This window comes from Gymnoscopelus microlampas, assembly GCF_963454915.1.
Source record: "Gymnoscopelus microlampas genome assembly, chromosome: 3".
Classification (NCBI taxonomy): Eukaryota; Metazoa; Chordata; class Actinopteri; order Myctophiformes; family Myctophidae; genus Gymnoscopelus; species Gymnoscopelus microlampas.
Genome location: NC_139940.1, coordinates 16,574,307 through 16,703,353, shown reverse-complemented (window position 1 = coordinate 16,703,353; position 129,047 = coordinate 16,574,307). Strand labels below are relative to the sequence as shown.

Sequence of the window (129,047 nt, the reverse complement as noted above, 5' to 3'; positions counted from 1 at the left end):
ATACATTGTCAGACAGAGACATGCAGAGGGATCTGGAGAGGCAGGGGCTGGAAGTTCAAAAGGGCACCTAAAGCCGGCACCCGACGGATTAAAAAAAAAAAAACTTTTCTACACAGATTTAGAGCAATATCTCATTTTAAATTGCTGCCTCTGAGTAGGGCATTGAGATCGAGAGATTGAGATTGAGATTCCACCATAATAAATGCTGCATCCATGGTCTGGAGAGGGCACTTTTTACCAGACGGGTAAAAGGGCAGGGGCTCGAGCCCCCTTTCATGTCTATGTGTGCACGTGCCAGATACTTGATGGTTATATTATCACTATTTTACCTAAATACAGCTCAAGTGGAGTTAGGAGGGGGTTGACCATTAATGTGTGGGCAGGTACACATTGCAAGACATTAGGTCCGATATTGCTGTCGCCGACATTTTTTGGCGCTCGCCGACAAAACCTCCCGACCTGACGCAGATCGGCCTTTGATCGGCGAGAAAATGCTCTGTGTGTGTGAAAGGCTCTGCGACCCGATGTGGCCGCGATTCTCCGCTCTGCGACGGCTTTTCAGATATCTAAATTGTTAGATATTCATCTCTGTCTGGGACAGGACAACAGACAATATCATACACTATGAACGGGGCTGCGAGGAGATGCACGCTACAGCCAATGAGAGCACATAACAGCCACAGTGGCTATAGGGGAGCGTCGACCTGACCACAACAAACAGTCCCTACCGCAATATTACCGTCCAGTCCTGTAATAAGTTAACATTATAAAACAAAATGAGAAAGTGAGCGAGCCTGGTGGACTGTTTATTTTAGAGGAATTGTACAGAGAGACAGAGAGAGAGACAGACAGACAGAGAGCGAGAGCGAGAGCTCTCTCTCTGTGTGTGTGTGTGTGTGTGTGTGTGTGTGTGTGTCGTTGTCTGTGTTGCCAGATTTTGCGAGAGAAATAAGCAACCAGGTTTGTGAAAACAAGCCCAACAAAAGCGACTATGAGCACTTTAAGCCTATATACAAATACAGTGGATACTTGAAAATAGACGATCTACAAGCTCACGTTGTAGATAGGCTATTTTTAAAGAAGACATTTGGGGGGGGGGGATATTTACAAAATCCACACAGATCGTGAATGGGGGTCTATGGCACAACATGTTTTCAGAAGGGGGAGGTCTGCGCCTCTGTGGACAATTAATTATTAATATTAATTCGGGGGTCCTTGCCATGAAAATGTTTGAGCAACTGGTTCAAACAACATTAGGAAACAAGGCCAAAAAAACAACTACACTTTCAAGCAACTTTACAGAAAAACAATCCCAAAGTCGCTTATAATAAGCGGACATGGCGACCCTGTCACTGGCCGCTTGACGTGCGAGCGAGAGAGAGAGAGAGAGAGAGCGAGAGAGAGAGGGGGGAGAGGGGGAGAGGGAGAGAGGCATATCACGGGATACGTCGATTAAAATGAATTGGAATAAACACAAATGTATGTATTGGGTCTGACTCTGGAGATAGCATCCTAGTGATCTATCCTACAGTGTGTCAGCCCTTGTCGGGGATCAATCGTGTTGGGAAGACCACAACGACATTATGACAGCCGATTTCAAGAAATAAACTCCTGCAGTGTGTTATGCTTAACGATCAGATGACCCCCCGACCACTTTAAGGTCTTGCAATGTGTACCTGCCCTAATGTGGGTGTTTTTCTGTCTGACTTCGTCATTCCAATCAATGGGGGACAAACCACCTATCTCCACAAGTTGGAGTTATGTAGGTGGTTTGTCTGACAGTTTGAGGATCCAATGGAGGTTTAGTCAGAAGCGCTTTTTTAATACTTTTCATTGGTTCAATATTTGTAAAACCCACACACAGACGTAAAGGGTGCTCAATAGCAACTGAAAGTTGAAAAATGGAGATGGCTGGTTTCTGCCCGACAGCGACGATATATTCTTGTCCATGAAATCCGGGAGATAAAAACAGCCACGACAGTGCCTGGGACAAGTGGGCCAGTATTTCAATGCCCACAAGATACCTCAGGTCATTCTCAGGCAGGTGGCTTAGGTGTTGCTACAGCCCCATGACTGACTTGACTGGGTTCTTAGTTATGCATACGTGATTAGTTTTAAAAACATAACCGAAACCTCATACAGAGTGGGCAGCACTTTCAGTGTCATGATTATGAGGTTCTTTTTCTAGCTGAGCAAAAATGACGGTTATTCAGGATTATCATTCACATTGTGGATGTACTGTACCATGTGTATCATGGCATTCTTAAAAAAAAAACACACTCACATCAAGGTGAGCAGGACACCATCAAACTGTTGTTTGATCATCAACATTGATGACTTTTTTTTTTTATAATAGGGAGGCTTATATTTGTAGCACATTTTAATGTGTAGTACGGTCTGTTCTGAGGTGAAATCAGCTTTTAAATCTGGCATGCTGCTAAGGTGCAAATGGAAATGGTTAATGGTGAAGTGAAAATGCGACAGGAAAAACAGACAGGAAACCCACAAAGGTACAAGGGGTTTTTTTGTACATTGATCCCTTTTGCAAGCATTGGTAAGCCAATGCAAGTAACTTTACTTACCAAAGCCTACTTTCAAATAATTGCTAACAAATCTTTTAAATAATATTTAAAAACAAATATTATTTGTTTTTCTAATTTGAGATGTGTATTAAACAACTGATCTTACATATAGTTTAAAGAGAATTGTACAGTGCATTTATCAGACATATGACACTGGTGGAATGTGTCCAAAAAAACATTTAGTGTTGCACTCCAAAATGACATAGCCATGATTGCACCTTATGGATTGATTTTTGATTGATTGATTGAAATTTTTATTAGGCAAAAAGAATGTAAAACATCACAGTTACATTTATAATACTTTTGTCTAAAAGGTCCGGCCAAAAAAGTCCTTGCGGGCTTGTTTCCATTGGGGTCCTTGAATTAATTTCATAGACATATATAGTAGCAACCAAACAGTTCAATAATCAACATAAGAATACAGAGGGGGAAAAAAATACCATTATGTACAAAAAAATATATATACAAAAAAAAAAAAAAAAAAAACATTATAAAATAAAATAAAAAGTATGTACAAAAAAAGGGGGAGGGGGGGGGGTCGTCTGTCTACAGGGAAACTGGTACTAGCTCCTCTTTAGGCCTCCAGAAAGATGAGTTTTTAGGGCTGTTTTGAATGAGCCCAGCGAACTGCATTTTTTGAGGGATGGGGTTAGACTATTCCATTCCTTGGTGGCAGTGCTATAGAAGGAGAATTTGCCCATGTTTGTTTTATGGGTGGGTGTTACCAGATTATTGTTTACGCTCCCTCTAGTTTTGTGACTGTGGGTGTCACTAATTTTTTCGAGGTACTTATACAGATATGCGGGTATAGGGGGCATTTCGGGCAGATCTGCATTTACAATTTTGAAGACCAGTCCCATTTTTAGTTGTATAACCCTGTCTTCCACCCTGAGCCAGCCTAGGCTGGCAAAGTGAGTGGGAGAGAGGTGGGTCATGGGCCCCAGTCCGAGAAGTAGTCGAATCAGTTTGTTTTGGGAGGTTTGAAGCTTAGTCTTCAGTGACACTGAGGTGTTGGAGTACCAAGAGGAGCTAGCATAGTCAAAAAGGGGCTGAATCAGGGCCCCCGAGAGGGTCCTGAGTGCCTGAGGGTTGACAAAGGAGGAAACACTGCCCATAAATCTGGTTCTCTGGTTTACTCCTTTGAACACCTTTGTTGCCATGCTTTCACCTGACAGGTGTTTGTCAAGAATACATCCCAAATAGGTAATCTCTTCTTTGCTAGTGATGATTGTGTCATCGACTTTGACCTTGAAGTCATTTACCTTCATTTTACTGAGGGAATGTTTGGTCCCAAATAGGATGGATTCGGTTTTCCCAAGGTGTAGTGACAGTTTGTTATCGGTAAGCCAGGTACGGATTTTTGAGAGTTCAGAGCTGAGAGCTTCCTCGACTTGCAACTTGTCCTCTCCCGAAATCAGGAGTGCCGAGTCATCAGCGAACAGGAACAGTTTGCAGTTACAGGCAGCATTCATGTCGTTAATGTATAGAAGAAACAGTAACGGCCCTAGAATGCTGCCTTGAGGAACCCCGCAGCTCACCGGGAGGGATGAGGACATGGTTCCGTTGATGTCAACCACTTGTTCTCTACCCTCCAAGTAAGATCTCATCCAATTTAGTGATGTGCAATCAAAACCAATCGCCCTCAGCTTATCAAGTAGAATTTCGTGGTTTACAGTGTCAAATGCCTTTTGGAGGTCCAGCATGACCATGCCGCAGTATTTGCCCGAGTCTACCTCACGTTTGATGTGATCGGTCAAGTACAGTAGGCATGTGTCAGTGGAGTGGGATGTTCTGAAGCCCGATTGGAATTCAAACAACAGCTTACGCTCGCTGAGGTAGCTGTTGATTTGTTCTTGGATTGATCGCTCTATAACCTTTGAGATGGAACAAAGGATGGAAACAGGCCTATAGTTGCCAGGATCTAGTTTGCTTCCTTTTTTAAATAGAGGGATTACTCTTGCCAACTTGAATTCTTGTGGGACATGACACTGACTTATGGATAAGTTTGTAATATGGGCTACTAAGGGAGCAATGGAGACCGCTGCGTCTCTGAGGAATCTGGTGGGGATGTTGTCAAGGCCGGTGGCCTTGTTTGGCTGTAGGGCGAGGAGTTTTTTTTGCACATCAACAGTCAAAACAGGTTTGAAAGAGAAAGAATCTTTCTTAGCCCCTAGTTTCTCATAGTGAGCTTGAATGTGGTCGGGGCCATACAGACCTGAATGCTGAGGGAGTTTGCTTACCAACTGGGTTGCAACTGTGGTGAAGAAACTGTTAAAACAGTCCGCTACCAATTGCTTGTCGGTAGTGAGCGAGCCACTTGAAATAATGCAAATGTTTGTAGATTTTGTCTGAATTTTTCCGTTGCAGCCTAATTGTTTTAGTGCCTCCCACAGTTTTTGTGGGTGGCTTTTGTTAGCCTCTATGTTCTCATTTAAGAAATTCTTTTTGGCATTTCTGATCAAATTAGTAACTACGTTTCGTAGTTTTCTGCACTTTTCAAGTAGCTCCTCACTTTTGTTTTTTCTGAACTCGGAGAAGCATTTGTTCCTGAGTTTGATGGTATTCAAAATATCACCCTTCATCCAAGGTTCTGTGCTTGCTTTGACCCTCACCACCTTTGTGGGTGCGATGTTATCAAGTACACACAAAAAAGCTTTTTTGAAACAGGACCAGGACTCCTCCACAGAGGTGCAATTTAGGACATGGGACCAGTCCATTTTTTCAAGAGCTGCTGTTAGAAGATCACTAGAGTAGTGTTTCATAGACCTGCAGCTGATTGTCCTGTGACAATGAGCTCTAGGTCCGTGAATCTTCCGAGTGCAGAAAATGATATTGTGATCACTTAAACTGCACTCAATAACACCGCTCTTGGAAATTCTGGACTGGTCCGTCGTCAACACTAGGTCTATGATTGATTGAGAAGCAATGCCCACCCTTGTAAAATGCTTTATCAGCTGGGTAAAGCTGTGCAGGTCACAGAACTTTCTGAGGGACTTAAAGGTAGCTGAGTCTTCCTTCAGAACACAGGTGTTAAAGTCACCAATTAGTACCGTCTCAGTGTTTCCTAAACCCACAACATGTTCCTCAATCAAGTCATAAAATGCATTTTGATCTGGACAAAATATTGCCATTAAAATAAAGCTCTCTTCTGAATATGATTATTATTTATTTTGAGCCTTTTAACCACTTAAACCCCTTATTCTTATTAAAACAGACCTGAGTTGCAACTGTACTTGGACCACTTTTTTTCTGTCCATGCAACCAAATTGTTTGTCTAAAAATAGCCAATCTACAAGCTCACAATACATCACATTGTGACACGTTATGAGCTTGCAGATCTGCTATTTTTGGCTAATATTCCCCCCAGAATATGGATGATGGGGTTCAAGTGGTTAATTCTAATAACAATAGCTTGTAAGGCATGTTATTGTCTGTATTTAAAAAAAGTATTGGGGAAGAATATGCCATTCTTACTTGAAGTTTGCTGTGATTAGAAATATGATATGTGCTCTTCACAGATGAATTATTTATGCTCCACACCAACACAAGAGAATCAAGAATCAAGAGGGTTTTATTTGTCTCTCACTCATACAGGTACACATTCCATTGAGATAATGATGACATAACCTAGATCTCTTCATCACTACATTGGGTTGTGCACAGTATGTGTTTGATTTCAGCTGTGAACAATTGTGTCAGTGTGTCATATTGAACTCAGTGCTTGGGTTTAGGTGTGTGGGGTTGATACTATCACCCATTCTGTAGTCAGAACAAAGCATACCAAGAATGCAATGGTTTGAAGGTTGGATATGTTAGGGCTATTATGCCAAGTTATATCTGCCCATGTTCACACATGATCTTGAAAAGATTAAATGATAATTCCAGTCTGAATAGCCTAATCACAAATCATTACATTTTCATCTCTTACATAGTGTCTGTAATTATGTCCATCAAATAATTAAATCCCCATTCCTTTGGGGTATTTATTTTGTCACTATATGCGTGTACACGCGTGAAGTTTGTCCTCTGCATTATTTACCCATTCTATCTATTAGAGCATTCTATCTATTGTGATGTTTCCACCGTACCCAGGGCCGAGAACTGTTTTCATTCTAGAAGATGTGCTATCACACATCACAAGTGACAGGGGTGACTACAGGGAGCACACTTCTCCCTTTGAGTGCTTTGTGCTGAATGAGTTGTTTAGTAATACTGTAAACTGTGTGTGTTGTAAAATAGCCTAAAAGAGTATTCCAAAGAAAGTTGTTGCCATGACTTCCTCTGAGAATCACAATCATTACTGATTATAAATAGGATGCTTTGGTTGTTTCACTTCACCAAGACCAAGAAATGGAGAACATAGAGTTCCCAAAATAATTGAATTGAATTGTGTGAAACTCCGTCGTTCCTATGGTGACATAAAACACGTAGTGACCTACAGTATGACTGTAGGTCACTACGTGTTTAATGCTGCTGCTGTTCAAAAAGAAAAATGGGGGAAAGAATGTAATGGCTCAAACAATATACACTAACCTGACCATGGAAGAACATAACATTTTCATTTCCATTGTTCTGTTGTGGAAATCAAATACAAATCAAATATGAATACACAGAGCATCCCAGAGCACCATGGCTGCTTTCATCTCTTTTCTAAACCTCTGAAAGCTGCAGCAGATAACGAATGCCAACTTAGGTTTTTTTGCACAGTGCCAAAGTTCACTACTTGTGTACATTTTGTACTTCTACTACACTGAAGCAGTAGCACTGTAGGAAAAAAAGCCCAATATGCCGAACAGAAGGACATACAATATTTAATTGTTTACCTATTTCTCTTAATGATCTACTGATCTCTCTAGCTTGTAGATCTGCTAGTGTACCTGCTATTGCTGGTGTACAACATAGGAGCACAAGAAAGTAAGTCTTATCCTGCCAGCCAGGTTTGTGTTTCTCCAGAACAAATAAGTACTTCTGAAGAAAACAGTGAAAGACTCAAATTAAAATGTATTGATTTCATTTAAAAAAAGAAGATTATACCCATAAAAAATGGCACATCTAGGTGTCTCGGCCATGTGTGCATTAATAAAAAAGACAAAGAGATAGTTAAGGAATAACATGTGAATAACTATTGCCCAGACAGGGGAAAATGTGTAGAGAATATATTATACAATGTACACAGATGTCCACTGTGAGGTCATCAACTACCAGTAAAAGTACAGGTATGTGAGGGGAATCACCTAGAAGTGGCTCGCATGCAGCTGGGCACACACATGCACAGAAACTCTTATTTTTCAAGTGTCTGAACCTTTAGATGCCTCTGTGTTCTAAGACATATTTTTGATCTTCCTGCCATTTTCCAATAACAATGTGTGCTTGGGCGTATATATGCACAAAGGTGTGTGTGTGTGTGTGTGTGTGTGTGTGTGTGTGTGTGTGTGTGTGTGTGTGTGTGTGTGTGTGTGTGTGTGTGTGTGTGTGTGTGTGTGGGCCGATGGCTGACAACGTGGAGGCATGAAGGCTGCTTGTGGTTTTAACACTTAAACATGCACATGCTATTGCAAAAAATATTCAGGAAATGCATGTACTCACATAGGTGTGCATGCGTGCGTGTGTGCGTGCGTGCGTGCACGTGTGTGTCCTTTCTACCAAAGCATGGGTACACTTTATGTGTAAATTCTGGGTTGAAGTTATATTGTGTTGGAACTTGTATTTCTTTTACCAAATTCTAATCAAATCATAAAATCAAATCAGCTTAACATTAATTTAAAAAACATTGTTTTGCTTGCGTGCTGATGTTGATTTGTTCATCAGGGTTCTCGCCTTCACCACAGACTGCATCTGCACCGGACGCTGCAGAGACAAAAAAAAAAGGTGTGAAGACAATAGTTACAGACTAAACTTCTCGGAGGGGAAACAGACACAGGTTTTTGAAAAACAGTCTTAAAAACAATTAAGCAGGTGTGAAGTTTTGGTGTGTGTGTGTGTGTGTGTGTGTGTGTGTGTGTGTGTGTGTGTGTGTGTGTGTGTGTGTGTGTGTGTGTGTGTATGTGTGTGTGGTTGAGTCAGAGAACGTAATCTGAGGTTTTACAAAGGTTTTACAAATTATGAACGCAAAGTCCGATCTATCACAAATTTGGGTCCCACTTTGCGGGGCCTCTAAAAACAAGAAGCCAAGAGCAATTTCACTTACACAGCACACATGCTACAAATGTCACGGTTTGTTGCAGAAACCATGATTTCTAGTGACCTGTTTACCCTGTTTGTCAGTCAACATGACTCACGAGTCAATTTATGCTTAATGTGGTTGACAAAATCATGTTCCTACATCAAACAGAGACATTTGTTGCATTTGTTTCACCCCCTATGGATGGAAGTGAAATTCAGATTCAGATTCAGCTTATTTGTCACTCAGATGCACTTCGGTAACATGTGAAAATCTTAAGCTGGGAAACTCACTATCTCGCTGGGAAACACTATATAATAACAACAACAAATCACATTTGGCCGTATGTTGTTTAGGCAGATTGGACGCTGCATGAATGATTTGTGTTATTTTGTTTTGCTAAACGGGCCTCCCGTAAACTTTAGAAGGAACAGAATATGAAACATTTTGATCCCATGACTCAACAGATATGTACTGATTTGTGTACATTTTGGATAAAATCTGCAGGAGTAGTAGCAAAAAGTGTGTTGTGAAGAAAATCTAGTCATTATGGAGTTGCATCATGATCCAAGGAATCCAGGGGATTTTTATTTATTAATTGTACAACCTACGGGTCAACAGTTATAGGCCATAACATGAAGCAGCCTTTTATAGCGCCGCCGCCACCACAAGGCCGATTTGATACATTTGGGGTGGAGGTTCTTCCTTGGCGGACAGGGGCAAAACCATAATTTCTGCCTCCCGTCCATTATATTATTATTATTAATAATAATACTATTAATAATAAATTGCAGGCGTTTCAAGCGGTTGGGAAGGGCATCTAAGTTGAGAGTTGAAGTGCATGTGTGCAACTCATGCACGTTTCCTTTTGGGGAAATGTGCGTCTGTCATGAACTTCAGTTTATGACAGACGTGCTGTACAGCTGCAGCACCATGGACAAGGGACTTAATGATTGGGTAAATCAACACTTTTAAAACTTTGATCGGCTGCCATATATCATCCATTAGTTTGAGTAGTAGCATTTGGTCAGACATTTTTTATTTTAATTTATATTTGAGCCTTTTCTCTTTTGTTTATGATATTTCCCTTATAAATGTTGATTCAAAGAGTGGTGTTTTGTTGTTATTGATAAGGATTGTATTTGTTAGTTTGCAGTATGCCATTTGTTTTGCCAGGACAAAAAGGGGCAATAAGGAACGTTGGCCTATTATATAGTATAAAAGTATGAATTAAAATGGAATATGCCAACAATGCTTATAAAATGTTTTTAACACTGTATAATCACCATTATAAGCGTTAGCAAATATTCATAAAGCTTTATAACAATAATCATAACACAGAAATCATTTTATAATGACTTATACAGTCATGTATCATAATACTTTCCTGACTTTCCTTTTGAACAGGATTATATAGTGTATTATAAGTCTCATAGTTGTTATACATTATAATAATGTTATAATGCATTATAATCACTGTTATAATGTAATGTATAGTGTGATTATGTGAAGTCACTATAAATTGTCTTTTTTGGGGGGGCATTCAGAACAACACAAAACTTTGCTCCCTACACCTCCATGAATGTAATTATTTTACCCAAAGTAGACTGCACCATGTGGCTGCTGAACGAAAACATGGAAATTTCATTTGCAGCTTTGTTTTCTTTTTGGATTTGTTTCTGTAGAGTGATGGAAAGCATGCAGTGGACGAAGACTTCTTTGCCGAGTGGGACGAATATATTGAGAACAGTACTTTTAATTATAGTGACATGGTGACATCTTATGGTGACCTTGGGACGGTATGTGACAGTAATGAGACCATGGATTTTGAGGCGGTGTTCATCCCAGTTCTGTACTCCCTGGCTCTGGTAGTCGGTCTACTGGGGAATTTACTGCTCCTCGGTGTTCTGGTTCAGAGGAGGCTGAACTGGAGTGTGACGGACACCTTCATCCTCCACCTGGGCGTGGCTGATACCCTGCTGCTGGTGACCCTTCCCTTCTGGGCTGCACAGTCTGCTCAGGAACAGGGGTGGATCTTTGGGACCCCCCTGTGCAAGATCATTGGAGCAATGTTCACGGTAATGACTACTGTATATGACAGGAACGAGGCACTATGACAGACTGCTTGAGAGCATTGTTCAATGGTTTAGATTATCATCCACTGCGCCCCAACCCCCTCACTCCACTCTTCTACACTTGACTCAATTTGTTTACAATACCAGGAAACGGGCCATAATAACCTTGAAAGTAGATGGTGTGTCATCTGTTTAGCTGTGGGGAGAGTTCATGTTTTAAGGAAATGTGCTGGGGTGTATGCTTTTATTTCCTGTCAAATCACAAGACAAACAGTCAACCAGGGTCGATGCACTTTATACGATGCTCTGTGAAGTGTTCACCACTGTAAAGATTAATATCTTTCCTAACATTTCAACATTTTGGCGAAAAGGAGAAGGAGTTCAGAGGTCAACGTTAACTTGCGCTTACATAGATAACTATCCAGGATGAGCGATGCACTCTGTTTTGGCAGCACACCATAATATATTTCTTTCTATTCCTCACTTTTCCCCCAGATCAACTTCTACTGTGGGATCTTCCTGCTGGCCTGTATCAGTCTGGACCGCTACCTGTCCATCGTCCACGCTGCCCAGATGTTCTCCCGCAAGAAGGCCTGGTTGGTTCATTCCATCTGCCTGTCAGTCTGGCTCCTCTCCCTGATCCTCAGCATTCCCGACTGGATCTTCCTGCAGGCTGTGAAAGATGAGAGACGAGGAGACAAGACAGAGTGCATCCGCAACTACCTACTCTTCTCCCAGTCAACGACTGAATGGCGTCTGGGCTCCCGTCTGCTCTACCACATCGTGGGCTTCCTGCTGCCATCAGCTGTTCTGATCTTCTGCTACGCCAGCATCCTGCTGCAACTGCAGCGAGGCTCCCAGGGCGTCCAGAAGCAGAGGGCTGTCAGGGTCATCCTTGCCCTGGTGGCGGTCTTCTTCCTCTGCTGGACACCTTACAACATCACCCTCATGGTGGACACACTTCAGTCCGACATCTCCTTGTCCAGTGACAACACATTGACCTGCAGCAGCAGGACCTCTCTGGAAAAAGCACTGACTGTCACCTCCACCCTGGGTTACATCCACTGCAGCCTCAACCCCGTGCTGTACGCCTTTGTGGGCGTGAAGTTCCGCCGTCAGCTACTGGGCATCCTGAGGTCTCTGGGCTGCAGGCTGAAGAGTAGTGTCACATTCCAGTCTACTGCCGGAAGGAGGAGAAGCTCTGTCTGGTCTGAGTCTGGGGACACCTCCAACTCCATCGCTATCTGAGACTGTGGAGGGGAGGATACTTATAGATAGGCATGCAGACAGATGTGGACACATGGACAGACAGCCAAGTCAGACAATCCGATGGGCAGGCAGATCAACAGAAAGACAGGGAGACCAACTGACTAGCGGACAGATGGACAGACGGCAGGCAGGCGGGCGGGCAGGCGGGCAGGCAGGCAGGCAGATCATCAGACAGAAATATCAGGATTAAAAAGCTACAACTTAGAACGGACCCTATTTTTGTGTGGCGAGGGGAGCCGTGTGTCTTTAGTGTGTTTCTCTGAGGGGTGCAGGGATATCATCTGGCACTGCGCTTTGCGTCATCATCACCCACATGTGCAGTGGTGTGGGGTGATGTGGTGTGGGGCTCTTGCCGCGCTGGATGAGCAGTCTCCTCACATCGGAGCAGTGGGATTTGGGTTCAGGGTCAGCAAGTTGTAATCTTCTTTATAATGCAGAGATCATTGATGTACTGTAAACGCACTGAGCTGGTTATGAAACTTAGACTATATTTTAATAAATGGATCAATTTTAAGCAAATCATGTATGCTATGGCACCCTGAATACAATTTGAGAGGGTTTGGTGTGCCCTCTTGCTATGTAAGAGATATCTACAAAGGTGTAGCTGGTTGCTGTTTTATTTAGTTATTTGTTTTTTATTTTCATTTATTTACCTATGTGTATGGGGTGGAGGGAAGGGATGGGGAATATAAGAACATTTTGTGTACTGTAAGGCATGTAGTTTGAATCTTTGTCATTTACCTTGTTTCATATGTTTTTGACTTTTGCTTTGTCCTGTGACTATGTTGTTGCACAGGCCTGTTTCTGTTGTTGCCCTCCATGTACAGCATGTTGGTCAATTTCGATTGTTGTAAATGTGCTATATGATAAAGTTTGATTTGATTTGATTTGATTTGATTTGATTTGATGTGCACCTACCTACTGACTATTGTAATTTGTTTTCTGAAATAAAAAGATATGGAAGAGGAAGGTTGTTTGAAGAGTTTGTCAGAGTATGATTTCTGCAAGCTCAACGCTCACACTCCACGGATCCAGACTGCTGCTAGGTTTCTATTTTACTATAGTTAATTGCATTTCCAGGTAAAATGTTATCCTCGAGTGGAGCAGAGTTAGGCTATTATAGTCTTTGTAATTTTGTTCAGTTCAGTCTAGTTTCAGTTAGTTTCCAGAGTGGGCGTGCTCATTTCTGTTAAGTTTTGACTGGTTTCAGTATTAGTTTTAGTTATTTTTATAATAATATGTGAGGTAGGTGTGGTATATTGAACAGTATGCAAGTAAAATAAGATAGAAATGCTGAGGACAGCACCCAGGCTCCCTGACATACAGTTGCTAATCAGATCGGCCAATTGGTCAAAGGACATGAAAGGGGGTGATCTTGTCACCTTTCAGGGTGACCCCCACCCCACCCGCCTGTATTCTAATGTGAAGCCACAGTGTATAAAAGGTGTATGAAAATGTGAAGTTAGAGAGAGTACTGTCACATGCCGTGAGGCTGGGGGGAGCTTCGGCTCCTTCTGCTGTTGCTATGATGCTGTTTGTTTATTATGGAATAAATGAATGAACATGGAAACCTGGTCCTGATGTCTTCTTCTCTTCTTCTCCTCTGCCCTGTTACAACCAGCCTGGTAACACACAGTTTACTGCCTCAAAATTACACGACATAGGCCTTTGAGCCTATGTCGTGTAATTTTGAGGGGCAAGATTTAAGAAGTTCAGAAAATGTAATAGAATAAAAAGACACTTTGAAGGCAGATGACTCACAGTCATGTAGACATCCCAGTCTCAATAAAAAAAATCTTGCTTTTGGGCAGCAACCAGCTATCTCCATTTTTCAACTTTTTATATTTTTCAAATATTGAACCAATGAAAAGTATTAAAAAAGTGCTTCTGACTAAACCTCCTAACTCCATTGGATCCTCAAACTGTCGGACAAAACCATGCACCTAACTCCAACTTGTGGAGTTAGGTTTGTCCCCCATTGATTAGAATGACTAGGTTCACATCTAGTTTGAGTTCCTCTCCCCTCCTCTCCCGTCCTCTCCTCTCCCCTGACCGTGGGTAGCTACTGGGACGTAAGTCGGTAGCCTGGTAAACCCCCCTCCCTCCGGAAATCTCATTTGCATTTGATTTCAGGAATGGAAATGAGATTTCCGGAGGGAGGGGGGGTTTACCAGGCTAGTAAGTCGGGGCTTGATCAACCCCGGCTGGGTCACCTGGACGAGGGTGTATGTTGTTGCGAGACCCAAAACACCCGTCGACCCCAGGCTAGAACACTGATGATACGTCCCATGTACATCCATGTGATGTTTTTCTTTATTGTTCTAAAAACATGATTTTTTCATTTCCTGAAATATAATAAAAATATAATATTTTGGACATGGTTTCTGCCCGACAGCAGAGATGTGCTACAATACCTCCTCATGCTTGTTGTGTTTTTGACCACATTGATGACAAAAATGTATGACAAAAACACTTTTTTCACCTTACACATTTGTTTTATTTGTGTTTTGTAAGTACACATCGATTAAGTTATTTTTTCAGCCCTACAGCAATTTCAGTTTTTTGTTTAGTTTTGGTTAATTCTAATAACCTTGCGAATAGAAAGCAAACCAATAGTATCCTGTGATTCCAGGACTATGGAGTTGAGAACCGCTGGTCTATAATCTATCCTCACTTCTATAGCATCTATCTACTGATACTCACAGGCATATAAAAAAAACAGTGCTATTGAGAGGGGTTCATTAGGAGCAGGCTCACTGTCCTGTCATATCCTACCTTCTGGGGACCATTACGTTAATTCAGGAAACATGTTATCTTATTATAAAGATGTTTAATTGCTGTGCAATACATAATATATTTACTTGCACACAATTTTCCATTGCTGTTCGTTGAAAGGATATAAACACAAATTACAACACAAATCCACTAATTTTAAAATATGCACGCCTACAGTGGTTTTAGTGGAACCATATCTTCCACCATACTGTTCTAGCAGGAAATTAATCTGTCAATGCCTCAACACATGTTTTTATAGGGCCTAGACAACATAGTGTTAGTGATACTGTAATACCAGAATCAAGGTTGAGTGCTAACAACAGTAACATATTTGTACATGATCACAATAAACCTCCAACTAGCTCTTTCTTCCGATTTGGGATTATATTATTGAATTAAAAACCTGAGATGCATTCAGTTTACACGTACACTTAAGGACCAAAGGAATGTTTTATCCTTTTTTTACAGATACATACAAATATATGTTTGTATTTTGTCAATAAGATTGTCAACTCTGTAGGTTATATTCCAACTCTGACAGATACAAAGTAACCATTGAGACGAATCTTATAGAGAGGTTTCCTGTTAGTAAACATGAGAGGAATATGACCGCGCAGCTGCGGGGGGAAGCCTATGGGTGCGTTTGGAAATTACGCACCGGAGCACACTCGCCTATTAGTTTGTATTGGCCAGTGCGCTCACTGCCGCTCAGGGCTGTATTTTCGAACGCGCCTTCACCCGGGCATGCGCAGATTGCGCATTCTGCTCTGTGATGACGTCGCGCGGAAATCCGTCTATATACTACTTATGCAGTGAGCGGAAGCGGTAGAGGCGGACGGTGTTAATACAAACACAAGCTGATGGTATCATTAAAGGAAGGAAACAAAATGTTCTGAGATGTGTTCAATAGTCTTGGTGAAAAATTGCTGGCTGAAAATAGACAATAAAACATAAGGACAACATATGCATCAGAACAGGGCAACATTACACACACAAATAAATAATGGTGCTTTAGCAGTTTTTGAGCGCTTCTTTGGGATGGTTGGGGTGCTACAGTATGTGCTACAGTATGTGCCAGCGGTGCTACAGTATGTAGCACCGCTGGCAGACAAATAACTGTTAATCCCGTTAAGATAGGTGCTAGACAGTGTCTTTGGGATGGTTGGGGTGCTACAGTATGTAGCACCGCTGGCAGACCGCTGGCAGACAAACTGTTAATCCCGTTAAGATAGGTGCTAGACAGTGTGTGTGTGTGTGTGTGTGTGTGTGTGTGTGTGTGTAACCGGGCCGTGGCCCGGGTTTGTTTTAGAAGTTTTAACTCATACACTTTAAATACTCCAAAACTTAACAGATTCTTAATACCATGTGACAATACATGGACTGCGACAAGGATTTTCCCCCAAGATTACAATAGTTTTTATTAAACAGTTAACAGTTAGATACACAAAAGATAAAAGCTGCAATGCGAGAAGGGAAAGGGAGTACAACAGGATGGTAGGCTGTAACCAAGGGAGGGAGGGGAACTATGGCCTTAACAACTAACACACACACACACACACACACACACACACACACACACACACACACACACACACACACACACACACACACACACACACACACACACACACACACACACACACACACACACACACACACACACACACACACACACACACACACACACACACACACACACACACACACACGAGAAGAGAAGCTAAGGCATTCAATACATTAAGCAAAAAGCATGCAAAGAAAGTTGAGTGCAAAATACCAATGAATAGGGGAGGGGGGAAGAAGCACCGCTGTGAGCCTAGCCACCTAAACCGTCCCAAAGGCCACGTGCTCCACCAGTCCTGCAGCACTCGGAAACACAGAAGAGACAGTTTATTATTCACAGTAATAGAGCATAAAATGATATGAGCTTAAAATGATTCTTGGGGGAAATAGTTAAATAACTAAAATAAATATAAAACAAAACCCAAACATAACAAAACAGCAGTGGCAGTCATAGTCTACCAAAGAAACAAATGATAGACATTAATACACTGTAAAACAAATGTATTATATACAAACAAATTAATGACAATTACCTCCGTCTGACTATTGAACACAACCCATGTGGAAGGCACAACACAGGAGAGCAGAATCACTATGGAGCAGGGCCTAAAGTGTGACAAACAAAGGGTCAGCCTCAAGCAGGTAAAACATACATGTACTTTCACCTACTACACTATACACCTACCCGGGGCATTGCACCGAGCAGAGGCAACCTGCTACAACAGGGATCTTAAAGGGAGCCCCTGCTCAGTGTGGCTTTTATAGTGAACCAAACAATTTGGAAAACAGGAAGTGGGAGGGGCTGTGGCATGTCTATCTCCACAGTAGCCTAGGAGGGACATTTCCTGACAGGCTACACGTGCGTGCGTGCGTGCGTGCGTGTGTGTGTGTGTGTGTGTGTGTAGAACATGCTAATAACACATTTACCATGGCATTTACCATCTGATGTTAACTAAATAGATTAATTTGTGCAGAGAGAAGAGTGCAACAAAAAGGCATGAAATAAATATCAAACAAATATCACTATGTGTGGTGAACATGCCACCACATACTGTATACTTCAGACAACAACTCAATCAAAGGGATGGAGGGAATTGACAAGAACCAAATTCGATATTTCATCACAGCCCAAATTAAAAGTAGACAAATTAAGAGTCAACAACCATGCTGGAGAAAGTGTGGCCACAGTGATCCCAATCATACACACTTTTTCTGGAGTTGTATGAAAATACAGCCTTTCTGGGAGATCATACACTCAGTAATTTGTGAGGTTTTAGGATACGAAATTCCCCACTCCTGTCTTGTATAATACCTGGGACATATGGAAGGAACTGTACATCCAGGAGACCTTTATTTGGTGAAGATCCTCCTGGCTGCTGGAAAAGAGGCTATCACTATAGGAACTGGCTCAAGACTGACATACCAGACTATAAACAGTGGCGAACCATCTTGGACAATATTCAGGACATGGAAAAATTAACATTCAAACTGAAAATAAGTTTAAATCTCTTCCAAAAAAAGATGAGAGAAATGGTTATTATTTAAATTAAAAAAAGGAGAGATATGAAGGAATATTAGAGAAAAGTTTAAATGTGCACCCCCATAAAGGTTATAAATATGTATTTTATTTAAAGTTTTGTTTATTTTGTTTTGTTGTTGTTGTTTAGTTTTTTTTGTCTTTTTCGTGAAAAGCATTTCACCACATGTGAAAAACTACAACAAAAAGGTTGCATATTCATCTCTTAAATGGTAAAGAAACATGCTTTTTCCTGTAAGTAGAAACCATGACAATGTAGGTCTTGTTCCCTTTTTGTCTCCTCTCTGCACACTGAAGCCAGTAAGTCCAGCCACCCTTCCTCTTGCACAATGAAGAGACAGCAGGTGTCATGTCACGCCCCTGGCTCTCTGCCTTTGACATTAGGGTATTAACCACTTTCAACCTATTAGTGGTTAACCTAGTATTAACCACTTTATCTATATATAAACATGTAACTTTTTACACCTTGGACCACCTTTGCTGCTACTGAAGCTTTTACCTATACTGTATATTGTATTGAGTGTATTGTATGTCTTACTGATGAATCGAGTACAAAGGACCACAATGGAAAAAAGCCCCCTGCGGCTTTTTGTGTTATCCTTTTAGCATAACTTTTGACTTTTGACATGTACTGTTAAAAAGCGTGTTAATAAAGTATTCAATCAATCAATTAATCAAACTTTAAAATGTTTTGACCAAAGCAAATGTTTTAGTCCAGGACTTTTGAGGGTCCCACAGGGCCCCCAGAGGGCGCTGATGGTTAGTCCGTTCCACTTTTCCACAACAACAAATATTCTCAACTGGGGAGCCTGTGGGACCCTGGAAACATAGGACCTTGGAAACTTAGGACCCTTGCAACATAGACATGCTCCGACCACAATCTCAAGGTTCATGTTTCAAGGTTATTTTATTTGTCCTTTAGCGAAATTAGTCTTGGACATACCGGCTGCCACAAAAAATAATACAATTATAGTGCAATGATCAAAATAAAGTGAATGGAAAAAAAGTACAGACATACTGTAGGTAAGTGCCTGCATGCCAACATGGAAATTAAAGCAAAGTGATTAGTCCCCAGGCTATGTCCGCACCCGGCAAACACTGCCAAACCTGTCTCTCACCCCCCTGTGCATGCCTGCTTCCACACCTGTCCTGTTTTCTCCGTTGCCTGTGTTATCATCCCTTTGCACGATGCCCAAGTCATCCCCAAACCATGCACCATCATCCCTTCGTCCTCACTCCTCAGCTGTACGAGAAATGGTGTAGGTAGTCAAAGCTCACCGTATAATCAAGGACATGCACCATCCCAGCCACAAACTGTTCACACCCCTACTACAAGGATATCACAAGGGCAAGACCACCAGATTTCTGAACTGCTTCCACCCGGCTACCATCAGACTGTTGAACAAGGCCTGATCACTGCCTTTCACCAGGCTGGCCTGTCAACTGCAACACTTTCCTTGAATCAGGCTGTTTTCCTCCCTTCATGTGGATTCGTTCCTCTATATGCAGACTTTACTTTCCCTGTGGACCTGCCATGTGCATTATTACCAGTGAGGTTTCTGCCCTATGTGTTTTTTTTTTTTGCACCTTATGCCTAATCTCATGTACGTAACTGCCGCTATGTGGACCTACCGATGTGTTACCACTTTTGCATCTTATATTAACCTCATGTACATACTGTATCTGCTGGTCTTATGGTATGTGTATATATAGATATCTAGATTTTTAAAATTCTCTTTGACATGCTCTCCCTGTCCCGCCTCCTTTTTATTCTTCTCTCTTTCTGAAAAACGATACAAATGATGACAACAAATTTCACCCACTTCTTTACACCTGTAAACTCTTGATTCTTTTTTATTCTTTTTTTCTTTTTATTCAGCATAGTTAGGGCAGTTATAGAAATATACAGTATTATGGCTTTTTCCCTTTTTCATTCATACAAATGCAGACAATACAGAACAATTCACACCCAACATAAGTATATTTCACACCCAACATAGAGACTGAGACTGTAATGGTTCAATTAACTTTGAATTAAGTTAACAAAAACAAACAAACACACAAAACAATCCCTGTACCCCATTTCCTCCCTCGTGGATCTCCCCTGTTCACTTCACCACAAAGGCACACGCGGAAAAAAAATATCATATGTGTCATATATGTGTGAAAGCAGCTTAAAGCTCATTTCCTCTTGGGGCTTTGCTCTGCTATTGACGTCTGTCATAAACTTCATTCATCTCTGTGCTGTACAGCTACAACACCATGGCTACTTATAAGGTAAATCAGCACTTTTGAAACGTTGGTCCTTTGTCATATATCATCCATCAGCAATATTACCAATAGAATTTGGTCAAACATTTTGGATAATCTCTGCAATGATATTATAATTTGTTGTCTATGCAATTTCCCTTATTGCACTGTGGTAGGGGTTTCACAACTACAGATTTTTACTAGTTGGCAACTTTTTAAGAATAGTTGTAGATTAATCGACTAGTCATCTTTATTAGGTAATCTCTCAAAACAGATTCAGCCTGTTTCTTTTTTTCTTTCACCGACAGAGGGGCCATAAGAAACTTTGAAAGTTGAGCTTAATTTATACCTTGTTTGAAAAAAATATAAATTATACAGTACTTAAAATGCTAAAAATAACATAAAGAAAAATGTGTTTTCAGTTGAAAATCAGTGTAAAGGTATGAATTAGGGGAACCTTGTTTTTATAAAGCTCTGATGAAGATCGAAGCAATGTCTTTCTAATACATTTATTCAAGTGATCAGTTGTGAAATGAGCCGCATTTGTTACCACTGACAGTACTCAGTATGTAACAACATATAACACAGTTTATAACATGATCAAATATGATATGTTATCAACCAAATTAATTTGTTTATTTATTGATGCCTAAAATAGTGAATTAATATGCAAAATGTTATTTTATATTAAATTAGTGTGTAATTATGTGTAAAACCTTTACCAGTTGTAGCAGTGTCTGGAGACGTGGATATTCTAGTTCTTACCCCAACAACCCCATGCTATCGATTCATACACTGTTTAAAAAGGCTTTTTTATGTTAAGGAAAACAAACCACCTAATAATTATAAAATAGCCATGACCAATAGCTATATTTTAGTGGATGTTCAGATGAATTTCAACTTTAATTTTTTTGTTGGTCCTTTACCCTCACAAATTTATCTCATCAACTGTGAGCATACAGTGCCAGTGGCACTGTACCACATGGTGGCACTGTGGCACTGTGGCACCATTAAGGACAATTAAATAAATATTTCACCCTTTTATCCATTACTCACCCGTGATAGCTTCAATAAGGAGAATTGTCTTTTGTTTCATATTCCTTTACAGTTGGGTTAGAGGTCACAGGGCCAGGATATCTTGTCAATAGTGAGCAAACAGTGCCAACATGTGGCTGAACGAAAACATACATATTGCACACTGGGAAAATTAACATGCAGCTTTGTTTCCTTTTGGAATTGTTTTTGTAGAGTGAAGGAAAGCAAATAGTGGCCGACGACTTCTTTGAGGGATACGATTATGTGGACAACAGTACTGGTGAAATGCCGACATCATGTTGTGGTAACACTGGAGAGGTATGTGACAGTAATGAGACCATGTATTTTGAGGCGACGTTCATCCCAGTTCTGTACACAATAGCTCTGGTAATTGGTCTGCTGGGGAACGGACTGCTCCTGTGGGTTCTGGTTCAGAAGAGGCGGGACTGGAGTGTGACGGACACCTTTATCCTCCACCTGGGCGTGGCTGATACCCTGCTGCTGGTGACCCTTCCCTTCTGGGCTGCACAGTCCGCTCAGGAACAGGGGTGGAGCTTTGGGACCCCCCTGTGCAAGATCATCGGAGCAATATTCACGGTAAGATTGCTGAGTATATGACAGGAAATAAGTACTATAGGACAGACCTGAGAGCATTGTTAAACCAGTTGGATTATCATCCACCGTGCCCCAACTCCCTCTCTAAGCACTATTCCACACTTGACTTAATTTGTTTAAAATACCAGGAAACAAGCACAGCAACACCCTGAAAGAAGATGGGGCGCATTTTTGTTTAGCTATTGGGGAGAGAGTTTTTTATGGGGTGTAGGCTATTATTTCTTGTCAAATCACAAGACCATATGTGCTCTGGTTTGGTAACACTCCATCATTTCTTTGTTCCTCTGGTTTTTCTTTCTTGACTTTGTCTCTCCCCAGATCAACTTCTACTGTGGGATCTTCCTGCTGGCCTGTATCAGTCTGGACCGCTACCTGTCCATCGTCCACGCTGCCCAGATGTTCTCCCGCAAGAAGGCCTGGTTGGTTCATTCCAGCTGCCTGTCAGTCTGGCTCCTCTCCCTGATCCTCAGCATCCCCGACTGGATCTTCCTGCAGGCCGTGAAAGATGATAGACGAGGAGACAAGACAGAGTGCATCCGCAACTACCAGCTCTTCTCCCAGTCAACGACTGAATGGCGTCTGGGCTCTCGTCTGCTCTACCACATCGTGGGCTTCCTGCTGCCATCAGCTGTCCTGATCTTCTGCTACGCCAGCATCCTGCTGCAACTGCAGCGAGGCTCCCAGGGCCTCCAGAAGCAGAGGGCTGTCAGGGTCATCCTTGCCCTGGTGGCGGTCTTCTTCCTCTGCTGGACACCTTACAACATCACCCTCATGGTGGACACACTTCAGTCCAACATGTCCTTGTCCAGTGGCAACAACTTGACCTGCAGCAGCAGGACCTCTCTGGAAAAAGCCATGACTGTCACCTCCACCCTGGGTTACATCCACTGCAGCCTCAACCCCGTGCTCTACGCCTTTGTGGGCGTAAAGTTCCGCCGTCAGCTACTGGACATTCTGAGGTCTCTGGGCTGCAGGCTGAAGAGTAGTGTCACATTCCAGTCTACTGCCGGAAGGAGGAAAAGCTCTGTCTGGTCTGAGTCTGGGGACACCTCCAACTCCATTGCTGTCTGAGACTACGGAGGGAAGGATGTTGATAGAGTGGCAGGCAGACAGATAGACGGAGACAAACAGATGGGCAGGCAGACTGACAGAAAGACAGGGAGACTAAAGGGATGTTCACACCAAGCGCTATAACTGCAACTACTATAAGTATAAAGATATAAAATCACAAAGATATACAATCACAGCACCAGAGGGAGCTCCACAAATCACGTTCAAGACAGATTTCTCTAACAAGGGATTCAATTTGTTCTACTGCTATGCCACAAAAAGGTGGAATACCCTACAAACAGTTATAAAAACACGTGAATCCTTACTCTCTTTCAAAACCGCTCTAAAAGAGCACTTACAGGTGGCTACAATTCGGAACAGGCCCCTGTAAAAAGTCAAAGCCTACCCCCCGAACTGTTTACTGTACATATTTTTATTTTCGATTTCTACCCGTTTATATGATGTTTACTGTACATATTTTTATTTTCAATAGTTTTTGCATAGTAGCGTATATTTGTCTGTCATTAAATGTTTCGATGAATTGAGTACAAATGACCCCAATGGAAACAAGCCATAGTGCTTTCTTGGGGTTAAAATCCTCTTAACAGACCTAGTATTGAACTGTACTTCCCTGTGCTTGTCTTTGCAAACTGTTAATAAAGTATTCAATTCAATCAATCAATCAATCAATCAATCAATCAATCGTTTAAAAAGAAATCTCAAGCTCAAGTGAAGTTCACACCACAACTATACAGCCCTTAAATGACCAGCAGATAGATAGGTAACGATGTGACGTTGTGCAATGTAGATCGGTGCTTGTAAATCGACGAGCAACACCATCATACAACAAAGTATAAATCAGGATTTATTCACAGCTACTTGAATTTAAAACGTATGCCATTTTTCACGTGATCCAACCTTATCAATGAGGGACTCTCTAACAAAACCCAGCTTCCCACAGGATTAGGTCAAAGCTATAATAAGCTAGATTACTGTGTCAATAATAGATCTCTTTATTGTCTTCACCAGGCCGAAAGGCATGGCGAGAGAGTATGTTTTGCACCCTGTCCGTCAGTCCGTCCGTGTGCCCGTGTGCCCGTGTGTCCATCTGTCTGCGACCGGCGTCGGCGCAACCACACTTTGCAATTTCCCAGAATTGCGAAAATTCGAGTTATTCTCTGTATTAGTTCTTGGTGTTTTTTATGATTGCTTAGTATCAGGTTGGGTCACACACCACATGCGCTATTAATAGGTTATGGTGTATGGTGTTTTGAAATATTGTTCCCGTGTGTGCCCTTTGTGAACTTTGAGCCTGCGTGCCTAGTGTTCTCTGCACGTCCTTGGCACTGAAAACCTTTAAATGAAGCAGGCAATGTTTTTGTTCTCATGGCGTTCTAAACGTGAGCCTTATCAATGGTAGATCATCTAATATGACCCCAGATTGTCACAGGGTTAGGACGTTTGTGAGTATATAACTAGAGAATGTTTGGGACTCGAGGTTCTACAAACAGTGGTTCTCAACTCTTGACTGCAGGGATCCAGACTGCTGCTATATTTCTGTTTTACCAGGGAGTTGCATTCCCAGGTCAAACGTTTTCCCCAACTGTAGGTGACTTACATGTAAACCAGTAGTAGCCTAGCAGCCTACTCTGATCCCAGGACAGAGTTGAGAACCATTTGTTTATGCTCGATTCTGTTTGTCTATTTGTCTATTCTCAATTTCTAGTCATTTCTAGATAGCCAACTGCTGTGCTCAATAACAGACTGTTGTTTTTCATTTTACTCACTCGCTCGATATTAATATTCAAGGAGCACTCACCTCATTACCACACTGTAGCTCATTGCTACAGTGACAACTGTAGAATCTAATGGACAATTTTCCTCAGCGGAAGCAATGAAATCCTTTTTAAATCCATGAAATCCTTTTTGTTGTTACACGTTTGTCAAACTATTGATTTCTTTATTAAAAGCTGTACATATCTGCACCTGCTGCTGTTTATTTACATAGTTTATGTACTACTGCCGATACTTTAGTATTATTATCATTATGCATACATTTGTATTTTATACCTGTAAACCTGTGGTGTGACAGCAAATCTGATTCTCGTTATTAATATGCAGGATAATTGTCATAATTCCTTGCCTATCAACTGATACACACAGACACACAATAAACAGTGTGTCATTAAGTGGCTCATTGTCCTGATGGAATGCAAAAGGTACCATTAATACATTCATGAAACATGTTATTATATTTTGCTGGCTTATACAAAATATGTACTTGCACGCAAATAATTTGCCAGTGCAGTTCAGTGAAAGGATACAACTCCAAGCAGGAGAAAACATAATTCCAAGTGTTGCGATCCACACTTTATTCTTATTGTCCTATTTAAAGGAATGCATTTCCGGGCCTCTGAATTGAAAACATCTGATTATAGAATGGCTCACAGTAAATTAAAACACAACTCAACCCCACTTTAAAATAAACTACAGTGGTTTCAGTGCATGAACTAGGCTATATCTTCCATCAAATCAAGATAAAATCTGTCAATGCCACTGCCACAAACATATGATGTTGTGGCCTAGGCAACATACATTGTTTGTGATACTGTAATACCAGAAAGAACACACCAACTACCTCTTTTATTTTCAATATAGATATTAAGCTTCTGGTCTTCAGGCAGAGGTTCTGAGCCACTCTGCTACCCACTAACCCACAAACTGAATGATGTATATTTACACTCAACGGACGACACATTTGTCAAATGTCAAATCTGTAGGCTATATTGCAACTCTGACAGATACAACTAACCTTTAATCTGATACTGACGCATCTAGTGAGAGGAAGCTGTAGAGGCGGCAGTAGTACAAACACTGATGGTTATCATTAAAGAGGAAGGAAACAAAGTGCTCTAGGATGTGGTAAGTATTGGGGTGTTTAAATTCTAACAAGAGCATAATATACTGTATGCAAAATTTGCACAGAGAGAAACATGTGCTTGCAAAACGCAATTAAGGAAGTATGTAGAATTTACACAGAGAGAAACACGTGCATGCAAAACACAATTAAGCAAGTATTTAGAATTTGCACAGAGAGAAACATGTGCATGCAAAACGCAAATAAGCAAATATCAAACAAAGTGAACATGCCACCGCAACCAACTACAGAAATGTTACATCTTTGTAAAACAAAGATGAGATAGCAGGTGTGATGTCTGGGCCTCGGCTCTCTGCTATATACAAGATAGGGTATTAACCACTTTCAACCTATTGTGGGCATGTCATTATTGGCAAACATTTTCAAACATAGTCCATTTGTAGATCGGCTATCTTCGAAGCGTGATAAAATAGTATAAAATATGTATAAAATAGGGCTTAAGCGGTTAATTGGACTAAATTCCTGCATTACCGGGAACAACCGACCCCCAAGAACCTCAAAATAAACCACCTTTATTTCTGAAATACTTGGATATGAACCTGCCTGAAAGCCATGTCCATTCATGTTTCTAGAACATATGTACGCAGGGTGTCAGCAAACACACTTTTTCTGCCCTCTGTTGGTATATAAAACAGTTTGAATGTCTGCCTTGCCCTTGGTCCCTCTCTCCCTTGGTCCCTCTCTCTCTTTCTCTTGCAAACGCTCATGTTTGCAAGGAATAAAAGAGAATGTTCCCTTTTGAATGAGCTCTGGCAAACAGTGAGGACACCTAGGATAATGTGGAGGGTTTTGTGGTGCTATTTGTACCCCCTTGATTGGTTTTGTCTCATATACTGTACAGTAAGCCTACCTTTGTTTCTAAACTTCAAAACAATTGTGTATTAATTACCTTGCCAAAGGTAGCTGTGGTATAGGCAGGATAATAATAATTATTGCCTCAGCATTGTCTGAAGGAAGCCAAACAAAAATAATCTTAACTCTTATGTACCTGTACATGAGATGTAACTAACAACAAAACACAACCTTGAACCTTGAACTCCAGTGGGTTATGTAAATGCCCTTTCCAGTAATAACATCGATTTGGAGGTAGGCCGTTGTATGCTGGTATATCCATGCATTCAGACCATGTGCATTTTGTCAATATATCAACAACAAGCTAAGGCAGGGGTCTTCAACGTTTTTTAAATGTTCTATATACAAATATTGTATAATTATGTAGGCCTATAAAATTGTGATTCATATGTATAAACATACCATGTTATTGTGCATTCAATACTAAGCAATTAAAATAATAGATAGATTAATATATTCATGCTTTTAATTCAAACATACATGTACAAGGTGCAAGGGTGGCCATTTATAAACATACCTTATGAACTGAGAAGAATACTATCAACAATCTGTCAATTGCACAATAATCATGTATACAAGCTATTCAAAATAGATAGAATCATGATTTATTTTAAACATAAATATGGAAAATATTAAAAAAATATTTAAAGAAAAATTGACATTTTTGAAAAAAATAAAATCAAAATCAAAAAACTCTAATTGTGTAATCAAGCAACAATTTCGCGGACCCCTGCAGTACCTCCGTGGACCCCCTAGGGGTCGCGGACCCCTGCAGTACCTCCGTGGACCCCTGCAGTACCTCCGCGGACCCCCTGTTAAAGACCTCTGTCTAAGTTTTCATTTTATTTGTGCTCTTTCTCACACAGTGTGTGTGTGTGTGTGTGTGTGTGTGTGTGTGTGTGTGTGTGTGTGTGTGTGTGTGTGTGTGTGTGTGTGTGAGAGAGTGCTGATGTCAAATAAAGTTAGCATAGCAGCTGCTAGCAGCTAACTTTTAGCCACAACATTAGCTAAACATTAGCCTATACTATTCTACTGAAATGATATCTGAATTTGCTAAATGTACTCAAATACAACCCCAACACAACATCACACTTAAACTATAACAAATATTTGCTGTTAAACATAATTATTAATAATTAAAAACTCACCTTAGAAGACTAGGATGAGTGGCTGCATGTTGATTCAGACAGACAGGTGGAGTGATATGAGGCTCCAGGCTCTAGTCTACACAGTGCAATGTTGTAGAAAGTGGAGTGATATGCTGTGTTCTAGAAATAAATAGTTCCAAGCTCAAGAAAAGAGCGGCAAATGATGTGGGAATGTAATATGGGCTGCCCACACTAAAAACACATGGGGCCCAAAGGTACAAATCTGCTCTTGGCCCTGAACGGACAGACCCACACTGGCCCACTATGGGCAAGCCCCAGCTCAGCCCCAAGTGGGGGCTGCCCACAGCAAGCCCACGGTGAGACCACAGCTGTGGGCATCACCTGGGCAAACCCGCGATGGGCCTGTGCAGGTTTGGTGCGGGCTTGGCATAGCCCTCACTGCCCACACATAGCCTGCATGGGCCCCACAGGGGCTTGCTTGCAGGGAAGCATCATATCACCACCCTAACATCTCCTGTTAACGTCTCTATTCCCTTTCCAATTCCAGTGTTTTACACACATTTGTTTGTATACTTTTCTCAGATCTCAGGCAACACACAGACATTTCGAGCTGAGGATGTGGCAGGTTGTGGCTCTGGGATGATGGCTTTCATGTCATCAAAGTAGTAGGCCAACCAGAATTTTTATCCCTCCAATCTGATGGATGGAATGAGAAATCTGTTTATACCATCAGAACTGATAGCGTCAACCTAATATTGACTAATTTCACACTTGTATTGATGTCCTCCTCTGCTATTTTGAAGAGCCTCACAAATGAAGCTGCTCGGAGAGAGTTTCAGCATGATGCTATAGGACACAATTCTATCAGCTATAGCCTTTTCTGGGCACTACCCACTCCCACTCCGTCAGGAGCACCCTTTCCCTGGGACATCCATTCTACGTAAAAATTCTTGTACTAACAGTTGGTGTTAGGTAAAAGCTGATTTTATTACTATATTGAGATTTGCGCCTATCTGAGATTAAGTGGATGTTTTTGGCATTTGGATATACGTCTGCTCTTCAGCACTAGGTCAAGGTGAGCCCAGACAGTGATGCTGATGACTCCACCCTCTATTGCGGAAATAGATGACTCCAGTTTGTCACACTGCGGATGGTTGCCATCTCTAGATGTGTTTATTTTATTCCATGGTATATTTACAAGCAATCAATGTAGTCTTTTGTGAAGTGAACCACAATCATTCTGGTTCAGGGTCTTCCTCAATCTCCTCAGTCTTTCAAACTTTGTGCTTAATGCTATTTGCCTGGAGAATATTGAGGTGTGAGGTCCAATGGAGGTATGCCTCTTTTCAAGAAAAGAGAAACAGGCCAGCACTCATGTCCTTTCTCGGTTGTGTCTACCTCACCGAGCTCGGTGAGGCAAACAGAACCGAAAGAATAGTACTGCTGGCTTGTTGTTCCTCTTTTTGTTTACAGTATTTTTGGGCCGTGCACCAAAAGCCTGTACATTTTGGGGTGTTGCATGCACTGTGGTTTCTCTTCTCAAGAAACACATTCTTCACTTCCTTAATTTAATTGTGGCCGTCTTTGCATTTATTTGGTTATTGGAACAGATTTAGTGGTCCACTATACAATCAATGGCTAAAACTAGTTTGTGTAAAATTATAGTTATTTTGCCTGACAAAGAATTATTAGTTAATCAGTGCAGCTGATTGTACCCCAGGCCTAGATCTAGGCCTTCTTCTTTTGGCCCTGGGGCCAAAAGAAGAAGATGTCTGATGTCTGATGTCTGGTTTCAATTGTATTGTGTGTGTGTGTGTGTGTGTGTGTGTGTGTGTGTGTGTGTGTGTGTGTGTGCGTGTGTGTGCGTGCGTGCGTGCGTGCGTGCGTGCGTGCGTGCGTGCGTGCGTGCGTGCGTGCGTGCGTGCGTGCGTGCGTGTGTATGTGTGTGTGTGGGGGGGGGTTATGACATGATCTGACTGTCACAAACTTATCATCTCTGTGCTACAACATCATGGATATTGATCAGGTAAATCAGCACTTTAAAAACGTTGGTTCTCTGCCATATATCATCCATTAAGTATTTCCTGTAGAAATTGCTCATATATTTTGGATTTTTTTTGTCCCCTCCCAAGCTGCTCCTTCTACGCGTTCTTCCAGTTGAAATTTAGTATTCAAGAATAAATAAATAAAATAATAATAATAAATGAATTAAGCTATACTAGGGGAACATTGTTCTATTGTAATTATAAAGCTCTGATGAAGATAGAAGCAATGTCTTTCTAATTAACACATTTATTCAAGTGAGCAGTTGTGATATGAGCCACAGTGTGTGTGTGTGTGTGTGTGTGTGTGTGTGTGTGTGTGTGTGTGTGTGTGTGTGTGTGTGTGTGTGTGTGTGTGTGTGTGTGTGTGTGTGTGTGTGTGTGTGGAAATCTTGTCAACAGTGAGCATGCAGTGCCTCCATGTGGCTGAAGGACAATTCACCCTCCAAATATTTTTTTCTATCAATTACTCACCCTCTGGTGGCTATACAAGGAGAATCTTCTTTTGTATCATATTCCTTTACGGTAGGGTTAGAGGTCAAACAGGGCCAGGCTATCTTTGTTAATAGTGAGCAAACAATGCCAGACATTGCATATGCAGCTTTGTTTTCGTTTCCATTCGTAATTTACTTGCCAGTGCTGAAAAGATTGAAGTGGATGAAAACTAATTTGCCGAATGAAGATAATGGGGAGAACAATGCCTTTCCTAATTACCCCAGTGACATGTTAACACGCTGTGGTGACCTTGGGATGGTGTGTGAAAGTAATGAGACCATGCATTTTGAGGTTGCATCCCAGTTCTGTACTACCAGACGACCTACCAGACGACTCAGAAACACTGTCTTATCATATAGGTTTATCAGTTTACGTATCCTGACACAAAATGGTTGAGAACGACTGCTCTGAAGTAACCTCAGTTTCTTTGACAAATAAGAATCAGTGACAATGTGTATTTTTTCATTGAACAATTCTTGGCTGACAGTAGCCTTGGATCAAAACTATCATAGATGTATTTTATCGAGTCTGACTTTTGCTTTCGTATCTATGACGAAAGCAAACGTCAGACTCAATAAAATACATGATAGTCTTGATCCAAGGCTAAGCTGACAGAAGAAATGTAATAAACCCTGTACCATGATGTAGACTAAGAGGAGATTTTAGTGACCATTCACCACTCACACTCAACCAGGGACTGAGCAAAACAATATTAATATTAACACGCACGCACGCACGCACGCACGCACGCACGCACGCACGCACGCACGCACGCACGCACGCACGCACACACACACACACACACACACACACACACACACACACACACAGGGCTGATTTTATTACCTGATGTTCCACATTATCGCAGTTCTTTCATTTCATCAGCTTTCATTTTCTTTGAAATGATGTACTATTGGAAATTATGCAAGAGCCATATATCTTATAGGCTATATTTAATCAGTCCCCTGGCTTTGATGTCAAAGCGTTTTACCTGACTTTATGGCTTGAGGAGAGTTTATTTTATCAGTCATTTATCAGAACTATCAGAACATAAAAGATCAAATGGTTCTATAAAATGCTTTGTTTTTTTCTTTTGTTTCCTTTGATCTAACATGATCAGAAGTTTATTTGAGCATCAACTTAAAAGCTATTCTTGCTTTACACAAAACATTGAAAGCATCCTTAAAATTAAGGGAGGACTGGCTGAACGGTGGGCAGGCGGGCCTCTGTGTGTGTAGCCTCTAGTCTAATATAACCCCAGATTGTCACAGGGTTAGGGTTTACTCAAGTACAATTTTGAGGTATTTTTACTTTACTGGAGTATTTCCAATTTTCAGTACTTTTACTTCTACTCCGCTACATCTCAAAGGCAAATATTGTACTTTTACTCCACTACAATTATTTGAAAACTTTAGTTAGTAGTTACTTTGTAGATTTTGATTATTATCACAAAACATACAGTAACCACTTCAGTCCTATACATTCCAGCAATTTGAAAATAGCCGATCAACAAGCTCACAATACGTCTCGATGCATTGTGAGCTTGTAGATCTGCTATTTTCAACAGATTTTTATACATTTTATTACTTTAAAACTTGTGAAATTGGACATTCTGCATAATAAGAATTACATTTGGTACTTTAAGTATATTTATTGACAATACTTTTGTAATTTTACTCAAGTAAAATTTGAATTCTGGACTTTTACTTGTAACAGAGTATTTCTACATTGCAGTATTACTATGTGTACTTAAGTAAAACATTTGAGTAGCCTACTTTTTCCATCACTTCTAGGTAGTTAATTGTGTTTCCAGTTCAAAGGTTTTCCCCAACCGGATGTGACTAGTATGCTCATCAGTAGTAGCGTGCTCTATCATCAAAACGGATCAGAGTTGATCCGGTCTATTTATTACACGGCTTGGTTAATTGCTTGATTCTGTTCGTCAGTCATGACATTCTATGGTCTTTTATTTCTTGAGTTGATAGCAGACCACTGTGCTCAATAACAGATTGAGATTCTAAAACAGCTCATTTCCACTTAAGGAGTAGTTCACCCCAAAACAATGTGGGTGAACTACTATTTTCTATCAATTACACACCCCATGAAGCCTTGAATTAATGGACATTTTTTTGTCGGATTCCTAAACCAATAATTTGATGACCGGTTCATCGGTCAATAGAAGACTCTGTCGGTCATCAAATTATTGGCTTCGGAATGCAACAAAAACTAAAACATATCCATGAATTCAAGGCTTCATGGGGTGTGTAATTGATAGAAAATAATTATTTTTTTGGTGAACCACTCTTTAAACCCTATACATATTTCCCTGATCGGGGTCCCCCTGTCTCCTTATTTTTCCCTCTGCATCAAATCTCTTCTCTGAAAAAATCTGAAGCTCAACATGTAGTGACGCATAGTGACCTTGTAGATAAGCTATTTTCGGCCATTGTTAGCCTCTTGTGAGATGTCCAGAATATGAATGCTAGGGTTCAGGTGGTTAAGAGCAGGTGTGGCTCATTGTCCTGATGGATATCAAAGGGACCATTCAATGTATTTATGAAACATGTTTTTATTCTCAGGGTTGTTTCTGCTATTCAATAAAAAATATATTTACTTGCACACAAATAATTTGCCATTGCAGTTCAGTGTAAGAATACAAACACCAGGAGTGGAAAATAACCACAATTCCGGGTGCTAAGATCCACACTTTCCTCTCATTGTTGTATTTAAAGGAATGCATTACCTGGAGTCTGAACTGAAACCATCTATCAACTATAGAATAGCTCAGATAGTGAGCACAAATCAGCCCCACTTAAAAATATGCACACGCCTACAGTGGTTTCAGTGGAACTCTATCTTCTTGGCAGGAAATAAAAGGAAAAAAATCCGGCAATGCCTCAAACACATGGTTTTTACTAGGGCCTAGACAACATAGTGATAGTCATACAATACCAGAATCGAGGTATAGTGCTAATAATGGTAATTTATCTGTACATGATCATAATAAACCACTATCTACAGTACCTCTATCTATCTTTCATCACATAATGGAACTATATTATTTAATTATTGACCTGAGATTTTCAAACACAAACATCTCTTCCTGCATGAACTGAATTATGTACTCATAACACTTTGTGACTCTACTGATGTTTGAATTATTGATGTTGTTTTTAATTATACCACAGTGATGACACTATACCACACATGTACAGTAAAAATGTTCAGTCTTTTTTTGCACATTGCATTTTCTTTCCCAAGATGCAAGTAAACATAAGTTAGCTGCATTTCTCAATCACAATCATGCTACATGAACACTGAGCCTGAGTGGTTCTCAAAGTGGGGTCCGGGGCAACATTTGTTAATACATACAGCATCACACTGCACAACCACTGATACCTTATCAACACCTCTCAACACAAGTCCACTATACAAGAGGGGTCTACCTTGTCCTTTGACAATTTGTTTAACAAATGAGATTTGTGGCAATGTTATTCACATACAACATTTGCCTCTCCACTGGCAACACTGATGTGATGCATTTAAATACCAAGCCTGCGTAACAGCCTGTATCTGTAGGCTATATTTCAACTCTTACAGCTAAAAGTAACCATTGACTTGATACTAATCATACTAAGTAACGTAGCAACAGGAAACTGAAAGTGGTTATCATCAAAGAGGAAGGAAACAACACACTCTTAGATCTGTTAAGTAGTTAAGTGTTAACTACTTGGGTGTTGAAAAATAGCTACATTTTGACAGTGCAAAAAATATATACTAAAACTACATGTTTATATGACATTTACTCCCATTCACATGATCGCTTTTGAACCAAAAGAAAAAAAGAAAAAAGAAAACAAGGTTTTTCCTGTCATGTCATGTCACAACCTGCATGGCGACATGTGAATGAAAACAAAGCGATTAGTGGCAAGTGCACCATGTGATCTTCAAATTTTGTTTCGCCATTATCTACGTCTTTCCCTTTGTCATTACTTCACCTCCGCCCCCTTCTCCTTTTCTTCTGCACTCTACTGTCTGCATCTCCCACCGCAGGGCCTGGTGCACAAAGCACACCACAGTTTTCTTTCTCTGTCTACACAACAGAGGAGTGTTCACTGTTCAGACATCAGACACCACACACACACACACACACACACACACACACACACACACAAAGCTTTTAAAAGGGCACTGCACAAATACGAAGAAAGTCACCTGACTGGTGGCATCACACCCTGTTTTTGCTGTTTGTGTCATCCCGCTTGCCATGGGACAAGCACGATGTTGAGACAACAAAGTCAGACCAAAAAAAACTAAAACCTCCCTCTGTTTTGCTATCATTCCCTGCCAACTACAGTAATGGGTAATGGGATTTCCCCAGTGTTTCCTAAAGCTCCAACAGCCAGGAAAGTGAAGCTATAACAACATGATTAATGAAAAGTGAAAGATATCCAGCCATTATCACTAACACATTTGTGAACACCAAGACTGCTTAATGACTCTCACAGTAACACTCACTGACAACAGTAACAGCTTATATTCCTGACCGTTCCAAATGTAAAGACGTGTTATGATGATGAAACAATGAACATGATATAACAACTGACACTCATCCAACAGTCCTTCTTTGCCTTACAGTGGATGAGTTCACTCAATAATTCATTAAATGATTTCTTAACACATGGGCAGTATATAAAATATAATAATAATATGTAATTTGCAAACACAATGATGCATGTCATCCACAAATATATTTACAATGGGATAAATAATACATGGTAGAGATTTAACTGTTACAGCTGTGTCAAGGTGACAATTGCAATTGACCTTTTGAGCCATATTGATATAATATAGTTGTGTAATGTTACTTCCTTCACAGGTGATACTAATTAAGGCTCAGAGTCTGTACCATTTAGTGTAGCAGAATCATTCCAGTAAGCCAACATGCCCAATAGCACCACCCTCACGCCATTTGGCCTAAATAGATAGCAACCTAAATTAGTATAAATTGTAACACCTGTGAAGAAGTAAAAGTAACATTACACAAATACTTACAATAATAATAATTATAAATATAATTTTGTCCCCACTCTTTTAGTGTATTTTTCTCACCATGTAAATATGGCTGCTGTGATGCAATTAGCATAGCTCATCATGACTTGGCAATAAAACGTTCCCCTTTAAAGACCATATACCCTAAACACATCCTCGCAGTCATATTCTATATGAATTGGGGGCGACTGGACCCCAAATGTATGCCCTGAATTTACTTCGTCAAATTAATTGACATTTCTCCCAGAGGTTTTCTCCCAGAACATTTTGGTGGTAGATACTGCATATGGCCTATGTCAAGTAAAGTGCAATAAATAAGTGATAAAAAAAAAACAGAAACGTTGATTTTAATGATCTAGGGTCTTTAAGGTACAATGCGGGGGAAACCCCTTAAAAAATAAGGCTGTGATTTTTCTTCCCATTTCCCATGTTTCATCATGACACAATGAGTGGACCCTTCAACATCATGACACACACATTAACTTCTCTCTTTGGGACAGACAGAGTGGCAGACAGGCCACTTGCGAGAAACCGTCCCCCCCCCCCTTGAGTCATCAACTCTGGGTTGACTGTGCCTGTTGTTGAGTGTTTATCTGATTTAATACAACCTTCTCTGGAGCCTGGCCAGGCAGCAGTTTCTCACCCAGACCTAGCTCCCACAGAGATGGGGTCAGGCTGGGGTCAATCTCCTGCCCTGTTGCACACCTCAGCATCTCAATTGCGCGTTCCCTGAAGTTGCTGCACAAGCCGAAATAGAGCAAAGGGTTAACGCAGCTGTGGATGCAGGCCAGAGTATATGTGACCAACAGACCCGTCTCCAAGCAGCTCCTTGTCTTCTGACAACCGGCAGTAGCAGGCACAGGTTCTTGTGGCATGTTTGGTATGTTAAAGATTGTATCCACCATGAGGGTGATGTTGTACGGCGTCCAGCAAAGAAAGAAGACCACCACCAGGGCAAGGATGACCCTGACAGCCCTCTGCTTCTGGAGGCCCTGGGAGTCTCGCTTCAGGTGCAGAAGAATGCTGGCGTAGCAGAAGATCAGTACAGCTGATGGCAGCAGGAAGCCCACGATGTGGTAGAGCAGACGGGAGCCCAGACGCCATTTAGTCGTTGGCTGAGAGAAGAGTAGGTAGTTGTGAATGCAGTCAATGCACTCTGTCTTGTCTTGGTCCTCATTGCTCACGGCCTGCGTGAAGACCCAGTCAGGGATGCTGAGGAGTAGGGAGATGAGCCAGACTGACAGGCAGATGGAATGAACCAACCAGGCCTTCCTGCGGGGGAACATCTGGGCAGCGTGGACGATGGACAGGTAGCGGTCCACACTGATACAGACCAGCAGGAAGATCCCACAGTAGAAGTTGATCTGGAAGATCCAAGAGGTTTTATTTGTCATTCACTCATACAAACTATGTGCAGTGAAAGGTTGGTGAGACATGCTCCAAAGACTGCGCTAACAATATTAAACAAACTAAAATTGTACATAATACAAGCAAAGAAAAAGTATACTAAAAACAAAAAGTGGGGAAGTTTGGGGGGTTACAGTTAAGTAATAGATGAGAGAGAGAAAGTGAAATCAAAATGAAAAGAGAAAGTGAGAGTTAGACAAGTTATTATGCAGTGTTACCAAAGACAGTGCTTCTCATCATCTATTTAGGCTTGAGGTAATTGTGGTATCTGTGCATGCCCATCCTCTGTTCTCTCATGTTCTCCACGTTTTTGCAAAGGCATCTTTTAATAGTAAACAAATAAATGTAAGTATATGAATGTGTCTTGATTTGACAGGAAGTGATAGCTTACCGCCCCCAGCACATTCCTTTCTAGAAAACCTTTCCGCCCTTAACGCTAAACTGAAAGTAACACACAGCTATTTCCAACTCCCTGCATGCTCCAGCATGCTCAATTCACCATCCAGTATTTAAAATAAATGTGGCTCCTGTGTACTTTGCATAAGTGGAGGAGAGGCAACACCTCTCTCCCTGCATGACAATTTCATATTCCCTCCCCCCCTGATAAGCACTTGAAATTGTAGGAGTTGAGGCATTACATTTAGTTTGACTTGGTTCCATAGATAAATATTGTGAAAATAGCAGATCTACAAGCTTGGCTATTTTCACAATCTTTGCCTCTTTCTTATATTATTTGTCAATTTGGCCAATGTTTGACCAGTTTTTATAGTAGTTTGTTGATTACTTTTGATGCAGTAATGGTGTTTTCTTTTCTTTATTTCTCATAGGTATTAAAAAGGTCTGAAAAGCCCTTAAATTGTCACTTCACTGTCATCTGAGGACCGCCCCAGATCCACAGGTTGAGAACCACTGCATTATACCACCTGTATGAGTTGTAAACAGAAAGATTTAGCAAGACAGTCTATCGTTTCAGTATGTGGTATTAATTAGGCTGAGTCGTTACCGTGAACATGGCTCCGCTGATCTTACACAGGGGGGTCCCAAAGCTCCATCCCTGACTCTTTGCGGCCTGATCTGCCCAGAAGGGCAGTGTCACCAGCAGCAGGCTATCAGCTATACCCAGGTGGAGGATAAAGGTGTCTGTCACACTCCAGGCCCGTCTCTTCTGAAACAATACCACCGACAGCAGCCCGTTCCCCAGCAGACCAATTATCATAGCCAGAGAGTACAGAAACGGAATGAAAATGGCGACAGACCACAGACCTCCGAAGCGATACTTTCCCTCTGGCTTGCTCTCATCCACATAACCGTTAACGTAGTCATCGTCATAACCATAAGTGTCGTTGTCGTTAAATATCCCATGAAGGTCCAGCTCCATCTGGGTCTGTAGAAAAGTTATAAGTCTAAGATTAAAAATGATATATGGGGCTTCAGAGGATTTCTCTCTATGGCTATAAATACTAATGTCAATACTAGCAGCTCATAAAGCCAAGATCCTGTCTGCTCTGCTGGGTGGTGCTTTCAGTTCTAAAACTGAGCTGTTGAGCTCTGTTGAACTAGTATGCTGCCTTGAGAATCTCTCTCAATGACCAGCTCACAGAGAGAAATCCCCACATATCTCACATGGTGCTGATGTCAACAGATGAAGCAATTCTGGAGTAGAGGTCCCTGGCCTACAGTTCAACAGATGTTGGAAGATCCATGACATGACACTTACACTGGCTGTCACGATTATGACATTTTAATTGACGCTTAATTGTCACTCAAATAATTGCCATTAATGATTGAATTGTGTTTCTGTTGTTGAACATTAGAACATTATGAATTACAACTACATTTCTATTTGGCCTTTTAGGCTTCGTAAACAAAGGTTGCACAGGGCAGATATGACAAATAACGTGTGTGTTTTAATAACTTTATACATTAATAATTCCACTATTTTTTAAAAATGTTTGGAAAATACATGAAGTTTTTTAACATGGGAACGATTATGCAAAAAAAGTATTACAATTATCTCAAATAATTGCGATTAGGCGATTATGTAATAATTGTGACAGGCCTAGCTGTCACCTGACTGCAGCATGTAAGTGTCATTTCATCATGGGTCTTCTCTACCACAACAACTTTGCATAACTTGCTCCATTGGTGCCGATTCATTCAATAACTAATAATAATAATAATAATAATAATAATAGGATAATAATAACAACAACAATTTTATACTATTACTAACAGAAACGGTAGGAGACACGATGGAGACTCGTATGGCAATGACAAGCATCATAGGCAACGATAGCGCGCGAACGCGTGTGCACACACACACACACACACACACACACACACACACACACACACACACACACACACACAGTAACAACAACAACAGAGTTGATTAAAAGTCTCATGGAAGGACTGTTATGTTATCCTTATCCTTATCTAATATATACAGACAGTACTGGAATGAAGAAGACTTACAGCGTTCATGATGGTAGTCATGTCGTCCTTACTTCTACCATTGACAGAACCAGAGCGTGTGATCGCTGCCTGCTGCTGCTGACACTATTTATAGAGATGGAAAACTAAACCAACTTTCCTCCAATGGGCTTCGTGGGAAGAAGAAAGTCCACTGTCCACTTGTGGTCTTTCAGTTTCCACTACTTCTTCATTTGTAGCAGACAGTCAGTCAGGTCGGTTGTGTCGACTGTCTTTCACACACACAAAAGAAATCACACCTCGAAGAAGCTTCCTCTCTTTGTTGCGCAGACCCATGAAACCTTTGAATCAACTAAAACCACACGCAGAGGAAGCCCGGGTCACAGAGTTGAAGATGATCACCACAACAAGCAGAGGATTGTCCAGTCAGGAGGACCAACTGGGATGAGTAGAGTTTTCTCTGCCACGCAACTCAAACGGTCCAAGGCGGCTCGCTGAAAGCGGTGACCTATCGAATTGTGTGACTCCACGTGTCGCTGTTTGGCGGTCACTCTCGGTCTCGGGCTCTGCTCACAGCCACGTGGTAAAATATTAAATGACAGGTTACAAAATCTTATGTTTTAATTGTATGATTTCCCCCTACACATTTACCCCAGACACACCAACATTATTCTGATGCTCTGATTTAAAAAAAAGAATACCGGTTCACACCAAAAACGAAATTGCACACATATGGAATGGGACCCTTTTAGCTCTATGGCCATAACTCGGTACCATTGCTCTGATCAGCGCAACTGGATTTGAAGGCTAAACATGAGATGAGTCTATCATTTAGGTCTTCATCGAAATTGCAAAACAACGACCCCTACTGTTGCACAAATCTCTAGTTAACACATTTCAGTGTAACACTCGATACGCCACTCGGTCCACTACATGGCGATGGCATGCTACAATAACACATGTGGACACATTTTCTGTCGGCCGGTCCAACCAGCTGGATTATTTCACTACGAGATCACATGTCAATGTGACTCATCACATCACTTCATTAGAATAACAAATGAACGGCCGCCGATGGCCGCTGTCTCCTCCACACGCTCAGCTGGACAGTGAGTAACCTCGGTCCCAGCCTCAGGACAGTGAGTGGATACAGAAGCAGCGTGAGTAGGAACAATAGCGAGCACAGGCGGCCATTGTCCACTAGATGGCAATATAACGGTGTTGTGCCAAAGTAAAACGGTTGAGAAATCATGATTGACATTGCTTTATATTTATAGGCCGTGACTTGAGCTAACTCTATGGACTTGAGTCCATATATACATGTATATGTATGTGTGTGTGTGTGTGTGTGTGTGTGTGTGTGTGTGTGTGTGTGTATATATATATATATATATATATATATATATATATATATATATATATATATATATAATATTATATAAAAGATTCAAAAGAATTTCAGATTTTTTAAACCTTAATAAATCACAGTGAGCTTGTAGATTGGCTATTGTCGACTATTTTTTTAGATAGCATCCAGTATATGTAACTTAATAATGTATTACTAAATTGATTATGACGTAAAAACATAATTAATGAAAAAACACAAGGGGGTATAGTTTGGGCTAGAGCGGTATATTTTGGGCTAGCCTATTTTATACCTATGTAATTTTACGCAGATTTTCATATTGGATTAGATGATGATCTCTCTATCCCACTAGTGCACGAGCACCTGCTTGATTTTATATATCATTTCTCTCATTTATATCTTGCTGTTGCTGTCCACCCTCCCGTCATTCAATTTGGTTTCCCCTCCTGATAAGTCTGGTTTGACTTTGAGCAAGAAACAAGGAACTGGCATGGTCAACTCATAAGTCTTCAGAGTGAGTACGTAACACTTACCATAATGCACAGCAAGCAGGTCAGCAGCAGATTCTCCAACATATTTTGAGTCATGTGGGTGTGTGAGAGAGGTGTGAAGTGTTTTTTTGTTGTTGTTCTATCAGCAATATCTCAAGCACATCACACCCTTTAAGAGTGAACATGCCAGATACGTGTGTTATTGCTTCCTACCTTAGAGTTACTATTTAAATATGTAACCACCCTATGCCAATGTCATATTGGTAATATAGAATGTCTTTGAAATTATTATGGTTTTAGAAACACTATTATAGACACATGTTGTCTAGTCTGCAACCATGAATGAATCAGCTACATCGGTGATTCCCAACTTTTAATTTACCCCACGCCCCCCAGTTTGATATGCAATAGGCCACAGACCTCCATTTGATACTCCAGGCCTTTTAGCATTATTGTATAACTCACTGTACTTTTTGCAAACTGTTAATACAGTATTCAATCAACCAATCAATAATACTGACACAAGAGGATATATTTTCAAGCTTTTATACACACGGTAGCCAGGAAGTCAAGTCATCAATTTAGCTTAGTTAATCTACCATGTAATGTTACCCTATAACTTATAGGACACTAGAGCGTAGGGTCTATAGTACTTCAGACTTCACTCTAACTTTTTCTTGTACAAAATAAATATCCAAATTCAGTGAGTTGCAAATTGTATACACATAAAGAGAAAACGTTCAAGGCAAACAAAAACATTTTTTTTGATTAAGAGTGAAACAAACCACTAAACCACTGCCAAACCCCTGCAATGGTGTATTTATGTTGAAATTATGGCACTTCACAAAATATGTTTTAGAGAAATGAAAGTTGCTTACTTTGCAGGTTAAGATGACCATCTATTTGTTAACCTCAAAACCTAATGCCACTCATTTACTGTACATGCTTTTTTGTTAGTAGTATATTTAGGATATACAACATACATCAATAGGTTGACATTTTGTATACATCACAAAAGCATAGGCTACACAAAATGGACAACATAAAATGAGCTGCACTATCAGGCATATTTCATGTCAAAGGACTGGATCTTTTTGTCTTTTTCCTTCTCCCACACACCATCTGTCATATGCTGTACATATGAATGGATTTGTGCACTCACACCAGTGCACACTCTTTAATGCGTTTGTCTTCATATGAGGGCTCAGTCACACCATGACAGAGTAGGAAGTGTTCTCGCTCTCCGCTGAGCTGCATGACGCCGTGGTTCTCCTTGGCCTCGTCGGTCCCCATCCCTCCATCCCCACCAAACCCCTCTGCCCCAGCAGCCCTTTACACATCCTGACCAGCTCCCTCCTGAACTTCACCCCTACCAAGCCATACAGCAGGGGGTTGAGTGCACAGTGAGACAGCCCCATGCTCTCTGAGATCAAGGTCCCAATGTCCACCGTGCTGCCAAACTGGCACCCCCCACTGATCACACCCAGTTTGTGCAGACTGTCAGCCAGCTGGAAGCAGTTGTAGGGTGCCCAGCAGAGAATGAAGACAGACACCAGGGAGATGATGAGGCGGAGGGACTTGCGTTTCTGCCGGCGTGTGGCGTTGCACAGTGCCCTGAAGATCCGGATGTAGCAATAGAGCATGATTAGCAGGGGGATCCCGAAGCCCAGAACAAAGTTGACTAACTGCATTCCCACTATCCCACCCACCGCCTGGCACACCAGCCGGCCCTGATCCTGCTCCAGCATCCTCACCTCCTTGAAGGCGATGTCAACAATGCTAAGCCCCAAGCACGCCGCCCAGATGATGCCGCTGGCAATTTGGGCATGGCAGGAGTTCCGCTTCCACCCGGAGCTGACGGCATGGACCACTGCCAGATAGCGGTCGAAACTAATGCAGGCCAAGAAGAGAATGCCACTGTAGCGGTTCATGGAGAAGAGTGCACCAGAGATCTTGCAGATGGCCAGGCCAAACACCCACTGGTGCGCCCACTGGACGGCGAACAGGGGCAGAGTGAGGGCCAGCAACAGGTCAGAGATGGCGAGGTGGAGGAGGAAAGTGTCAGTCAAGGAGAAGGTACAGCCTCCACCGCTCTGGGAGCTTCGGTAGCGCCGAATTACGCAGAGCACCATCACATTCCCCACCATGGCCAGGACAAACACCAGGCTGTACACCACGGGAGAGTATCTACGTGTAAAGCCATAGATGTCATCCTGGGTGCATGGGGACACAGGGTTAAATGTGCCATTGTAGTCGTATTCCTGTCAAGATATAGAGAAAATAAATACACTAACATTACTTAATTATATTTTTCAGCGACGATATGTTAAAATAATTTGGAGGTACTTTGGCCTACTGGCAATGTGTACAAGAAAATTGGCCGCCGGATTGTGAGATTAGCTCTGGACACTCACACACACAGACAGCCCTCGTATAGATACGTAGCTAAGCCCTTGCAGAGCCATGCTGTAAAATAGTCCACACACTTGCTCAAATGCTTCTAAATCCCAAATCACAATTTACATAATAAAGTTTCAATCACATGGGCCTTTGCCAAGATAAATAACTTTATCCTGTCTTTTCAACAATGATGCAGACCAATCAACTTTTACTGTTTTTTGTCCAGTCCGGCACATTAAGACATCTTTTCTGTGGATGTGAGCAATGAAATAATGTAGACTATTATTTAACTATTGTCCTTGTTCCAAGTAATCAGCAGGTAACCAGGTTGTTTGTATTGTTTTAGTTACAGGACCTCAATTACATTTTGTTTGTGCTTGTGTGCAGAGATTAACATGTAATACGGTGAAAAAGAAAAGCTCACTCACGTAGTCCGGCCAGTAGTCTTCTGTGATCGACATGCCCGGGTCCATAGTAGTCAAGGACATGATGAAACACCTGCAACCGTCAAAAATTAAGATGCACACCCAGTTTATACACACACTCAGCACTTCTTTTAATTAATGAATCCCTACCACGTTTGACCAGGCAAGGAAAGATGAGAAAGGAGAAGTTGTCATGTCAGGAACTGAAACTTCTCATATTTTTTTTGGAACATGCAGCTAACAAACATATGGATGACTGATGGAAATTGTGAAATACTATAAAAAATGTCTGTGGCCAGATGCGTAACTTCTCAGACAGACACACAGACAGACAGACATCACATGACTGATGAATACAACCTAAATGTATCTCACGTTTGTCTTGGATTGTGTGAAAACAGAGTCTGCAGGCTGCAAAGCTCCCTTGTTATTACACTACAAAATCACAAGGGTTAATCTAAGGGTACATTTTTATATAGTTAAATTAACCCTCAGGATTTTATTGTGTAAGTGATGTTTTGAATATGGAGGCTCGTCTTCAGACATGAACACAGGACCGTCACACAAGTTGAGATCTTTGAACAGTGCTTCAAATTCAAAAATAAGATGCTGAATAAAATGCTGCATATACAAGTATAAAGTGTTGACTTTCAGGGTACTTTATACTTGTATGCAGCATTATGAATACTACACTGGTATGTGAATACAATTCAACAACCAGATGTAAAACAAAAACAGCCGACAATATCTTCATAATGTGGATATCGGACTTCATATATCTGTGATGTATGACTTTAAATGTGGGCAAAGTTTCAGCCCGATACAAAACGTAGGTACTTTTGTGGCCTATACTGGCAGGAGGACGTATCAGGAGTAGAAAACAAAACTATAATAGTGTGCTCCTCGGAGCACAGATTTCCACCAGGTCTGGTAGCCTACTCAATGCTATTCAGTTATGGGGATCAGCCGTCAGGACATGAGGAAGCTGCAGGGGAAAATGGAGTTTAGTACGACAGATAGTGCAACTGTTGGTGGCGCCCCCTATGGGCAGAAGTGAAAGCGGTTTTGGAGGTGCATTCTATAGAGGTTGATGATATTTGTTGATTAAAAAAATTATAATAATAATAAATAATACAGATCTGACATGTATGGGGGAGCACTAAGTTTGCAGAATAAGAACAAATTAGACAGGGTGGTTAAATTAGGAGGTAAGATAACTGGTGAAGTAATGTGCAGTATCTCATACATGTCAGATCTGTATACCAAGAGACTAGCACAAAAGATCATAGCTGATCAGTTGCACCCACTATTGTCTGAGTATAAACTCTTACCCTCAGGGCGGAGGTACGACATGCTTCTGGCAAAAACTAAGCGAAGCATTACGTCCTTTGTTCCACGCAGCATTCAGCTGCTAAACAAAGACAAGTCTTTATTTTAAGATTGTTTTGCAGTATGGTGCCTGACGATCATGCAGTGTTTTGCTTTTTATGATGTATGTATTACCATGCTCATGTCATGTTTTTAGTCTGTGTAGTATTTATGTGTGCTCTCTGTGTGCAAAGCAAATTCCCGTAAGGGCAATAAAGGTTTCATTCATTCATTCATTCATTCATTCATGTTCCTATAAAATGCTGTAGTTTACCAGCAGAAGTGGTTACAATGGTGTGAAAATTGTCTCGCACCCTTGTTTCCTTCTGCAGGCCCTAGAATAGATGCTTGTACACAGCAAAATCCTCAGTGTTCATTTATGCATTTGTGGATGGATCATGAACAATCAAACATGTGAACATTTTTGAATATGCTTAAATGTTTTTTTTCTTCCTTTATTCTTTTCTCTGGTATTTTAGGTAAAAACTAAGCCTTTTTTACTGTTTATTTTTTCTCTTCTGTTTGTGCCCTTTTAATAATGTTTATATGTGCTCTTTTTGTAATGTTGCTTGTTTTCTGTATAGGGACTACGGATGGAAATTTGCATTCTTGCTAAATCCGACGTATTTACATTGCATTGTATGTGTGGTGTTCATTAATACGTGCTGGCCCTCCCAAATAAATGTATAAATAAATGTGTAACTGAGATTGTACATTCATTACACTGAGGAAGGCTCCGGCCAACACGTACCTTTGCTGTAGTGCCAAAGAGCCGATAAAGGACTTTCAGTGAGTGCTGGTGATCGTTTCAAGTACATTTGTATACTCTCAGAGTTAAATTAACTGAAAATGTTACTGCTTGAAGTAAACATCCTGGAAGATGTGATGCTGTTGTTGTTGTTGCTGCAGTAGGAGGCCAAGTTAAATCAACCTTTTGAGGTGCTGTCAGCCAAGAAGCCCAACAGGCTGGTCCAAAGGTGACTGGGCATTCTCTGTTGCTGTCCCTATGGATTAATCTCCCATCCCACATTAGGTACTGTCCCACCACTGAGCATTTTAAATCAAACTTTTTTCTTTTTCTTTTAGCTCTCTGAGGTCTTCAATGTATTAAAACAAATGTATTCAATGTAATTCCCTTTACAGCCTTTTTAATATGTCATTTGTTTTATTCAGTTTGCGTAACTTTTGAATTTTACTAAATGATTAAGCTGTTTTGTGTTTTAAGTGTTTTATATATTTTCAAGTTATTTTGATTAGATTTCTTTCCTTTTCAAAAACAAAGGTAAAGAAAGTAGGTCAGTAATAGAAGAAAATAAATTGCATATTGATTCATGGTTCATGTGTTTTGCTTTTATGGATTATGACGTATTATGCTTGTCATGTTATTATTGGTCATCCTCCATTGGAAAGCACTTTGGGTCAACTCCTGTTGTTTTAAATGTGCTAGATAAATAAAGATGACTTGACATGAACAAATGTATAGCAGAATATACTGTACACAACAATGTTGCGCAAATGGATTATATTCCTTACATTCCTATTTCTTACTTTTATAATTATATTTACTTTTTATATCTTACTTCTCATATATTGCTGTGAGAGCAATGTAAAAAAAGTAAAAGTAAAATTCCTTGTATGCAAACCCACTTAATTCTAATTCCTGTGCAGATATTCTAATGGCAAATAAAATATACCTGCTCTGATTTTCTTTAAAAAAACTATACATTTTCTCAAAACATTATTTATTTTCCGATAATGGATTGAGGCTTAAAACAGCTAAATGGGTTGAACTCTTAAAGCATTTATAGCTTTTAATGAGTCTGCCAAACTATGTTTATTGGGATCAGACACAAAACAAGTCTACAATTTCCTTTAAAAAAGATGTGAGAATTGAATTGCCAGCATTATGATTTCACAATGTTGTACTGTTGGATTTGCGCAGAGGAACTTCTTGTTCTTGTGGTTTGGTCTGTTTAGGCCGAGGGTCTCGAAAATGATGTTGTTGTGAAACTGGAAAGCTGCTGCACTTCCTCCTGCTAATCCACATTGGTTTGATGGTCTCGAAGTCACGACAATAGAAAATCGTGGTGTATCCTATATCTGGACTCACAAATGCCCAAGGATTTGCATCTTCCCAGAACCTTCTCTCCTGTGTCTCCATTTAACCTGTCTCCTTATCCGTAATACTGCCATGTTAAAAAAAGTAAAAAGAATAAATAAGTACCGGTAGACTGATGTAGATGACTTCCCTTTAACAAAATGCTTTGCTTTCTGAACATATTTGTGCTCTAAAAGTGTAGTGGCTTTTTGTGCCATGAATCAAATTTCTACTTAGTTAAAACCCAATGATGCATGTTTCACGCAGGCATAAGAAAGTTCAGAGTCCCAAATGTTAGATCTAATCCATCATTTAAACTACCATAGTTCAATATGTGCCTCTCTACCTGTGGCTCTCTCCTTCTTCATGGGTATTGTAATGCAACAGTGCAAGACAGAGGCATGTATTTAACTTGGATTAAATCTACCAAAAGCTGAATATCTTAAAGACAATTATTTTTGCTTGCATACAACATTGATGGTGCATCAGTGGGTTTTAATGTAGTTTAAATTTGATAAAGTTAACAAAACAGCACTACAAGTAACCATGTGTCCTCCCTGCCAGGTGCATTACCTTACCCCAAATACCCGTCTCACATAGGCTGCTACTGTATAATACCACCTGGGTGAGGTGTGCCCCTAGTGCCCAAAAACTATAAAATGAAACATATAATATACAAATTAACTACTGCTACTTACTTCTACTACTACTACTACTACTACTACTACTACTACTAATCATCATCATCATCATCATCATCATCATCATCATCATCATCATCATCACATAATGAAATAGTCTGTATGCTGTCTTGTTGGACGTTGCACATATTCAACGTTTCTGGGAGGAGAGAGAGGGAGGGAGGAAGAGACGTTCAGCTGTGGCTTTGAGTGATACGGGACCCACACGTGAATGACTGTCAGGCACATGAATTTCATGCAAACAATACCAATCATTAATCATCCCATTCATGTTGGCTCTGTGTTTTCTTAGCTTGTGTTAGAATAGGGAATGTGTGTACACAGCTGATTGTTACTTGTGTATAAAGATGGACCCAAATTGGTCCATTTTGGAGTTAAATTAACATGCAGGATTTTACTGTGTAGAAGGGAAGGGTATAGGGAATTGGAGAGAGTATGAATAGAAACCATGAAGAGGACACACCTGGGGGAACATGGAAATTAAGCACCATGTCCAGTACTGTAGCTAAAGCACTGTGGGTTTCTTACATTGCAACTGCAAGAACATAGTTTATTTGGGAGAATCATCTATGTTCTCAGTTGCCCAGTTGACTAAGATTTTTGAAGCGTGCACACACTTTAAGTTGTAGTTTTGTTTAAGTCTACAGTGGTAATGTATGGTCAAATGTGACTATACGGCCCACTGAGGAGAGGAGAGGAGAGGAGGAGAGGTGGTTTCATGGCAATATGTCCATACATTGTTCTAGATGTAGGCGTGGTAAACAAAATCTGTAAGGGCCATCATCTGGGGAGCAGGTGCACAGCAAATTTCTTGGCAATATTATTTGGCGGTGGATAAAATGTAATTAAATTCATGGAAAGGTAAATGGAAAGCTATCCATTGAAGAGAGAAAGTAGATCGTACTCAACGGAACTAATTCAACTGACAAAGTTTTCTTTCTTTAACATTCATAGCACTTAACATTTCTGAAATATTCAAAGGCAGACTTGAGAATGCTCCAGGTTAAACTAAATTACCTCGACCCTAGTGTCTTCATGGGTCAGAACCAAATAAGTAATGTCTGTAGATGTTAGGTTCCCACACGGCAACTGTATAGTGACATTTTAAAGAATCTGGGTCTCAGTATGTGAACACAGATGAACACAGAGAATCCTCTCTTGTCATAGTACAATGTTTGAGGTTCAAAAAGACCAGCCTACTTCCACTCGGAAGCTTTTGTTTATTCTGTAAAACTACACACAGTAAATACAAGGGACAATTAATTTTGTGTTGTGGTAAATGTGGTAACCAAACATTCTTTAAGCAAATAAAGTCATACACAAGTTCGTAAAACCAGTTAGGGACCCACCTAGGTTGAGTTCAATGACATAATACATAGAACAAAACATAGTTATAAGAGGGTTCAGATCCCTATAGTCAGTTCATGTGCTTTATGCTCCTTGCACATATTCTTATTTGCCTACTTCCATAAATTAGGTCTGCATACACACACACCCTACACCTAAGGTGAAGCCTAATTCAAAGTTTCACAAATAATGCACAACATGCCCACTTTGTACTCCACTCTAGCGATAACAGAACCACGTCATGGTAGGTGTGCACTCTTTAGAAAGATCTGAAGGCCTCTACGCCCCAAACTCAAACATTTGACTTTTGCCAGTGCAAGGTATTCATATGGCCCCAAATGGACAGGCGGATATTGCAAATGCTCAGCGCACCATAACAACAGAGAAACTATGGGCCAGTATCACTGTGATGTCACACTGGGTATAAGAGTGGAACACTGGGGCCGTGCACTCCCATTTGCGGATTTTCAGAAAACATCTGACTAGCTTTTGGAACCAAAAGACTAACTTCCACAGGTAAGAAATCAGGGGAAAACAATAAAGTTAATCTCTAACATTAACTTTACTGAACTGTGTATGTAGTGGATTGTGTATTTTTAACTAAAAGCCTAATCCTTGTACCTCATCAAATCTCCTCTTTCTCTCACTCATGCTTCATAAACACACTTTTATGTTTGTTCCTCCTCATCTGTTCATAGCCATGGCATTCCAGTCAAACGCGATCAACTCACAGCCTCAGGTCTCTGTCACAAGCTACAGTGTATCATCTGGCTCATCAGACTGGAGTTCAAATGTGTGCGACTGCTGTGAAGACTGCGGCATCTGTATGTGTTCAATAATCTGTGGATGAATTAAGTATGATGTGTGAGCCTATTTACATATGACACAAGTGTGTGTGGGTATAACCCAGTGTCTTGCATCCAATGAAATAACATAAGGATTTGCCTCTCCTGCCCAGGTCTTTGTGCGACATTTGTTCCCTGTATCCTGGCCTGCAAAGTGGCTCAGGACAATGGGGACAGCTGCTGTGTTCCCTTCCTTCCTGGAGCCATGATTGCTCTGAGGACAAGCATCCGCCACAGATACCGAATCAACGTGAGTGAGCTCCTCCATTAATGAAATTAGCTAAAGGTGGCTTGGGTGATTATAACAACGCTGATGCAGATTTCTATGCCATGAAAGGAATATTCAGTTTGTGGCAGGGACTAAAATAATTCATGTTCTCAATAATCATGAATCAATATTAAATGAAACAGGGTGTGTCAAACTGAGTCAAGTTGTGGGGGCATGAGAGGTGTCTGGGTGGTGTAGAGCAGCAAACAATGGGTTGGAACCTATACTTGGGTTGTGGGAGATATGTACGCTGTCTGGGAATTGTACACAATAACATTAGAATGAGTAAATATTCACTTTTAAATATAGCGCATTAGTAATTTCTATGTTGTTGAACTGAATTTTCTGTTAATTATGTTGTTTACTTTAAATATATTGGCCTGAAGAATAACTTATTTCTGCCCAAAGCATGTAGTTTGTTTGACCAGAGTGCACTGGGGATAAACAATTACAACAACAACAACAACAACAACAACAACAAAACAACCAAACACAAAAACACTTTGGCTTTTTTAAGTGCACAAATGCTTCATAACTTGATTTAGCTTTTATTTATTAAGCAGCCAAACAATGAATTTGCCAATTAATTATCATGAATGCTACATTTGGTTAGATCTATATTTCTGAGTCATTGCTGAAATAGTGCATAATAATTGTGCATCTCTGGCAGGTCTATCAATCACTCACCAACGCAGAGGCCTCTAGTTTGGGTGGGCGCTCCATCAAACACAGACCACATTCATATAGCAGCCATTTTGCTTTTTTACTTACATACTCCTGAATAGGAAACCCCACCCTGAGTACGAGCATGCTTTAGGATTTGCCTTACAGGCATACAGGCATCACTGAAGGATGGCTGCTTACTGCTAATTATCCAATTTGCATAAATGGATAACAAGTTTTAGCAGTGATACTTATTTTCTTAATAACGATTTTGATGCCATTACATAATCTTGTACCATTGTGATTCTTTTTTTCCCCTTGGGGAAATGCTTTGGATGTCTATTTCACTGTTTTCTATACATTGCTTATTAGTAAATAGTATTACAATTGATTTGAATAATATTAAAATATTGCTATATATTAAATTAAATCTTTCTGTGCTTTCATCATTTTGTTTGCATTACCCAATCTTGTGGCGTTAAACTAAATTGACATAAAAATATTTCTGCTTCTCCTCAGGGTTCTGTGTGTGACGACTGGGTAGTCATGGCCTGTCTGCCCTTCTGTGGACTGTGTCAGTTGGCACGAGAGCAGAAGATGAGGGGATGATCAATCAAAGGGAGGAGTTATCATGAACTCTGTATTTCCCACTTCCTACAGGGAAGTGTGTCAGTTATTGATTTAGATCAAATCCTTTGAGGGGAATTCAACCTTACTCAGTCCTACCCACAACTTCCATTTTTCTAGTTGGCTAGAACATATGAAACAAATCGGTATATCAACAACTGTTGCCATGGAGAAGGAAATGCTAACAGACATACAGTAGATATCAGTAACATTGTTGTCAGTGCATTTTAGGACATTCTTATTTATTTTGGTTAATAATGTGTATTATTTGGAATCATGTTATTTTCTACATGACTATTTTCTACATTTTAATCAGATTAATCATATGAACAACATTATTTCAATAAAACCTTTTTGGTATACCCATGTTCTGGTCTCATGTATTACTGGTGTGCATATAGGAACACCTTGTGATTACTTTCTGTAGTCTATAGCAAAGATAGCTCTGGACCAACTTTCTGCCTGAACTGACATTTATTTATTTATTAAAAGGTAAGCCAATGTAATGACCTTTGAACAAATGTATATTTAAACATAAATGTATTCTTAAATCCCAGAGATGTCAAAAATATAAAATACTCTTAATTTTCTATATTGAGCTTTGTAGATTAAGTCCTTTTGCACACATACTAGGTGCGAAAGATTTATCTTTTCTTTTTGAATGTTCAATGATGAGCCCTATTCTGCGCTATCAGAATATATGACTATTTAGTTCTTATTTTAAAAAATGTAAAAATCATAAAAAATGATAACAGCGGAAAACATTTTCCAAAATAAAATTTGAGGGATTGTCAGATGTAATTTAATAATTTCATGGACCCTTTTCATGGATGTGACAATGCAGCGTAAACACAGCTGCAGCTAATACAATGAAAAGAGAGTACCGTTTCTGTCAGGCAGAAACCTTGATTTTTTCTATATTTCAACTTTTTATGTGTTTTCTTAAATGAATGCCCTACCTACATCATACAAGAGTGTCGCACAAAAGTTGTAAAAATAGCATATCTACAAACACAATATGTCGCGATGCGAGTTGTTGTGAGCTTGTAGATCAGTTATTTAAAAAATGCTAGAAATCATAATAAAAAGGAATGGTTTTGGACATAGCTATGCGACAATGCGTTCCACCCAACAGCGACAGTATGTGTATATAGATGTGCCAGTGTTGTCAATGCTTGCTTACTGGTACACATAAATCACACTTAACCAGTATTTATTTCAGTAGCTATAGCTGTTTATCATTAAGTGTGTGAAAAGGTTCCATTAGGGAAACTGTTGCAGTGATTTTAGCACAAATGGCTGCTATTTAATTGGTAACACTTCATATTAGATATCTATATTCACCATTAGCCAAATAGCATGCAAATTAGTAGCATACTACTGCCATTTTATTAGTCATTATAAAGCACTTAGCTTTATTCTGTATGCCCACATTTTACAACCACAAGGCCATTATAACAAAGTTCTCCTCAATGTCCTAATTGCTGTGTGCTTATTGATAGTAATGAAATTGTTGTACATGAATTATGATCTTAATTTGCTTTGCTCAGTGGGCCTTATAAGGTAGTACCACAGTAGTCTTTCTGCTTAAATAACACGTATATGGTATATTGTATATTGTCTATGACAAAATACAAAACTACACACATTAATAGTGTCCAAATAACTCTTTAAGATCTGTTTATTGGTATTTATTTACTGTAATAGTGTAACAAACAGTAAACACAGTATAGAGTTTTTATAAAAAATAATATAAGACAACATGGAATGTGTATCACACAAAACAGGACAAAATAATGAAAATGAAGAATAAATATCAAAGTACAAAACCGCTTTAGATAGTAAATATACTAACGTCAACAGAAAACTGTTAGAGGGTATACAGTATATTGCCTTGACTTAGCAGCTGCCAAGTCTTCCAAAATAATGCAATAATATATAATGTCCTCGTAATGTGGATCTAATCTGCATCTGTTCCCAACTCAACTAAACAAATCTGGATGGCAAGAAGGTTATGACCCTCAATACAGTTTGTGTCCTAAGACTAAGACAGTAGTTTGGTGTATCAATTGTGTGTTTGTTAGTGTGTAAGGCAGTGGTTCTCAACCCTTTTCATGTCAAGGACCCCCAAAATTATATGTATTTGGCTGCGGACCCCAATCTAAAAAACATTTGTGCCAGGGATCTCAGAAGCAAAGATTTGAGTAAAAATGTTTTGTTGCGCTATATAATCAAATAATATTGATTATAAAGTGGGGTCCCCCCCCCCGGATGCCACTTTGAGAACCAATGGTGTAAGGGCCAGATGGAGGGAATTGGGAATGGGAGAAGTACTATGTACTTTGGGGCATCTTAAATATTTCCATGTCAAGGATCCCCAAATTGACATGTACTTGGTCGTGGACCCCCACGTGAAAATATTTTGTGCCAGGGACACCATACAAGATTTGTGTTAAAATGTTTCAAAAATATTCCAAATGTTTCATTTTCTTCAAGATCTTCTGAAAATAGCAGATCTACAAGCTCACAATGCATTGTGAGCTTGTAGAACAGCTATTTTCCAAATAGCAGATGTGTTTAGGGTTAAAGTGGTTAAACAGATTTTTACTCTATATTAACTATTTTAGGGAATGGGAAGTTAAAAAGTGTTACTATTAGTGAGTTAATTATGAGCAAGACCTCACTTTAGAATGAGAACATATGCCGAATTAGATAGACTAAATCTAGAGTTATTTGGACACTATTAATAATTGTTTTGCCATATAATAAGAGTAAAGCCATATTATACTTGTTATGTGTTATTTAGGGAGAATTGCTTTTCTTCTGGCATTTTTTTCTTAAGTACATAAGAGTACAAATCTTTGGTTTTGGTTCCTCAATCCAACTTTGTAGCAGCAGTAGTAAGACAAAAACGAAAACAATAAGAAAGAGACAATGTTCCTGTACTTAGTTTTATTCAGTGTTGAGCATTTGCTAGGCATGACATTTCACTGCATATGCTCACAAAACAAAACTGCAAAAAACAATGTGCAACAGCATTTCCCGATGGCATCAATATTAAAACATGCTCATGCAAAACAATACATAATTGTGTATTCTTTGTCCTGGTTCGAATGTGACAAAATAAAAACACGAGGGCAGAAATAACAGAAAAAACATTTGCCACTTTTGATAGATTGAACTACTGAGATGATTAGTTCTAACAAAGGATAAACCAAACTATGCAGGGCCTCAGTGTGCATTAGTAAAGTCTCATTGGTGGAAAGAAACCGTGCTCAGGGCTTGGGAGGGAAGGAAGGATCGGTGAAGGGCCTTTATCAAGCATGTGAGATGGAGGGTAATGCATCACGTTACTGTAATGGGAGCGGAGGAACGAGCTGGTTTGGGGGTGATTGAAATGATAGAAAGAATGTAGCTGGTTGCTCTCCTGAGGATAGCAAACTTGAGGGCACAACGAAGTAGCAAGAGAGTGCCTGTCAAATTCAAACGGATCTTGTGGCTGCGGTGGGTGCCTGAATGTGGATGGAGGTCCATCTGACCGTCCTTCTGAATACTGCAGGGAGGAGTGCCTGCTGCTAACACTTTGTTGAGCCCCACTACTTATTTCTCTCATTTCTCTGACGTGGTTCAGAAAGGAGTTGTTAAAACAACCCTCCTTAGCTGACTCTCTCATTCTTACATTATTTAATCTATTCTCCCAAGGCTGAGGAGGTGACTCTTGAACTTCCCAGGCGGACACGGTTGGAATAGCAAACATGGGACGGGGTGATGACGTCTCAGAGGGAAGGAAATCAATGCAGAACGGAGAGGAGGAACGAGGTTTCAGCAACTCATCAAAAAGATCCCCAACCTTCTCCACACTGGGTCTGGCCACGCACTCTGCTGCCTTCAAAGATAGAGACCACATATTTTGTTACGTTTAAAAAGGTATTCATACTCAAAATAAACTAATTTGTTCAACACAGTCTAGTTCTGGCATATACAATAATATATGATCTAAGGATATACAGTACATTTGTGGTCAAATCTCCCACTGAAAGTGCTGCAAGTGATGTTTTTAAACGTTTATTGTTAGAAGGTTAAAAGCTCTATTTTCTGATAGTCAGGAGAGAGAACCCCACAAATATTATATATCAGCTTGTGTTCCAGTTCCAACTTTGTCTGATGATTTATTTGCTTCATCACTGTCTGCCTATTTCCCTTGTTTATCTTGTACCCTGTATGTACCCTCTCTCCTGATTTGATGAAAAATGTTAACACTAAAATAACTTAAATGAATGTAAGTTAATGGATGAACATAAGTGTCAAGTGGCTCTTAAGAGTGTAGTGCATTTGAGAATTAGTCATTTTTTTGTATTTTTCTTAACCTTTATAATCAAGCAACCAATTCTGACCGCTATAATAATTACTATTGGTTGCTTATGTTGTGTACTAGATACTAAAGTGAACACCAATGGCTAACTTCATTTCTAAATGTTATTTAGACCTGTTCCAGTCTCTTCTGTGGCTGTGGTGGGGACCTCCAGTTGGAACCTCGCTGCTTCCTCCTCCCTTTGAGTGATGTTCTCTGGGTGTCTAAATTTGACTCTTTCACACTGCTTACTCGAAACGCTGTATCTGTTAGGTGACAGTTGAAAGAACAAACCTCAGATATGTACATTAGATCAAACTGTAATGCTCACACTGCAAAAAAACAAACAAACAATTAAAGCGACAAAAACATAAAGCATGTATAAATGAATATTAATCAGTGTTGTTGACCTATTTCTCTGCAAATGGTAGAAGAATGAGATAATTACTATAATAATGCTGTAATATCACACACTAATACATTTCTTTAAAAGAGCCACTTTAAGTTGGACATTATCTATTATATCTTGATATTGCTCTACATCATCATATCCTTCCATTAATCTGTTGTTTAATAACTATAACCTTTAACCACTTAAACCCTATACTTTGATGACCGGGGTCCCCCAGGGGTCAGTACTTGGTCCCCTCCCCTCCCTTTTCCCTCTAATCCATATGTCTTTGCTGAAAATAACAGATCAACGCACCAATGTGGAGGTGCGTTGTGAAATTGTAGATTTGTTACTTTCGCCAAATGTTTGCCTGTTTTCGCTGATTGTTCACCTAATATGACATAACCAGAATAGGGACGTTAGGTGTGGTTAATCAAGCCACCGGGATGTATGCATATGAGTATCTTACAGGCCTTGCTTACCTGTAGGCCAGGCCGCATCTGTGTCAGTAGTGGATGGTACCTTATCCTCTTCCTTGTCTACACTGCTGGGACCGGTGGTGAAGCTGAGGCATTGCTGCACCCTAAAGAGGTTCTCCTGAAACTGGGGTCCATGTCTTTCATGCAGGGCCTGCAACAGCATCTCCCTGCTTTCGGCCAACAAGTTTCTTCTCCTCAGAATTGGCAGCTGTAGAGAATGGCACAAACGTGCTGCCATCGTGCTGATAGAGGTCGACATGCTATCGAGACCACTTCCCTGCTGCTGGGTGTCAAAGGTATCACTGGTTCCAGCTGCAGGTGAGCTGGAGATCTCAACTAGGATTGGGCTAGATACACAACGCTGTACTTGGTAATGCTGGGGTTCTTGATTATTGGGGCCATGTTCAAGTGCACTGGAGTTTGATGGTCTCTTTGACTTTTTTTTCGACCCAGTATTCTCTTTGTCTCCACTAGGAGTCAGCAGTGGCTTTCTTGACGATTCAGGCACAATTGGCTTGAACTTCTTGTTGTTAGTTGGCAAAGCATTTGTTGCACTATTTGCAAATGAGAAGATGGGATTTTCGCTTTCAAAAGAAGGGTCAAATTGATGTGACACTCTCTGTCCTGGTGTGATGTCAGATCCCTGGCTGTTGGAGTGACAGGCCATTTTTTCATTCTCAAGGCAAACTCCCTGGGTTTCTGTACATACAGCAGAGACTGCCTCATTCTCAACTTCCTCAACAGAGAGAACAGCAGCAACATCATTACTGGAGCCAGGAGAAGGAAGGCAAGATGATGGAAAATGTAAAGATGTCATGTTCGTTTTCCGTTTAAGTGTGACCTTTTCTTTTTTCCTCTGTTCACTTAGCAGGCGCTCAATATCAATGGATTTCACCTCATGGTTGAAAAGGCCTCGATGCCCTATCAGACGACAATCTGTGATGATGCTGGGCTCCTGGGCTGCGGGAAAGACTTGCGCAAACACTGCATCTCGTTTTGGAGCGCAGTGGGGTCTATGTTGGCAGCAGTTATTGAAATGTGTCACATCTTTAATTCTGTGGTGATATGATTTGCTCCTTGGTGCACCTACCCCATGACCTTCTTGCACATTTCTCCTGTCTTTGCTCCTCTGCTTGCGTGTCTTCAGTCGTTTCATTTTATGTTCATGGCTGTGGCATCCATCAATGTTATCACAATGGCTAAAAGACTTGCAGTTTGTAGAAGTTCGGTTGACTGGGCTACAGCTTTCTTCTGTTGTCTTAAGGTGTTGGACATGCTTTCCCCTTGGCAAGGCTCTGCCTGTTGAATGGCTCATGCTGAAGTGGGTGGCTATGAAGAGATAACAATAACTTATTTACAGTGGAAAATCCAACACAATAAATACTTCTCTGAGGCGACTGTCTCGTTGTTTAACCACATAAGTCCTATGTTTATACTTGGGCTATCTAAAATAGCGGATCTACAAGCTCACATTGGGTTGCATCGCTGAGACTCCAGAGTTTGTAGATCTGCAATACTCTTGGCCTATAAATATGACAGATTTTGGCATTTAAATTGAGTGGTGTAAAGTAACGAAGTACATTTACTCAAGTACTGTACTTAAGTACAATGTTGAGGTATTTTTACTTTACTGGTGTACTTCCAATTTTTGATTATTATTACAAAACATGCATACCCACTTCAGCCCTATATACATTTCAGCCATTTGAAAATAGCCGATCTACAAGCTCACAATGCTTCGCATGTAGATCTGCCATTTTCAAATGATTTGTATACGTTTTAAACTTACGTTGTAAATTTGAAAACTTGTGAAATGGGACATCCTGCATAATGAGTACTTTCTACTTTTGGTACTTTAGGTACATTTTGATACCAATACTTTTGTACGTTTTAATACTTGTGCTATCTAACATAGGCTAATCTACAAGTGGGTTGCATCACAGAGACTGCTGAGCTTGTAGATCTGCAATACTTTTGGCCCATATGACCGATGTTGGCCTTTAAATTAATGATGCAAATAATGTGGAAGCGGGGGTTAAAGTGGCTAAGAAGTCATACTTATGATCGTTATGCTAGTTAATGACGAGCTCAGTAGCGAGCTAATTAAGCCCTAAAGATGAACGTTACAGGCAACGTTGACCACCAGGTGCACCTCGACCCGAAGCAGCATTTCATTCAGGGCTGATTTAATGCCGTTAAAAGTCCATCCATCGGGACGCAAGTATCTTTAAAAGTAGCATTAAGCATCGACGGTAAATGCGACACTTGCGAAGCACTTATTTGTATCGTCCGTTATCGGTAAACAAACGGGTTACTCACCCAAATATCAGGCCGTTGGTCAGGTTTAAAAGGACGTTGCTCGGCAACGTGCCGCTGTCTCAGTGTCTCTGCTCTCTGACTGCACGCACCACCATGCGCAGCACCGACCCTCACGAACGCACACCGTTGGACGAGTCCACTTCTATCCATGAAGAGGGGAGGTTCTAGTGCTCTTGGCCCTGGTCCAGAGCGTTAGTGAGTTCTCTTACGCCCTGCCAGCCGCGCTGCTCTGCTCATAGACCGCAAATACCACTGCCGTTTGAGGTCTCCGTCTTTAGTAAAAAATAAACAACACTATTTCGCTACACACCGAAACAAAGGCTGTTTTGTGTTGTTGACAGTCTATTCTCCAGGGTGGGAGGCCTCTCAGCACCCCACCTTCTCTGTATAATACACTTTTTGGGCAGAAAATAAAATATGTCCGCCAGACGGAAATTGTTTTATTACTCCACTGCGCCCTCTACAGATCTGGTCAATGGTAATTTATATTAACCAGATCTGTAGAGGGCGCAGTGGAGTAATTACAATAATTACCATCTGGCGGACATATTTTACTTTCTGCCCAGAAAGTGTATTATACAGAGAAGGTGGGGTCTTGAGAGGCTTCCCACCCTGGAGAATACAATTTCAACAACACAAAACTGCTTTTTTTCGGTGAGTAGCAAAATAGTTTTGTTTTTCAACTAAAGACGGAGACCTCGCACGGCAGTGGAATTTTCGGTCTATGAGCAGAGCAGGGCGTTAGAGAGAACTCACTAACGCTCTGGACCAGGGCGTGCTCTGTACGTGTCTGCGTTTAAACAACACACTTTGCTACTCATTCCACGTGATTTTTATGTACAGTCCTAACTGTAAAGTTATCAAGTGACGTTAATGTCAACGCCAGTGACTACACTACATCCGAAACGGACGAATGCACGACCCTACGTTTATGTCCACCCCGTGGTGCTCAATGGTAGATTCGGATGGAGTGCATTTTTTTACTTCCAGGAACTGAATTAGGAGACCTGATACAATACGGTATTTAGTCTGTTTTTTTGGTTTTGTTATGATTTGTTCGTGAGTGATTTAAAACTGCGATGTTTTAACGTCCACAACAAACAAACCGTGTCATAGAATTGCATGCTGGTTGCCTTTGCCGTGCGTGACACAACTATCTTAACGTTTATTGTTCTGCAAGCATTTTACTGACTGGCCGCTCCTCATGATTCAGCACAGAGGAATCAATGGTTATAACGTGTTTATCTATTGATCTGATTTGCATTGGTGGCCAAATCGATAACGTGACTGTGTGACTGTTTTCCAATCGCAGATAGAGAACAGTAATGAGTGCAGGAGACTCGAACCCCGCCGCCACACCCATTCCTTGTGAGGACAGCCAAGGAGACGGACGATGGATGTCTCTGGTGTGTGTGTGTGTGTGTGTGTGTGTAGTGTGCGCGTGTCTATGTGTGTGCGTGTGTGATATCCACATTTTGGACATCAAACTACCTGTCCTGGATGTCATGTCAAATTTCATTGTACTGCATTTTCATATAGCCTGTAGCTATTCTAGGTATCTGTTGGGGTAGGGTAATGGTTAGGTTTATGTTGGGTATGGCTATAAGGTTTGGCTGCAATGTCCCCAAAAGTGTGCAAAACCAAGATGGATGTGTGTGAGAGACATATTCATTATTCTCTGTAAGTCCAGCTGTTTTGATGCCTACATGTCACAGTGCTTAAATAATGTCACTCTACCTTGGCCTGAATTCCAGTTCACACTCTCAGTTGCTTGTTTAGGCCTTGGGTGCTGTTGCTTACTCATACTCATACACTGTATGCTTGATGATGTCAGCCGAGTAATATGAATATTGCATATTGCATATTTTGCCATATGCTTCTTGTATAATGAAGTAATACCTGTATATATGTTTTTACTTTCCTTATCTTTCTATAGCACAACCGCTTTGTGTCTGACAGCAAGGACAAGGAACCAGATGTCCTGTTTGTTGGAGACTCTCTTGTTCAGCTCATGCACCAATTTGCGGTAAGCCTTGTTCACAGATTTTTGTTTTTTGTGCTTAGCACTACATGATATGCATTTTTGCATTTTGTCTTAATATCATGACTATCACTTTAGACGGAATGACTTGTTTTAGGGTTGTCCGATATTGGCTTTTTTACCGATAACCGATATACCGATATTGTCCAACTCTTAATTACCGATACCGATATCAACCGATACCGATATATGCGGGGATTATTGTGATTAGGGTAAGCTCAAATTTCATATCACACACACCATATACAGTAAGAACTCCTGTAACTTATTTATAAAGCAAAAAAAAAAAAAAAAAAAAAATATATATATTTTCCCGATATCAATTTTTATGCTAATATCGGCCGATAATATCGGGAGGCCGATAAAATCGGACATCCCTAACTTGTTTGTAACTCTGTGAGCATTCATCACAACAAGTGATTGCACATAGGCTATAGTTTGTTATGTTATGGTTTTGTGTGCAGGTTTGGCGAGAGCTCTTTTCTCCCCTCCATGCCCTCAACTTTGGGGTAGGTGGCGATGCAACACAGCATGTACTATGGAGACTGAGCAATGGAGAATTGGATCACATCAGCCCAAAGGTAATGTGTTAAAAGCAGTGAACTTCTTGTCCTCACAAAGATGTTACACAGTAACAGTATCCCATATACTGTATGGGGTTAAATACTGATTTTTATATATATATATAATATATATATTTTACAAATGTTTTCATAGCCATCAGATGAGCAACAATTTTGAAAGCTTCTATCTTACCGCTACGTAACATAAAAACACACCAAAGTTGACTCTCAGATCTGCGAGACAAGATCTATTTAACTAAACATGTTAATCAAGTTGTCTTAATTATTTATATTATATTCTTGTCTGTTGTGTCCAGGTTGTTGTACTGTGGGTGGGCACCAATAACCACGGTCAAACAGCAGAACAGATCTGTGGCGGCATCATGGCCATTGTCCAAGTCATCAAGAACAAGCTCCGCCATGCCCATACCCTTGTACTTGTAGGTGTTTCTATTTCTGAACCTTGTCTGTTCATTATGATTTTATAGATTTTATGTTGCTATTGAAAATAAAGCACATGGTTTCAAACAATTTATTGAAACATACAAGGTTTCAGCCATGTCTCATGACCATCCTGAGGTATGATATATTTGCAGCAGATCTTCACATTGCTATTAGTAGACCACTTGATCTTGTCCTATGCTCATGTATTCAGTAATACGTCAACAATGTGCAAAGGATTTGTTTATAAATGGTTGTAACTGTATATGCACTCATGCACACTATGAACCGAACAAATGCAGTCTTGTGTGCAATCTTAGAATTCACAGCTCTTGAGTTTCACCAGAAAAAAAATCCCTTGGCAAAGTGGAAAGTGCCGTATGCTGGTATCTCAGCCCATTTACCCAACCCCTGTCATAGCAAGATATAACTTAGCCCAGCTTTGTAAATAAGGCAAATACACACAAGAACACTGAGATAGAAGATGCAGTAAATCCCTTGTTTGGGGTCAATAAGGTTGACCTACAATAAAGAGAAAGAGTGGTTTAACAAAATTAAGGCAGTGTCTGCATTGTTCCACAGAGGTCGGCTACATTACTGCAAATTATCTATATACTAATTTTCTACACATAGTGACACCTCTAGTATAAAATAAAAAAAAGAGAACAAAAGAAGACCATTAGGTGTTGGAGCTCTCAGTTACAAATACACTTTGCTGTTTTCCTTCATGTGTTTTCCAGGGGGTACTGCCCAGGGGTAAGATGCCCAACCCGCTACGGGAACGGAACGCTCAGGTCAACCGGCTGGTCAAGGAGGCTGTGTCCTCTGTCCCCCACGCCTCCTTCCTAGACGTGGACCCTGGCTTTGTTCACTCCGATGGAGGCATCAATCACCAGGACATGTATGACTACCTCCATCTGACTCCGCAGGCCTACCAGACCGTGTGCCAACCCTTACACGCCCACCTTAAGTCCATGCTAGAGAAGCCAGCCGAGCAATGAGGAGCCAACCAACTACCCACGACACTGACTGCTGGGTCACAGACCGACACTACCGCAGTGTTCCCTGTCTCTGTTTATGGAGAGCATCAAGCCTAATTTATGCTTTGCCGTCAAAGTGTCATGTGGCGCGTCACTCGACAAAAATAACGCTGACACGTATTCAGTTGAGAATGTTATTTCTGCCGTGCGACACTTTGTCGCAGAAGCATAAATCAGGCTTCACACTGTTGTTACCTTATTAATACCTTAATCAATGTACGGAATCAAATAGTGGCACGTTTAAGATAGAAGAGTAGTTTGTGAAAGTTCTCTCCATGGCCAGGGTTGGTGATCACTGTCACTATTAATGGGACCATAAACTCCTTTGTGTTTATGCTGCATTTGCGAGTTAATTGTGCTGCAATATGCCAGGATATCTGGTGAAAACGGAGTAAAACAAATATTAGAACTGCCCTCACTTCTTTAGTAATTAAAGAAAATTGCTTTGAATAATGGCTTTAGTTTGTCAGGCTCAATACATTTTTTCACATCTTTTATATTTGATGTGGCTTCATTTGTATGTGTGCGTTCAGGTGACCACGTTTCTTTTTGTTTGTTGTAACATAGTGATCAATCATTGGCAAAATACATCAATCCACTCTACTATTTGATCGTTATGCTATATGTTGTAATATTATCATTGCCATTCCACCATTGGCCCCGTTTACAATTTGTCTCACATGTTTAAAGCAATGTTTATGACAGGTTTTGCTTGGCTGCAGAGATATTGTATGTATTTGAGTAGATTGTTAAGCTGTTGTATGGGTATATATGCGTACGTGCTTGTGCTTCAAGTTCAATCTCCTCTTAAGACATAAAGGCCTATTTGACTCCCTTTGCAAGGTTTCACTTTACAGCTTCACTACGGCTCATGAGGATATTTGGACAAGGACTGTTACTGAACTTGAATGATGTTTCAGGGATGGCTGATTCTGTGATGTCGGAATGCATTAAATGCAAAACCAAGGCACATTTTGGGCGTTCTTCATTGTTTGCTGATTGTGGTGCTATTGAGAATCATTCATTCATTGGATGCATTGCTGCTTGGTCAGGTTTTAGCATTGCTCTGAACCGCTAGGGGCATCAAGAGTGCATTATGAGTCGTACATGTACAGCACAAGTATGTTATTGCGTTTGGGTGACTGGTTTTACACTTATTATTCAAGATTTTTTTTTTGAACATTTGGCTGATATTGTAATTGTTTATTCAAGGTAGAGTTCTTCTAAAACCTTGCCTCCAAATGAACATTCTCAAACCTTCCATAGTATCAGTCCATATACTGAAACTCCCAACTTCTTGTCACGCATTAAAAGGGCTAGATGAAAAGATAATGTATCCCTGTTTTATAAGTCTTTTCTTCTCTGCCCAGATCATATTTCCTTTTAGGTGGGTATTTACATGCGGGAGTATTCAGTGTATCAGTGATGACAGCACTGTAAGATCAAGTACCTGTAGCTGTGACTGATTACAGGAATATCTGTCTAGCATGAGATATTTATGCTGCTGAAACATTAATCTTTGATACTCAATGTCCAATTTCTCATAATACATACACAACCACACCAACATAACGTTTTTTTTCTTCCATTGTGCTCGGTGCTTGGTAAGTAAAGAGGACAGCTACAGTATGTCCTATCTCTAGAATTTGATATCTCATCACTTGGTGGTTGAGAGACTTATGTTGTTGTTAAACAATGACGTTTCTAAACAAAACACTGAATTGGCAAAACCATACCTGAAGCATTATTCACATATTGTTCATTTTACTGTTTGATGTTGCTGTTGAGCCAGACAATAAGAGCACTGCTGCTGTCTGCTCCTATAGGTCAGTATCATGTGGGTCCCGCACTACCATGCCTTTGAGCCAGATTATTCAACAGCCATGACTCAACAATATTTTCTTTTGGCAAAGATATACTCTTTCCATCGAGTCCTAACAAACCCCATGCCAGGTATGGGTGAGAAGAAATAGACACGCTTCATGAAAATATGACAGTCATTGAATGAGACATCATTCTGAGCCATTCAAAACAAAGCTTTATAAAGGCCCCCAACAACAAGCAACGGTTTCATTTCTTCAGTAGGACCCCATATTATTGGAGGCCACTTTGTGACAAGTCACATCATGGAATCAAAGGTTTTGCTGTTCATTTTGATACTGGTACCACTCATTGATCAAGGCCAAGGTATTTATTTATTTATTTATTTATGCATTCATTTAGGTGGCATGAGATTTGAAATGGAAATGTGTATACATGGAGTTATTTCTGAATTCAGTTAATTGCTTTTCTCCATAGGAATTCCTAAAAACGATGAAAAGGCCATGAGTGTCACCACTGTGACAGATGGTATGTACCATGTAATCTTTTGTTCCTCTTGCATTGCCCTGCCGTTAGTACTAGTACTGGCCAGTATATAGAGGACAAGCCAGATGAATTACAAGTATGGTGTGGGTTGTTCTGTAGTTCTGTGCTTATGTTTTGGGCTGAGCCATCAACTATACGCCACAAATCAGTATATGCAGTATTATTTTCACAAACCCCTGGAGTCTATCAAGCAAATAGTTGGTGGGACCGCACTTTGTAACATTTAATGGCTTCAAAGAGGGCAACCTCAGAAAGTCATGGGAGGCTTACATTGTGATTGTATCTGTATTGTAAGCCAACGTTTTAGTATGGAGACAATACAAGTTCAAACAATTCTTTGTGAGATTTGGGAATGTGCAACAATAGTTTGGCTGACAAACTGTCTGACTGGGTTGTGGCATTGTTGTGAGATGTGTGTTTGTTACGTCTGCTAAATAGACAAAATACAGCTATTAAAATAAGGTATAATATACTTAGTCTGATCACGTACAATCCCATGAAGTCAAAACAAAATCAACTAAACTAATTGTGACCCAAAAAAATGGGACTTTTTTGGGTCCCAAAAATGGGTTTCAAAAATGGGACTTTTTTGGGTCCCAAAAATGGGTTTCAAAAATGGGACTTTTTTGGGTCCCAAAAATGGGTTTCAAAAATGGGACTTTTTTGGGTCCCATTTTTGAAACATGAGTATTCATAACTGTGACAGTGCTGTGCTTAAAGTTTTTAAATGTGTTTAGTGAGCCATGTTCCAGGTTTGGACACTGAAGTGGCTCTTGGAACTGAGGATCAGCCCGGTGCCCTCAGAGAGCAAAGCAGACTGTGTGACTGTAAAGGTTAGTGACACAGGACAAAATACTGTCCAGGTTTGACTTAGTGACGTATAATTCAATTAAATATACCAGCTTCTAATATTATATCAGTATTTGCATGTAGTACAGGTGTAACAATAACTCTCAACACTCATGCCATCACTGACTATGCTTATCTTTGTCCAATTCAGGGCAGAGAACAGAGGGGGTGAATGCCAACTGCCTGTGCCAGCAATATGGCAAACGCTCCCGCAAATGTGAGTTATTGTATTGTGTTATTGTAAATGTGAGTTATTATATAGGCATTGAAGCAAAGATAATAATGAGAAAAAAACCTACTGCTTTACGTAATAAATGTCAATACATCTCCATAATAGTGATTGTGTATGGAGCATCTTGATAATGTGAACATCTTGATAACACAAAATGTAATTGTTAATCTAAGTGTACTCAATAATCAGTGTACCTTTTCCCTTATCCCATGGTACCATTCACTACCGGTACGCCCGTGAAGGGGCAACAAAGTGTCTGACAAGAAAATATGAGAACAAGAGGATATGCCGCAAGTTTTCAGGAATGAAGAAGGGCGTTAACCACAGAAACACTCCCAGCGTCCCCATCTGAACTGCAAGCATAGTGCCTTGCCTTTCATACAAAGGATATGTCTCCTCAGATATGTGATACCTAACATTTCTACAGTCTAATATTAATGTTCTAAATTGCTTAACATTAGTCATGGTGATTGGAATTGTGTGACACAAATATCTCCTTATCCCTTAAGTCCACCAAACTCTTTTTCTATAACCACCTTTTCAATGATGATTATCGCATGTTTTCACATTCTTGTTGTAACAGTGACTCAGTATCCAACATTCTAGACTATAACCATGATTTGCATATAGACTGCATGATTTGATTAGTAGAAAGTGATGTATTACCACAATAAAGTCTCAATGAAAAATTGCTTTTTTAAACATTTGATTTATGAAAATAATTACTGGAAATCACATGACACATCCTATTAAAAAGACAATTTACATGTATTTGAGATTATGAGGCATACATCTGGTTTAAATAGGTATCAAATCTGAAAACTATACTTTACAAACACTTCACTACAAAAGAATGACAAGACGTGGGCAGTGCAATAGTAGAAGGGACATTGCCCTTTCACTCTCAATATATTAATATTTTGTGTTGTATATTAAGAACAGTACACAAATACAGTTGAAAACAATTACCATGACAATTACCAAATATCTGAAAAAAACATAATGTTTGGCCAGCCCTCTGATTCCTAAAATTACATGATTTGAAAATATGGCATCACTTGAGAATATAATCTCAATAGAATTCGGTCATGTTCAAGTTCATGTTTGTTGTAATAGTAATAAAGGCAGTAGAGCGATCACATTGACTTGCAAACCTATAGGAATTCTCTGTACACAGTAATATCAGTGTCAATTTAACTCTGACAGTGTTAAATGAACACTGAGGATTTTACTGTGTAGAGTACTCAGTGGGTCAATCGCTCACTGATGACAGTCAGAGTCAGCAGGGCCACCAACATCACAACACCTGGGGACAGGAGCGGTCGGGCAGATGCACGATCTAAGAGAGTCAGAGAGAGAGAGAGAGAGAGAGAGAGAGCAAAAGGTGAGGGAAAACTTAGCAGGTAACAGGGGGAGAGGACATGAACTGAGAGAATTAAGTGTGTCACTTGCTGTGTTCTTTGTTTGATGTGTACATATTCATGAATGTGAGAGGTTATTAGGAATGCAATGGCATTCGTAATGTTTTACCTCCTATTTGATTCCAAAAATAATCTTTTTTTCTATTGATTAGTCACCCCATGGAGACTTGAATTCATGGATATTTGTTTTGTTTTCGTCGTATTCCTAAGCCAATAATTTGATGACCAGCGGACCGGTAGGCAGTGGTTCTGGTAGGAGACACAGAGGAGACTCTTTGTGTCTCCTACCAGAACCGTGGCCGTTCATCAAATTATTGGCTTAGGAAAGCAACAAAAACTAATATCCATGAATTCATGTCTCCATGGGGTGACTAATCTATAGAAACAAAGTCATTTTGGGGGCGAACTATCCCTTTAACGTGCAACATGGGGAAAAAGGCCCAGAGGCTGGTCACTTACTGATAAGCAATTGTTTTGTCTGGGACATTGTGATGTTGGTCACAGGGTTCTTTGCCTTGCATGTGTAGTTCCCTTCATTCGGTTTTGTGGCAATTATGTCTATAGTCGCAGTATGAGCATGCGCTGATGGTTGGCTGTTGAAGAACCACTGGTACTTGCAATCTGGATAGGATTCAGCATAACAAACCAGTGACACAGAGGCCACTGTGCCCTGGTCCACTGATCCTGGTCCTGTGATTGTCACATCTAGAGGGCCATCTGTAGAGACACACTTCAGTCAAATATTGCATTGTGAAGTGGCAATCATTTTGCTCTTTGTGTAAAGTGCACACACGTTAACTGGGAAATTCTCCTATATCTTAATAGAGTATTAAATCACCGAGAGGTAATAGACGGTACCGTATAGGTTGCAATTATGCTGCTGCCTTACATAATTAGTACATCTCTAATTAGTACATATCTCACTGTGAAAACTTCATTTGGATACTTAAATACACCCATTCATAAGTAGGCTGTATAGGCCTACAGATCAATGTAATTAATTCTCATATAGCATCAACACAGAACATGTTCACTCACAGGTCACTCGCAGTCTGTACTCAGGGCTCGGATGTGGGCGGATAGTATTGGTAGCAACACACGCATAGTTCCCATCTTCAGATACTGTGACCGGATTGAAGTGCAGTGAGTTGTTCATGATGCAGAAAGACATGTTTGAGTTGATGGAGGAGCAGTTGTTGTCAAGACGTGTGCTATTCCTCATCCAGTAGATAGAGTCATAGAGCCCAGTAACCTCACAGGTCAGAGTTAAGTTGTGGGAATCTATTGGTGTTGTGTCGGCTTTAACCATCACCGACGTTATACCCTCTAGAGAGAGAAAGAAATGCTATTAATAAGGTTAAGTGCATCATCATTCATTTGAATATGACCTTGTGCAGCGACCTGTTGAAGCTACTATCCAGAGGTAAATGAAACAATGTCCAAACTACATTAAAGATGGCGCCGCATCTGGTGTTCAATCCAGTGTGCCCTCTGCTTCAAATCAATTTACATTGTCAACCAGCAGGACCGCCGCTATACACACACGTGCATCACTGTGCATAGTAGGCCGTAGGGCACCGCGTTCCAGAAGGGGCACCAAAATGCGCCGATCATCATTCATAATAATCATAAATGATGAAGATGAACTATTTAAATTTAAGGTGAAACACACCTACAATAGGCACCATTAGACCAGTATAAGCAATATAACATTTACATATTTGATTGTAATAATGTTGACTTATGGTGCATCACGTGTATCACATACGACACATGCGTCTGTGCGTTTGTGTCATGGATGTATCGGGTGCATGCATGCCCTTGGCTCTCCTCCCCGGTTTGGTGATTTGTATGTATTGCGTCAGTTTAATTATAGATAGATAGATCACGACAATGTCACTATTTAGAAAAATGCCAACATGGATTATACACAAAAAAGCCAAAGCTTGTTTCCATTGTGATTTCCACATTGAGACATACTGTAGAACAACACGCAACAAACTATACAAACAACCATGTAACAAATAAAAACTAGAAAAGTGTGCTCCTCAGAGCACAGGTCTCCGCCAGGCCGGGTTGCCTACCCAGGGCCCTTTGGATGCCAGTCATAGCCAATTGGAATGGGATCTGACTTATACATCTTAATCACATGACCCTAGTGTGTTTTGAAGAAACACATGGCAGATAATGTAATCTGGCACAGATACATTGCGAATCCAGGGGGGTCAGGGTGTCCCCAGTGTCATGGCTGGCTCAAATCCATGACAAATAAGGGAAGGAACATCAGGTGTAAAATCAATAACAAATGTGTATTAAAGAATTAACCTAACACAATCAACTACGATATAAATGGATGGCATAACTGAACAGATGAGATAAGGATCATGTGAGGTGTGGAGTCAGTAAATCAGTGGTGTATGAATGTGTATACTATGGATGTGTGGAACATGGTGTAGTGCAGGTGTGTGGATGGAAAGCCGAGCCTATAGACGGATTTCCGCGCGACGTCATCACAGAGCAGAATGCGCAATCTGCGCATGCCCGGGTGAAAGGCGCGTTCGAAAATACAGCCCTGAGCGGCAGTGAGCGCACTGGCCAATACAAACTAATAGGCGAGTGTGCTCCGGTGCGTAATTTCCAAACGCACCCATACGCTTCCCCCTCCTCTGCGCGGTCATATTCCTCTCATGACAGGAAACCCGTCTATTCACCTGTTTCCTAGGCCGTGTGTTTTCCACTTCCTGTCGATTTCATTGGATATCATTGGTCATCTGACCAGTTTCATTGGATTTCATTGGATCAAATCGACAGGAAGTGGAAGTGGTAATGATAATAATAAAAAAAAAGATGAGTGTAAAAAAAAAATCATGTATTGCTTTCTATCGTTATAGTGATTTTAGGGATTTTTAACTGGGGGGCGGGGGCCTCCGATTTCCGTGAAACTTTGTACGCACATCCCCACTAGGCCAAGGAAGAAATGCCACCCTACATTTTTCAAATCAGCCTCAAGGTGGCGCATTCCCTGCCTAGAACGACTAAAACGACTTTAAAAAAAGAAAAAAAAAGAAAGATTTTTCGAAGATCTAGACTCCCATCCACTTCCTTGTTAACTTAAAACTTAAAAATGCTGTATCTCGGCTCCTGAGTACTTTTTTTTTTCAATGAAAAATCTTGGCAGTGGGCAAACGCGGCCAGAAATAATTCAGGCAGTGAATATTAAGAGAGAATGACATGAGCTGAACTTGTAGGCTCTGGAGGCACCGGGCCCAGGTGCCCTCCATGAGCCTTCAAGCCTGATTACAGGCCTGCTCACCTGGGAATAAGGAGAGTAACCCAACTGACACAGAGTGGGACATCACACCAACTAAATTAGTGCAGGTGCACCGTTAACATAGTGTCACTATAATTTTAACCACTTATATATGTCTCAGGTCATCCCTGTAAATAACCTTTTCATCCACAGAACCCCTGAATAACATTGTTACTTTATAGCTCCTTTTTGTGTCAAATTACGCTACGCAAATATGTAAATCTTTCCCTCTAAGATACAACATGTCACAGAGAAAACTTATAGAGAATATCAGTTTCCTTTAGGAGTTAGGACAGATTGACGTTATACTATACGTTTAACCACTTGAACCCCAGCATCCCTATTCTGGGAGGAACATTAGCCAAACATAGCCGATCTAGAAGCTCACAAGCAGGGCGCAAGGGCGACACGTTGATGAATTCCAAATATTATCAAAGTATCCTGCTGTGGCACCCCTGGCCATTACAAGTAAAAGTCCGGAATTCAAAATTGACTTGAGTAAAAGTCAACTTAAAGTACCAAAAGTAAAAGTACTAAAATGTTTGAAAATAGCAGATCTACAAGCTCACAACGCGTCGCGATATATATCTGCAAAAGTGCAAAGTAACTAGTAACTAAGGTTTTCAATTAATTGTAGTGGAGTAAAAGTACAATATTTTCCTCTGAGATGTAGTGGAGTAGAAGCAAAAGTATTGACATTTTTAAATACTCCAGTAAGTGAAAATACCTCAAAATTGTACTTAAGTACAGTACTTGAGTAAATGTACTTAGTTACTTCACACGGGGTCATCCCTATGTTCCCCGGGTTCTATGTTCTCCCACTAAGGTTAGGGTTAGGTTTAGGTTTAGGCCGAAACCCTGCACCTGGGAGGTAGTTAGTTATTGCTCCACACTTCCTAGGAAGCAGGGAGGGAGGGAGGGAGGGGCGGTCTTTATAAGTCCTCCAATTGTCAGCCCCCCCCCCCCCCCCCCCCCCCACACACACACTCAGACACACACTTGTTACAAGCTCTGCACTGTGTGGAAGTAAAATATCAAAATAAACAACTTCTAATGTAACGTTACTCCAGTGTTTACCAGAGTGGTGAAAGCTGCTAAAACAAATGTGTGACAAGAAACAAGAAACAAGAAACAGAAGAGCATTATCTCCATCTGGCCAAACTGTGGTGAGTTTCTGCAGGTGACTAACTTAGCTAATTAGCAGCTTAGCATTAAAGGATTTGATGGAATTTGTGTGTTTAATTTCACTTTTATTTTACATGGTAAAGCAACAACTAGTCAGGATTAAGCATTGTTGTGTTGTGTGATGTGATGTGATGTGATGTGAAGGGAATATGTTGTATTGTTGAGCTGTGTTTGATTGTGATGCTAAGACAGGCTATGCAGGCCTACTCAGTGGTGTAAAGTAACTAAGTACATGTACTCAAACTACTGTACAATTTTGAGGAGCTTTTACTTTACTGGAGTATTTTACATTTTCAATACTTTTACTTCTACTCCACTACATCCCAGAGATAAATATTTTACTCCACTACAATTATTTGAAAACTTTGGTTACTGGTTACTTGATTTGGATTATTATTACAAAACATACCACTTAAGCCCTATAGCCTATTAGGCTATTTGAAAATAGCCAATCTACAAACTCACAACGCGTCACATTGTAACGCTTTGTGCATAATGAGTACTTTTACTTTTGGTACTTTAAGAATATTTTGATGCCAATACTTTTGTACTTTTACTGAAGTAAAGTTTGAATACCAGACTTGCACTTGTAATAGAGCATTTCAAAATTGCTGTATTGGTACTATTACTAAAGATTTTGCGTGCTTTTTGCACCACTGGGCCTAGTAAATCACTTTACACATTCATCAGGATCTTGGATGGCTTGGTTCCAGGCTTAATAATTTATAAAAAATATTTTCTTAAATCTCCATGGGAAATATTGATGGGTTTTCCATCTGTGACACCACAAAATGGCCACCACTGCTGTGCCCTATAAGTGTATACAGGGTATTTGCAAATTATAAAGTTACAATTTAATGAATTTTATTACTAAATTGGCCAAATGGTCAATTATTACATAAGAAAGATGCAAACATTGTGAAAATAGCCGATCTACAAGATCTACGTATACTAGGCTGTGTATGCTGTGACAGGATACAGTATACATATACTGTACTAGGCTGTGTGTTATGCAGTTATGACAGGATACAGTATACGTATACTAGGCTGTGTATGTTGTGACTTGACACAGTATAAGTATACTAGGCTGTATGTTGTGACTGGAAACAATATGTATACTAGGCTGAATGTTGTGACAGGATACATGTGGCTCTCGGTTACTTGAATCAATCTTTCTTTCTTTCTTTCTTTCTTTCTTTCTTTCAGATACTCAAGGCTGGCAGAGGTGTTGCAGGGGATACACCCCCAAGCGTGGACTATGAAGACAGGCCATCAGTGGAGGGGGGGAGCAAGAACTGGGCTTCACTACTACAACTAGGAGGTCTAGATGACTCTCTAATGTAGTCATTTTTAAACATTTTATAAACACACACACACAAACACACTCCACACACACACCCACCCACCCATACACCCCTACACACATACAGATGACATCTGCATCATAAATGCCCTGAAGACTGAGGTTCTCACCTACAGTGTAACACCCTCCCAGACCATCCACCTCTAATAAAGTACTGGTGAAGCTAACCAGAGAGATTTAAAGTACTGGTGAAGCTAACCAGAGAGATGTAAAGTACTGGTGAAGCTAACCAGAGAGATTTAAAGTAGCCTACTGGTGAAGCCAACCAGATGTATGGAGGATGGAGATGACGGGAGACGCCCGCTGGAAGACTCATCCGAGGATGTCCTGCCCTAGAGATCGAGATCTGGAGGTCTCTCTCTATCCGTGGTTTTGTCTGCATGGGGGATTCCTCCGAAGACTTCCGCACGGCCGAACGGCCGAAGACCTCGTCCTTCTCGGGGGTTTCCCCTGAAGACGGCTGATGAAGACGACTCAAAGTAGGAACCTCTTTAGGGCTGTCACGATTATGACATTTTACTTGACGATTAATTGTCGCTCAAATAATTGCGATTAACTAGGCCGAATTAATTGATTATTGCGTCGTACACTGAACATTGTAATATTATTAATAAAAATGTGTCTGTCTTCGTAAACAAAAGGTGCACGGCTCAGATATGACAAATAACTTGCATAACTCAATAACTATACTTGAAAAAAAAAACATGAAGTGGAGAACATGGAAAAAAACATGAATAGTGGAAATAGCAGTCTGCTATTTCCACTATTTTTGAAAATCTTTGAAAACATTTTTCAACATGGGAATGATTTTGTCGATTATCCAAAAAAAGTATTGCGATTATCTCAAATACTTGCGATCAGGTGATCATGTAATAATTGTGACATACCAAATTGTTCCTTTTCCTTTGCTGGATGCTGCAGTTTGTGTTGTATGATGTTTTTGTTGTATGCTGTTTGTGTCGTGTGCTGATGTGGTTCAAGATGTACAGTAGCTCTGTTGCTGTCATGTTAGGTAGGAATCGAACTATGAAGTGTTAAGATGGAGCCATGATTTGAGGTCATTCTTAAATCTTGCTAGGGAATTTAGGGATTTAAGGGCTGAAGGGAGGGCAATCCACTGAGTAGTGGTTGTGTAATAAAACACATTTTTCCCCTTAAGCGTCCCTAAATTGGAGGGAACAAGATCATATGAACGTCCCCTGGTTGAGTGCCTGTGAGCATCCCTCACTCTGGGCAGGTCATTTAACAAGTATTTGGGAACAGAAGCATCTAGATCCTGAAGATCAGACACAGAGAGCTGATATACTCTCTCCTCCACTCTTAGCCATCCCAGGCTACTGAAGTGGGCGGAGGTAAGATGAGACCTTGCTTCAATTTTAGAAGTAACCTCACAAGCTTAATTGATCCCCACCCCTCCAATCCCCATAACAATTGTGGAAAGAAAGGGAAGGCAACAGGAGTCGGGGGCATAGCAGAAACTTATTTGTACAGATATAAGCACCTTATAGTGCTCAGGTAACACTCTCCATTGCGTGTATTGGACACACACACACACACACACACACACACACACACACACACACACACACACACACACACACACACACACACACACACACACACACACACACACACACACACCCACACACACACACCACACACACACACACACACACACACACACACACACTCAATTGAGGGAGTTACCTGAGCACCTTAAGGTGCTTATCTTAGGTAGGATGTTTGTGCCCCGCCTCCTGTAGCCTTCCCATTCTTTCTGCGATTGTTACGGGGATTGAGAGCAGAGGCAATACACACAAATCACAAGACCGGGGAGGGGAGCCCAGGGCATGCAAGCACCTAAAGACGCATGTGACGCCCACCAACATTCATTCAATATTATGCGCAAATTATGTATATCTAATATTACCTATAATGGTCTAATGGTATTATAGTTGTGCCTCAGCTTAAATGTAATTAGACAGCTCTTTCCAGCTGTAATAATAAGTGCTAACTTACCAATGAACTTGATCATTGTTGTGGTACTGCTGTTTTTACCCGTCACATTGTTGTGGGCCATGCAGACATATTCGCCGCTCCTGTTTAAAGTCATGGTAAAGTCTTTGGGGATGGTAAGCACTGAGGAATCGCCCATAAGGGAACCATTGAAATACCAGCTGAACTGGCTTGGTGGTTCTGATTGCGCAGAACAGTGGAGAACCACTTCCTGCCCCATCTCAGCAAGAGATGGTCCAGAGATGACAGGCGTGTCAGGTCCAACTGAAAGAACACAGGATTGTGGGTGCATGTTCCTTGGTGCATGTGAGAACTTATCAAGGGCTAATCATTATTCAACACCGACCATAGATGAAAGTAATAGATAAAACAAAAATATGCATCATCTTTCACAGTTATTTTCGCAGATGAAAACTAGCCAAACCTGGTTAACTCTGGCATATTGACATTTTGATTGATTGAATAAAATGTAGTAAAAGTTCATTTGAGTGGCATGGTCGTTCAACAAAGTATAATTTAACATTAAACAAGTGAAAACTTTCCAAGGCTAATTAATCATGCACATACATCTACAGATAACTTGAAAGGTAGCATTTAAGAGTATGAATTTTAGTGACATGAAAACTGAATTCTACTCATGATCTTTGAGCTTTAAAAGCAGAAATGAATCTGTTACTGCTCTTTTCTCTCATAGGGCAACACAGTTGTGCTGTGATGATATGTAACATTAGATTTACATTTCCATGTTCACGATGAACTGAGTCAGTTGTCAAATAGTGGAAAGTACGTAGTATTATCCAATAATTACATGGATGGATATTATAATTGGGTGGCGATGCAATCCACTATTAAATGCAAGATCGATGCAAAACAAACACACACACACACACACACACACACACACACACACACACACACACACACACACACACACACAGACAGACACACAGACACACAGACACACAGACACACAGACACACAGACAGACACACAGACACACAGACACACAGACACACACACACACACACACACACACACACACACACACACACACACACACACACACACACACACACACACAGTGTAATGTGTGATTATTTCGCTGTTGTAACAATAGTTTTCGACATTAACCTTTATACCGTTGGAAAGGCTGTTTATTGTCCTTTTAAATGGAGCCCCATTTGTAAGGAACATGCATTTGGGGGATAAGCAGTACGGATGAGTATGTGGGTCCTGTCCATGAACAATGTGACAAATCTTATCTGCCAATGCCAAACAGCTTATTCTGCTGTGGCTATTGACTCTTTGTTTTGTTTGAGCTTCTTACCCTGGGTACACCATGGTACCTGGAGTACATGGGGTACCTAGGGTACTCCAGGTACCCCTGGAGGTCTGTTAGAGTGGGATCCTATTAGCCTGGGATCAATACCTTTTTCGGGTTTATGATCCGGTTGGGAGCGGAAGTAACCCTACGTCACCAGGCGCGTCATCCACATCATCAGGCGGCCGGAACCCGCAAGCCTCACTCTCCGGTAACTCCGGCCGTGATCAAGGACATTGTAATAGGGCCTACCTAATAAAATCCTTGATGTGGTCGTAGTTTGGCTTATTTTTAAAATACAAAATAAATATAGATGTGTATACTTTCCGGAGACTATTTAGCGTCTGTCTACCTTTGTCATCCCACGGTGAAATTCTATTCCATTTAAATAGGGATTGGGGAAACCAACAGGGGGAACCAAAACATAGCGGCACCGCCAAACCGGAACCCGCAACTTCCGGATTTTTTTTTTCAGTGGGCGTGGCCTAGACCGGATCACAGGCCTTTAATAACGAATACCAGGCTTTCCTCCGAGGTGGAAAGACTGGTGATGCGAGGCTAGGATCCTATGGGGAGACACAGAGCCTACGTTGTTTCCCCTCTCCCTTCTCTGGGAAAAAACCCAAACCAGAGGGACTCGAGGAAAATGAAGGACTAGTTCAAAACAAGTGGGTTGCGCACATCCAGCCCCTTGCTGGTGCTGGACACAAAATAACAGTATAAAAGAATAAAAGTCTGTACAGCAGCTTTGCTCCTCAGTGTTTTGTTTATGTAAAACACTGACATTACAGGGTATACAAATGTTTTGGCCACAGTTGGGCCTTCATTAGGCTTTATCTGATGAAGGCCAACTGTGGCCCAAACGTTGTGTACCCTGTAATGTCAGTGTTGTAAATAAACGAAACAAACACTGCTGTGCGGACTTTTATTCTTTTAAAATGAAGGACTGTCCCTCGGATAAGATAGTGGAACGGTCAAAACAAGAGTCAATGGCAACTGCAGAATAAACAGTTTTAACCCATTACAAGACAACCGGAAAAGCATCTGTGTCATTTTAGATTTTAGCTATACATATAGCAACTTGGTTTCTCCGAAAACTCTTCGGATTTAGAACGGTGGTTTAGAACTGTGGTTTTCAAAGCTTTTACGTCTGCTATTTTTGAACATTTTAAAAGAATCTTGAAAAAAATAATAATTTGGATTTTTTTTAACACAATTCGTCTCTTCTGGGGGTCCCTGGCACAAATCTTTTTCTGATGGGGGTCCCTGACACAAATCCCTTTCAGATGGGGATCCGCAGCCAAAAACATATAATTTTGGGGGTCCTTAGCACGAAAAAGTTTGAGAACTACAGATTTAGAAGGCATTTGTAGTCGGCCTCAGGTCTTAATGGGTTAAAAGGATTTGTCACATTTTTAATGGCCGCAACCCACATACTCAGCTGCGCTGCTCATCCCACAAATGCATGACATTGTTCCTTACAAATGGGTCACCATTGAAAAGGGACACAAACAGGCCTTCCAACGGTATACAAGTTATATGACCTCCCACTGCCCGTGAGGTCCTATTGTCCTATTGTAAGTACTGTATATGTACTTATGTCAATAAGAATACAAGTGAGTGAGTGAATGAATGAATGTTGATACAGTATGCCCAGCACCATTTCCATCAAGTCAGGTTCCTGTTCACCTGCTGCACTTGGTGAATAAAGGTTTGTCAATGAAACGTTATGCAATACTCACAGTTAACAATGAGGAAATAGGGATGGCTGGTTATATTGCTCACAGGATTGGCCGCAACGCACTCATAATTTCCCTTATCATTATGCTCAATTGGGTTGAGAGTGACTGTCTTGTTGTCCGCAGAGAAGACAGTTCTGTTGTTCCCGTGCAGCCGCTCATCATTCTTATTCCAGAGAATATACATGTCAACAGATCCATCTGTCACATTACATGTCATCTGATATGAGTGACCTTCTATAGCAGCTTTCGAAGGCACTTCTATTTGCACGTCCGTTATTGGGCCTGTGAATTAACGAAAGCCTGATTTATACATGTTCGTACGACGGCGCACTCGGCCAGAAATAGCTGATCTACAAGTGCACAGCATGTCGCATCGCAACACGTTGTGAGCTTGTACGTAGATCTGCTATTCCTGGCACGGGACACCATCATATGGTGGAGGATAGGATAAATTAGGCATGACACATGCAGAAAGATATCCAAGAGAGTTCCTTGACGGTGACTCAGGTGGTGACCTGCAGTATCTTTACCAAATGGAAAAATAAAAAACCATGCACAGAAACATGCAAAAGGATTCATGCAGTATACACACCAACTACAGTCAGCGTGGTTGTGCTGTTTTGGCCAGCGATGACGTTGTAAGCCGTGCAGGTGTAATTCCCACCCATGTCTGGGGTGAGAGGTCCAATTACATACTCAGACGTATTGGCCACCAGGGAATCATTGAAGAACCATTTGAAATGGCTGGGAGGGTATGAGGATGCCACACATTTAAAGGTGATATTTTGTCCCGTGCCTGCTACTGTTGATCCCATTATAGTTGTGTTCTCCGGGCCAACTGGATACATGGAAATTAGTTTACATGTAACATATTACGGTACATTGCCACCCAATTGGCCATTCATGTCATTAATGTGTACGAGCAGTGTTGCCTCAAATACTAATCTTTTCACTAATAATTGACTCCGTTAATCAGGAACATGTAAATGTAAAACTAATGCACATCATCACAACACACAACTGTGATATTCATCTCTATACTTTAAAGGTCAAAGATCATAAACGTGTACAATTCAGTTTTCATGACAATACAATATATCATTTTAAATGCCACCTTTCAAAGGTATGTGTGCAGACAGACAGACAGACAGACAGACAGACAGACAGACAGACAGACACAAACACTACTCACACTCAACCTTCAGTGTGAAGTTGTCACTGCGGTTGCTACTCAGAGGGTTGGAAGCATCACACTGGTAGAACCCATTGTCGGAGGGCAGGACGGGGTCAAAGGTGAGAGTGGCGTTGTCCATAGAGATGTTTCTTCTGCTGTCAGCATGCAGGGGCCAGCCGTCCTTCATCCAGTAGATGTGAACACTTCCAACAGTTTCGCAAGACAGACTGAATGCATGGTTCAGAACTGGCTGTGAGCCAACTATTTTTATCGAAGGCATGGTTACTGGAGCTATAGAGCGGTATAGGGAATAAAAGGAGATGAACAGATTAGCAATATTTAAACGTGCTATGATGCACTACCTTTGGCATATTTCTTCCATTATTAACAAAATACCAGTGGTGGACAAAGCCCAGTACTTGAGTCAAATTATAGATACTTGTGGTCAAATATTACTCAAATGCAAGTGAAGGTTGCTTAATCAAATTTCTACTTGAGTTTAAAACATTAAAGTATTCAAAAGTTTTTAAGCGCAAATTACAAAGTAACATTTATTTTAATACATCAATAAGTGATGACTTCTTACAGTATTTTTCTAAGTTTGGGCCCTGGGTCTGGGGGTCCCTTCCTAGAAAAGTACAATATTTGTCTTTGAAATGTAATGGAGTGAAAGTCATAAACTTCGAAAAATAAAAAGGACTCCATTTCTGTTTTACTATAAGAAAAGTACAGATACTATGAACAATGTTCTAAAGTACAGTTCTCCAGTAAATGTACTTGTTACTGCCCACCACAGCCACATTCAAGGCAAATTATTAGCATTGTGTAATAATAGGCCACAGATAGTTGCCAGTTGGACCTTGGACGTGTACATTTACCTTAAAGATGCAATGCCAAGTCATTGGTTGATGATTTGTGCAAGAGTGAAAATGTGTTACCTAAATAATTTACCTAAACAAATATTTGGTCTCATTAACCTTACATGTTTTTTTCCTCACAATATCTTATAACAGATTTAAATTCAGATACCTAATATCAAGAAAACCATTGTGTTAAACCACATTAACCCTGGCTTCCATAACTCGGTCATGTCATTATAGACCATAAAATGTCACGTATTTAAAAAATGATCAAAAATAGTGAATGTAGTTGCAGATCTGTAAGCTGCGACGAGTTTGTAGATCGGCTATTTTCACTATTTGTCATACAATACTAAATACTGTCGTATTTAGGGCTTAAGTTTAATTTAGGCTAGGTCCAAATGGTCATACTTCACAATTTGACAACCCACCAGAGATGGGTAACTCAGTAACAAATCTTGTGAACACAATGTCCTACCGTAAACAGTGAGTGTCTTGTACGTTGTGCCGTTTTTTCCAGTGATGTTGTTGTGTGCCACACAGCTGTACTTCCCACCCATGGCTAAGGTCAAAGGGCCAGCATTAAATTCTGAGGTACTGCCAACCAGTGAGTCATTGAAGTACCATGAGACCTGGCTTGGAGGCTGAGAAGATGATGTACAGTTGAACATCACACTTCGTCCTGTCAGGGATGCGGATGGCCCCTTGATCGATGTATTCTCTGGCCCATCTTTTAATGTAAAATGCAGTTTACAGGGTTAGCTTTATGTTTAAATGCATATTGGCTGTATGTACAGTATGTGACATATATGCACATAAAGTTACATGTACATATGCATTATATGTACATGTACTTGCATACTGTATGTACATAAGATAGATATATGGATGGATGGATGGAAGATAGACAGACAAACAGACTTAGAACCTTGAATACCTCTCTGTTTTTGTATACTTACAGTTTACAAGCATGCCGTATGGGTTGCTGGTCTTGTTGCTCACTGCATTAAAAGCCTCACATTTGTACTCGCCATCATCTGAAAGCTGGGCCCGGTTGATAGTCATGGTGACCATGTTGACCGTACTGTTGGTTCTTGAGATGACTTCACCATCCCTCAACCAGAGGACATGTTCTACAGGCACATTCACTTCACAACTCAGAGTGAATGATTCATTCAGTATCACTGGTCCACCAACACGCTTCAACTCTACGTTTGATATTCGATCTATGGGAAAGCAATCGCATAATGTTTTACTTTCCTGCACAATTACATGGTTTTGGAGTTCATCTTATCTTAATAGATGTACAGTTGAGTTCAGTATATGCGTACCGCACGTGTGACAAGCTAAGGGAAAACACCCAAGTGATTTATATTCACTGGAGAGATTGTATTTTAAAAGACAATACCGTTCTTACCCATAATCCTGATCATCCTACTCACACTGGTGAACCTGGATGTGACGGTATTATGAAGTAGGCATTTGTAGGTTCCTGTCTGATTTTTCTGGGCATTGTCCAGATGCAACGGTGAACTGGACTGTTCAAGGTTACCCTCGTCAAAGAACCACTGGACCGTCGGTCCAGGTTTGGACTCAGCCTGGCATGACAGTGTAATGTTTGAGCCTGTTGGGTACGCAACTTCCATGGGCATGGTCATAATCTTTGGATCACTGGGGCCATCTATCAAGGAGCAAAACGAAAGCATGCGTCAATTAACATTTGCAATATTTAAATTGTTTTGTGAAGTGAATGCAGTGCATGCAAACACAAGCAATAGTTGATGATACATTGTAACTAATAGATAGTTAATAGATAGTGTAACTCGGGATAGATATCCTGAAATGGGTGAAATGGGTAAATATTTTAAGCACAAAGCACAAAGCACAATGCTCTTTACCCATGTCACATTATTCTTATAATGTGTATTTGTATGTGTGTGCAGTGTGTGATATGTCACTCTGTCCACAATGACTCGACTCAATACACTGTATTGAGTCATTGTGGACAGTATAACACGTCACAACACAAGGCCATAAAACTTCATACAGTACAATTACTCAATATCTGACATGTGGTGCAATGTGGTGACCAAAGGTAAAGGTGGGCAAAAAGCCACGCTGCTCATCTCTGCACCACCGCTAGGTTGCCCCTTGTTTTACGGAGCAAAACTCACAGCTAATGTTCAGATGTACAGGCTGGCTGGCGCCGGAGCTGATGTTATTAGACACGTTGCACCTGAACGGTCCCTGGTCATAGCGGGTCACCATGACCATGGTGAGAGTGGAGCCTCCATCACCAAGCTGAACTCCCTCACTGGGCGTGACCTCAGAGCTGCCATTCAGCCACAGGTAAGAGAGGGAGGAACCCGCGGAGACAGAGCAGGTGAGGACTGCTGTGTTATTGAACTCCACCAAGTTGGTTGAGCTGGCTGTCAGGGTCACGTCTGAAATGGGCTCTGTAGATGGGAGAGAAAGATTCACCGGGAGGATGCACTTGAAAATAGTTTGTACACCAAAGTCATCACGGTATAGAACTCACAATCGGCTCTATATATTCTTACCCTGCTAAAGGTTGACTTCACAAACATATTAGTAAGCACTGGCGAATGTAAATGTTAGCTTTCCATTGTTGCGTTGAAGGTTAGCCAACAGTAAAACCAGGATTGATTATTAATAGGGAGAAAGAAAGGAGAGATGGAGTGAATGAGAGAAAGTTAGAGAAAGACAGAGCGAGGGAGGGAGAGAGAGGGAGAGAAAGTCACATGCCTTGTGTGAGGGAAGTGCAGAAGTTGAAAAAAGTGCAAGGAATTGAACGTGAGTATGTAAGTGTGACTGGGCAAGTTTGTGTGTGTGTGTGTGTGTGTGTGTGTGTGTGTGTGTGTGTGTGTGTGTGTGCGCGTGCGCAGGAGAGGTGATCTTGGCATCCTCTGCCCCTCGCCCCCACTCCTCCCTTTTCATACCCTTTGCTGCTAGTGAAGTTTTTACCAATATGTATTGTATTGTACAGTATGTCGAATTGAGTACAATGGACCACAATGGAAACAAGCCCCCTGGGGCTTTTTGTGTTATCCTTTTAGCATAACTTTTTATTGTACTACATGTAGGCTACTGTTAAAATTGTTAATAAAGTATTCAATCAATCAATCAAAAACGTGGTAGCCATTTTAAATCTCTTACCTTGGACTGACAATGTTAGGCTTGGAATCACAAACGTTGCACCACACGTTGGACACTGTAGTTTATAAATCCCTGAGTCTGACAGCCGTAGAGACCTTATGAACAGAGATGAGGAGGTACGGTTGAATGTGACCCTAGGAACCGTTGAGGTAAAACCGCTTGGATAGATAAATACGATGGTGGTCGAATCGTGAAGCCAGGATCCCACACTGATGTCGAGTGGGTTGGATAAACTAAGCGTTACATTGTTTCCAACAGGTGCAGGGTTCTCAGAGGCATTTAATTCCTGGCCACAAGCAAGATCTGTAAAGGACATAGAGGACATTGAGTTTAAGTCCCATAAATTCAGATTTGACAGAAATGATATGAACACATTGTGAGAAATTAGCAAGAATACACTGAAGTGTTAGCCAAGCAATTATGATATATTATTGTTGAATGAGACAGTTTTTCTCTACAGACTGAAAGAAAAACATAATATAATTCTTGAATCTATACGTTTATAATTTATAGAAATGTTTCCTAACCACACAAATATCAATCAAATAAATGTAAGAAATGTGAGTAATCTAGGCTTACCACTCATTTGTGTCAGCAGTGTAAGGATTAATATAGACACAAGGGGAGACTCCATACTGCTGGTCAGATGTAGCCTCTCTGGTCTGGAAGCGAACTGGACCTTCTTCAACACAACTCTGCCTTGATATGATCAGATGTGTATTGATACTGTTCACAGTGGCCTTTCGATCATCAAATATTTGCTCTGCATCATGCTGTGGTTCTCTGTTCTCACAATGCAAATGCTCACACCCACCCCACCATCACCTTACCTCATAGATCAGCCTGGCCACACCTTATTTGTCCATTTTTACTTGACTTGGTGTTATGGGTAGACACAACTGGGAGTGTCCAATGAGATTTACTGTAAACCTAAGTCATGCATGTTGCATAGAAACGAATGAGTTGGGGAGCAATTAAAATGGAAAAGGGGAAAAATAAAGCAAGGTTCTTTAACAAGGATTATATTAAATTGATATTTTCTTGTCAGATGTACGCTCACAAAACTTCACAACTTTATACAGTACAAGTTCACAAATGGATAAGAAATTAATAATGTATTAGCCTATATGAATAGCTTATAATATGTTGTTATACACAAAGATAACTTTGTGTATAACAAGATTCTACTGAAATATGACTCTCTCTTACAGAAGTTGCATTACATCTGTTTTAACCTTTTGTGTTATTGTGTTATTTGGAAACCTAAATCTGTCCAAAAAGAACAGACTCGGAAGTCTTGATAACAGGCAGGTCCTTAGGCGGGCTACTGCTACTATGTATTGGACTGCCAGGGTAATAACTCCAACCCCCTTGGTCGTCTTTTGGGGCAAATGTTTACACTTTCATCAAGTGCTATTGATATGCTTAATGGCAGATAGCAATCTGTTGCATTCCTTGCACAACCTACAATTTACAAATTAGGCATTTAGCAGACAGTCTTATCCAGACCAGGGCGACTACCTTTTACATTTGCACACTTTTCACTATTTACCTGTACAAGCTGTGCGATTGGTTTTGATGTCGTCACTGATGTTGTCCTTTTGTATGCTGTTTCTGTTGTGAACGCTGGCTGAGAGATAACCTTAAACCTTAAAGGTGTAGTGAAATGAAAAATATGTTTTTCACACTTTTAGAGCATATCCGTGGTCATCATATGGGCATACCTAACAATAGATGCCAAAAAAAATGAAAAAAAAAACATTTTTGTGTATTTTTACATCTAAAGTCCCTAAAAAGCCAATCTTAATTACTTCCTGTAAACGAAAACGTGCTGCGTGATGACATAACTCGACCTTCGTGAATATAAATGAATCTTGATTACATGCACCTGTTTGATTCCCATAGCTGCACGTTCTTCAAACACAGCTGATTTTAATTACAGAGATACTCCGTTTTGAATCTCATTGAAGATGAGTGTATTACTCATTTTAAACTTCATCTGCACACTAAAATATGTATCTGAAAACATTATAAGTTAGAAATAAGCCAGGTAGTAGCAAACGCGCTTCACTGGCCGTCTCTCTCTCACTTGTAAACAAACACTAGCCGTGTTGCCCACGGCTGAAGTGATTGAGATCCAACGTCCCATAGCCTGAAGGGATGGGACCTTCTGATTGGATTAGAGTCGTTGAGCCGACGTTTCGGGCTGAACCTTCAAAATAAAATGTCCGAAAATGTCACTTCAGTGCGTCTTTAAAGACGCACTGAAGTGACATTTTCGGTCATTTTATTGTGAAGGTTCAGCCCGAAACGTTGGCTCAACGACTCTAAACCAATCAGAAGGTCCCATCCCTTCAGGCTATGGGACGTTGGATCTCAATCACTTCAGCCGTGCTGGCACACGGCTAGTGTTTGTTTACAAGTGAGAGAAAGTGAGAGAGAGACGGCCAGTGAAGCACGTTTGCTACTACCTGGCTTATTTCGAACCTATAATGTTTTCAGATACATATTTTAGTGTGCAGATGAAGTTTAAAATGAGTAATACACTCATCTTCAATGAGATTCAAAACGGAGTATCTCTGTAATTAAAATCAGCTGTGTTTGAAGAACGTGCAGCTATGGGAATCAAACAGGTGCATGTAATCAAGATTCATTTATATTCGTGAAGGCTGTATTATGTCATCACGCAGCACGTTTTCGTTTACAGGAAGTAATTAAGATTGGCTTTTTAGGGACTTTAGATGTAAAAATTCACAAAAATTGTTTTTTTTCTTTTTTTTTGGCATCTATTGTTAGATATGCACATATGATGACCACGGATATGCTCTAAAAGTGTGAAAAACATATTTTTCATTTCACTACACCTTTAAGATATGAAGATGCAAGGTCTTTGTTTAAAGTAACATTTAAGTCTTTGGGTTTGTTATCTCCACAGTAGTCTTGCAAAGCCAGTATCTAGGCTACTTACTTATGTAATCACTGGACCTGTATCCATTGCTTCCTGTCTTTGCAAACGGACCACTGCCTCAGTCCTCACAACAATATTGGCATGATTTAGCAGGAGACAAGAGACCCTCTCTCACGCACGCACTCACACACGCACACCAATCACATGTATTACATTGCACCTGTCAGTGTTGCTCACTGTTAATTTTATTCAAAGAAGGCCTCCAGTTAACCATTGCCTGGACAAAGTCCAAATAGTCAGACATGACAATGTATCTGTCCAGGACAAAATTACACTGAAAATGTTATGTACCACTAGTCTTACAAAAGTCAACAGGAACGAATCAACTCAATATTAATATTGTTTATTATATTATTAAAGTTTTTATTTTATCATAATCATTCATCCTTTTTTCCCAATTCACTTTGGGATGATTTCAGTATGAATGTAATACAAAACCCCATTGCATCTCACACACACACACACACACACACACACACACACACACACACACACACACACACACACACACACACACACACACACACACACACACACACACACACACACACACACACACACTATAGCCATTTAAGTTTCATTTCCTGCACTCACAGTCAATACTGGTGGTTTGTGGTTACAGTTGTAAAAGTCCTTTGTTGATTCGATTTATCCGTAATCATTATTTGACCAATGAACGTATTGAAAAAGGTCAGAGAGCAATACTTGGTATTACCAGTGTAAATTGAAGTATGATAGTACAGTCATGCACACATTATGATATAAATTAAATTAATTCATCTTAGGTGATACAAATAATTGCGTTACATGAAGTTGATTCCAGATTCCAGTCACTTCTGTTAAGTACTACTTTATTTCCTCTTCCCCTCTTGCCAAAGTAGGGTGTATCCACAAGTTTCCAGTGTCCCTCGCGGCCACGCCTCGCGTGAATTATGGGCATCACTTCCTGTTGTCAGTCATTCAATTAATTTGAGTGATCCATGTCAGTCAATGATAATGTGGGAAGTGGGAACACAACCTGACAGAAAGGGCCATATTAGTCTAGCTACCTACTTCCCTACAAGATCTTCCTCCACTTGATTCAAATTAATGATCAATGGCTTGTGACACTTTTAGCAGTAGCCTAACTCCTGTCCTGTGTTTCATTCTTACTGGCTGTTGCTGCTGTCTCTGCATGGGGATTCAATTGTACGTGTTAAGCGCTTGATAATAAGCATTGATCATTAATTTGAATCAGAATCAAATCGGTACACAGTATCTCTATAGTCATGTGATCAACACGGATCAGTCCGATTTGATATATTCCATCCTAATTGCCTAATATTGGCTTCCAAAGTTTGCAGGATTTGTTCGTTTTGAACAAAATGCTTCAAATGATGAACGCAGCGTGCGATGTCCGTGAAATTGTGCATGCACATTCCCACTAGGCAGAGGAAGAAATGCCACTTGAAAATGTTCAAATCAGTCTCATGGTGGCGCTATAACAGGCCGATTCGCGTATTTACGTATAACTGCACCGATCTCTGTGCGTTTTGAACAAAATTACGCAAATCATGAATGCAGCGTCCAATTGCGGTGAAACGTTGCACGCATATTCGAACTACGTTGAGGAACAAATGCCACCCTTTTAACATTGCCCTATCATAGCGCCACCTGGCCAATTTTTGCAACAAAAAATAAAATATATTACTCCTACAAATTCATTCCAAACATCATGCAAATCGGTAGACTATTATTATTATCTCTATAGTCAAGTGATCAAGATGGATCCGTCCGATTTTTCATATTCCATCCTGATTGGCGAATTCCGAATATTGCTTGTCCAAAATAACCTACCTGATCTGGCGGAGACCTGTGCTCCGAGGAGCACTTTTTCTAGTTTGTTCTCTCTCTCTTTCCTTATCCCTCGCCCCTTTGCTCGCTATCCCCTCCCTCACCCAACATTTCTTCACCATCATGCTCCGTCACCCCCCGTCATCCCCTCCTCTTCATCCGCTCTTCCATTCATCCCTTCATCACCCTTCACAGGTCATCACCTTATCAATTTCATATATGCTATAAATAAACGACCCCAAATTATGGATTGTTTGAAGGTGTGGTCTTTACTAAAAGTGAACTTCAAACACACAAAAGAGCAAATGTACATGATTATGGAGTACTGTGGATTGGTGAATTCATGTATTCCATACACATAATAATGTGTAATTGTTTAGCAACAAACTGTAATAATTATATCTTGCATTATATAAGCACATAATCAGTTTGGTTTGGTTTGGTTTAGTTATGATATATTAGTCTCACGAATAATGTTCAACACTTTATATTATTTAAGTAATGTAGTTAATTGTTAATATGCATAATATTGTGTGAGGTTGGTATCATGTGTTCTGTCCCCCATGCACTGTTAGTCAAGACCTTTCCTCTAATAATAAAATGGCAACTTCTATGAGTTCCAGTTGAGTTGAGTTGGGTACACACATTTGTACTTTAAGGTCACAGTGACCCAGCACGCTGCTTTGTTTCCATAGTACCAGTCTCTGCTGGGTACCGGCCTGTGATGACAGCTTGGTGCCTCCCTAGAGCTGATGAACAAGAATGCATGTGGGAATACAGGACGTCCTGATATAGACATCAACCATAATAAACCTCTAACTCTGGAACATACCTGATACTCCTTTTAGAAATGTTAACAGTATGGCAGCCATTAAAGGATAACATTGTAAAATGTTGACATTCTCTCCTCCGGGAAAGCAGGAGGGGCCATGCCTATTTTCAGTTAAAAATGATAAAGAGTGGCCTCCTTGCCATCTGTCATATTGGGGGCTTGCTCCCATTAGAGAGGTGCCTGTATCTATTACTGGAAAAGGTGATGCATAATACAGAACCTTTAAATTGCACATTAAATCTTGTATTTGGCAGTTGATTCAATACCCCTTTTTGCTGCATTGACCTTATAATAAAGTATCAATTCATTAAGTACTCATACTCTGGGCTCTTGAGTTTTCTTAGGTATTTATCTTATGTATTAGAAATCACTCTGCTTCTGGGGGTCTAAAAATATAAATAACAAAACATGTGTTTTTTTCTTGTGTGCAGTACTGGGTCAAAACATAATTTATTTGAATATAGTGCAATGGTTGACAGCAAGCAGTGTTTTATAGATCAACATTTAATGCAGTGTAAAATTGATTTTTTATAGTGTGGTATTAAAGGAACACAGCTTCACTACATTTCACAGATCCATAAGACTCTTGCAGGTTCAGAGGTCTGTGAAAGGAAGACAAACAAAGTCATTTGTCATATTGAGCATATCCACACAGTGACCATTTTGTTCTTACGTCAGAGTGACTGGGTGCACGGGGTTTCCCACTCCCAGGTATGACAGTTCAGATTTTGATGCTATATTACTGTGGAAATCAAGCAGATTCTTCCATACTCTACACTTTCTACTGTTAATGTTTAACTGTAGCTGAAAGCTGTGGTGTTATTCATTCACACATTTCTCTTACTGAACATAGCATAATGTCAGCAATGGCTATTGTTGCCGTCAATCGTGGAAATAGGACACAAAGTTAGAATCAGTTACATTTCAATAGCACAGTTCAGCATATGTACAATCTTTCACTCATTACGTCAGGTCTAAGTTGCATATCGATCTTGTCTAAGAAAGTACAGATTATCACAGGTTCATTTCAAGTACATGGGATTTCTGTTCTATTAAAGCTATTCATCAATCAGCATATTAACCAAGCAAAGTTAATGGAAAGGCTATTATAAAAGTAAACTAGAATCTAGTTATGAACTGAATATATTATGCTGTTTCCCCAGAGAGATGGGTTGGCAAGAGTACATTTCTGTCACGTTCGCTTCAGGAGGGCAGGACCCCAAACGTGAGATGAATTAGTAACATATACAGTATGAACTGGCAAGAAGGTGAACACGATGGACAATTAACACATGATTGGCTACGACTAACAGCACACAGGTTCACAGGCTGGGTGAGAGAAGACAGACAACAGCTACTGTACAAAGGACAACAGGAAACACTAGAACATTACTTCAAAATAAAGGCAAACAATTGTAAAGTAAAACTAAAGTTAAAAAAAAAAGACAACAAGGAGACAGATCAGGACACATTTCAGCCTGTGCGCCATCACCAGTGTACTAGTAATAACATCTCTCTCTATAAACAACATTTTACAGAGTCATGTGATCTCACACCTGGTGGGATATTGTAAATCATACATTCCATTTAGAGTCAAAATTGTAGTACCATACAGAGGGCCATAGAGTGACAAAACCACCCCCCCAAAAAAAGATTCCTGATCTATGTTTGGACTGTGAGCCTCCTGGTGACTTTTACCATATGCCTATAGAGCACAGCAATGTTTCATATTTTCAATTGAAAGAAATAGAAAAAGATATACAACTGCCCTTATATTATGTATTTGATTGTTAGTAATAGTTAACAGGGTTAAACAGGGTTAAATAAAGGCTAAATAAACTTTTTTTTAAATAAAGAACTTACCTGATATAGAGAAGATGACCCCAAATAATGACAAGAAGGGTAGGAGCCACTGATTGACTGCCTGCTGCTCTGAGCCTGAGATGGTAGACGTAAGCAATTAGTTTAGTTGGATGGAGGATGGATGAATGGCGCTATTGATGGATTGATAATCAATCCATCGATAAACTGATGAATGGATGGGTATAAAGAGGCACGGACAGAGAGATGAATGGCTTGACAAACCAGTAGACAGACTGACATAGAGGTTGGTGCTGCTTTATACACTAAGAAAACTCACCACCTATGGTGATGTATTTGGTTATGGTACTGTTTGCGTTGGTCTTGTTGTTGAAGGCCAGACAAGAGTACGGCCCGCTCTGTGCCTCACCGGCACTGTACAATGCCAGCTCTGGACACGTCCCATTCAGAACCTGCCCACTGAAAGCCCACTGGAACTCAGCCGGAGGGTGAGACTGTGCTGAACAGGACATGGTCAAATTGGACCCAACGTTAAAGGTAGTGAAGTTCTGCTGCCCATTCACTGTGAACACCATGCTGTCAGGACCATCTAGGAGGAGAGAGAGAGAGAGAGAGAGAGAGAGAGAGAGAGAGAGAGAGAGAGAGAGAGAGAGAGAGAGAGAGAGAGAGAGAGAGAGAGAGAGAGAGAGAGAGAGAGACAGACGTGGGGGCAGGGGAGAGAGACAGGAACACAGAGAGAGCGAGATACGGTGAGACAGAGAGACAGAGTCACAGGAGAAGTGAGAAGAGAGAGGGAGCCAGCAAATTAAAAAATAATATATAACACGACTTGAATGTCAATTTAGTGATATTTAAAACCACAACTGCCACAAAGGTTGAATTATGGACAGAATCAATGTCGTTCAACTCACAGCTGATTGTAAGGTTCAAAGACTGGCTGATTCCGTCGCCGATGTCATTGGACGCATTGCACCTGAATGGTCCCTGGTCATAGCGGGTCACATTGACTATGGTGAGAGTGGAGCTTCCATCACCAAGCTGAACTCGCTCACTGGGCGTGACCTCAGAGCTGCCATTGAGCCAGAGGTAAGAGATGGAGGAACCAGAGGAGACAGAGCAGGTGAGGACTGCTGTGTCACTGAACTCCACATAGTCTGTAGTGTTGTGGGTTATGACTACACTGGAGACTGGTGCTGTAGGGGGCAAGAAAAGGCAGAGGCTTTTACTTCTCACCAACATTTTGAGATAATATTTTTTATGTTGGAATTTGGCAATTCGAGTTCCTTTCTTCAATTGCCCGCGCAATCCCTTTTAAGAAAACAATCGTGACAGTACTTATACAAATACTGTACATAGGTCTACCGTAATAGCTCAATAGCCAACTTGAAAAGCTCTGTTACAGGTCCCAGTCTGTAAAAACATAGCATTTTGCTAACCCATGACCAACCTTTAATTGTCTCACTTTTGTACAATTAATCATTTTGAAAGTCTGTGGTGTCCGGAGTTATTAATATTGACACAGCAGGGCCAGGTTCTGTGGAGTTGATAAGGGAGTGAATCTGGCCACAATGGCGCCTCATTTATTCTCCACTGCACAACGGTGTCCCACACCGAAAATAGCAGATCTACAAGCTCACAACGGGTCGCAGCTGCGACCCGTTGTGAGCTTGTGGATCAGCAGTTTTTGCTGGCATATGAGGAAGTATAGCAATGTTTTTATGATACAATATGTGTTACTCCTCTTTATACCCGTGTGTGCTTGTGTGTCTACTCTATGTGTGGCGGTGGAGGTAGTTACAGGGCGAGCGAGCAAGCTATCCAAAGGGCACATTACGTAAAGAAAATGGTGGTAGAATCATAACATACGCAGGTTTTCTATTTACTGTTCTAAGTTTGTGGTTAACCCATAACACACAAGACAGTAACTTCAGTTCAGTTGTTACGTTTCTTGGTGTTCCTTAATTAAGGTAAACACAAAAATTTGAATTGTTATCACGTTTTGTTTTTTATTTCTTGTGGCCTCACCTATTGGTCCAATGTCAGATACATGCCCTCGTCAAATGCAGAGCAAACACTTGTAAACACTTCAGAACTCTTTCCATCTCTCCCTCTCCAGCTCTTGTTTATTTACTCTGGCCTGTGGGGTTGTGTGTGTGTATGTGTCTGCTTGTGTGCGTGTGTTGCTGTTCCACTCGATTCCACTTATTTTCATTCCTTCCTTCCTTCCTTTCTCCCTTCCTTCCTTCCTTCCTTCCCTCCTTCCTTCCTTCCTTTCTTTCTTTCTTATTCTCGCTATTCATTTTAGTGTCACACCACCGGAAGGCAAACACATGCTTTGAGACGTCTTTATCTAATCCTTACACAATACCTCCTTATTAGTATTACAACTCAAGCTCCCTCTCTCATTTCTCTCATATATTGTTTACTGCTGCTTTTGCGAACAATGGACCTTGATGTGGAACTTAAAACCCTTGAACTTCTATAGGTGTCATTTAACACAGCAATTCACCATATTCTCATGGCAGCCTTTTTCTCTAACTCCATACCACCCTACTATCAGACAGTTTATGGTTTTTGTTGTTGCAATTCCTCTTTTTTGAATGAACCGGAAATCACACTTGCTAATTTTTTCATTACATCCGTAAATCCAATCTCACCTAAAACAGTTATGGTAATGTTAGCCCTGAGTTGGGTCGGCTCGTTGCCCTGCACAATGTAATCCCCTGAGTCAGCCACGGTGACCGAGTTCAGCGTGAGGGTTCCGGTGGTGGTGTTTACAGAGGCTCTGCCGCTGTGTGCAGGGAACACCGCGTGTACACCCCCCTGCCAGTTGAGGATGACGGTGTCACCCACTGCCCAGCTCCCGCTCGCCACGGTTGTCAGAGGCGATAGAGCCAGGGTCAATGTGGCCCCAACACTGGAAGGGTTACCAGAGGGCACGACCTCCACAGCACTAGAGGCCAGCATCACTGTGGAATAAGCATATACTGTAGGTGTGAGTATTTCTGGCCTGCTATTTAAATATATTTTATTTGCATATACATATATATTTTTTCTATAATAGAACATCATGTTTTACGTAATGTAATTCAAAAAGTAATTCAATTCATATGGGATTCAGGTCAGGCGAGTCAATCAAGCACAGTACATTGCACATTGTTATGATGTTTTGCATAGTAGTGTATATCTGTCTGCCATTAAATGTCTCTATGAATTGAGTTCAAAGGACCCCAATGGAAACAAGCCATAGGCTTTCTTGGGTTTTAAATCCTCTTAGCTGACCTTGTATTGAACTGTACTTTACTGTGTTTTTTTTTTTTGCAAACTGCTAATAAAGTATTCAATCAATCAATCAATCAATCAATCAATCAACCAACCAATCAATCAATCAATCAATCAATCAATCAATCAATCAATCAATCAATCAATCAATCAATCAATCAAGTAATACCATGGTAATACCATGGTCAGATGGTTAGCAAACCAGTTACTAGCAGTTTTGGCATTGTGGGCAGGTGGCAAGTTCTGCTAGAAAAGTAAATCTCCATGAAGCTTGACAGTGGACAGAAGCATGAAGTGCCTTGGTATTACTGTGCTTGATTGGTCAGCCAACTCGCCTGACCCGAGCCCTATAGAGAATCTGTGGGGTATCGTCAAGAGGAAGATGGAAGACACCAGACCCAACAATGCAAACGAGTTCAATGCCACTATCAAAGCAACCTGGGCTTCCATAACACCTGATACAGGAGTGCCACAGACTGATCACCTCCATACCACACTGCATGGATGCAGTAGTTGTATATGTAAAATGAAATAAGATTTAATTACTGTTCTAATCACTGTGCAAACACAGTGTTCACAAAACATTATGTGTTGGTGATGTGTCAGATTAAAGTATACGATGGTGATTGGCTCTGGTCATTTGAACAAATATCTTGCAGTCAAGGTAATTAAATAGTTATCAGATACATGTTGTTCTTTGATGTAATGTTTGAAAGATCAGTTGGAGTAAAGCTTACCTTGCATCAAAACCAACTGAAGAAGAATGGGCATTCCTCCACTTGACCTCTCCATTTTGCACTGGTGGTACATTATGACACTGGTCTTGCTGTTTTTGGTCTAATATACATGAATTTCCCAGGCCAGCCCCCTACCCACAAAAGTCAGACTTATCTCTGGGTGTCCCATTCAATCATTTGATGTTCACTCTTGTCAAACGACAATAGAGGTATTAGTCGCACAAATACTGTCCCGGGTCAAGTGACGTAAAATCAACAATTAGCATAATGACAAATTGTGACATTTGGTATGTTTGGCAACACATACTCTAGTATATTTTCAGCATCTTAAAAAAACACATGGATGTACAGTAGTGACAATATATCTGTTTTATATATATATATATATATATATATATATATATATATATATATATATATATATATATATATATATATATATATATATATATATACATATATTTCTCCTAGTATTTTCCCCTGTTTAAAAAGAATACAAAGATTAATAGAAGATTTAGTCTTAAATTCTGTGGTTATGTTTTAACAAGGGTGATGCCCATTGGGATTGTACGCCACTTGGTAACCGTTGTATCTGTTGTCAGAGTACCTGTTGTACAGTAGGCCTACCCATTGTCAGAGCACTTAGAGCAGTACTCATAATTATCATCGTAGCCTACTTGGAGGTCAGAATATGACTTCAATACTGTAACGTCATATTGCTGACGGATCTCCATATGTGGGCATAAAGGGGACACAGCAGTCAGAAAGACAGATACAGATATCTCCATACATGGGCAAAAAACAGACTCAGACAAAATGCATGAATTTGTGGATTTATAGGTATATCTAACCAACCGCTGTGATAGACACGGTAAGGTTGAAGTCAAGGCAATGTTTTGGATTTCTGAATTAAAAGCATAAAGAAAAAAAAAACTAAAACATAAAGAGGACTTGCTATCCAAATTCACAGCCTAGTTTGATGTTATTTTTGTATTTGTATGAAAAAAGAAAAGGTGAAACACATTCCCCACCGCCTATCCACAGTTTCAGGTATTGTGAAATGTTCTGATTGGCAAACATACCTTTCACACTTCCCCTAAGTAAACACCTGCATCATTGTCCAAACGATGAAGCCGAGATCATATCAGTACCTGAGCACACCTGTGTATGTCAATGACACACTGGGTGAGATTAATGGACAGGTTGGGTTATTTGCAGAGCATGTGAGAGTAAATTACACTATTTCGTGAGAGCCGAAAATAGCTGATGTACGAGCTCACAATGTGTTGCATCGCAACATGTTGTGGGCTCGTAGATCCGCTATTTCTGGCACGCAACTCTGTCGTATAATTATAAGTAATATTATAAATAATAATAAGTAGAGATTTATGAGGACCACTTCAACCCCGAAGTGACCTCTAGTTGGAAGACAGCAGAATTTGCAGTAGTTACTAATTATTGCAATAATACCAGGGCGGGGGGTTAACTGTTACTACAGATACAGTGGTGGAACAGGTGCAGCCTCTTATCTACAGTATGCCTTTCATACAACACCTGTATTAACTGAAAAAAAATCCTCAAAGTAGCATTATCTTTTTATAATCTTTTACAAACAGCCATAATTTATGTCTATCATCAACACAGAGCGAGACTTTTATGTGCTCAGACTGGTTGACTGAAACTGTATCTCTCTATCTGTCATAGCCTATGTTGCTCCATCAGAGAGGCGGCGAGGCCACACCTTCTATTTGCTTAGCTGTGTGAGATATTAATACTAATAAAACAGGCAATATTGTTGGCTATGTTATTAGCTGCCTGTTTTGCTTTATAGTCAAATAAACCTGATCTGACAAGATTTGTAGCTCTCCTGTGGGCACACCTGCAGAATGCCAATGTCTACTAGTTCTCTGAGTGGGTCAACACCACACTATTTACAGTACAGGATATCATTTGAATAATGCATTCATCTCCTATGACATTCAAACGTGTGGTGGTAATGGATTTATTTTCTACCAAACAACACATTCAGCCTTGTCCGTAGAGTGTAGAAGCAGCCTACGTACAACCTGAAGACGCCAGTTTGAATACCTGGACCATGCCTTTGTGGTGTCTTTGATTGTCTTTGAGCAAGGCACAACCTCCAATCACTCCAGTCGAAGGTAGTGGCTCTACTGGGTAGGCTGGGCAGTGAATGTGTATGTAAGACTTTAAAGACTTTTGTCGTTTTAAAAGTGCCTCAATGCTCAGTTATCTACAGCAACAACTACTACTAGTAGTACTAATAATAATAATAATTGCTATTATTATTATTATTATTATTATTATTATTATCATAAATAAAACGCTGAGACACTTTGTTTAAAAGGAAATCATGGTGTTTGTAGTGCCAGGCTGCTGAATGACACTGGTTGCATTATGGGTATTACACGGGTGTCAAGTATTCCCATTTAATGGTGCTGCATTACTGCAAAGGCTTGTATAGCCTATGATATCATATTGCCAGGTTCCTTTGTTAGACTGTGTGCAGTTGAGTGTGTAATGATCTTGCAGAGACTTATGAGCATCTTACCACTTATCACAGAGGAGATTGTGTGCACATCTTGTACCTATACTGTATGTAGGACAGGTGCATCAGGACATCAAGGCAAGAATCAAGGAGAAGGTAAAACATCCGCACCCAGCTCCCAAAACGTATTTTATTAATGGCACAATATTTCGACCTTATAGGTCTTCATCAGGCAAATATTTTACTGACAGACAAAGGAACATAAAGTGATATACAAAACATATTGGCTAATGATAATGTAAAGCTTCTTACCACTTAAATATAAGTATAACTCAGGCCTTGACCCGGCTAAAAATGTTACAAGTCTAAGTTGTTCTGTGCTGGTGTCATTGTTTACTTACACTGTATAAATAAAAGCAAGAGAGCAGGAGAGCTGCCAGATGAAAGCTTATCACACTTGATTAGCCGACAAAGGTTGTTCTGGGCAACTGTTGGATCCTGTTATGGAAAGGTTTGTGCTCACAACACTAACGTCCACTTTTACCAACTGTATACTACAGGAGCAAAAATAATAACAACAACAAAAATAACACTATTGACATTGCTATTTTACTAATGCTGCTAAATTATGCAATAACATCCTTCTATTAATTCATGAAACCTGTGTCTGTCTGTCTGTCTGTCTGTCTGCCCCAGGCATAACTCGGGTGGTGTCTGACCAAAAAGACTCAAACTTGACGTGTGTGTCCCAGATATGACCCAGGTGTGTGCATTACCTCAGTTTATGAGAAGTGTACATGTAAATCTATGAATGTCTGTATCTGTCTAGCCCTGGGACTGCAGAGATTCGAGAATGCATCGATTTAGCAGAGGACGCACCGATTTTCCATGTGTTCGGCTGGATTGTATGCATCGGTTTTCTTGATACGCCAACCTGAACAGTCTCGTCTGCTTCATCGATTGGCGAAGCGTAACATTACGTTTGTGCCAGTGTAAGTCCCTGATTGGTCAAATTGCACAAATATCAACAGATATACTTGCAATTAAACATATACAGCTGGTACATTCATTAAAATAATAATAATAATAATAAGCTGACCATTCCTTAAATCTGTGAATTTGAGACCTTCATTCAGACCTTGAAATTGTGTTGCCTTTGAAATGCTGGGGGGAAAGAATTCAGATTTTTTTTTTAAGGGCAGCTACTGTGAACACACCCTTGGATGATTGCACTTTCTTATTGACAATCAATAAATATGTTTCAGAGCAGCTTACATAATGGACAAAACAGAGAATTGTGACGAAAAAGTTAATGACAATCTGAAAATAAAAGCTAAAGGTAGGAATCCTGTACTATACATGTCCTCAGCAAAAGGCCTTGAGTGTTGCTACAATGTTGAGGAAACAAAACTAAACACTTACAATCTTGTGTACTTGAGAGAAACTTGTGAGATGGAACTTGTGTAACATTCCTACCTCTTGGCCAGTGCATACTTGCACTTTGCCTCAATGTATTTTTACTGGTTAAATAAAGGTTAAACTAGATAAAGTGCTCCTCGGAGCACAGGTCTCCGCCAGGTCAGATACGTTATTGTGGCCTCCTGGTGACGCTATAATAGGCCAATGTGAAAAGGGTGCCATTTATTCTTAGGTCGTTCACGGCAATCGGACACTGCATTCATGATTTGAAGCATTTTGTTCCAAAAATGTGTTTTGCTAAATTAGACCTGCTGGTGGCGCTATAACAGGCCAATGTGAAAAGGGTGGCATTTCTTCCTCGGCCTAGTGGGAATGTGCGTGTGAAATTTCACGGAAATCGCACGCTGCGTTGCGTTCATGGTTTGAGGCAGTTTGTTCAAAACGGACCAATCCTGCAAACTTTGGATGGCAACCTTAACCAATAAGGATGGAATATGGGAAATCGGACAGATCAGGGTTGATCACATGACTATAGAGATACTGTGTACCGATTTGCATGACGTTTGGTTAAAAACTGTAGGAATAATGTGAAAAAAATGGGTTTTGCACAAATCGGCCTCCTGGTGGCGCTATAACAGGCCCATGTGAAACATTTGAGGTAGAGGTTCTGAATTGGCATCCAGGGAGTGTGTGTGCACAGTTTCGCAGCGACCGGGCCAACGGTGCCGGAGATTTGGTGGTAACACACGGACGGACACACGGACACACGGACGGACACACGGACGGACACACGGACGGAGGGTAAAACATACTCTCTCGCCATGCCTTACGGCCTGGCGGAGACAATAATTGATTCTTGAATCCTTTCACTGTTACTGTATGTGAGTGGAATCCAGCACACTTGACAGGCTGTAGCACAAGTTTATTCCTTAACTGAGAGCACAGTGCCTCCTTTAGGACTCAACAAAGAACTGCACTCCGACACCCAGAGCCAGCACCAGTACACTGCTCATCGTCAGTATAACTCCCGAAACTGAAGAAGAAGAAGAAGAAGAAGAAGAAGAAGAAGAAGAGATACATTTTTTTTACAAAACAGAACACAGTAGGCCATAGGTTAACTGGGATTTCAGTTTTTCTTTTTTGTTTAGGAAATATGCTGCTGTTTCCTGATGAGTACTCTTGAATTAAAATGTACAACCTTTCCAAAACATGCACTTCTGTTAACATTAAGCCTATTTATACTATTTATACTAAATTACTTTACCTTCAACCACCTTGGTGGCCTCCACAAAGTATGCAGCTGCTGCATTCTCTGCTACACACGTTATGCCTTGAAATGAATTACGTTTGCGTGGGGACCAGTTGAGCTTATTCTTGTCCATGTTCACATAGTCTCCAACAGGCACACCTCCCTTAAATTCCCAGCGGATTGTACAGTCAACATCCAGAGTACAGCTTGGCAAGCAGAGGTAAGTTTTGAGACTCAGTGGGATTGCAACATCAGGACCAGTGATGTTGACTGTCCATGGGTTGACTGTAATGGAACAATTGATGTTTAGGCAACTAGTAACATTGCACAGGACAATTTCATTCATTCATTAATTGATCTAGTTGATTGATTGATCGAGTGATCGATCTATCCATTCTTACAGTGTAGATGATAGTCCAGACTGAAGATATTAAACTTGAAATATCCCAGTAAAGAGCCTTGCACCGATAGAATCCAGCATCAGAGGGCAGCAGTGAGTCAAATCGCAGCGTTGTGTTCCAACAGGCTTATCCTCTCATCTGGAGTTACTGTATGTCCATGTTTGTACCAGACTACAGGCAGTGTAGGGGTGGCACCCTGGCAGATCAGTCTCTGTTGGCTTTGCAGCCTGGGGAGTGAGAGACTTGGACTGGTTCTCACTGACAAATGGTCTGGAATGAATGGAAGAAATTCAAAGAAATTGTATTTCAACAATGTCATCCATAGAATGTTCCAGGCTAAATGAGATTCCCTCCGTGCTTCAGCCTTTAAGCTTTTGCCTTTTTAACTTCATATTTAACTAATTAACTTTCTATAACACCAGTGGTAATCATATAATTAAATGTAACTACAGTATCTGACCTCTACAAGACACACACAGTAGCCTATTATCTCAATAACTATTTCTTTCTTCAGATGTAAACTTATAGCCATTTCTGGTGCAATATATTTATTGTGCATTGTCCCTGTCAAATAAACCAGCAAACCAGCAAAAAAACAAAACAAGCTTTTCTGCTGTCATTTACAAGAGCAGTGAATGTCCATAACCCAAAATTATTAATTTACATTTTTTTTGCGTTATAACAATTTGTATGACAAACAAGACCCTGATGCTAGACAGGAGGGTGTGGTAGGCAGCGATTCAGGAGTCCTGAGTCAGTGTTGGCTAGTCTGCACTCTCACATTGCATCGCATCGTATGACAAATACACAATGCTTTACCACTCTTAATATTAAGATCAATCCTTGTTGTTGCAGATTTGCCACTCTACATACAGTCGACCTGCACAGTTGAAACCATTCCATCTGGGTAGAAGGAGAACGTACTCCCATTGGTCTTATAACCATCAAGATCCCAGATGATTGTGCACTGTGGGGAGCAGTCGGCATCGGCTTTAAAGTGAACCCTGAAGCCTGCAGTAGGTGCATCGTACATAATAGTCAGGCCATCGGGCCCAGCTGGAGGACAGAACACAAAATACAGTTCAAATATGTTATAGGCAGAGGTGGACAAAGTACTCGACCCCAGTACTTGAGTAAGAGTACAGATACTCTTGGTCAAATGTACTCCACTATAAGTAAAAGTAGCTCAATAAAAAAGGTTACTCAAGTAAGAGTAAAAAAGTAATTGATTTTAATTATACTTAAAAGTACATGCTTTGAAAAATACTTAAAGTACAAGTAAAAGTAAAAGTAAAAGTAGAAGTACATTTCATAATTTTGATATCAGCGAATTGCTGTTATGTTTTCACAATGAATTTATAGGACCTTGTAAGTCTTGTTTCAGAGAAGTACTGTAACTCTCTGAAACCACCTGCACTACATGCACTGATGTGCTTGCTTGTAGAACCACTACGTTATACAAAGCCTACAGAAACACCTATTAAAACATAGAAATGACTGAGGAACCAGAACTAAATACTTTAACTCCTATACACCTATACAAGATGTCTGTAACAAAGAGGCGAGCGGAGGGGGAAGCCAGAAACACGGCTAGTGTGAGAGCAGAAGGCCAATTGCATTTTAGGGAAGAAAAATAAATTGCCAACCTAAAAGCAAAACCGCACCAATGCAACTAGTCGCAACTCCTTGCAACAAAACTGTTTTAAGGTCAACCGCACCAATGCAACTCCTTGCAACTGCCATTGGGGAATGGGGATAATGGTTGCAAGTGGTTGCAAGTAGTTGCATGTTGCAAGGAGTTGCATGGCGAATCATTGGTGTGGTGCCTCTCAGACAACAAGGAAGTGACAGGGTGTGTGACAAGTGACAAGCGATTTTAATTGATAAGATTTAGGAAAAAAAACTACCTTATTTACCTTAAGTTAAAGAAAACATGTCTCTGAACACTTGCTATGAGTTTGAATTTTTTATAAATAGTTTATTGTGACATTTAGAATAGCGGAACCACTGACCCATATAGATGGGAACAATCGACCTCCCAACGGGGCTGGTTGTTCCAGTGTGCTCACCATTTTAAGTGAAATTGTAGCTTTTATGTTTGAGATTTAATTAAAAAAACATGACCAACAGTTCACAGACAGATCCAAGTTATTAACTTTATATTTTGTATCATAATTGAGCAAGTATTTATTTAGTAATCGAGTAAAAAGCAAAAAGGGTCACAACCTACCCCCCCTACTTGTATTTGACAAGGCTGAGAAGGCCAACAAAAAAAAACATACACACATATGGCATGAGTATGGAGGAAACATAATACAAACTTTAACTAAACTGCAACATTGTTGGAACGGAGCAGGTTTTCTGTGCTCACCTGTTAGTATTAGCACAAGCATAGTATAGAGAATCTTCTCATAGAGTGCCATACTGTTCCTCTCTGAGAATAACCACTAAAATCATGAACCGTTCTTCATTGACTTTATTGTCAAACACAGCCCCACATACCAGATTTCATATTATTGCAACAATAAACATCTGTAAGTAGGGGACGCTTACTGGAACTTTAAGTAATGTGGGAATTTCATTATTTGTCAATAGTGAATTGGTATTGGTGAGTCGTGAACCAAGCAGTCAAGGCACAATGAAATAGGTTTGAAGTTCAAACGTTTATTATAGGGTATGGGTTTCAAAAATTATTAAACAAAACAAATAACTTAAGGCAACTGAATTAACAATGTTATAGGGCCCTTAAAAAGAAAAAGAAAACATACAGTAACTCTACTAAAAAGGACAACAACTCAACTTGAGACCTAACAGAATTAAAGATGAGGAAAACGGCTGATCAAACCAATAAACACACACAGGGGAGGAAAGCGTAATCATGTTTTCTTTTTCTTTTCTTTTAAGTTAAACAATATATAGACCAGTCTAGTAAAAGTGTACATACTTCATATAATTACAAATATGAATGACAATAATTCATAGATAAGCCCTAATAAAAAGCCTGTCAACAGAACCTACTGTGCAAGTTCACACTTTTACACTTTTACTTGCATATGTCCTATAATGTAAACCACACTTCACACCCACATATGTCTGAGAAACGTTTATATATCCTTCTTCTACTGCGTGTTTTTAAAGGTGTTGCATAGCGAGTGCTGACAACTTAATTAGCTATTTTTGTGCCTTTTATACTCTGGGTTTAACAAGAAACATGGACACTGCCATGCTCAACTAAAAAGTTTTCAGACTTATCAGGACGAGATCAGGATTCTTGTCAGAAGGTGGTGTACAGACAAAACTCACAAAGTGCTTACAGACAGAACAGTCTAATCAGTGAGTGCACATGCATGTCTCACGCTGGGGTAGGGAGCGCCATATTTGGATAGAGGGGGAAGGGTTGAGGCCAGCAGTCTGTAGTTTTTAGAAGAAACCATTTGTCATGATACAATGAAATGTGCATTTGTTTAGTTTTTTTTTTTTAAAACAACTGTATTATAATAATACATACTTTTTGTTATAATGTACTGTACAATTGTAATTGTAAAAATGGCCGAGACATCGGTGTCGTGTGTTGTGTAGTTCTGTATGTTGCAGTATAATGCATTATGGACATGAGCTTCATAGAAAGTGTTACAGTGATGTTTGCACTTCCTTCAAAATTTGCATGCATCTACAGTACTTCCCTAACAATTTGCATACTTTCCTCTTTTTGCATTGTGGTGTGTGTGTGTGTGTGTGTGTGTGTGTGTGTGTGTGTGTGTGTGTGTGTGTGTGTGTGTGTGTGTGTGTGTGTGTGTGTGTGTGTGTGGGTGGGTGGGTGGGTGGGTGGGTGGGTGTGTGTGTGTGGGTGGGTGTGTAGGGCATGAGAGTGTGGTGAGTATTGTCTCAATAGGCCTGTCGATTCTCTCCCCTCGCTGTCCGTGGCTATGGCCAATCATCCTATAACACTGCCCTATGTTATTGTAATTTGTATCGTGGAGTAGTTTTATACATTATTTGTACAGTTTTAAACCAATTAGATTTAATATTTGTTTTGTATTGTTTCATTAACTAATATTCTGTAATCTTGATTGAATACCTCATCTCTGGCCATCATTTACTATCACAAGTACAGTATGAAAGATTTTAAAGGTCATTGTAACCTATAATCTTAAATCTGTGAAACCTTGCCACAGCCTGGCCACATTTCTTTTCCAAATATCGAATTAGATTTGACCAAAGCTGCTATTTACAGATTTACACAGCTCCAGCAAAAGAAAGAGGATCATATTTTTTTTTAAATCTATGAGGTATGAGCAGAAGGTATGAGGTATCATATGTGTGTTTAACCCATTAAGACCTGAGGCCGATTCTTCAAATGGTGTCTAAATCAGTAGTTCTCCCACTTTCAAAATGTTTCAAATACATTTTTCAAATAGCATATGCACAAGCTCACAGCGCGGCACAAAGTGACGCGCTGTGAGCTTGTATATCTGCTATCTTTTAAAAGCCATGACACAGATGCTTTCCCAGTTTTCTGTGTGCCAGTAGGAGATACAGACCAGTAAGAATTGACTGACAGACAGACAGACAGACAGACAGACAGACAGACAGACAGACAGACAGACAGACAGACAGACAGATGTATAGTCAGAATGCACAAACAGTATATTAACAGTGTATTCCCAGTTATAGTCCAATTAAATGGAGAGTGAGAAATATACCATCTACACCAGGTAAATGTCTGTGTATAAACACATATATGTCTGAGCACGGTATTGTCCTAAATATGGACATTAAAACAGCAGAGTAAAAGAAAGAATATACAATCTAACCCCATTAGTGCACGGACCGGGCCGAGTGCCTATAGTGGGACGTATGTTGGCGACATTGTTTATCCTCAAGGCTACCGCCACCCAGCATTCAACCTGTATGCCGTGTAATAATTAATCAATTCCATTCCATTAATGTCTAACTAGCCCTAACTGAATGCACACTTAATAATGACATAGTACTTTATTGAACGTTATTGTTTTATAATGATTAGGTTGTATTTTATGTTTTATTTTACTTCACTCTAGAAGGTATGCTTTTGATATTTAACATGACCAAGTAGTAGCCAAGCACAAGCATTGTATTGAATTGAAATGCACTGCTTTTTAGTCAAATAAACCCCATCAAATCAACTCTACCAGAAATACAGTATATGCCTGTGGCTCTACAGTATGTGTGAATGTGTACTTAGGCCACAGTCATCAGTTAAACATTAATATCTCAGTTAAACTCCTATTTTGGATATATTTACATGTACAAACAATGCACCATTTCTAATACCATGGTGAAGTTAACATTCATCCCTGTCAGTGTGCTAAGAACATAACACAATCATTGTTCCTCATTTCTAAATACCATGGTGATTTCAGAAGTCAGAAGTTCACCGGACGTTGAACAATTGACGGTCATCCATTTCTCAACAAAGTCTTGCTTTACCACACAAGTTGATTGTGGAATCCATGTTTTCAGTTTATCATCCAAGTGACTAAAGCGTCGATCAATCTATGAAGCACTGATCAATCTATGAAGCACTGAAAAAGGGCTCGACTCAGATTAAGTCAAAAGTAAACAGGGCTGGATTGGGATGCCATTTTAATTAGTTAGTACACTTTTTGGAAATATACTCATGAAATGAGAGATGAGATGACATTAAGCATGCTTAATTTGCCACTTATATACATTTTTCACTGTATGTTCTACATTCCAGCGTTATTGCACAGCCTTCTTGTGGTAGGCTGTGCAATATGCCTCCTGACATCACAGTATTACACAGTCCCTATGGCCTCATATTGTGCCGGGTAAAGGAGAAGTGTGGTTTTCAGGAGAACCATGTTGACCATACAGCAGTGGTGTAAAGTAACTATGTACATTTTCTCAAGTACTGTACTTAAGTACACTTTTGAGATATTTTTTACTTTACTGGAGCATTTCCAGTTTTCAGTACTTACTACTCCACTACATCTCAGATCCAAATATTGTACTTTTACTCCACTACAATTATTTGAAAACTTTAGTTACTAGTTACTCTGTATATTTGGATTATTATTACAAAACATAGCTACATTAACCACTTCAGCCCTATATGTATTTCAGCCATTTGAAAATAGCAGATCTATAAGCTCACAATGCGACACATGCCTTCTCTATTTGAACGACTCTATCAAACAAGACATCGAAAAGGGCAAATATTGCGGCATGGTCATGCTGGACCTCCAGAAGGCCTTTGACACCGTTAATCACCCAATTATGATCAATAAGCTCAAAGCAATAGGTTTTGATGACACGTCAGTGAACTGGATGAGATCCTACCTGGAAGGGAGGGAGCAAGTGGTGGAAGTAAACGGCACCCAGTCCCCCCCCCTCCCAGTGACTTGTGGTGTTCCTCAAGGAAGTATTCTAGGACCCTTACTGTTCCTGATATATGTGAATGACATGTCTTCAGCCTGCGACTGCAACCTGTTCCTGTTCGCAGATGACTCGGCCCTGCTAGTCTCGGACAGGGACAGGCTGCAGGTTGAGAAAACTCTCAGCTCGGAACTCAACAAGATCTGCATCTGGCTCTCCGGCAACAAGCTTTCATTACACCTGGGTAAAACGGAATGCATCCTCTTTGGGTCCACTCCTAACCTTAGAAAGGCAGAGAGTTTCACGATCAAAGCGGGTGATGATGTCATCAAAAGAAAAAACGAAATTACCTACCTGGGCTCTATCTTGGAGGCTGACCTCTCTGGTGACAAAAATGCCGAAAAAACTATCAAAACGGTCCACAAAAAAACACGCTATTTGTGGAGGATTGATCGTCTAGTCAGTAAGAATACTCTGAAGACTCTTGCAGTGGCCCTCATACAAGGTCATTATGATTATGCATGCACTTCGTGGTATCACAACACCTCCAAGGACTTAAAAACAAGGCTCCAAACATCCCAAAACAAACTTGTAAGGCTACTGCTTGGCCTCAATTACAAAACCCATCTAACCCCTGATCATTTTGATAGGATTGGATGGCTTAGGGTTGAGGACAGAGTACAGAAACTTGCTATGGGCCTGGTCTTCAAGATACACCACAACATTGGGATCCCCCTGTATTTGTCAAAATACTTCCAAAATGTTAATGATGTGCATGATCACAATACCAGAGGAAGCTCCACAAACCTTGTCCAACCCTTTTTTGGCTCAACAAAGGGAAGTAACGCGTTCTCATGCTATTCATCAAAAATGTGGAACGCCCTACCAAAAGGAGTAAAGGAGTGTAAAACCCTACTCTCTTTCAAAACTGCCCTAAAGATACACCTCAGGAGGCTGCAATTGGAAAATGGCCCCTGTCTAAGTCCTAACCTACCCCCCTACCCCCCCCCCCTCTCTCTTTCTTCTTTTGTACATATTTCTCACTCTTCATACCAGTAACCTGTAAACTGATTGTATGACATTCTATAGTAGCTGTGTGTATCTGTCTGTCTCTTATATGTCATCATGATTTGTGTGCATGGGGATCTCATCTTAAACAAGCTCAGTGCTTAATGAGTCTTCCAGTTTAGTAGACCTTGTATTGCAAATTTGTACTTCCATTGTAACAGAGAGGACCTCTGTTACTATGTTAAACATGTACTTGAACCCTTATTAATTGAACAATATTTGCACAGCATAGGGCACTTTAGATATTGGCACTTTAATTATTTGCACAGTTGTATTTGACACAGTCCTGATTTTATTGTTGATTGAATACATTAACTGAACATTTGAATTGTTTCCTGTTTGTTGAGCTGGCCACTCAGCTACGTAGTTCCACCTGAAGACAAATGTTTAGTGGTAATCAGGAGGAGCAATACAATGTGTAGAATAGAATGAGTGCAATATAGACTTGAGTGCAATATGTTGGTGTAAGATAGGTAATGTTGAGTGATGATTGGAATCTTAACAGTTACTGTTCAAGTGGAGCTGTTCTGTCCAGTGTAATTGGGCTGGACCAAGTTAGAATAGCAGAGGGGGTTGTGATGTGTTTTAGAGTTGCTTATGGTTGTAGTAGAGGGGAAAGAGTATTTTGTAGTTCAGTCAGTTTTAATATACTTGTGCGGGTTAAGGGTATTTAAGGATGTATGGTGTGTTTATTTATGTATTGTATGTTTATTTATGTTATGCTCTGAGTTAGAACACCCCTTATAGTGGTATGGTCCAAGCTGGCTCATTAGCTCAGCTGAGCATAAAAGGCAGTCACTTAAGTTGCCACTATTGAGAGAGGTCTGTTAAATGTGAAGAGCTACTGTGATGTCCGTGTCCCTGTATGTATTTTCTGGTGAATAAATACACCTTCTGGTTGCAACCTAGTACCTGGCTCTGTACTGATTTCCAGCTGCTAAATGGCACATCCTCACATCCATGTACTGCTGTTCTCATGTCTTAGTAAATAAAGTACATCAATCAGTCAATCAGTCTCAAGCTTGTACATTTCACACGTTTGAAAGCTTGAAAGTGAAGTTGGACCATAGACTGTAAAAAAGAATGGACAAAGCCACTCCCCTGCTTTCTACAGAACGAAAATGAAGCCGATAGTTCAGGAACATGCATTCCTCCATCGTTAATATATACAGTTGGCCACGCCGGAACTCAAACGGTATTGGTTGAGACCAGACACGTGACCAGCGAACCGGAAAACACCCCCAAAAATGCTATTGGTTGGGTAGCTTGTCAATCAAGAGCGGGGGCGGGGAATGAATGCTATTGGTTGTGTAGGTTGTCAATCAAATCATCCCGCCCCTCCTGGAGCATAGCCTACTTTATCGTCAATTTTAGAATAAATGGGACCATAATTTAGCAAAACGCATATCATGATGATTGAAAGGAGACTTTAAACTAGCAACTGGAAGCATATAGAATTTATGACAATTTTTATTACGGTAAGAAAATCTAGTCTAAAGTTTGTCAAAAACCCATTCACTTGCGCTAAAATAAATTCTTTCTGACACTTCAGGTCGGCGCAGGGTAAAACAGCGCCACTCTGGCCATTCATAAGCTTCCGTGTTGGCCTCATCGTAAATATCCAAGCCTTGCCCCTTGAGTTGGACATTCTGCATAATGAGTACTTTCTACTTTTGGTACTTTAAGTACATTTTTATACTAATACTTTTGTAATTTTACTCAAGTACATTTTTAATTCTAGGCTTTTACTTGTAACAGAGTAATGCTATATTGCAGTATTGATACTTTTACTTAAGTAAAGAAAATGAGTACTTTTTCCACCACTGCCATATAGCATGGTGCTGCTGATGCAGTGGTGGAAGGCCTGACCACACTCTGTCTCCAGGACAACTAACAAAGGGACAAAAAGGTAGAATAAGAAGAAAAAGCTAACTTATGATCAGTGAAATGTTTACTACAACCAATGATGTTTGTAATGAAATTACTGATGTTGCACACAGGATCAATAAAGGTATTGAGGTATATATGTCTCTTTATTATTTTTTACTCGTGTGACCTCTAGGTACTGTAGTAGGCGAGTCTTGCATCCGGTTTCAAAACGTTAAAGCCTGCACTTAGAGAGATCAAAATAGAAATCGGACTACAGCATCCCTCACATACTGTACATAGATAGATAGACCTTTCATTTGTCATGGCACACAGTACGGCAGTTGTGAAACACAGGACAGATACAGAAAAACAGATACAGCTAGGACATATATCCATATATAGAAAAATATATCCTACAAACCACCTGTTGTGGTGGTGAGGCCAAAACTGTCTCCCCGGTTCTCCTCAGTGGCTGGAGCAATTGATCTGAATTTGCACATAGCCATTGACCATCACCATGCCCACGGAACTGCGGAGCCCGTTTTTCACCAAACGTCAGCTGTTTATTAGCGTTTTTATGTAAAAGATTGTCGCCATGGTTACGGCTGCCCAGCTGTGGGATGGCCCCACGAGCGATGGGATGAATGATCAAACTGCGCATGCGTCGAATCCATAGACCCACTGTCTGCCACAAGTGTGTGTGTGTGTGTGTGTGTGTGTGTGTGTGTGTGTGTGTGTGTGTGTGTGTGTGTGTGTGTGTGTGTGTGTGTGTGTGTGTGTGTGTGTGTGTGTGTGTGTGTGTGTGTGTGTGTGTGTGTGTGTGGAAAGAAAAACAATTAACCTGTTTAAACCTGACACCTCACAACCTGACATTTGATACTGGTGAACCAATTTACTGTACATCTTTCTTTCATATGATGTTTTTTGCATTATTATGTTGTTGTTTGTCTTTAAATGTCTCAATGTATTGAATATACAGGATCTTAATGGAAAGAAGCCCTGCAGGCTTTTCTCGGGCATCCTTTTAGCATTCTTTTGTATAAATCTGTGCCACTGTGCCTTGTTTTTGCTAACTGTTAATAAAGTATTTAATCAATCCATCAAACACCTGGTTTGCTCATCTTTCTGTTGTGCATAGCCTGCATTAAGGGGGCATTTCACCAAAAACACAAATTAGTTTTATAGCCTATATTCCAGAGGTGGGAAAGCATACTGGCGCCTCGGCCCATACAGTACATGACAATCCCTAACTGTTCGTACAAGGTTGTAAAGTTAGGAAAACGTTGCTTTGTTGTCAGGATCCTCAAACATCCCATAGTCATAGTGTATATATATATAATATTGTTTATTATTGTGATATGTTGTTGTATTGTCCAGAATTCCTACTTAATCTGTTATGTATTAAGCAGATAAATAGTTAAATAAATTAAGTTAAATAAATTAAGTTATTTAAAAATAAATGAAATATTTTGTAATTCGGGGAGCTCATTGAGAGCGATTGTGGAAATGTGTTTAAAATACCGAGACAGCTGAGTGCAGGATTCATTAAGGACCACCAGATAGCGTTCAGCCTGTAGTGATGGGTGGTAATCATTAACCTCTGTGGCTAGTATACTTCTTAATCTTTATACAACACTGGCTTTTTCACTGGAGTTTTCTGCCAAGAACTAGTACTGTGAGTGTCAAATAATCCATTTGGCCATAATAAAATAATGATCTATGAATTTTTATTTGCTTTGTTTTCTGAAGATTTCTCGAAGATTTCTCGTCAGTATGTGTGTGTGTGTGTGTGTGTGTGTGTGTGTGTGTGTGTGTGTGTGTGTGTGTGTGTGTGTGTGTGTGTGTGTGTGTGTGTGTGTGTGTGTGTGTGTGTGTGTGTGTGTGTGTGTGTGTGTGTGTGTGTGTGTGTGAGCGCAGTGTTCCAGGAATAACAATGTACTGGTTCACATTAGTGTAATATTTCAACCAAACAAATATTGTTCGTTTCGGTAAAGACATTTCATCAGTGATTCATTTATAGTCATTAACCAACACTGGGGCTGTTATTGAACACTCCTTGGATTTATGGTGCATGGCTCACACTGACTCACAGGCACGGGGTAAAGGTTGACATAACAGTGACCAGCTCCCAAGCGGAAAGAGACCGCATTCTCTGTGAAGTGTTATCATCCCTACTAATAAAATAATAAAATGCACTGACATCCAGTAAATGCTCAACATTTGTGAAAGAAACAGGCGGAAGTTAGACCCTTTTTAAACCTAAGATGATTCTAAACAGAATAGAACAGACACTTGAACATAACATAAAAGAAATACAAGGTCATGGTCAATGTGTCTTTATTGTTATGTATGTTGTATACATAAGATTAAAAATGATTTGTTCTGATTCCTCATACATTGCATATTCTTAGACACAATTAAACAGTATAATACTACAGTTAAACAGTCCTATATGATAATATAGAGCCATTTAGACATTTATAGCCTTTTTAAGCAGTCAAATGAATCAAATCAAATGCAAACCACAAGACATATAGCTTTGGAATGTTGTACTGCAATAACACTGTACAAGCAGTTTCTTAATATCCTCTGCTGATGAAACACATGGTTTAACGTCTCTCAGATTACCACTTTAAACTCTGTTAATATTAAAGCTACGGGGAAATCTCATAGATAGACATGATCAAATGCCATAGAAATGATGTCAGCAAAATATGGTATATCTTTCCTATTTAGAACGTAGGTCGAAAACGTAGGTCTCTACAAAGTTGCCATCTATGTGATCATTGTAAATGCACCAAGCATTACCCTCTGCTCTGTACTGTGATATAAGAAATTACAGTCAACATTGGTTCTCAAAGTGGGGTCTGGGGACCACCAGGGGTCCTTGGGGGGGTTCCAGGAGGTCCCCAGCAAAATGTGTTAATATTATGACAATACTTTTAACCACTTTAACCTTTTATACTTTGGCTATTTTTGAAAAATCGTGAAATGTGTGCAAATCTTTGAATATAATATTTTCTAAAGCGAACATTCGCGACTCAAATCTTTGCTTCTGGGGTCGTCCCTGGAACAACATTTTTTGACATGGGGGTCCGCGGCCAAATACATATCGTTTTGGGGGTCCTTGACATGAAAAAGTTTGAGAACCACTGGTCTACAATACAATACATGCAAGGATAACCAAAAACCAGGATCAGGGTCCCTGAACGGGCCCAGGCCCAGGAGCCCAAAGGTCAGAGGGCCCTCCAGAAACTTGAGCCAACTAAAAGACACACACGAGCGGACTGGAAACAAAAATCAGCCTAAGAATTTAAGTAACACTGCCACTGGCCCTCAAATGTGTTATTGTTGTATTATATAAAAATACTAAAGTAGTGAAAGCACATCAATGTGCGGATCAGTCAGTCTATCAAGTAAATTCAAACTAAAGGGCCCCAGCATGATCTGATACTGTACGGTTTTACAAACTTGTGCTTGTGCGGCACAGGGTTATGTAACTATGTATATCTCAGACACTTCCTGTTCCACTGACAGAAAGATAAAAAAGAGAGAAGTATTATTAAGTTACAGCAGCGGTCAAATTCTTTTTATCATCAACGTCATGTCAGGAGCAGACTGGAAATTTTAATTACAGTGACACTCATATAATATGTTATTTTTTTTATATAGTAGTAATAGCACATCAATCAGCTGATCAGTCATCAGTCATCAAATAAATACAATTCAAAGGGCCCCAGCATGATAGTCTACGTATGGGAACAGACCCTTATGGTCTGTTTTGCAAAGTCAAACCACACAGTATTGGACTGCACAGGCTTACAAAACTACCCTATATTTTGACACTTCTTGTTTTCTTTCACTCTAACGGTTGTCTAACCAATGACAAAAAGAGAAGAGAGAAGAGACGAATGAAAAAAAAAGAGAAGTATGACTAAGTTACAGAAACCTTTGATGTTGTACTTTTTTGAGGGCACAAAGGCCAAATGCAAGGGCAGCATGGCCATCAAATAAAACAATGATTTTAAGTCCTGTGCAATTTTAAGTCCTCTTTACTACATGGCTTCTGTGAAATTCCTGCCCTGTCTCACACAAAAATGGTGCTAAATACTGTGGTTCAATGTACGTACTGTATGTGTAGGCTGCATGGTTCTGGCTGTATCACCAGCATGCATTTGTGTGTTAGGACGGGAGGGGAGGGTGTGGGGACCCTGGCAGTCTCAGACTCAGGGGCCCATGGACTCAGCATTCTGGGAGTTACTACTTACAGTAATTTACATGCATCTGAATATGTTATGCACATGTGTGTTTGGTGATGTGAAGAACTCCAACCAGTTTTCCGTCAGCAAAATGGTATTTATTGGTGCAAAAAAAAACCCAATATAAATCATGAACTTTGCAAAAGCAGGTATCAAGTAAACAAAACAATAGAATGCAAACAGGGGCATCTGGGGGTGTGGCTCAGAATAATGAACAACAGAGCTTTGGAGCTGCTATACTGTAGCATTATGTTCTTTCAATGCATCTGAAAGTGTGTATAACTACTGGGTAGAGAATACCACGTGGTTTGAACTCCAGTAATAATAAACTAAGGAGGGACAAAGGGTGGAGGACAGAGTTCATACTTCAATAAACCAAACACACTTACAGTAGACTTAACAGTTCCCACTGGGTCACATTAAGCATGATTTATACTTTGTGGTATGACAGAGTGGCATGCTAAATATAGCCGATCTACACGCTCACAACGCGTCGTACTGTGATGCATTGTGATCTTGCATATCGACTCTTTTCGGTGTATGACTGTCTTACGACGGATTATAAAGCATCCTCCATTGAACAAATTACAAAATGCAGCTTGTGGCTCTGCAGTCTCATTCAAGACTATACAGTACAGTACAGTAATCACTTTTGTATAAAAATAAAAAATTAACTTCTTGAATACAAATATTAAATACACTTACAGGTATCAGAGTCCTCATAACATTACAATTGTGGCACATATTATAATACATCCTCTAAAGCATTCAACACATAACACATTATATTTATTAATCTGCTGGATTAATAAATATAGCCTTTGAAAAGTGCAAACATTGATAACTTCCCTGAAGTTAATATCCCTGATTGTGTACTTGAGGAACATGTTGGCAAAGAATTTCAGATCAGATTAGACACAGAATACACTGAACCACTGAAGGGCAATTTAAATATTGTTGCATCACAAATATTTAAACTATCATTAAAACTACAAGTAAAATTGTTTGGAAAAATAGTATACAGTAGGCCCATCTCTAGGGTAATACAAGTATTAATAATGTAGCAACCATACAGTTAAACCTGAAGTATCAGCCCAGTGCAGGTTACTGTAGATACCATTTTACGAAAGTGAAACAAATCATACAAAATTGTTGTTGGCATGATTAAAACATGGCTTATGGGGTAACGTTAAAGTGATGAATTTGCTTGAAACAAAAGCATCAATGCTTTTAAAGATAGGAGAACCTGAAAAGTTGGTGGGTTTAACGCATACTGTAGTCCTTTGAAATTAAGCTTTTCACCTCTGGTACTGTTACAGTATATGGCTAATAGCAATGCATGAGAGGGGTTTACAGTATTGGAGTCAAGTCAAGTCAGGTCAAGTCAAGTTTACTGTATAGGTCTCAAAACTGGACCAAAATCAAACAAACCAAGCCAAAAATCATGCCTACTGAAAGATTTTCACTGCTAACGTGCTTTTATCTGCCAGCTAAACTCAGGTTTCACCTTGAAAGGAACTGAACTTCGGAGTGTAGATTTCTCTCACTAGATGTGGGCCAGCTTGGCACATCTCAGCTGACTGTAAAACATAATGGCATGGCTGCATCTGAGAGGGTCTTTACTTCCGAACCTCAGAGTAGACAGAAGAGTCGCCGTAAGCAGGCTGAGAGGCTGCCCGAGGAACAGGTTGAGGACCAGCCAACTGTCCAGGCTGAGGGGCAGACCTCTTCACACTGTGCATGTGAGCATCGTAGGTAGGAGGGGATGATGTCCCTCCTCCGGTCCTGGTCCTGACCTCGGCGTACTCTGTGGGTGAGGTACCCAGGTTCCCCAGCGGGACACTTCCACCGTCCTTCCTCCGGAATTGACTGACGTCTGCATAGTTCACTTCCTAGAGGAAGATTTGAAAGGAAGAGATGTTAGTGGGGTTGTCTGACTATTACCTACAGTAAATCAGGGGTCTTCAACATTTTTCAGGCCAAGGACCCCTTGGCTGAGAGAGAGATAAAGCAGGGACCCCCATTATATATTGTATAAAATATATTATTTTCCATAGATTTCATAGGCAGCTTCATAGACCTGTTTGATATATTGTCATCAGTGTGTATTGTATTCATGTTAATGTGGATTTTCAGACGTTAAACCACTTAAACCGTCAATACTAAGTAAACTTGAGCTTTCAATGTGTACTTGGTCTGCTTTCCCCCCCCCCTACACCAAACCTTTTTGCCGAAAATAGCAGATCTACAAGCTTGTATATCTGCTATTTTTGGCTAAAGTTCTCTGCAGAATAGGGATGCTTGGTTGAAGTGGTTAATGTAAAAAACACACAAAGATTTGGCGGACCCCCTGTAGTAACTCTGAGGTCCCCCTAGGGGTCCCGGACTCCCTGTTGAAGACCTCTGACATAAATCATGTTTTTTTTTGTATGAAATGTAATCACCCCATATGAGTTTTAGATAGGTACCTTAATATTACTCTAATATGACGTGAATATTACACGTTATTTTATATTACGATGTTATTGTGTCAAATGAATAATACACCAACATATCATTATTTTTTTTAGCATAGAAGCTACACCATTGGCTGTCAATTGGTTTCAAACTGATTTGTTTGTTTGTTTGTTTATTTATTTAGATGAGCTATAACATAAGCATACCATTTTGTACTCAGGTTTAACAAACAGAGAGAAACTGATCAAACACAGAAGACCATAAAGCCAATAACTAACATTTCCAGTCAGGGATACCTTTTTGTTTTTAAGCTCTAATACACTGTTGTTCCGGGTTCAAAGTCTGACTATAAACACAACCCTTGATAAGTAAAGATGACTGGAAGAGGGCTCACATCTATATTGACACAACGGTTGTAAAAGTGGTCAAAGACTGGCCTCTAAACTATGCATGTCCTATAATATAACACTATAAAACAACACATCACATTTAACAACCTGTTCTGTTCCTCAATGTCAAGTCTGACGGCGATCAGGATGTCCACAAATGTCACAAATGTGTGTGTGTGTGTGTGTGTGTGTGTGTGTGTGTGTGTGTGTGTGTGTGTGTGTGTGTGTGTGTGTGTGTGTGTGTGTGTGTGTGTGTGTGTGTGTGTGTGTGTGTGTGTTTTACCTGTTCCTCTGAGCATGCTCTGTTGTCATGGCCTGTACCTGCTAACAAGACAGATTGAGATACAGTACGTCAGGTCAGGTAGCAGTTTAGACTAGCCCATAATATTACTAATCATCAAAAACACATCACGCGTCCATGACAATATGCAAAATACATGGAGATGTACACACACACACACACACACACACACACACACACACACACACACACACACACACACACACACACACACACACACACACACACACACACACAAGACTTACAGCTGTCAGATGTACTGCCATTACTCCCAAATGTCCTGTGCAGATAAATATTGAAGTATTGCTTTGTTAGATTACAAATTAGATCTAGTGATTCTGTAAGCAGGCTTTCTTCAACAGTGCCATTGTTCAGCTTTGTACCTGTTTTGTTAATTTTTAACCTACAGTACAGGGTTCCTGTTTTTTCATTACATCTTTGTCATTGTTGAGCATTATACATTGTGATGTACAGAGGAACTTTTAGACTGGTGAAATGGTGAAAACATGACAGTGACATTTTAGCTGGATTGAAAATGTATATTAAATCAATTAACTCTATTACTAAATAAATAAATAAATAAATATGTTAAAAATAAAAAAAGGCATTGACAGTTTCATTCATTGTCAATAGCAATTATTGACGTAATAAGAATATTCCAATCTTACCCCTTTTTGTACAAATAGTACCCTCCCCCGCCAAATGTCCCTCCTATAATTAGAAGCACAACAATCACAATTGCAGCAATGGCACCATCCGATATGCGTCCAGGCGTAGTTGTTGTAGTTCCATTCGCTGGGACATGTGACAAAAAACAAGCAAGAAGCAGGAGAAGAAAAGAAAATTGTTACGATTATTTTGTTATTTCTACTTCATATTGTTAGTACACAAGGATATCGCATTAGTAGAAAACAAAACTGCTCTCCCACTCCAAACTAAACATATTGAAGGTTATAGTGAAGAATATACATGTGAAAGATTATATCAAAAACAACTTAATTAAAATGGTTACCCAGTATAACTTTTACATTTAGTTTAGAATTGTTTATAAAAGATTTCATTGAAACTAGAAAAAGTGCTCCTCAAGAGCACAGGTCTCCGCCACGTCAGGTAGGTTATTGTGACCTCCTGGTGGCGCTATAATAGGCCAATGTGAAAAGGGTGCCATTCTTCTTAGGCTTTTCACGGCAATCAGACACTGCATTCATGATTTGAGGCATTTTGTTGCAAAAAAATGTTTTGCTAAATTAGACCTGCTGGTGGCGCTATACCAGGCCAATGTGAAAAGGGTGGCACACTGCGTTCATGATTTTAGGCATTTTGTTCAAAACGGACCTATCCTGCAAACTTTGGAAAGCAATTAGCCAATTAGGATATAATATGAAATATCGGACACATTCGTCTTGATCACATGACTATAGAGATACTGAGTACCAATTTGCAAGATTTTTGGACAGAATCTGAAGGATTAATAGCAACAAATGTGTTTTACAAAAGTCAGCCTCCTGGTGGCGCTCTAAAAGGCAGATGTGAAAAATGCAGGGCAAAGGTTTTTCCTTGGCCTCTAGGGAGGGTGCGTGCAAAGTGTCACGCAGATCGGTGCTGTTATAGGTAAAAATGTAAATCAGCCTGTTATAGCGCCACCATGAGGCTGATTTGAAAATTCAAGTGTTTTTTCTTCCTTGGCCTAGTGGGAATATGCATGCAAAATTTCACGGAAATCGAATGCTGTGTTCATGATTTGAGGCATTTAGTTCAAAACGAACCAATCCTGCAAACTTTGGAAGCCAACTTAGCCAATCAGGATGGAATATGGAAAATAGAACAGATCCGTATTGATCACATGACTATAGAGATGCTATGTACCGATTTGCGTGATGTTTGGACAAAATCTGTAGGAGTAATATAAACATTTTTTTTTGCAAAAATCGGCCTCCTGGTGACGCTATAACAGGCCAATCTGAAAAATTCGTGGTACTTATTTTCTTTCATGCCATTGTCTATTTAATAATTATGCTGTGTTAATGATAAGACTTGCTATTTATCACTCAGAAAACAGACTTTGGTAAAATGAATTAAAAAATAAAATAAAGAAACACTGGACGATACTTACACGCCACCTTCAAGGTGTAGCTACCCTCCTGAAAGTTGATAGGGTTTCTGACTGTGCACAAGTATTTTCCGCTGTCTGTTCTCTTCACAGCACTGAAGGACAACACTCTGTTATTGTCATGAAGAGTGATGTCACTGCTCAGAGGTCGGCCATCCTTCATCCAGTCTCTGGTAGAGATGTTTCCTGCAGCCTCACAGGTCATGTTGATGGGCATTCCCTCAACTGGTTCATCTGTTGGTTGTATTATAACTGCATCAGATATCCTCTCTGTTGATGAAACACAAATATTATCTTTGAGGTATTTTACCAGTCCATTCCAACCTTGCATATGTTTTGTGTTTTGTTTACTTGGGTAAAACTATTAACCACATCCCTATTTTTGTGTGAACATTCAGCAAACATAACAGATCTACAAACTCACAACGCGTCGCGTTGCTCGGTGTTGTGAGCTTGTAGATCAGTAATTTTCAGTGAAGAGATCTGGTGTAAAACAAGGGAAACAAGGAGACGACCAAGTATGGACCCTGGGTGACTAAATATATAGGTTCAAGTGGTTAATTATCCCTGCCAGGGCAGAATGGCTGAACCTCCAGTGCCAATTTTTTTCATGGTGCTATAACACATCGCTTCATGTATTGCCCTGTCTTGAGTCTTCAACCATACAAAAAAGTTCCCTGGATTCCTTGGATCTTAACACAACTCCCTATATCTCTGCAATGTTGTTTTTTTGTTGCAAAACACACTTTTTGCTACTACTCCTAAAAAAAATGTCCAGTCTTTTTTTAAGATTCTATTCTGATTGGCTATGATTGGCTTTCAAAGTTTGCGGGTGGGGTCTGTTTTGCACAAAATGCGACTAATCAATTTTTGTGAATGAACAAACATTTGGTTTTCTTACACAATACTTAATAAACAATTCCACATACACTTTAGCATACAGCCATACAGCATAGCTTGGGTATCGCTGTAAATATTTTTAAAGAAGTTATTTCTCAAGTTCTTTGAGTAAATTTAATTTGGCTCCTGTTATATTCAAGTTTAAACACTGAATAACAGACATACCAAAAGTCAAACTCAAACTCAAAAGCCTTCAATGGCCACGAATCACAGTCGCAACATATCAAACAGTAGGCAAACTCTAGAAAATGTATGTTCTATATCTTTGTCTTGTGGATGTCGAAATAATAACAATTTCAAACGTTTTCATTCCCACTTACCCAGAACAGTGACAACTGAGTCCTCAGACATGTGATATCTCATAGTCTCGTTATTAAAGGCCTGGCAGCTGTAGTTACCACTCTGGCCAAAGTGAATGCTCATGAGTTTGTATTTTGATCCGTTAACATTTAACGTATGTCCATTCTTAAACCAGTGAAACAGTAGGGCAGTAGGATTGGAGTCAGCTGAACAGGAGAGAGTGAGGTTTGACCCTTCTTCATAGTAGCCTTTTGGAGGGGGAACCTGCACTGTAGTGTTTTCTGGGCCGACTGTAGATTATTTGCATAGGGGACACCAAAAAAGAAAAGCCACCAATAGATAATATTAGTAGGTGTAGAGATAAACTCATATAGCTGTAGAAAAGCAAGTATTTACTATGCAGCTTTTAGAAATTAAACCTTATAATAGATTGACAGAAGTTGTCAGACCAAGACAACCAAAATACAAAATCAAAGCAACTACTGTTCAGAAAAAAGCACTACAAATATCTGTGAGACATACGTATGCTATGTCCTTCTAAATAATGTTACAATAAGTTAATCAAGCTCCATATTGTGTCTTCACTTTGAAATTATATACTGCAAAATAGGAAGTTAAACATGCAGGTTAATAACTCACAGTTTATGTTGAGCTCTACTGGTGGACTGGTTTCATTATTGATGGGATTGATCACATTACACTCGAATGGTCCCCGGTCATGGCGGGTCACACTGACTATGGTGAGAGTGGAGCCTCCATCACCCTGAACTCCCTCACTGGGCGTGACCTCAGAGCTGCCATTGAACCAGAGGTAAGAGAGGGACGAACCAGAGGAGACAGAGCAGCTGAGGACTGCTGTGTCATTGAACTCCACATAGTCTGTAGTGTTGGCAGTTATGACTACATTGGAGACTCGTGCTATTGATGAAAAAGATAATGGTTTTCAATTTGCAACACCTCATTAAGGTAAAATGGTGCATGTAGAAGTTGAAAATCATTTCAGCAATAATTACTTGTGATGAGAAAAACGGATTGAAAGTTGAAGGCTTGTGTTCATGTATCTCCACGAAGTAACAAAGCAATCAGCAATTCAATGTTTGAACTCCTTATTAAAAATATTTGCTCCGTAATGCAAATTCAGAATGCAACTACTGAATCAAACTCTGGCTGTCATATGCTTCAGGTCCTTTATGGAAGATGTAGGAAAAATGGCTTCCATCACAGATTGTATGATCATACAACAGAGTAGACAGGCATCCCTTTAAGCCACATGAGGCTATGTTCTGTGTCTATACCCAGATAATTTTCACAATTCACATTATCATGTACATTCTATAGGCTTACATAAGCACATCGTTAACACATGTGTTATCAGTTAGATACTATTGTATATCTATGCTGCAGTTATTTATTTTTGGACCGCAATGGAATGAAGTCTTCTGAATTTTTGCGCTATCCGAATCATTCTACTGTACTATGCACCTTGATGAATTGTATCATGAATGTATCAAATAAATCAAAAATGTAATTGAAAATTGAAACTGAATTGAATTGAGTATATAGAGGAATAAGAGGAAAACATTGTGATTCTGTGCAGCAGATTGACATGTACCCCTTTTCTTCTGTTTTTCAGGTAAATGTGGTTATTTCTGTAAGAGAGGAATGTGGAGTAATGTAATAGAAAAACAGTCTGTTGATCAGTTTCAGTTAAAGAGTCCTGTTTAATGCAACGCGATTGTCAGAAATGATCAGAATATGTCTGTCTGTACTGTAGTTGTATTGGTAGTCCACTGAGGTAATGCACTATATGGAGGTATACTGATATGAATGAAAAGAAAAATACAAGATTGGTCTGTTGAAAGGTGAAATGTGAAAAGGTTTAATTCATGAGTATATATTTTGGGGAAATACTAGGGTAGGGTAAGTGATATTTTTTTGTTAAAATAAGTGTTAAAAAGCTCTATATTTTGACAGTACTCATTGCTATGGAGTGTTTGTTCAGTAACAGGAGTCTCCATGTTTCTCCAGCTCTTTATTAACCCTTGCATTGTGTTAGAAAACTGCATCCACTTGTGGTGTTAGCAGGTCAAATTTGACCCGTGATATAATTCAGCCCAAAATACTCAAAACAATATTTTTTTCATTATTTTTTTCTCCCACCTCATAGCGGACTTGTAATGCATTCATATCCATGTAAACACTTTTTAAAATATTATGTTGGGTTAGGGCTAGGGTTTCAATATCTCGTTTTCTATTATAAAAATGTTAAAATTCACTCATTAAATTTCCTATATTGAAGGCAATGGATAATGATGTTATCTAGCTATAATAGAATAATTAAGAATAATAATTAGAACACACTTCCACATTTTGTTTATAAAAAAATACTTGTTTTTGTTTTTTAACTTTAAAAAATGTTAATATTATTAAAAATAGTGACACTAGTGGTGTTAAGGTAATTTTTGACCCGTATACCATAGAAGGTAAAAAGTATTTTATTTTTCATAAACTCAAACTTTATTTTACTCCTGATAGCAAATGCTAATTGAGGACAAGTCTCTCTCACTCTCAAACACGTAAACATTGAATATTGACAATTTAGGGTGAATTGAGCCACACTTCTCTGCCGGGTCATTTCGGACCCTAACACCATAGTCCGGGAGTCATGGGGCTTAACGTGGTTTCGTCGGTTAAAGTTTTTTTCTCAACTGATTCTTGCTGCTGGGGGTCCCCTCTTAAGGATTCAAGAGGGTGCCCGGTAAAATCCCTTGGGCATTTTTTTGAATTGATTTACTGTGCATAACATGTCATAAATCAACATTTTTAATGGATTTTGGTGCTTCGGGTGTGAAGGAGTTAATATCTATGAAATGTTCTGATGTGAAATCAAAAAACAAAATTTTACACATCCACGTTCATTGATAAACACTGTAGAAATCAAATTTGATGCGCTAAATCAATATTTTTGCATAAAATGCCATAAAAAACGTTTTTTTGTTTTGGGCATTTAAGGGTTAATGACTAAAAGATGGTTGGCCTCAAAGGGTTAATATGCATTCATCCAAAAGGAAACATGACCAGTTCCACTATTAGACTTAGTAGAAAGCAGATCTGATGCATTTGATTTGATTTCTGTGCATGTTCTATTTCACAATATCACAGTTTAAAGATTAAGTTGTTCTGGGCAGGAAGGGGTAATATTAAAAAATGTATAAATATTAAATCTAATGCACTGTACACATCCACTTACATGGATACACACTGTAGAAACCAAATTTAAGCATTTAGATCAAGTATTTTGCATGAAATACCATAGAAGTCTATTTTGGGTGAATTTTTAATGTTTTGGGCATTAAGGGGTTAATAATAAAAACCGACAAAACCACATTCAGCCAAAAATCACCCTTTGACTCCCGGACTACACAAGTGTCACTTTTTTTTATAGAGACCATCAGAATTAATTAAAATGATGATAAATAATTGTGTTGCGTTAAAATGGCTATTTCTGAGGATATCATAAAGCCTCGTTCCAATAAAGAAATGTGAAGGGTACTTTTTACCTATTTAAACTTGAAAACGGGTCAAAAATGACCCTAACACAATGGAAGGGTTATACAGAAAAAGCATTCTCAGGTCGGATACCAATTTTATCCAATAAGGACAAAAACTCACACAGGATACATATTAAACCAGTGGAAGTAGAAGTGATGACACAAAGACATTTTCTGGTGCGACAGATCAAAAGCCCATACATTTTTCCCATAGAGATTTCCAAAAAATATTCATAAGTTATTTTAAGCCTATTCAATATTTGAATATTTAATATTATATACTATCATTAAGGAAACCTCTGTGGACAGGATCTGTCTGTTCAGAGTCTATCCTGCCCGGTTCTCCTCAATGGCTGGAGCAATTGATCTGAATTTGCACACGGCCATTGACCATTAGCATGTGCACCAAATGATGACGCCCGTTTTTAACTTTTCCAAAATGTAAGCTGTTATTTCACACTTTTACGTCAACACCGTCATGAACGAGCACTGTCTCTATCGAGTATGAGCTCTGTTGGGAGCGAGCGCTTGCATACCCCAAGTACTTGGCTCTTCTCCCCGTCTGTGGAGCGCTCTGCTCGAGCTCCAGTCCATGATGAATGAATTAACCATTAACCATTGAACTATGGTTTTGATAGATTAGCATGTAGAATAGATTAACAACGTGTTAACAACATCAACATTGTTCTTATAAAGCAGTTGGTTTGTGCATTTTATTCAGAGATTGGTAGCATTTACTTACGTAAATTGTAGAGATTTAAGGTGTGGTGCTTGCAGTTGCCATGCATGCAGGCTTTACATTTCAAAGTGTGCCACATTCTCTTTAGAGCTAAATTAGTTCTGAATTGGGAAGTTCTAGGTTCATGGAGGTAATTGTATATTTTCTTCTAAATGTGAATTAGCAAAAGTATAAAGTCCCTTTAAATGCAAACACCTAAATAAAGTACAATCAGACTAACATTCTTAAAACTGTTATGTGCACTACTTGAAATGTAGTGTGCTTACAGGTTGACAGTCATGGTGAGTAATGCAAACACTTTTCCCAGGGAGGTTTAAAAGATGTTTTTGAACCAGGTTTGGACCATTAAGTCTAGTTACATTAAAGGTTTTGACTAGCCAAGATGGCCACCACACACACAATAGCACACAGAAGTTGGAATGAACTTCAGTCTATTTCATAAATATGTATTTAAAAAAACGTTAAACCATCGTCAATGTGTGTATATCAGTTGTTCCAAAAGTTGGTTGGGTTGGAATACCAAAAGCAAAAGTAATCATTATGCAAAATGTCCCATTTCAAAATAGCTCCCTGAGCTTGTAGATCAGCTATTTTCAAATGGATGAAATATATATAGGGCTGAAGTGGTTAATGTGTTTTGTAATAATAATGCAAATCTAAACAGTGACTAGTATAAAATGTTTTGAAAATAGCAGATCTACAAGCTCACTGAGCTTGTAGACCTGCTATTTTAAAATGGCCGAATTATATATAGGGCTGAAGTGGTTAATGTATTTTTTTAATTAATAATCCAAATCTACAAAGTAACTAGTAACTAAAGTTTTCAAATATGGCATACCCTTTACAGACTTAAATGTATATTTAATCTCTGTGTATATTTATCATATTAAGTCACCCAGGAGGTCATTCAAAAAGCTGGCTAACTCAACTGAGGACTTGAATAAGTTTAATGGCAAAACTAATGTCTTCCTTTGCAACAGGTAAATTAATGTACCAATAGCTTAGTCAGTCAGTATAGCTTTTATAGGGGTAATAGGGTAGCCTAATGTGTTCTGCAGTGCAGTTGGTTTAGTTCATCTTCACCAGTACAAGTTAACACATTCAACATTATATTTTTCTGATGCTATTTGGAAAACTTTTTGATTCTGTGCAGTAGCCTACCCCTTTTCTTCTGTTTTTCAGAAATAATCTAATACTTCAATATGATATAGTGGCTGTTCCACATCAGACCTGTAACATCACCTGTGATTATAGCGCTGTTACTATTGCAAAATTTAAAGGGATATTTCACTTTCAAAAAAACTTTTGGTGATTGTATCGTCTACTCAGGCTTTTGTGAGCCCCACAGACAGTTTTTAAGTTGCTTGATTCAATATTTAGATATTAGATATTCATTTTGTCAGACACGCCCTCTTCCTATACAAACCCATTGTAACTTCAAACTCCATTTTTAACATGTTAGATTCATCAAAAACACCCGTCCTTGGTTCACCCGTCTCCTACCGCCCTCCAAATACGTGAGGGGGCCGTGTTTTTTCAATTACTTTTTTCATTTATTTTTAATATTTTTTTTGGAAAATGAAAAAAAAGAAAAAGAAAAATACAATAAAAAAATAAAATAAAATAAATTAAAAAAAGCCTCGGAAAAACACGGCCCCCTCACGCATTAGGAGGGCAGGGTGAGTCACCAGAACCAAGGACGGGTGTTTTTGATGAATCTAACATGGTTAAAATGGAGTTTGAAGTTACAATGGGTTTGTATAGGAAGGGGGCGTGTCTGATAAAATGAAAATCAAATATCTAAATACTGAATCGAGCAACTTGCAAAACTGTCTGGGGGGCTCACAAAGGCTTGAGTAGATGACAAAATCACCAAAAGTTTTTCTGAAAGTGAAATATCCCTTTAAGTTGACAATTAATTGTCATACAAATAATTGCGATTAACTATTTAATTGTGTTTTTGGCATTGAACATTGGAACATATGAATAAAAAGTAAATTTCTGTTTTTACCTTATACATAACATAACATAAATAATCTAGCCTACTTACCGTAGATGTTCATATTGGTAGATCCTACCGACGGCTGTTCTTGTCCAAGTATAGAAATAGAGACCTTGTATTCTCCACTGTCATTAAACGCCAGACTTCTGAGCTCCAGTGACACAGGAGATGTGTTCACGGTGGTCCTGTCTTCATATCCTGGTACCAAAAAAACTGTTGCTGAAGTAGTGGATTGTATTATTTTATTTGTATTGAAAAACCATTCTGCTAATGCAAATTCTGTCTGTATTGTTGTGGTGAACATCACACTCCCTCCCAATGTTTTATTCAGTAGATTTTTTGGTAGAACTCCTGCTCCATGGCTGAAACCTGGAGGAGACACGGCAGATTTAGGCAGGATTCTGTTCAAGTGGACATAATGTTCCTTGTTTTCAAGTCAGAGTCATGATCATCTTTATGTCACATCACCAATCCACAAAAGCACCAACCACCCCCCCCCAAGAAAGAAGAAGAAAAAAACTGCAGCCTCCAAGAAAAGTATAGAAAAAGCAGAGACAAGCCAGACAAAATATTAATGCTAATATTCACTTATTTCCAACAGCTTTGACCTGTCATTGTAGCCCGTTTACTACATACATTATGATGATGGAAAGTAGACAAGATAAAACAATATTGCTTACAACTAAAGCTATAAGAAATGCAGATAGGATTCATTCCACGATCATATTAGACAGGTTTTTGTGTAGCTCCATTAACAACCTCAGAGCGGAGTGAGAGGTTCTTAATGGAGCTAGTTTTTGTGGTGACATTGAGACGTCTTGTAATTTACTACACAAGGTAGCCCGTTTGTGCCCCCGTACGTGGATAAGCCTTCATTATAGTTAAAGGTGCTTACCTGAAAAGGACAAAAATACTGGAAGCATAAAAATAAAAAGTAAGGAATCCATCGCTCACTCTTCCGTTCAGCTCGGCGGTGACAGATGAAAATGGCAAGATCATGTGGTGTTGAGGAATAAATAACTGGACACGGATACGGACACCACGCACTGTTCCCTGCACCATCACACCCTCTAGTGGTGTAGCTGCGCGCGCGCGCGCGCGCGTGTGTGTGTGTGTGTGTGTGTGTGTGTGTGTGTGTGTGTGTGTGTGCGCGCGCGTGCGTGCGTGCGTGTGATCTTCTTCAAAACACTCTTTTT

The 129,047-nt window shown here is 40.0% G+C and overlaps 9 protein-coding genes across 14 annotated transcripts; 4 read left to right on the top strand and 5 right to left on the bottom strand.

Annotated features, from left to right (window-relative positions):
• The first annotated feature begins 9,660 nt into the window (after positions 1–9,660).
• LOC311041746 (uncharacterized protein) lies at positions 9,661–24,896 on the top strand. The gene is made up of 6 exons (XM_084052230.1): positions 9,661–9,699; positions 10,428–10,820; positions 11,313–12,056; positions 12,408–12,491; positions 21,460–21,843; positions 22,180–24,896. Exons 1-6 carry the CDS (start codon positions 9,676–9,678, stop codon positions 22,930–22,932), a joined length of 2,382 nt encoding a protein of 793 aa, XP_083908356.1. The 5' UTR covers positions 9,661–9,675; the 3' UTR covers positions 22,933–24,896.
• An 8,031-nt stretch (positions 24,897–32,927) lies between these two features.
• On the bottom strand, positions 32,928–39,955 carry LOC311042724 (C-X-C chemokine receptor type 1-like). The gene is made up of 3 exons (XM_084053654.1): positions 39,282–39,955; positions 37,810–38,190; positions 32,928–36,763 (listed from the first exon to the last, which is right to left on the bottom strand). The coding sequence occupies exons 1-3, from the start codon at positions 39,300–39,302 to the stop codon at positions 35,954–35,956; spliced, it is 1,212 nt and encodes a 403-aa protein (XP_083909780.1). The 5' UTR covers positions 39,303–39,955; the 3' UTR covers positions 32,928–35,953.
• Positions 39,956–41,496: 1,541 nt separating this feature from the next.
• On the bottom strand, positions 41,497–44,041 carry cxcr3.2 (chemokine (C-X-C motif) receptor 3, tandem duplicate 2). The gene is made up of 2 exons (XM_084052904.1): positions 43,925–44,041; positions 41,497–43,357 (listed from the first exon to the last, which is right to left on the bottom strand). The coding sequence occupies exons 1-2, from the start codon at positions 43,982–43,984 to the stop codon at positions 42,305–42,307; spliced, it is 1,113 nt and encodes a 370-aa protein (XP_083909030.1). The 5' UTR covers positions 43,985–44,041; the 3' UTR covers positions 41,497–42,304.
• A 5,756-nt stretch (positions 44,042–49,797) lies between these two features.
• On the top strand, positions 49,798–52,205 carry cnfn (cornifelin). The gene is made up of 4 exons (XM_084052517.1): positions 49,798–49,951; positions 50,134–50,259; positions 50,394–50,530; positions 51,731–52,205. Exons 2-4 carry the CDS (start codon positions 50,136–50,138, stop codon positions 51,818–51,820), a joined length of 351 nt encoding a protein of 116 aa, XP_083908643.1. The 5' UTR covers positions 49,798–49,951; positions 50,134–50,135; the 3' UTR covers positions 51,821–52,205.
• Positions 52,206–54,782: 2,577 nt separating this feature from the next.
• On the bottom strand, positions 54,783–63,237 carry prr19 (proline rich 19). Of its 2 annotated transcripts, none has more exons than XM_084052581.1 (4): positions 63,101–63,237; positions 57,063–58,388; positions 56,325–56,455; positions 54,783–55,724 (listed from the first exon to the last, which is right to left on the bottom strand). In XM_084052581.1, exons 2-4 carry the CDS (start codon positions 58,372–58,374, stop codon positions 55,080–55,082), a joined length of 2,088 nt encoding a protein of 695 aa, XP_083908707.1. In that variant the 5' UTR covers positions 58,375–58,388; positions 63,101–63,237; the 3' UTR covers positions 54,783–55,079. The 2 variants fall into 2 exon arrangements, with proteins under 2 accessions (XP_083908707.1, XP_083908706.1); XM_084052580.1 differs by lacking the exon at positions 63,101–63,237 and adding an exon at positions 59,379–59,484.
• On the top strand, positions 59,947–64,433 carry pafah1b3 (platelet-activating factor acetylhydrolase, isoform Ib, gamma subunit). Of its 3 annotated transcripts, none has more exons than XM_084052584.1 (6): positions 59,947–60,032; positions 60,691–60,784; positions 61,315–61,404; positions 61,884–62,000; positions 62,300–62,422; positions 63,164–64,433. In XM_084052584.1, exons 2-6 carry the CDS (start codon positions 60,704–60,706, stop codon positions 63,422–63,424), a joined length of 672 nt encoding a protein of 223 aa, XP_083908710.1. In that variant the 5' UTR covers positions 59,947–60,032; positions 60,691–60,703; the 3' UTR covers positions 63,425–64,433. The 3 variants fall into 3 exon arrangements, with proteins under 3 accessions (XP_083908710.1, XP_083908708.1, XP_083908709.1); XM_084052582.1 differs by lacking the exon at positions 59,947–60,032 and adding an exon at positions 60,167–60,398; XM_084052583.1 differs by lacking the exon at positions 59,947–60,032 and adding an exon at positions 60,388–60,518.
• A 1,055-nt stretch (positions 64,434–65,488) lies between these two features.
• LOC311041606 (uncharacterized protein) lies at positions 65,489–67,615 on the top strand. Its single transcript, XM_084052066.1, has 5 exons — positions 65,489–65,650; positions 65,762–65,812; positions 66,568–66,663; positions 66,831–66,896; positions 67,154–67,615. The coding sequence occupies exons 1-5, from the start codon at positions 65,590–65,592 to the stop codon at positions 67,261–67,263; spliced, it is 384 nt and encodes a 127-aa protein (XP_083908192.1). The 5' UTR covers positions 65,489–65,589; the 3' UTR covers positions 67,264–67,615.
• Positions 67,616–67,777: 162 nt separating this feature from the next.
• Positions 67,778–85,295, bottom strand: LOC311041603 (cell adhesion molecule CEACAM5-like). Of its 2 annotated transcripts, XM_084052061.1 has the most exons (13): positions 85,060–85,295; positions 84,481–84,783; positions 83,478–83,759; positions 82,721–82,984; positions 82,263–82,529; positions 81,782–82,033; positions 80,462–80,734; positions 79,862–80,107; positions 79,270–79,551; positions 76,210–76,470; positions 69,371–69,658; positions 68,792–69,049; positions 67,778–68,250 (listed from the first exon to the last, which is right to left on the bottom strand). In XM_084052061.1, exons 1-13 carry the CDS (start codon positions 85,112–85,114, stop codon positions 68,156–68,158), a joined length of 3,126 nt encoding a protein of 1,041 aa, XP_083908187.1. In that variant the 5' UTR covers positions 85,115–85,295; the 3' UTR covers positions 67,778–68,155. The 2 variants fall into 2 exon arrangements, with proteins under 2 accessions (XP_083908187.1, XP_083908188.1); XM_084052062.1 differs by lacking the exons at positions 79,270–79,551; positions 79,862–80,107.
• A 29,889-nt stretch (positions 85,296–115,184) lies between these two features.
• LOC311041604 (cell adhesion molecule CEACAM1-like) lies at positions 115,185–128,813 on the bottom strand. Of its 2 annotated transcripts, none has more exons than XM_084052063.1 (9): positions 128,747–128,813; positions 127,900–128,220; positions 122,199–122,477; positions 121,580–121,849; positions 120,363–120,629; positions 118,918–119,044; positions 118,495–118,529; positions 118,232–118,272; positions 115,185–116,994 (listed from the first exon to the last, which is right to left on the bottom strand). In XM_084052063.1, exons 1-9 carry the CDS (start codon positions 128,796–128,798, stop codon positions 116,722–116,724), a joined length of 1,665 nt encoding a protein of 554 aa, XP_083908189.1. In that variant the 5' UTR covers positions 128,799–128,813; the 3' UTR covers positions 115,185–116,721. The 2 variants fall into 2 exon arrangements, with proteins under 2 accessions (XP_083908189.1, XP_083908190.1); XM_084052064.1 differs by having other exon boundaries at positions 118,232–118,269.
• Between the last annotated feature and the right edge of the window lie 234 nt (positions 128,814–129,047).

What these genes read in the sequence shown, in the direction of transcription:
- pafah1b3 (XM_084052584.1), top strand. Translation starts at nt 60,704, where the DNA reads ATGAGTGCAGGAGACTCGAACCCCGCCGCCACACCCATTCCTTGTGAG. An exon ending in AGCTCATGCACCAATTTGCG is followed by an intron (nt 61,405 to 61,883) that starts GTAAGCCTTGTT and finishes TTTTGTGTGCAG; the next exon opens with GTTTGGCGAGAGCTCTTTTC. An exon ending in ATGCCCATACCCTTGTACTT is followed by an intron (nt 62,423 to 63,163) that starts GTAGGTGTTTCT and finishes TGTGTTTTCCAG; the next exon opens with GGGGTACTGCCCAGGGGTAA.
- LOC311041604 (XM_084052063.1), bottom strand. Translation starts at nt 128,798, where the DNA reads ATGGATTCCTTACTTTTTATTTTTATGCTTCCAGTATTTTTGTCCTTT. An exon ending in AGTATTTTTGTCCTTTTCAG is followed by an intron (nt 128,221 to 128,746) that starts GTAAGCACCTTT and finishes TGTCTCCTCCAG; the next exon opens with GTTTCAGCCATGGAGCAGGA. An exon ending in TACCAATATGAACATCTACG is followed by an intron (nt 122,478 to 127,899) that starts GTAAGTAGGCTA and finishes TTTCATCAATAG; the next exon opens with CACGAGTCTCCAATGTAGTC.
- LOC311041603 (XM_084052061.1), bottom strand. Translation starts at nt 85,114, where the DNA reads ATGGAGTCTCCCCTTGTGTCTATATTAATCCTTACACTGCTGACACAA. An exon ending in TGTACATCTGAACATTAGCT is followed by an intron (nt 82,985 to 83,477) that starts GTGAGTTTTGCT and finishes GCTCCTTGATAG; the next exon opens with ATGGCCCCAGTGATCCAAAG. An exon ending in ATACGGCATGCTTGTAAACT is followed by an intron (nt 82,034 to 82,262) that starts GTAAGTATACAA and finishes TTACATTAAAAG; the next exon opens with ATGGGCCAGAGAATACATCG.
- LOC311041606 (XM_084052066.1), top strand. Translation starts at nt 65,590, where the DNA reads ATGGAATCAAAGGTTTTGCTGTTCATTTTGATACTGGTACCACTCATT. An exon ending in CAGACTGTGTGACTGTAAAG is followed by an intron (nt 66,664 to 66,830) that starts GTTAGTGACACA and finishes TGTCCAATTCAG; the next exon opens with GGCAGAGAACAGAGGGGGTG. An exon ending in TGGCAAACGCTCCCGCAAAT is followed by an intron (nt 66,897 to 67,153) that starts GTGAGTTATTGT and finishes ACGCCCGTGAAG; the next exon opens with GGGCAACAAAGTGTCTGACA.
- prr19 (XM_084052581.1), bottom strand. Translation starts at nt 58,374, where the DNA reads ATGAGCCATTCAACAGGCAGAGCCTTGCCAAGGGGAAAGCATGTCCAA. An exon ending in AGATGCGGCCTGGCCTACAG is followed by an intron (nt 56,456 to 57,062) that starts GTAAGCAAGGCC and finishes GTCACCTAACAG; the next exon opens with ATACAGCGTTTCGAGTAAGC. An exon ending in CACAGAAGAGACTGGAACAG is followed by an intron (nt 55,725 to 56,324) that starts GTCTAAATAACA and finishes CTATCTTTGAAG; the next exon opens with GCAGCAGAGTGCGTGGCCAG.
- LOC311041746 (XM_084052230.1), top strand. Translation starts at nt 9,676, where the DNA reads ATGGACAAGGGACTTAATGATTGG. An exon ending in ACAAGGGACTTAATGATTGG is followed by an intron (nt 9,700 to 10,427) that starts GTAAATCAACAC and finishes TTGTTTCTGTAG; the next exon opens with AGTGATGGAAAGCATGCAGT. An exon ending in CAGTGGGATTTGGGTTCAGG is followed by an intron (nt 12,492 to 21,459) that starts GTCAGCAAGTTG and finishes TTGTTTTTGTAG; the next exon opens with AGTGAAGGAAAGCAAATAGT.
- cxcr3.2 (XM_084052904.1), bottom strand. Translation starts at nt 43,984, where the DNA reads ATGTCCTTGACTACTATGGACCCGGGCATGTCGATCACAGAAGACTAC. An exon ending in AAGACTACTGGCCGGACTAC is followed by an intron (nt 43,358 to 43,924) that starts GTGAGTGAGCTT and finishes ATATCTTGACAG; the next exon opens with GAATACGACTACAATGGCAC.
- LOC311042724 (XM_084053654.1), bottom strand. Translation starts at nt 39,302, where the DNA reads ATGACTACCATCATGAACGCT. An exon ending in TGACTACCATCATGAACGCT is followed by an intron (nt 38,191 to 39,281) that starts GTAAGTCTTCTT and finishes ACTTTTCTACAG; the next exon opens with ACCCAGATGGAGCTGGACCT. An exon ending in TCAGCGGAGCCATGTTCACG is followed by an intron (nt 36,764 to 37,809) that starts GTAACGACTCAG and finishes TGGATCTTCCAG; the next exon opens with ATCAACTTCTACTGTGGGAT.
- cnfn (XM_084052517.1), top strand. Translation starts at nt 50,136, where the DNA reads ATGGCATTCCAGTCAAACGCGATCAACTCACAGCCTCAGGTCTCTGTC. An exon ending in CTGTGAAGACTGCGGCATCT is followed by an intron (nt 50,260 to 50,393) that starts GTATGTGTTCAA and finishes TCTCCTGCCCAG; the next exon opens with GTCTTTGTGCGACATTTGTT. An exon ending in GCCACAGATACCGAATCAAC is followed by an intron (nt 50,531 to 51,730) that starts GTGAGTGAGCTC and finishes GCTTCTCCTCAG; the next exon opens with GGTTCTGTGTGTGACGACTG.